Source organism: Cygnus atratus, chromosome 17, assembly GCF_013377495.2.
Source record: "Cygnus atratus isolate AKBS03 ecotype Queensland, Australia chromosome 17, CAtr_DNAZoo_HiC_assembly, whole genome shotgun sequence".
NCBI classification, from domain to species: Eukaryota; Metazoa; Chordata; class Aves; order Anseriformes; family Anatidae; genus Cygnus; species Cygnus atratus.
The window spans coordinates 14,083,577-14,207,516 of NC_066378.1; the positions used below are offsets into that span (position 1 = coordinate 14,083,577).

The following is a 123,940-nucleotide window of genomic DNA, read 5'->3' on the forward strand; positions in this document are numbered from 1 at the left end:
ATTTGTGAGCTCTTCCACTTGGGTCTCTGGCTGCAATCAGACCCCGCGTGCGCGTGACAATCAGGTTTAGGATGTCTTCATTAAGTGGCTGCCAGCCCTCAGCCCCCGGTTTACATTTCCTATAGGGCAGCGCGCGGTGCCCAGCCCGGCTGTGAGCCCCACGCCCGGCAGCAGGATGGGACCACGGCCAGGGCACGGGCTGCCCCCCCCCGCTCAGCAGCGGGGCTGAGATCCTCACACGTGGCTTCCGAGAAGTTCCCTTCACTGCCTTTAAAACGGATTTTTATTTTACTATAATTTGTCGGTCTTAGCTTCCTTGTGCATGCTAATATATGCAAAAAAACACCGGGGCTCCTATTAAAATGCCATGCAAATCTAATGAAATTAATGTTGGCAACAAATATTACCTAATGGAAGAACCTCCAGGAAAAAAAAAAAAAAAGAGTGCAAATATATATTTGCACATATTTAAAGGACTCTGTCAAGTAGTTTAGCTTCACAGTTTAGATTTTATTAAAAAGGAGGGGGAGGAAGCTCGGAGCATTTGCTGAGCCCAACACGAGCAGAAGGGCTTTCATGAATTATATTTTTAATTTCAATGAAAACTGTTGCTAATATGATTGAGAACCTCTCGGCTGTGCTCACGGAGAGGAGCCCGGGGCAGAGGTAGGAGCGAGCCCTGGAGCACGCAGCGTATCCACCCCGCATTGAGGCTGGTGAGCACCGAGTGTGGGGAGCAAACTGCCCGGTGAGCGTCCCGTCCAGCTGATATCCTGCCCAGCCGAGCTTTGCGACCTGGCCCGAGGGTTCACGGCACGCGGCGAGGTGGCACCCCCCCAAATCCCAGCCAAAGCGAGCCGCTGCTGCCCACTCAGAGCTGGCCAGCACGCGCGCCTTTCAAACACCATCAATAATTCACTCGAGTTTTTAACCTCCGTGGCAGCACGGCAGAAGGAGGGAGCCGGGTTTGTGCTCAGCTGGGTGGCAGAGCTGGGACATCTGGCCTGCCTGCCTTTTGCTGCCCTTTTACCAAGTTGCAGGCTGCAGCACCTCCCCGTGCGGGCTGAGCATTAGCCGACAGGCTCAGCACAGAGCGGGCTGAGCATTGGCATGGCACGGCACGGCACGGCACGGCACGGCATGGCACGGCATGGCACCGCATGGCACGGCATAGCACAGCATGGCACGGCATGGCACGGCATGGCACGGCATGGCACGGCATAGCACAAAAAGGGGCCAGTGCAGGCAGCTCATCATCAGCCACCCCGAAGCATCGGCCCTGGTGTCCCTTCCTGCTGACCGCAGGGAGCCGCAGAAAAGAGGCGTCCCTGGATGGGGACGAGCAATTACCTGTTTATTAAGGAACGTGTTAATGCTCTAAAGCCACCCGGCAGTGACAGCTTATTATGAGCTTATCTCTCACAGAAGGCTACTCCTTCTTGTGTGCAATTACAACAGCTACCACTAATTCCTCTTTAAAGGAGCCCTGGCAGGTAATAGCTGTCCCTAAATTTAAGATTTGAAAAAAAAAAAAAAAAAAAAAAAAACCTAAGTGCAAATATTTCCATTAATTATTCTGTGTTTGGAGAGTTTTCCTTCTCCATTTGCACCAGACACGGCGCGTTTCCAACCCTTGCTCCCTCACAGTCCCAGACCACATCCAACATCTCTGTAAAAACTCCTTTTCACCAAATGCTCTGGGGCGAGCCCCTTCCCACACCCTGGGGGGGTCCTCTGGTGTTGTCCCCCCCCCCCCCCCAAGTGTCCCCACATCCACAGATCCCCCCCTGGAGGACCCCTGAGCCCCGGCTGTGCCAGCAGCACGCTGCAGGAGGGGCCCGGCCCCGCAGCACCCATGCCCCACCACGCCGCGCACGGCTGGGCTGGTGACTGCAGTGAGTGGCAATAATAGATTTTATGATCCATAAAAGCCATCTTTAATGCTTAAGAGCTTGTATCTGTGGTGTAATGGCATTAAAACGCTGCTGGCGGGCGGCCATTCTGCCTGCCAAGGAGAGGGCCTGCTGGCGTGCCATGTTTTCCCCGCCGGCGCGGTTTTACCCACAAAAAGAGACCCGAGGTGCTGGAGGGGAACCTGCTGGAGTGCTGCATGGCTGCTGGGTTGGTGGGAGCACAGCCCCATCCCATCCCATCCCATCCCATCCCATCCCATCCCATCCCATCCCATCCCATCCCATCCATCCTATCCCATCCATCCCCCTGAGCTGAGGCTGGGGAGGAACAAGCTGGGGGCAGCTGCTCCAGGCCAGGACAAACCACGGCCACTCTGAGATGGAAAAATATCCCAAAAAACAACTGTTTCAGGTCAAACCAAATTATTATGTTTATCCTGAATCTGAAATGCTTGGGATTCATTTTTTTTTCCAAGTTAAGCCTTTGCAAAAACCTTCCCATGTATGTATTACATCTCTATATAAAAATATGGCATTCATACCTATTTTTTTAACACAAATATAAGTAAGAAGTTCATTTTCAACCATTCCCAAAACGAGAGGCAGAATTCCATCTGGACGAGCAGCTCCGAGCCCCCGGCGCTCACTCCCCACGTTTTGCAGCTCGCCCTGAGCCCCGGCGCCCCATGGCTGAATTCTCTGTTCATTTTAAAACCCGGTACCATCCCCTCGCCCATTTCTCTTCCCAGGTCCAAAATAGCCCAGGCGGTGTCCGCTCGGCTTTTCCAGAAAGGATTGTTCAATATTTCTCTGCGAGCTGCGGGATGGCTGATGTTAGTGAGCACATTAAACAGAGGTATAAATTTGTAATGAGAGCCCCGAAATGAATGGTGCTTATCATTTATGGATGGAATAATTAAAGATACTGTACTTGAAGGTTTTACACGGTACTGTAAATTGTGATCTGTGCGAGGGAGGGAGCAAGCAGAGCTGAGGCAGCTTCACTTTGCCTAGCTGACAGCAGGTCTCCGTGCGCTCGGAGACGGGACCCCGCGGGCTGCTGGTGGCCCTGGGGATGAGCGAGAAAGATTGCTGGGAACTGGGGGGGTTGTGCTTTTTAGGGGGCTTCCCCACTCTCAGAAACTGGGGGATTTGGCTTTTCTGCAGAGGCCCATCAAAGCACGGGAGGCTTTTCTCGAGGGGCCGGGAAGATGCCGGAGGAGCTGCATCGGGCGGTGCCGACCAGGAGCGCAGGGCGGGTGGCATGGCACGGGGTGCCACATGCATCTGGGGGGTTCCCTGCTGGTGCCCCCATGGGACCCCCCAGGGCCAAGCCACCGGCCTTTCCCCAGCACGTGGGGCACCCCGTATCATAGAGCACCCCGTGCCGTGGTGGGTGCTGGGGACACCCATCTCTGCACCCCCCCCCCCCCCCCAGCAGCCCAGGGGGCAGAGCCGAGCCCCCCAGCACCAAGTCTCCCGTCCTATTTTAACTCCGATCATCTAAAATACTGTCACCATGGCAACCGCTGCAGGTGAGACTCATTACAGTTAATCCTCTAATTACTAACTACCTCTTCAATCAGTTGTAATTACTTTGGGGACACAGTTAACCTCTCATTAGAAACGCATGGCCACGTTTTACCAAAAGCACAAACAGTGACATGCCTAGTAATTTAGCACCAAGGCACTCAAGGCCACTCGCTGCCTTTTATGCCGGCACAATCTCATCCCTGTCATTAACCAGGAATGGTTGTCATGACAATTAATCATTCAATCCCTCATCAGCAACTTTTGCCAAATGTCACCCTGCTCTTGATCAAATGAGAAGGGAAAATTAAATGAATCAATTCAGCACCCTGGCGTTTTTTCCTTTTTTTTTTTTTTTTCCTGTTTTTGCTGGGTTTGGTTGGTAACTTGGGGGTTGCCCAGCAGCTGCCCCGCTTTGCCCATGCTTTGAGAGCTTGGGTCACCTGTCCCAGGTCCGTGGGGACACCTGGTGCCACCGAGCAGCCCCCCGTGGCCTGGGGGTCGCCCTGTGCCCCCTGGGGCTTTCTGGCTTGGTCCGGCCCCTGGTCACAGCAGAGCCATTGCCAGCCCCAAGACATCACCAGCTCCTGCCATGGCCAGCCGTATGTGGTGCCCCCAGAGGTGGTGTCCCCAGATGTGGTGCCCCCAGATGTGCCACGGTGGCCCAGCCAGTGCTGGGTTAAGGCTGGCAGCCTCCCGCCCGCAGCACTGCTCCGCCGCTGTGCCCGTTTTGCAAACAATCCTATCTCCAATCATTTTCCTTTTAAACCTGTAATTAGCTGGAGGCATTTGCTGCATGCAAATCCCAGCCCTTAATTGCCAGCGCTAACCTTGAGCAGTGGCGTGGCTTCTGGCAGCACGAGCCCATCCCCATCCCCATCCCCATGGCTTTCCTGGACCCCTCAGTGGCCCCCAGCCCAGGTCCCCTTGTCCAGCCCTGGGGAGGGGACATGGAGCCCTTGGAGGGCCACGAGCAGGCCCATCAGGGCAGCTGTGCATTGGCACGGCTCTGTTTTGGGGCAGATGTGGGTCAGTCCTGGGGATGAGTGCTGGCCAAGGGTGGCCCCTGGGGCCCAGGGTCATGCTGGCCCAAAGCCACGGCACATCCTGGGTGGATTTTCATGGCTGGGGACAGTGTGATGTGGTCCTGGGGGGGGCACGATCAGCACGGTCCTGCCATCAGATCAGAGGTTGGGCAGGCTGGGGAGCGCTGAATTCGTTCCACCTAATTACCAGGGAAGGGGGGAAGTTTCGCTGCGACTCAATTATAGGAAATTGTAAAATCGCATTAGGAAAGTTGGCATTTAAAGCCTGATGCGTTTGGACAGTGCGTCTCTCCCTGACTCAGGGAAATTGATTATCCGTCAGAGCCGCGCGGCTCGCACCGCGCGCACCGCACGCACCGCTTGCACAACGCGTGCCATGCACGCCACGTGCACCGCTCGCACCGCTCCCACCGTGTGCAGCCAGAGCCAGCAGCCCCGGGACCCCCGGCTGGGGCAGGAGCTGGGGGGTCCCTTGGGGTACCCAGCCCCAGTGTCCCCCGGGTCGCAGAGGGGCCGGGTGCCGGTGCCAAAGCTCGCGGTGGGGCTGTGCCCCGCGTTGTGGTCATGGTGCCCCCGCAGGGCTGCTCCCACCCTGCCGCAGCGAGCCAGCACGGCTCAGCGCTTCCTTATTTAATAGCCTCGATTGTGAATTCCTGTCCTGTTTGCTCACATGTGCGTGGCTCAGCTCCCTGCCCAGGCGATCCCATCTGCTGCCGAAAGCCCCCGGCGCTGGCACCGGCACCCGCCTCCCTCGGTGCTGCTGGCTCTGCACCAGGCTGGGGTCACCCTCGCCCCCCGGTTTGGGTGCAAGGTGGGCAGTGGGTGCTGGTTGGCATCACCCAGGGCAGCCCCAAGTCCCTGGGTGCCTCCGGCATGCCTCCGGACATCATTGGCACCCGTCTCTCCTTCCTGTCGAGCCCCTGATTAATTCCCAGGAATCTGCAGTGCGCAAATGAATAATAATACCAGCAAATGCTAATTGGTGAGCTGCGTCCTGACAAATTGATTTGCCGGCGCGATGGCACGGCAGGGCCCTGTTAACATTGCACGCCCCGCCGGCCCCGAGACCGCAGACAAGGGGGTTCCCACGCACGGTTCGCACGGTTCCCTCGTGTGCGATGTTAACCCCGTGGCACTGCTGGCGGGGGGACAGGGACAGAACAGGGCCCGAAGGGACACTTGGTAGGGCGGGCACGGTGCTGCTGTCCTGCCACGTGCAGCTCCCAGAAGCACCGGGCTGGTTGGCTCCTCCCTTGCCCTTGGCCAGGGCCCATGGGTGAAGTTGGAAATGCTCAAAACACCACGATTTCACCCAGTGTGGGCTCAGGGGGTGCTTTCCTCCGGGAGCACAAGGCTCCAGGCATGGGAGCACCAGGCAGGGTGGGAAGGATTTTGTCTTCAAGGGGTGCCCCGGGGATGCTCCGGGGATACCCCTGTGGGTGCCAGTAGCCAGCACTGCCACGGTGCTCCTGTGCCACCGGCTCTCACCAGAAGGGACTGCAGGGATGGTGCAAGGAGGCTCAAATTAAGCCTCTGACATAGGGACAAGTGGGGATAGGATCCCCTGCGGGGATGGGGATGCTCAGAGAGGGCTCTGGGCCAGGCTGTGGCTGGGGTCCCGCACGCCATCCCCGCACAGCTCCCATCCCCAGGGCTGGCAGCTCCCAAACCTGGGCAAACGCTGCCCAAAACCTGGGCAAAAAGAGCCCCAAGCACCCTGCACCCTGACACTGTCCTCGTGGGACCCCCGCCACCGACTTGTTGATGCCGAGCTTTGCCTGCAGGAGCGGGGCTGGAGCCCGGGGCTCCGCCGCTCCCTCTCCCTCTCTTCAATTCTTTATGGTGTTGCATCTTTAATAGCTTTACAGAGCCCATTTAATGTGCTCCGAGACATGAAGTGCTGTCTAATCAGCACATTTAGGAGAATTGCCCACATCCTGGTCTCTCTGCCATAAAACAGTGCCCACAGAAGCATCTGTAATTAATGCTTTTTTCGCTCGCTCGCTCTCTCTCCTACTGAATCAATTTATAAAGCACGGACTTCCTCTGAGCTGGAGCTTTTAGGCTGTTTTACTCCAGCATCCGAGGTGACTAGGCAGCACTCGTCAATTAAGCAGCTGCGTATAATGGATGCTTCAGAGTAAAAAACACAGTCTGATTCCCAGAAATGATCAATGCGTATTTTTCTCACAAAAACACACGCTCACACGGACACACTGGGCTCCTCTTCCCTTCAGAGGTCTGAAAGAGGCCACCGAAAAGGAAAAGGGGGGTGGGTGGGTGTGAAAAAGCTTCTCTTTTCTCCTGCCTTTGAAAGGTAAAAGATAAAATGGGGTGAGAATTAGGGACGGAGCTAATTGCTATAATCCACCTAATCACCCGGCGGAGAGGGGGCCTGCTGGCTGTCACCTGGAGCTGTGTGAGGTCCCCAGGGGAAGGCACCGGCCAGGTGGCGGGGGCTCAGTGTGGCCACAGATGGCAGGAGGAGGCTGTGAAGGGACCCTGTGTCATTCCCCATCGCCAACCTACCTCCCTTGCTGTCACCATCCCTGTCCCTGTCCCTGTCCCCATCCCATCCCATCCCATCCCATCCCCATCCCTGTCCCCGTCCCCATCCCCATCCCTGTCCCCATCCCATCCCATCCCCATCCCGCCTGCTGGAGCCGGGGCCATCCCGGGGGAAGTTTGTATGTGTTATTGTGCGAGCCGGGGGCAGCTCCTAATTGGGAACAAGCACATAAAAAGGGAGAGAAAAGCGCCCTCCTTCCCGCCTGAATGGCAGGGGAATAAACAGGCGCTGCCTTTGTGCCTCCCGTTTGATTTTGGGAGACTTCAAAGCCTCCCCGCTCCTGCCGTACAAAGGGCGGCTGCATTTGCTCTTTTGCCACCCGGATCAAAGCCCCGCGGCGGGAGGACACCCATAAATGCTTGTAAAGCTCAGCGGTGTGCGACGCCAGCAGCCCCCGACCCCCTCTGTACCCCAGCTCCCGGGCGATGCTGAGCCCAAGCTGTCATTGCCGGCCTGCCCATGCACCCAATGCCATGGGGTGCAATGGGTGCTGAGCCCCCTCAGCCCCAGGTGGGCATCCCTGTGGGCCCCCAGCACCTTCCACCGCAGCCCCACATGGGGCAGGACAAGCAAACGCAGCCCAGGTGGGGCTGGGGGACCCGGGGAGGGACACTTCCACCCCCTGCCACTGTCCTGAGCTGTAAGAGAAAGTGAGCTGCTGCTGAAAAATCGACCTTTGGAAAAATGAGAGGGAAAATCCGTGTTTAAATCAGTTCTCTGCCCCACTGGTGACATAGGTGGGAGCCCTGCGAGGATGCGAACAGGAGCATCTCCAGCCGCAGGTGTGCGTGAGCCCCGCCGGTGGGGTGGACACACAGGTGGGGGAGGCCTCCCACTCCTTTCCCTCCGTTTCCAAATTCACCCCCATAAATCCTCCCTGAGACCCAGAGCCCCCAGAAAACATCCCTGCAGAACGGGGTGGCCGTGAATCAAAGCCGGCCCAGAATTGTGCCTCACCCCGGCCTCTGCTGTGCCAGGGAGGCCGGTGCCTCCGCTTGTCCTCCGCTCGGCGCTGAGCCCCCGTAACCAGATTTACGGCCAAGGGCTGGGATATATCACGCGGGGACAGAGCCGTTCATATCCTGTACACGTCTTCATCAATCTTCCCACTGCTCTCTTTGCGCCCGAGTCCTCGGGAAGGGGAACCCCATGTCCTGGCTGGGGTGAGATGGGGCTGGGGGGGCTCCGACCCCTTCATCCTGGTGGTGGCCAGGCTGGGCCTGGTGGCACGGGCACAGGCACAGGATGGGGGCAACAGATCCCGTGTGCTCGCCGGCAGCAGTGGTGGTGGCGGCAGCTCCCAACGCCGCCTTCCCAGAGGTCGTGGATCAGCTGTAATGACTCTTGAAGCCTGAATTTGTTTGCCCGAGGCAGTCTGCTGAAAATTAATATGCACAGTGGCGGGATCCTTCTTATCCAGCATGGATGTCATCTCAGGAGCACTTTGAGTGAGGGGAACATAAACCAAAGCTGAGCATATCTGACACAGGAGCGGCACAGGAGACAATGCTCTTATCAGAGGAGAGACACCAACAACCGGGCTTTATACATTTTTAATAAATCATTTTAAATTCTTGACTGTCAAGAGAATTGAATCAGGTGCTTCCCAGGCTGGAAGGGAAGCGGGGCTGCATGGGCACCACCGGCACCACTGGCACCACTGGCACTGTGACCCCATGGAGACAGACATGCGGTTGGAGCCAGCCTGGGATCCTGCCCGCGTCCCTGAATGGTGCTGGGAGCCCCCACGGCCCCTCTGGGATTCCCTCTGCCCCCAGCCCCATGCCTGCTGCCCCCCAGGAGCAGGGAATTACCTCAGGGGCTGTGCGGGGCCTGCGAAGAGGCACAGGGGAAGGGGGAGCCTGCTGAACCAAGCAAATTGCAACTCTTCCCCTTTTCCAAATGTCAGCAGATTCGGAGGGGAAAGCAGCAAATAAGTTAAAGGTGGAAACCCCCAGGGAACCTCTAACTCACTCAGCTTCTGCTTCTGGATCCCTGGCTCCCAGCCCCGCTCCTCATAACCCCGTGCCCCCGTGGGCTGCCTCCCCGTGCAGAGACCACCCTGCCATCCAGGCTGCCAGTGCTCGCTGGCACTGCTTGGTGAACTATTAATTAAGCGGGATAATCAAGTCGTTTGGGGGAGAGACAAAATGGTTTCAGATCAACAAAAGGGAAATAAAAGATCTGCGCAGGAGCGAGGTGCAAAGCACTGCATGAGAGGGATGGGGGCAAGAGCGAAGCGTGGCACCAAGCTCCCCTCACCCCGTATTTGTAGGAAATTCCTTGCAAAGCCAAAAGCTTTGGCAGAGTGAATTTTAGGGGTGAACCCCCTGTGAGAGCAGGAGCTCTGGCAAGGATGGGCTGGAGTTCTGGGGGTCTTTGGTGGAATTTAAGGTGCCCTGGGGCCTGTCAGGTGGGTGGCAGCCACCTCCAGGGGTGGGGGCACGACGCACTCAGAGGTGGCTGCGATCGCTGACCCCTCTCGGGGCTGAAGCAGGGTTTTGGCTGCAGTGGGTGCAAAGCATGGTCCTGAGCGGGTCCCCACGCTGACAGGGTGCCCTCCCTGCAGACACTGGGGTTGTTTGTGCCAGGGCTGCTGATGCCCCCATGGAAAATGTGCTGGCTGTTGCGCAGCTGCCTGAGAGATAACGCAGGCTGCCGGCTGCCCCAGGACCCGGCTGAAACAGATTTGTTTCAGCTGAATAACTCGTGGAATCTATAAATAAACCAGGGAAAGGAAGAAAAAAAATCACAAAAAGCACATGAGCTTCTGCCTTTTTGACCCCTGGATTGCTTGAGGTCCTGCCCCAGCGCCCCATCTCCATCCCACCGCAGCAGGATTGTGGGGGAGATGCCTCGGGACACCCCCAGAGCCTGCGGGAACACAGGGACATGGGAGGTGTCTGCATGTGGCAGAGCTCATGGTCTCCTTTCCCAGATGGGTCTTTGGCACCCTGAGCAGCCCTGTCCCCTCCAGGCCCTTGGGGTCCTTCTCATGGGGCTGGGCCTGGTGCTGGGCGTGGTTTGGGGCTCCGGGAAGCCCAGCAAAGGGCAGGACAGGAGCACTGTCTCCCCATGGGCTCCCCAGTGGATGAGACTCTGCTCTGGGCCGTGCTGGGGACACTGGAGGTGCAGGAGGTGGTCAGCAGCGAGCCCACAGCTGCACATGGAGCAAGGGGTGGCAGAGCCTCTGTGCTGCAGCCTGGAGAGCCCCCAGCTCCTGCCCGGCTCCTTCCCCCCCTTCCTCCTCCTCCTCCTCCTCCTCCTTCACGCCTGGCTGCCCGTGGCCATCTCGCTCCGGCTCGCAGCTCCCCGTTTGCTCTCCCAGCAGATGTTGGTGTCTCTCCTCTAACGAGCGCTTTAACGCTGGGATCTCTCTCACCCCCCGGACTGGGGAGCCAAAAGCTTGACGTCTCCCATCAGCATCAAAGTCACTCGCCAAGCACCCCGCAACCCCCCCCCCCCGCACCTCGCGGCCTTCTGGCGCTGCTGGGGCCACCACCGCAGTGACAGGGACGACGAGAAGACACACAGCCACTGCTGCCTCTCTGGTGCTTTCCTGCTGGCCCTGGTGGGCTCATGCACCCCAGTGGGCACAGAGACCCCGAGCCGTCCCCGTTAGCCCCCCTACTCCTACAAAACAGGGACCAGGGGTCCCCCAAGGCATGCAGAGTGGAGGTGGCTTCGTTAACAGCACAATAAACCATTGCCCCAGCGGGCTAGGGTCCTCCCCGCTGTGGCCGGGCAATCCAGTGGGGCATTAATTAACGAGGGGCGTTAATTAACGGGAGGGAGGCGCAGAGGCCCAGCCTGTCCCTGGTGTCCTTCAGCCTCTCCTTTGTGTCCGGGAGCACTCGGAGCAGGGCAGGAACCAGCGATCCCAAATATCGACGGCGGGCCCAATCAATGCTATCTCCTTTTTCCATGCCTATGAGCTCATTGATTTTTTTTTGTTGTTACCTCTCTGTTTATGTAATGTCTGAACTTTGCACAACTGAACCGTTTAATGTGCAGAAAAGAGCCCTGTTGCCATGAAAACGGACCTGCAAATGACAGCATGAATGCTGAGATATCCCTGTTTTATTGGACCATACTGAATGTATTTTAACCTTGATAAGTCAATAACTTTTCGTACAAAAGGAACCAAAGCAGATAGGCTTTCAGAGCCTTGAATGCATTTAAACCGGAGAGTAATGGCCCAGTTTTAATCCCCTGGAAATCTTTCTCATTCTGAGGGCCAGTCATTTTCCGAGCAGACTGACATTTTGGTCAAAGAATTACAGCGTGTATTTGTCACAATGAGAGATGAAAATGCTCAGCACTTTGGATTGCTAGCACCAGTCAAAAATAATGATATTAAATTAAAGGGACACTGTCATCTCAAAGATCACAGGGCCGGGGCTGGCTCTCTGTTAGAGCCCTGCACATCCCTGCTTTACGAGTGCGACGGAGATCAGAGGCGAGCAGCCGGAATTTAGGGCTCTGGGCTGCGCTCCCAGGTGCTGGGGGGAATTACTGCCCTGCTCCAGCCAGGAGCCGGCCACTGCATTATTTGTTTGTGCTAAAGCAGGAGGACTTTTACAAAATCCCTCTCCTTCGGCAGCGATGGCTGCCTGCTTCCTTTTTGCAATTCAATCACTTCGGATGTCGGAGCGGGGCCGGGCTCGCTTTGCAGCCCTCATTCATGAGCAGATTAAGGCTCGCCTTGTGTTCCCAACACTGCTGGGGGAAATTTATGTTCCGGTATTCACGGGTTGCCTGAGTCACAAAAGTGTTCCTCCCCTGGTAAAATCCTAAAAAAAAAAAAAAAAAAAAAGCCAAGAAGAAGAAAAGAGAAGGATGTAAACGGGGAGGCCAGAGCTGCCTAATGGTGTCTTCTTGAAGGCAGTGGCGAAACTCCCACCTTTTGAAGTCAGCTGTTCCCAGATGGATCTCCTCCCCAGCAAAAACGCTGCCACCCTTTCAAGTTCCCATGAGTGACTTCAGGTGGTTACAACATTTCCTGAGAAGAACGAGGGCTCCTTTTTATGCTGAATAAAAAGCAATCTTTCTTTCTGACTTGCTAATAGCTTTGATTAAATTATCTTTGAAAAATCCAAGTGCTGTTCACAAATCTATAATGGCTTTATTCTTATCGCTAGCCTGTATTGCATCACAGAAAGCAGATAAATAAGCTGCGGAGAACTTCCAAAGCTGCACAAGAACCTGCCAGATCTATGAGCTAAAAATGTTTGAACTGAAACAAATGAATAGTATGAATAGCCCTGCTCAAAGAGGGAATTTATTCAATATAATGTATTTTCATAGGGAGGATAATACGTATTATAATTACACAGAGGAATCACTCTCCTGAAAGCATATCTAGCTATTATTTTAATTTCTCAACCTCCAGCGTTGGCTGGATGGGGAGCGGTGCCTGGAGCCTCTCCGTGCGTGGCAGAAGTGGAGATTCATGACGTCGGCTTTGCTCCCGCACGTCCGAATCCCTGGAGGCTGTGGGAGCTGCCCGGGGCTCCATGGGCTGGGAGGACCCTGAGAGGAAGCCAAAACTCCCCAAAATGTGCACGGCAGGGCCGGGAGGGACGAGTGGGAAGGCAGTGAGCCCTGGGGCTGGCCGGGCTACTTCAGGCGGTCGTTTGCGGGGTATGGGCATGGTGCAGAGTGGTGCATGTGGGGACTGGGGGAATTGTCCCCATCTCGTGCCCTTGGACCTGTAGGCATGAAATGGGTGACGGTGTCTAGGAAGGAGATGTGGGATGGCCCTGGGAGATGGGGGATGATGCGGGGGGCTTTGCCATGCTGAAACAACGACGACCAGGCAATCAAACATAACGAAGCAGGGAGAGGGGCAGCGGTGCTCGTGCCCCTGCACAAGGGGTGGCTGTGGGAGGCAGCGGGGCTGGAGGACCGGGTGGGCACGGCAGGCGTCGTGGGGCATGGCGGAGGCTTGCTAGGAGGAAACAGGGCGTGCAGGCTGAAATGGGCCTTTTCAGGGCATTTTTCTGTTGCACCTCCTGGAGAAGAGGGGGGCCGTGGCACCCCACGGGCATCCACCCCCGCGCCCCCCGGGACCCCACGAAGCCCTCGGCCCCACCGCAGCATCCAGCGGGACTACAACCCCCACCGCACCCCGCGGCGCCGAGAGGCTGCGCCGGCCCGCGGCGCCGCGCGCGGGGCACGCCGGGATCTGTAGTCCCGCCCCTTGCCCGCGGCGAGAGGAGCGAGCCGGCGGCGGCTTCGAATTTTCCCGCGAAAGGCGCGCGTGGGGGGAGGCCCCGCCCCTCGCCGGGACGCGCGGCGGCGCCGCCATGGCAACGCGCCGGGGGCGGGGCCGAGCCGCGTGCGGCCGCCGGGCCCCGCGCGGGGCGCTCAGAGCCGCCTCAGCCGCGAGCCGGGCGGGAGGCAGCGCCCGGGGCCTCCCTGCACGGCCCGGCCCGGCCCGGCCCCGCGCGGCGTTAACGGCACGGCACGGCCCGGCCCGGCCCCGCACGGCACGGCCCCGCCGCCATGGAGCGCTGAGCCGCGGCCGCCCCTGCGCCACGGGCCGGCGGGCACCGAGCGCCGCCGCACAAAGAGGAGGAGCACGATCCGGAGCAGGATCCGGAGCGGACCCGGAGTAAACCCGGAGTAAACCCGGAGCAGACCCAGGCCCGGAGCACGACCGGGACCGGACCGCGATGTGACGTCGCCGCCGCCCGCCGCTCCCCGCGAAGCGATTTTGCGGATTTTCCCTCTCGTCGATTTTCTCCTTTCCGCCCCTCGCCGTTTCGCCCTTTTTTCCGCCTGTATTTTTTCACCCGTTTTTTGTTTGTTTTTTTTTTTTTTTGTTAATTACCTTTTTTTTTTTTTTTTTTTTTTTTTTTTTCCGCGCCGGAGCCTTCTTCGCACGCTGGCCGCGCACGGGGCGGGGCGGGCCCCGGGGCCGGGCGGGCGCCGCCGCCGCTGCTGCTGCACGGCCCGGGGGGGGCGGCCCCGCACCGCAGCGGCCGGAGCCGGCCCGGATCCTGCTCTGACGGTAACGGGCGGGGGCGGCGGGCACCGGGGCGGCGGCTTGAGGGGCGGGGGGGGGGGGGTCATGGGGTGGGGGGCAGCGGGGGGGGGGTGCGCAGCGCATCCCATCGCACCGCAGCCCGGAGGACGGGAGCAACTTTGGCTTTGGGGTGGTTTTATTTTTTATTTTTTTTTTGGGGGGGGGGGGGGGGGGGCGGTGCTTTTTCATCGAATCGCAAAGTGGAGATGAAATAATGGACCCGCCGCCGGTGCCTCTCCACGAGGAAAGCCGGCGCTCGGCAACCCGGGGTGCTCCGGTACCGGTACCGGGTGCTGCTACGGGCAGCGGGGACCGGCCCCAGCCCCCGGAGCCCCCCCCCCCCAGCCACCGGCGGCGGCGGAGCGAGGCCTCCCGAGCCCCCTCGGCCCTGGATACAGCCGGCCACAAAGGAGCGCGGACAACCGGGAGCGCCCCTGCCATGGCTTCTGGAAGAGCTTCCTCCCGGTGTCAGGTAGCGCCGGCGGAGCGGGGCCGGCCGCGGACGAGATGAATTCCCTGCGAGGCACCCGGCAGAGCCCCCGGGGCTGGAGGAGAGGCTCCGCGGCATCCCCGGGACCGTCAGCGCTGGGATCGGAGCCGAGGCACCGGGCGACCGCTGCGGGAACGCGGAGCGAGGCGTCGGCAGCGCCGTCCCCGAGCAGCCGGATCAGAGCCGAGAGCTCACGGGCGTGCAGCAGTCACCCAGGAGGCGGGGGAAAAGCTGGAAAGCTGTGCTCGGGGAGCTGCCGCTCCGCTCCCGCTGCGTCCCCAAGGAGAGGCAGCGGTGGAGCCACGCTCGGTGCTGGCCGGGGCTGCGTTCGCCTGGCGCTGGGCAGCAGCGGCTCGCCTGGGTCCTGGCGTCGGGGTGGCCGTGCAGGGAGCTCTGCGGGGCGCACACACCGGTACGGGTGCGTGGACGGGTGCCCTGGGATGCGTGCTCTCGCTCGGTGGCCGTGGGCAGCCCGCCTGGCTGGGCGCACGCTGCTTGGAGGGCAGTGTGTGGAGTATGGGAGCCGCCTGCCTTGGGGCTCTGCGGGCAGCACGGCAGGGCCACGCGGGGCCCGTGCCTCGGTGAGGAGTCTTATTCATACGCATTTTGTGGGGTGTAGCAGCCTTGCCACCTTTCCGTGTCTCTGCTGCGGGGTTTTACCGCTTGGCATGCCCGGCGTGGGGCACGTGCCGCTGGCAAAGGCAGTCGTGCCAGGGACAGGATGGATGTGGGAAGCATCCCTGCCCGGCCGGTCCTCTCTGAGCGGCTTTCTCCCCGTGTCTACAGGAGCCGCATCCCTTTGGAAATGCGTACAGCTTCCAGGAGTGGGTTTTCCCGCACCGGTGCCGGGGCGAGCCGCCCGCTGCTGGGTCAGGCTGCCTCGAGGCCGCTGGCGCGAGAGCGAAGCTCTCCGGGGCCTTGCTGTGACCTTGTGTTTAGAGCGGGGAAAGGGAAGGCAATTCTTCATCCGCAGGAGCGTGGTGTGTGTGTGTGTGTGTGTGCTCCCGTCCTCGCGGAAGGCTCGCTTGGCAGTTTAGTAGGTCAGCAATGGAGGGGCGCCTTGTCTGCGCCGGAGCAGCGCCGGCTGCGAGATGGGCCTGTTTCAGCCGACCGTGGCATTAAAAATTGAAACCTCTCACTGTGAATATTTATCCCGAGGCTGGAGCCGGGAACGCCACGGAGAGACGGGGCTGCTGCTCCGACAGCCGCCGGCGGCTGCCGCGGGGCCGTGCTCGGGGCTGGCTGCCGCGGAGCCCCTGCGGGGGAGCTGCGACACCTCCTCGCTTTTGAGACCCTCTGGTTCTCCGTCCTATTTGCACCTGAGCCGCGCTTCCAGCCCCGAGCAAGCTGGGGACGAGCCTGGTCTCGCCCGGTTTTTAATTGCAATCTGTTGCCCTGCCTGGGGAAGGGCCGCAGCTCCCAGGGACGAGGGTCCCCTGGCTCCCACGACCCCGTGGCGGCGGCCGTGTGCCCGCGGCCGTCCCCGAGCTGTCCCCGTGCTCCCCTCCTGTGCAGGATTAGTGCCGCCCGCCTGCGCCATGCCAGCTCCTTTTTGCCCGGGGCAGGTTCCCCGTGCTGCCGCGTGCCCGTGGCTGGTTTGTGGGAAGCGAGCGGCGAAGCTGCGGGGCCGGCCGCGTCCCGGTGCGTTTGCTCGGAGCCGCTGTGTGCTGGGGAGACGAGGCCATGGCGGGAGCCTCGTGGTCCTGATGGCTCCTTTTGGGGTGAGCGTGGCCTCGATTTGCCCCCTTTCCCCGTTACCCTGGGGTCTGCTCAGCCTTTGCCCTCTCCCTGCATGGCGCGGGGGGCACCAGCAGCATCTCTGGGCAGGATCAGACCCTGTGTCGATGCTGCCTGAGCTTTGGCACGGGGGGTGCTGTGCGCGGCTGAGCACCCCCGAAGCTTGCGGGTGCCGGTGCCGGCGGGGACGCTGCAGCTGCGGGGTGGGCTCGGGGGGGGGCTGCAGCTGCCGGGGCACCGCTCCCGGCCCCCAGTCCCTGTGCAGCCGCATGTCCGTCTGCAGCGGGCGCATGCATGCAAAAATAAGACATTTCTTCTTTCTCTTCTGCCTGCGCATTCCTCAAAAAGCTAATATTCATGAAAGGTAATTCAATCAAACCGCGATGCCTATCAGCTAATGCAGCAAAGCTGGCGCAGGGGTGAGAATGGGAGCCAGGAACACAAAAGCCCTGTTTTATTACCTCCTGCTTGCCTGAGAATTGCTTTTCTCCCTCGAGTGAGCCGGCTAAAGCTGGCTTTATTATGTTAACCTATTTGCGTGTCAAGAGCTATTGTGCCTCTCTTTATCTGTGTTTGTATTTGCTCGATGCAGGGAATAAAAGGACGAGGCGAAAATGGATGGCTGGTCAGTGCTTTGCACTCTGGGGGCACTGATTGGTTGCTAAGTGATTTGCATCCCCGGTAATCGCTTTTATCTCGGAAGGATGTCGTGTATAATTATAAGCCTACTGACATCTTTTGAAATCTGCCTAATGGGTGTTTTTAATTTACATGGGAAGCAGGGGCTATTTGTGTTGCTCTGATTACAGGTTGTGCGAGCGTGTGGTTTAAAATATAGATATTTCCCTAGACGTGGGGGACCGTGAGCGATGAAGCTGGGGTTTTTGGCCGGGCCCCGCTCTCCCGGGGACGGGCGGAAGCGCAGAAGTCACCGCGCCGTGCCTGACTTCGGGTTTTCGGCTCTTCCAGCCCGGCTGTGCAGCCGCCACCTCTCCCCACGTGCTCCGCCGGCCCAGCCCCATCCCAGGGCGCACAAAGCGTCAGCTGGTTTCTTCCGATGCCCCGCAAAATAAAATAAAGGGGAGCTCCCAGCCCGGTGCAGGCCGTGCCCGGCTGTGCTCATTGTGCCCGTTCGCCCCCCAACCCAGCTGGGCCGATGAGGTGGGAGCCCCAGGCTCCCCTCTGTGTTTTCCATTCCAGTGAGCTGGGATGGGGAGCAGATACCTGCCTGGGGGAGCAAATACCTGCGGCTCAGCCCGGCCAGACCCCGGTGCTGATGGGCTGCCCGGTGCCGTATCTCTGCTGGCTCAGCAGCTGGTGGATTCGCACGCCGTGCTCAGCTCAGATAACGCTCCTGGTCCCAGCAGTCCCCAGGGAGCCCTGGGTGAGGGCACCCTGCAGGGTGTGAGCCAGAAGGTGCGCGAGAGCCTGTTGCTGCTAAAGGGCTCCTCAGCCCGGTGCGGGATGCGCTCCGGGTGCGGGATGTGCTCCCAGTGCTGGCACACGTGGGCATTGGGCTTGTCCCTACTCACTGGGCTGGGTGCGGGGGTGCTGGGCAAGCGTGGAGGTGGAGGAACCAAAGCAGCCTGGGCTCGGTTCCCTGGGCTGCTGCCTCTCCTCCGTCCGGGCTGGTGAAACACCACGGTGCCGAATGGAGAGGGCGGAGGACGGAGAGGCGGGCTGGGGGCACGGTGTGCTGGGGACACGATGGCTCCCTGCTCTCAGACACGCTGGGAGGCGTCTGGTGACTGCCCCCACAGCCTGCTGTGGTGTGGTGACGAGCTGGTAATTAATTTTTCCCCTTGGATGAGGTCAGGGCAGAGCCCGGGGAGGGGAGGGGAGTTTCAGCGCACCCTGCCTTGTGCGTGGGGACAGGGGTGGCCCTGTCCGGCAGGGACACGGGACAGTTCCCCAGGCACGGGGGAAATGTGTTCGCAGGAGGGCAGCTGAGGACAGCGGGGCTGTCGGTGCCCTTGGCGGGTCAGTAATTGGGGCAGGGTGCTGGGGAGCACCCGGCACCCCGGGGTGCTGCGCCCTGCTCCCGCTGGCAGCCCCGGCCCGCAGCACGGCGCGGGCGCCGCTATTTATGGCTGCCTGTAAACAAACTCCCAATGAAAGAAAGTTAATGACCTGAGACTGACAAGAGCCTGCTGGGAATTTTTATAGCCCCTGGGACTCCTTTTGCTAAAGAGAGAACAGAGCAGCGTTTTAACCCAAAGCGGCGAGCCACGTCCCATCCTGCGCGGCGCAGCGGGGCGAACCCCAGAAAGGTGGCCCCCACCACGGGGCTGGGGGCACAGAGGGGCCAGGCGAGAAGGGACGCCCGGGCAGCATGCCACGGTGGCGCTGGGTGCCCTGTGCACGGGGCTGGGGTCTGTGGCCCCCCCCGTCCCAGCGGGGGCAGGCACGTGTTGGGGTCGGGGATGCTCCAGCCTCGCACCATCTGCCTCTCGCGGGTCGTTTTGCCGTGCTCCGGGCTAGAGCGAGGGCTGGCTCACCATCGGTGGTAACCAAACACTAATAAAGCCTTAATACCCTGCAGTGGAGAGATTTAGCTGTCAGAGATAAATATTCATGCTGCTTTCTCGGTCAGCTGCGCTCGCACGACAAGGGAGCGGTGGGGGAAGTCGCGGTGGCGGGGGGCACTCGGCAGCGCTGCGAGCCCTGTGCCGTGCCCTCCCCGCACCGCTTGTAGCCGTGGGTCCTGGCTAATTGCATGGTGTAAATACTGCCATTAGTGGTGCTGAGCAGGGGGGGTCGTTGGCATGGCCTGGGCTGGCCCAGGGCGCCCCGCTCGCCTTCGTCCCCTGCTCAGCATAAGCAGCCTACGTCTGCGCATCGCTGGATTTGCTGCGAAGAGCTGGCCCTCAAAGCTGATGAGCGGAAGGCTGTCTTAAGTGGTTCAGGTTAATTAATAGTCAGGGACGTGTCCGTTTGTTAAGGGATGCTTGTGGCAGGGGGAGAACCGAAGCCTAACCATCCTCTTTTGGAGAAAGAGGGAGAAAGTGGAGGCGTTCCCAGGAAGGGTTGGCACTTCCCGCACCTCGGGCACCGACCCTGCACCGGTGAGCCCCGTCGGGTCCTGCCGGGGGGCCCAGAGCAGTGCCCGGTGTCCCCACTGCACGCAGTCCTGGTGCTGCCATCCGCCTCCCTTCCTGCCGAGCTGCTGGCCGTGAGTACCCCAAATCCTCACGAAAGCAGCTCGGGCTTCCTTTGAGAAGGAAAAGCCAGGAAGCAGCAGCGAGCGGTGTCTGGGGGCGCACGGCCCCGGGCTGCCCGTGCTGGAGGCTCGGTGGCGAGGGGACACGAGTGCCGTGCGGCCACGGTGGGCACAGCAGAGCCGAGAGCTGGGGTCCCACAGGAGACGTGGGACGTGTCTGGCGTGCGGTGCCGGGGGCTCCTCTCCCTCCCCGAGGAGCAGCCCCCTCCGGCCACGTGCTCCGGCTTTCCCGGCACAGACCGGGTGGAAGCGGCAGTTTTTCAGCAGCTGTAATGCTTGGGGATATGAGAGATTAAGGTTAGTGACCATTTTTTAACTCAATAAAGGGAAAGACAAGCTGGAGTCTGCAGTCCAGAGATATAATTAGTTCGCAGCAGTGGTGCTTTCTTGATTTAGCTTCAGAGAGCAGAACAAGACAAGGATGTTATACCCAATTAGCAATAACATACAGTCTGAGCCTCGCTAGGTGAGATAACAAGCCGCTTTTATAGCTCTTCTTTACGGACGTTTTGGGGGGAAGGAGAGGAGGAGGAGGGGGCTCGTGCCTTGATTTCTTCTCATCTGGGAACAAGTGATGGGTCCGGGAATTCATTGGCCATAAATAGCCCGGAGCTGTGGCCGGCCCCGCAGGCTGTGCGGTGACCCCAGGACCGCAGGGCTGTGCAGGATCCGACCCGGGGAGCAGGAGGACCCTGTCGGTGTCCCGGCCTTCGTGGGCAGCCCCGAGCATCGCCCGGGCTGACGGACAGCACGTGGCAGAGGGTGACTTGTCGAGGCAGCGCCTCGTGCACCCGCGTCAGTCGCGGCGCTACGAGCGGCACGTTCGAGGCAGCCCTGGTTTGTCGTGGGAGCCCTGAGCTTTACGAGGGGACGGCCGATCAAGCAGGGGCCGTGCGCGCGCCGTGTGAATGTTTCCTGGCTGCTCGCGGTCGGGTTTATGGTCTGCGAACCCGCGGAGCTTCGCCTGCTGCCGGGAGGGGCGCGAGGCCCCGACCACAGCCAGGCGGGTGGCATTGCTGTCCCCTGCGGCCACGGGGCCGGATAACCGGCTGCCTGCACCCCGTGGTGCTGCGCTCCCGTTGGCACAGCGTATCGTTGGCCATGGGTTTGTTTTTTTTTCCTCCTGTGCAAACCCACGCAATTTGGGGCTGGGGGTCCTGTGCGTCTGGCACCGGTGCCCCGTCCCGTGGCCACGCTCAGGGCCTCCCGGTCTGGGCTCTGCCTCCCGCTGCCGTGCTTCCAGCACAGGGCACGAAAAGGACGTCGGACAAACCACCCCGCCCAGCAAAAAGTCTGTGATGAAAACTCGGATTAGGTTTAATTAATCAGCTTTTAATAACGGGCTCTGCCGCTGCATGCGGGTTATTTGCACGCTGCTTTCCTGTCTTTGCGTCCCCCGCCCCAGCCCATCCCGCGCCGGGCTCCCCTCGTCCGCCCTAGGCCAGGACGCGGCCACATGGGGCATCCCTGGGGTCCTGGGGCAGCGCTGGAGCCCAGGTCCACCCACCCCTGGTGCCTGCAGCCCCTCCTGGGCAGTGTCCCCACGGGGACAGGGCTGGGGACAGGGCCAGGGCCAGCCCGGCACAGCCGGGAGGAGCCGCACAGCCGCTCCCCGGGCCGTTAACGCACCGCAATGATCATCAGCTCTCGTCGTAATCATTAAGACTATTAGAAAGAAATGTTCGCTTGAAGCTAATGTCAGACTTTCTGTTCTGCTTTGCAAACGCGCACAATTAATGCCAATCAGCTGCGGGAGGAAGCCAACTCGCAATCATGTCTGCTTCATCTCGGCTGTCAGCTGTTGCCATTCCGTGTTGTACATTTTCATACAATTGCTATAAACATAAAAGGGAAACTCCGCGTTCTTCAGAGGGCTCGTGTATTGTTCTGTGTTCATTTTAATTACTCCGCATTCAGCAGCTCATCTGGCCTCGCAGAATAGGCAGGAGAAAGTAGGTCTTTGTAAAACAAATATATAAATCTTGATAGATGCCTTATTTTCCCATTCAGTGGCTGCGTTGCATTATCTACGGCTAAATAAGAAAAGCCTGTTTAATTTTTCTTTAGTGGGAGCTTTTTCTGCCCCCCCCCCCGCTCCGCCTCGCTCCCCCTGCGGGGGCTTGGGCTCGCTCCTCTCCCCGGGGAAGGCGCGCGGTGAAGCCGGAGCACAGGCCGAGCTCTGGAGGGGGGAAGAGCCGGGATTGCTTGGCCGGATGGTGGCATAATCCTTGTTACAAAAGTACACATCAATTATAAGAATTCCTACAGTAATCTCAGAAATCTATCTTTTCTGCTGAACTGGCTCATTAAAGAGCGCCATTCATTTCCACCTCTCCGGGTGAGAAGGGTTTAAATCCCCAGAGCTTTGTGTTACAAAATAGACTCAGGGTGACGGACTCTCTTTAAATATTAAAAGAAAGAAGTTGATTTTTTTTTTTTTCCCTTTTCCTTCCCCCAGACTCGCAGCACAGACGAAGCATAACTTAATTAGGCGAGGGCGGCGGGCACAGGGGGCCGGGAGGGCTCTGGGAGCCGGCACGGTGAATAGCCTCCCATCTGTCGGCGGGGAGGCACGGGGCTGGCCTCAATGCGTGTCTTTGAGGGCCCGGCATGCTGAAAAGAGCCGTGGCGGTGAAAGGAGCCGTGGCGGGGTCTGTCCCGCAACCCCGGGCTGTGCCACCACCGCCGTGCCGGCACAGAGCCCCTTTGTGTGCCGGGGGACGCGGGGACAGCGGCGGCCGGGCCGGGGTCGCGGAGGGTGCGGGGCGGTGCGCGCGCCGCCGCCGGGCTCTGTGCAAACACGTTAATTTGTTTTCTTTCTTGCCTTGCCTTTCAGGGTAATTGGTTGCATTTGAAGCCTTTGTGAAAGCCTTTGATTATAGTAATTTCGGCAGCGCGATCTACCCTGGATTCCTTCGTTAGATTCTTTCACAGCTCCGCCGCTCGGGGCTGTAATTACCGCGCGGCGTGCGCCTGCCCTCGCCGTGCGCGGTGCCACCGGACGGGCAGCGTGGGGCGGCCCTGGGGGGGCCGGGGGTGCTGGGCACCTTGGCCAGACAAGCACCAGGGCTGCCGGGTCTCGTGGCACATGTGGAGCCCCAGGTCCCCGCACTGTTGCCGGCTGTGATCACATCCCCTCGGGCCCGGGTTGCTTCGCTGCTCCAGGCGCACCCCGGGGAGCCGTGGGCGTTTGGGCTGTTCGGTGCCATGCGCGTTGCCAGAGAGGCGTGCAGGGTCGAGGCACGGTGTCGGACAGCGGGATTTGGTTTCTGGTGGAGAACAAGAGGTGAAGGGCTGGTGTGCTGGTTTTGTTCCCGTCCCACATAGCGGCCACCTTGGCAGAGACGCGCAAGCGTGTGCCCGTTCCTGTGGCCGACACGTGCTCGGCCGCTCCTCCCCACCTCTGGCTGCAGCGAGGCGGCTCCTTCCCCGTGCTGCCGGTGTGGGCGATGCTCCTGAGCCTGCCAGAGATAAGCCCTGATAATCCAGCACATGCTGCCTGCAGGTGTCCTACAGCAGCTCCCCGTGGGACAGAGACCTCCCCGGGACCCGAACTGTCCTGACCCAATGCTGGCAGAGTGGCTGGATCCAGCCACAGCAGGGCTGGGGGCGTCGTGCAGGGCATCCATGGGGTGCCATCGGTGGGCGCTCTGCGGGAGCATCCCCAGGGCAGGGTCAGGCTGTAAGGAGGATGTCAACACCTCACGCAGAGGGCTGCGGAGACCCAACCGGCTCAGCACCAGCAGGGGAACGGGGCTCGTGCAGCACCGAGCCACAAAGAGTTTTTTGGGGACGTGGGTCAAACCCAGCAGCCCCACGTGCCGAGCCGGGAAACCTCTGAGCCACAAACCCCCGAGTCCGATCCGTGCTTGGGCATCAGCATGGGGGCCCTCGCACCGCGTCGCAGCCCCCCCGGCACGGGGATGCTCCTGGCACCACTGGGGCCACGGACGGCGCAGGGGGCACGGGGCTGCTCCAGTTTCCAGAATCATCATTAACCTGTTAGGGAGAGCTGTTCCCGCTCACAGCTAAAATAGATCTTTAATCTCTGCCCAAAATAGCTCATTTGATGAGAGGCCTCCTTAAAGCTGACACATAAATTTAACCAGGCCGCCCTAGTCCTTCGCGAGGATGTCTGCAAATGCTCAATAGCACTTGAATTGTTTTTTTTTTAATTCCATTGTTACGTACACATCTGATACCTTATTTCTTCCACCAGGTCATTTGTTACAGTCAGGAGGCAATTTACTTCTGTCTTCTGATTCAATTTGCGCTCTGTGCTGCCGCAGCCGTTCCCCTGCACGGGGCTGGGCTCGCGGGGTCACCCCCGCCTTTGTGGCCCCGTTCCCAAGCAGAAGGTTATTTTGGGGGGTTTGATGCTCATTTGTCAAATGGGCTCGCTGCCCGTGCCGGTCCCACTCCATCTCCTGCCCTGGCAGGATGTGCTGAGAGCTCCCTCTCGTTTCTTTGCTCCTCAAACACTCGGGCGCTTGTTGGGGCTGGCACGATGTGATGCTGGGGCCAGGCAGCGCCAGGCTGTGCTGCAGCCCCCGTCCCGCGTGCACGGGGCCGAGGAGGCACCGGCAGCGCCGGGCTCGGTGGGGACGGAGCTGTGCGGGTAACGTCCCCGTGCCCATCGGTCCTGCCTGGTTGCAGTTCTGCAGCCTTGGGCTGTTCGTTGCCACCACGCGAGCTGGGGGCTCCTGCAGCACCGAGGGGAGAGGGGTGGGGAAGCAGCAGGAAAATATTTCCTCCGTAAATAAACGCGGGTGCCGGGAACGCCCTAAGCTGGGACGCTGCTCGCGTTGGAGCCTTGCTCTGACGAGCTCCACCAGGCTGCCGGCTGTGAACCCAAAGCCCAGGGGCTGCGGCTCCGCTCGTGGCACACCGGGGGTCCTGGCTGCGGGGTCCTGCCACTTCTGGCATCGCCCCCCGGTACAAACCCAGCTTCCAACTGCAATCAGAGGAGCTGGCGTCGCTGTAAGATCTGCGGGTTTTAGAGATCACAAGAGGGGTTAGAGAAAATTACCCTTGACTCTTACATGCTAATGTAATCTCTAACCAGATCTGCAGCGCTGCAGCTAAAATTGCTTTTTAGATTAACATTTAATTATTAACAGGGCCCCCTGAAAGGCCCGGGGCTGGAGCGCGGAGGGGAGCGGGGCGCGCGCGGCTCGGCCGGCCCCGATGGAGACGTTTGCCAGGCGAGGGGAAGGTCGCGGGCGGCCGGCAGCGGCACGCCGTGCTTTATTGCTGCCCTCGGCAAGGTGTCGTCAAACTTTCCTCTTTATTTTATCTCGTGCTCCCCGTGATTTACCGCGGGGTGACCTTTCCCGTGTTAGCTCGTTCCCGCACCGGGCTGTGGGTGCTGAGCGGCGCGTCATTCTGCCCCCGCTGCGGCCGCCCCTCCCTGCTCAGGGTTGAGCAGAAACCTCCCGCCTGTGCCCAGGGGTCCCCATCCGGGTCCCCGTCCCTGTCCCCGTCCCCACTGTCATTGCCCGAGCCCGCGGGGCTCCGAGGTTGCCCCGTGCCTGCTGCCGTGCCGAGCTCCAGTGTGGCTCATTTACGAGGCTTCGTAGCATCCCTGTTCCAGCCCCTCTTCATCTCCCAGTCCCCCAAATTCCCTTTTTATGTTTTTATTTAATTTTTTTTTAATCCCAGCTGGCCCCCATTTCCCAGCCAGGCCGCGTGCTAGGGACGGGCTGCGTGCTCAGCTTCATTAGCGCCCGGGCAGGGATGCGCACGCTGCGGCGGCAGACACGGCCCTTTCTTCTCCTAACAAGAGGCCAGCTTCTGCAATCCCCTTTATTCATTGTTCTGCCGAGGCGAGCGGCACAGACCCAATTCAGGCTGAGACTTTGAAAGTTCCCTTTCTTCCCCCCCCCCATGTCACATTTTCTTTTATCTAAATCCTCGCCTATGAAAGCCTCTATCGACAGCTGCGCTGGCCTTATCTCGCTGGAGGGACCTTCGCGGGGCTCTCGGAGGAGATAAGACCGTCTTATCGGCCTCTGATGTCAGAGAAGGTGCCAAACCCTTCTGTCATTGGAGCTTTAGACACAGAGGGTTTTTTTTTTTTTTTTTTTTTTTTTTTTTATTAAAGTCACAAAGACCTTGGGTTTATAAATAGTCCGATGGAACGATAGGGCCTCGAAATTAGCAGGCTGGGGGCAGGGACGGAGGCAGTGGGAAAGGGGCTGGGGAAGGAGGAGGAGGATGGTGGGAGCTGGAGGGACGCAGGGACGCTGTCCCCCTGCCCACAGCCACTCGAGCAGGGCAGGGCTGGTGGCAGCCCCGGGTCCCGTGGTGCTGCCAGCTCCTGTTCCCAGCCGCGGGAGCTGGGGACGGCGCCGGGTGACGAGCGGTGCCGTGCCCCGTGCCGGCGCCGTCTCACCGCGGTGACAGCACCTGCTGGGGCCTCGCTGGCTCGGGGCCAGCCTCGTCCTTGTCCCCATCCCAACGGCACCCGGCAGCACGGATGGAGCGGTCCCTGGGCCCTCGGCATGAGCATCACAGGGCTGTTGGGGCTGGGCGGCTCTTCCGTCCTCACCCCATTGCCCCCCTGACTCGGGCTGGCGGTGGTGGCGGTGGCAGCTCCGGGCTCACCGTGGCCACGGTGCCACCAGCCCCGGGGCCGTGGTCGCGGGCTGGGCAGAGGCCGTGCAAACTCGGGGCAGGGCAGCAAAACTGCTGAGTGTTGCCTTTCTTGCCATGAAAGAGCCAGAGCAGCTTGAACTAAATCGGATCCTGCTGATTGGAATTAGTTCAAACGCAGATGGAGCTAACTAAGCTGGCGGTAAGCGTTCGAACAGCGCAGTGCCCAATTCCCATCAGCTGATTCAAGGGCTTTTCTGGACGGCATTAACGAAATGCCACGGAGCGGACAGATGCCTATTGTGCGGGGGGCCCGGCCCCCTGCTGCCTGCAGGGCTGGGGGCGCGGGGCCGGGGTGCTGAGCCTGCACCCGCGGGTGCTGCTGGGCCGGGGAGCGCCGGGGGGGGGCTGAGCGGGGCCGCGGGGCCGGGGCTGCGCGTGCCGAGCCGGGGACCTCGGCAGTTATTAAGCGTGCGCATTAATATGGGGTGAAGCTCAGCTTAGCTGTCTAAAAAATTGTCTCTGCTAAGAGCTGCGTGACACTGGGCGACGGGGGCAGAGCTGTGATGGGAATTAATCGCTGCCTTTATTTAGTTTGGCGTGCGGCTCCCGCGCCGGCGCGGCTGCAGCGCCGCTGCCCAGGGTGCGCGGCGGGGGCAGAGCCCTGCAGTGTCCCGGGGGGGTCGTGGTGCCCTGCGGGGGGTGGCAGCCCCCAAAGGGACCCCGGCTCTGCCTGCAGCAGGGTGGGGACGGCGGCTTCATCCTGCCCCATTTTGGGGCTGCTTGGCCTCCCCGCTCGCTGCTCCGTGGGTGCGTGCCGCATCCTGCTCTTGGCCTCTGTCCCCGGGGGAGCAGCGGATAGGGGACACCCCAGGGCACACGCTGTGACCCACGCCTGCCACGGCTGTCCGCAGCGTCACCGTTTGCGGCCGCTTTTTATGGTCTCAGCCTCGTGCCAGGCCCTGACACGGCACGCATCCGGCCATGGCACAAGCCACCCGAGACGGGGCGCAGGGACAGGGACGGGGACAACGCGGCTTCCCGGGGAGGCGCAGGGACAGAGGTGACGTCCGCCGCTAATCGGCCAGATGGCGACAACCTGCGGGAGGTCAGCGCGTGGGCGAGGCTCAGGCACGGCTCGGGACATGGCCGGGGGGTCCCAGCCCAGGGCCACCCCGCGGTGAGGACGCGGCCACCACCGAAACCGGCCGGTGGCTGCACGCGCCGGGAGCGGGGCTGCGCGATGAGCCCCCGGTCCCGGCGGGGAGACGCGAGCTCCCGAGCAGTCAAGTGCGCTCAGCCTGTGAATAAGAAGCACTTCATTCTCTTTTCAAACTGTATAATTTCTGCCTGATTGTAATGGCATATTTTAAAATTACCAGAAATCGAAGCCAGAAAATGGATACGGCTGCTTTTACTGTGAGCTGCATTAACAAAGGATATGTAATGCGCGAAATAAAAACACCTCCCTGCCCCCCTCCTCCTTTTTTAAGACAGTAATAGGAGAAAATTGGTTTTGAAACTGAATAAAAGTCCTTTTCAGAGGAAATCATTTCTTTCAGGGTACCTTTGCTGAAAGTAAAATAGTGAATAATGAAAGGTGGTTACATGATTGTCTTTCATTTAGAGAGCGCTAGGACAGATGGAATCTGGGAGAAATGCAAGATTGGAATAATTGCATGGTAACAAGGCGCTTGTTGTGAAATTAGTATCTTAAGAAAGTAGTGAAAAAGGCTTTTACTCATGAATACTTCATTATTAGGAGAAAACAGCACAATTTGGGTTCTCCAGACACCTGCTCGGTATTAAATGACTTCCTCCTCCCCTCCTGCTCCTCACACCTTCCTCTGACGAGTCTCTCGATCTCCCAAACTTCGCAGCGGGGCCGGCCGGGCGCCGCCGTGTCCCCGCAGCCCAGGGGCAGGACGGGAGCTCGGGACCCCAAGCCCCGTGGTGGCGGCGGCCGGGAGCGAGCGTGCGTCCGTGGCCATTTGTCAGCTCAGAGGAGAAGGCAAGCAGTTCCCAGGAAGGCCTGTCCATTGTGTGCAGGGAAAAAAAAAGATATTTCTGTAATCGCTCAGACGCGGCCGTTACCCAGGTCGTGCCGTCGGGCGGGCTGTGGCCGGGGCACGCTGGCTCTGCGGGTCCCCATCGAGCCCCTCTTGCTGGGTGCCCCTGGGCGATGCCGGCGGGGAGGTGCTGGGGGCCCCCCGCCCTCGGCCCCAAACTCGGGGGGCGCGACCCCATCCCAGGGCGTGCTGCACGCGTGCCCTGGTGAAGCGGGCTGGATGTGAAGGAGCGATTCAGAGGGTGAGGATGAAACTGGGAGAGCAACGAGAGCCGTGGGCACAGCTCCTGGGCGCACTGTGCTGCCCGGCCGGTGATGGCGACCTGCTCTGCCAGCGCGTGCCCAAGGCCACTGCGCCGCTCCCACGCACCCCGGCACCTCGTGCAAGCGGCAGCCACGCCGTGGGAGCCCCGAGCACCCCGAGCAGGCGGGATCCCATCCGCTGGACACAGCAGGAGGGTGCTTCGCTGTGATGGAGCAGCTAAAGAGAGGCATCCGCCGTGCCGTCCAGCCCTGACGTCCAGCCAGCGGAACGTTTCGGCCGGGAGAGCGATGGATCCAAGGACGGGCACCGCAGCCGTGTTTGGTGCCGCCCCTGCCCGCTCCGTGCCTGTGCTGCGGCTCCCTCAGGATGTGCAATTGGCAGATCGTTGGCGGAGATGACTTTGGCCTGACCCCTCCAGCTTTTCCTGAGCAGATTTTGATGCAGGACCACGATCCCGAGTGGGATTTTGACACCCATGAACACATCCCTGCAGTGCAGTGGGGAGGACATCCCCGTGGCAGCTGCTGCTGTCCCCAGCCCGGGCTCAGGGCTTGGGAAGCGCGGCGCTGGAGCTCTGCCCCGAAGGAGGATGGGGAGCTGCCTGGTTTCCTGCAGGAAGAGCAGAGAGCGTCGCAGGGAGCACAGATCACCCACCGAGCCCTTCATATTTATTTTATACATCTTCATATTTATTTAAGGCTTCCATAGTTATTTATTTATCTCCAAAAGAGCAAAGGCCCCTGCGCAGCGTGCGCGCCGGCGGTCGGCGCAGGAGCTCCCAGCCTCCGCCGTGCTCAGACTTTGCCCGGCGGCGCAGGCGGGGGGCACGGGCGGTGTTTCTGGGCAGGGGGCACAGGTGGGGGACACGGGCAGAGGGTGCTGGTGGCCGGTGCCCTCCTCTGACCGCTGTCTCCCTTCTCTCGGCAGCACGCGGGGCGGCGGCGCGGCCGGCCGGGACGCCCGGACCATGCTGGCGTGCCTGCAGCGGACCCAGAACCCCCCAGGCCAGCACCTCGCCTGCCCCAACAAGGCGCTGGAGCCGCGCAAGTGTAAGTGGTGGGGAGGCGGGGTGGTGGGGAGGGCACGCGCGTGGCATCGCCCGCTGCCCCCCGGCACCGGGATGCGCCGGGGTCCGAGCCTCTCCGGAGCCGAGCTCGCGCCCGGTTCCTGCCCTCCCTGGGGCGCCTGCTCCCTGCTTTGATGCTTCTTGTCTTATTGGAAAAGACATTCATTTAACTGATAATTAAAAAGAGCAGGAGAAGCGGGGTTATGGGGGGGGGGAGGGGGAAGGAGACGAGATAAGCAAATTAAATTGGGTTGCTCGGGCTGATAAGTGGAAGTTCAGAAAATTTTGCGCGGCTGCCTGCAAAGCGCGGCGGCAGACAAAGCTCCGGTACCTGCTCCGCAGCCTCCCAAACCTCCGAAGCCTCGGTGTCCTCCCCTCCCTCCCGTCCCTTCCCCCCTGTAATTACTTTCCCAGTTTTGCTGCAGCTCGCCTTCCCGACGAGCTGGCCTTTCAGATAAGCTGTAAACTAGTTACATTAAAATGGGTTCCAAAAGGTCACTCCAGTAAAGCACCTGTCTCTCCCAGCCTTTGTCTCTCAATCCAAACCATGATTAAATGTATATTTAATGAGCCTGCTTTAGGCAGGCGTGTTTGACCTCCCCGGCTGGGAAAGACGCATTAAGATTCTCAAGTGATGAATGTGTGTTTTAAAGAGGGGAGTGGATATTTTTCTGCTGGTCTCAGTTGGATTTTTAAACATTGCAGGCTGAAGACAAATCAGCTGCTAAAGCTCGGCTTGTTAGTGTGTGACAGCCCCCAGGCATTTGTTTAATGATCTGTATTTTCCCACAGACATTTTTCCCCTTTACCTGGGCACCCCGGCACGGCTGGCACGGGGTGGCACCGGGTTGTGCCCGGTGTTTGGGTGGCCCCGGGGACTCACGGGGGGCCAGGGTTTCTTTTCTGGGCGAAGCTCCCCAGGCTCGAGCGTGGTGTCGTGGCCGGCTGGGAGATCACCCCGGGCAGAGGCACGCAGTGGGATCGCAGGCTGGGATGCACTGGTGCCTGCAGGGCCTTGGTGGTCCAGGGTGGATGGGATCTGTGCCCCCCGAGTGGTTCGCACCCATTGCCCGTTGGGATTTTGGCTCCCCGTGGGCTCGGCGAAGCGGGTGGGCGAGCGCGTGGCCCCGCACGTCCGTGTGCTCGCCTTGAATCCAAGCTCTTGGTGCTGCTCGAGTCTCCTTCCTATTAGCGTCTGGAAGGAAAATGAATGTTGCTCTTGTAAAATTATTCCTAATCCGTCATGCCTGAGCAGCGGCGCAGGGCTGGCGCGGGGGCTCCGGCTCCCAGCGCTCCTCGTTGCCACGTGCTAATGAGCTCGGCTGTGCCCGCAAGGATGGGACCCACGGCGGGGAGCCTGGCGGGGTGTCCTGGGGACCCCACGGGTTTGGCACCAGGCTCTTTGTGCTGAGCCCTGCGAGGTGCCGAGGTCAGGATACGCCCCCCCTGTTCCCGCAGCCTGCCCAACGTGTGCTGGTGGTGGCTCGGAGCTGGGGGGTGCCTCAGGCCGTGGGACACGACGCTGTGGAGCATCCCCCGGGGGGACCCCAGGCCAGCAGGGACCGCACAGGGACCAGGGGGGTGGCCGGTTGTGCCCCCACCCCTGGGGCAGGACCGTACTCACCCCAACTCTCTGGGGTTCGTCCCCCCCCGCCCCGGTGCGGGCCGTGCCTGGCCGCGCTCCCCCAGCGCGCTCGCTGCCGGCCAGGTCACCTTAATCAAAGTTTAGCTGACCGTACGTTTCCGCTCATTATGGGAAAATGCAGCATGTCTCTCTCCTCTCTGCCTCCTGCTATTTCAAATTAAATTGCAGGTGACATTCAGGGCCACGCATCTGGTTTTGAATACAATTTTCCCTTCCTTATTTATGGCACCTGCGGTACGCGGGGTGGGGAGGAGCCGCCGGGCTCGTCCGGGCCGCGGGGCCGAGCTTCCCACTGCCCCCCGAATGCCCACCGAGGTATTGGGGAAAGATAGCGCTCTCTTAAAACGAGGCACAATTTAGAAGTGCCTCTGATTACTTAATTTGCTCCTGAGTATCTCAGTAATTATCTTTATGGGTCTTATTTCTGTCCTCTGGCATTGTTTCTGTCGATATTAAATGAGTCTGGCTCTCGGCACGTTGGCCGTCTGGCCCAGCACCACTGTGAAATCCTATTACCCTGCCGGTGCCGCCGATTAATTTTTGTATTAATTTCACGTAAAAGGTGAGCTGACTAATTTTCCTGCCCGTGCTGGGAGCTGACGGCCCCGGCACCTTCACCCCCTGGCCCTGCCCTGCGTTTCCCCCTTTGCTCTCCTGCCGATTCCTTTTCCAGTTCCCGGTGCGTTGGTGCCCCGTGCTACGGGAGCACGGCCGGCCCCGAGCGGGGGCATCCCGGTAAATGCTGCAGGTGACTGCACCGTGGTGCTCGTGGCAGAGGCCGGCTTCCCTCGCCGGGAATCCCAGTCCATGCCACGAGCAGGGTGGCGGCGTGCCCTGTGTCCTGGAGGCTGCAGCAGGATGGTGCCCCGTGCCCCGCCAGCCCCTGCCCACCACCTCCCACGAGGAGCAGGAGCCTCGGGAGAAGCAGCGTTCTCAGGAAAATATAACCTCCAATTAGCTCCGGCAGGCCGGTCCCTTTTGATTTTATTCCGTGTGCATTACAGGAATCCTGAGCTTTATTTAAATTATAAATCAAATAATACCGCTTCTCACTTTGGCCAAACTCTTTGCTTCTCTTGCTCTCCGCAGTAACGTAGCGATGGGTTATATTTAATTAAACGTTACTTTATCTGCACCGCGCTGCCGTCAGCGGGCCGGGCGCAGGGGGGGCCCTGCCGTGGCTGGGATCAATACTTAGCTGGGAGGGATGGGGAGCTTCCTGAGCAAAACACTTTTCTGCATTAAGAAAGGAAATAATTCCCATTGCATGGCCCCGAGCGGAGCTTGCTGACACCCCCCTGCAGTGGCACCTGGGGACGCGGCCTCTGGGGGCCACGGGAAGCAAAATGTCCCAAGGGGCATAAAGGACAGGGACACTCCGAGCTGGAAACCGTGGAAAGCAAGATGGGGCTTTGTGGGGTAGCCAGACCTGAGGCGGGTGGGGGCGAGCAGCTTGGGGACCCCTCGGTCTGCGTGGGGCCGGGCCGGGTGCCGTGGCACAGGGAGGATGGGGAGGGCTGAGCCCGTCCCTCCGAGCACCGGAGCCGTGGAGAGGGCTGCAGCGCGATGCCGTGTCCTTGCTTTGATGCATCAAAGGGCCGTGGAACAAGCCCACCTGTTTCTCGCACATCAAGAGATTTGCTGAGCTGTGTTTTCTTCCTCCACGCCTGCTCCCTTTTTATTTTTTGCAGGTGCTTTTTAGAAAGATGAGATAACAAGTGCCGTTTGTTTACCGAAGCCTGCTGGGGAACAAAAGGGGGTTGACGCGCTCACATCAAACGCCACTTTTTCCGTAAACATCGTTTTTGCGTGGTTGTTGGATTCGGAGCCCAGCCCCGTTGGGCACGGTTTTTGGGAGGCTGGGTCAGGCCAGGTTTTGGGAGGCTGGGTAAGGCCAGTTTTTGGGAGGCTGGGTCAGGCTGGGCACGGCCCCGGACGTCTCGGCGGGCCCGCAGCGTGACTGCGCACGCCCCGGGACGCACCCACGGAAACTCACCCCTGAGCGATAAAACTGTTTAATTGCATCCGGGATAAAACCACATTTAATGGCTTCTCATTACACAATTCTACTTATTCCAAGGGCATTTTCATTAAAGTAGCTGCAGCAAAGCTCTGCTTTTGTACACACCCATAAAATATCATTTTAATTTCATGAGGGGTTACGCATGAGTGAAATAAGATTAATTCTTTCATTTTCAGTTTCTGGAAGGGATCGGTTAATGATGGTTCCGTGTATTTATATACGTGCCATAAAAAGGAGTTCAATTAACTGCCATGCCCAAAATGTGCTGTTGACTTGCACTTTCCCTGCCAGGAAACGCTGCAAAAACACTTTTCGATCGGTCGCGTGTGCTGGGGGAGATGGATGGGTACGGGCGGTGTGCTCGGGGGATGCTCCCCAGGTGAGACCCCGTGGCCAGCAGGGACCGAGCCAGGCCCCAGCCTCTGGGTGCATTTAGCTCATGGCACCCTGACACAGGAGGGATTTTGGTTCCGCATCCAAACTTTTCAGCACCGCTCTTTATTTCTTAGCAGTTGTGGGGTTTTCAGCTACCGGTGCCTTCGCTGGAGCCACTGGGGGGGGGCTGGCGGCATGAAAAGTGTGGTTTTTAAAGAGATCAAAAATTAAATTAATTAATTTAATTTAAAAAAAAAAATAGCGGCAAGTGCATCACCCAAATATAACAGAGCAGAGGGGCTGGGGCGAGCTGCAGGGCCCTGGTGGGGTCCCTCCTGCTCCGAGGGCCCCATTGCTGGCAGTGTGGTGGGGTGGCATCAAGGTGGCATCAGGGTGGCACTGGAGAGGATTTGGGGCAGCATCGTGGTGGCATTTGGGGTATCCTAAAGGTGGCATCAGGGTGGCACTGGGGTGGCCCCGAGATGCCACTGGGGCAGCGTCGGGGTGCTATTGGGGTGGAATCGGGGTGCTGTCGCGGCGGCATTGGGGTGGCACCGGGGCGTCCCCCTGCCCGCCCTCCCTGCGCCCTTTGCCCGGCCGCTGGACGCGGCGCTGTGCGCGGTGCCGCGGCGGCGCGCTGTGCTAATACCTCGGCGAGGAGACAAATAGAAAGTGACACATGTGTGTGTAGACTGGTATTTGTGGTGACGCTTTGACTGCAGATAATAAAGTGCTCGCCCTGAGGTGATCCAATTCAGCAAACGCCTCGGCAAAGCCGCGCGCTCCTTCAAGGGAGAGAATAAAGGGGAGGAAAAAAGGCCCGTCTGAAATGACATGTCAGCCTAAAAAGGGAACGTGTTAATGGATGAATATCTCGGGATGGCAAAGCCCTGCTCTTCCCTTTGTGCTTTGTCATGAATTTTGTTGTCTTTGCACATTACGGCTCCTGCGCGGCTGCCGCTCGAGGTTTGCCACCTACGTTTGTTCAGATGGATTTCTCCGGCTATTATTCCTGTAGTTGTTTTTAATTTAAGCCCTCGAAGCCGCTGTGCATTTTTCTCTCGGCTCCTGGTGCGGGGGCTGCTCTGCCGGGGGAGGCTTTTGTCCTGGCACCGCACAGAGCTGTGTGGCAGGGCCAGGGTCCTGCAGGTGGGGCACAGCCCTTTTTTGCTGCCCCCCCCCGGCCACCCCTTGGGGGCCAACGCTGCAGGGGACACCGTGGGGACGCTGCGTGCCCTGGGCAGCGCTGGCGGGGGGGCCGGGGACAGCGCAGGTGCAGGGACCCCCCCCCCCCTCCCCGCTGCATCCTCGCGCCGCGGTGGCCTCTGCGCCACCCATCCTGGGGACACGGTCACCATAGAAACCGCCGCACTTCAAAGGGTGGAAAATGGTGAAATCCGACAGGGAAGGGACGTGCGTGGCGGGGGGCAGCACCGCTGCCCGGCTGCGCACCCCCCTGCCCGTCCCCGTGTCCCCACGTGTCCCCCCCCCCAGTGCCCCAGCACCAGCCCGGGGGTGCCGGTACCCACGCAGCTTTGCCAAGGGGGACCCAGACCCCAGCATCGGGGGCTTCATTTATTTGTCAAACGCACCATGTTTTGTTTGTTTCCTTCCAAGTGTTGTGCAAATATTTGGGTTTCTAAAATCTGCTCGCAGTTTCGCAGCGAGATAAGGGGGTTGTCGATGGCTTTTAGAAGCGTCGAGGGCCCTGGGACTCCCCCGCTGGATGGGGAGCGGGGCAGCCTGTCCCAAAGCCAGGGCGAGCTCTCGGCTCTTGCGGCATGCCCCTCACTTGGGGGGGGGGCAGAGGGGAGGCTCCCGTGGCCCCGAAGGACGGATGAGGTCCCCCACTACCAGGCAGCAGCATCACACACGAGTCCTGGCCTCTGTGACGCCTGCATCCACCTAATGAGAGCACCCCAGGCTTCGCCTTGCAGTGCAGGGCAGAAAACCGTGGTGATTTCCCCCTCGGGAAACCCGCCTGTGCCCCACTTGCGGTGCTGGGCAGCTCCCCGGGTGCTGGGCACCGTGCCGCAGGGACAGACCTGCCCGGGAGGGACCGGGGTGCAGAGCGGTGGCGCCGGGGCTCGGGGGGTGCCGGGCTTCAGGCTCGGCTCCGGCCTCGCCAGCTCGCGGCTCTGCCTTCTGCAGCGCTGCGAAGATTTACTGCCGGGATTAGTTGTCCCATTTGTAGCAAAATACGGTCGTGCTTCCGACGTGTGAAAATAAGGTTTTGTCCCGCCTTGTCTTGCGGAGGAGCGAAGGAATGGAGGCGAGGGGGGGAGACCAGACCTTAATCCTGAGTGGCTGCGGTGCTGCCGGGTGCTGCCACCCTGTCTCCACTGAGCCCTTCCCTAGGACTGCAGTGCAGCCGGTGCCAGCCCCGGGACATCCCCCCCGTGCACCCCAATATCCTCCTCATCCTCCCCATCCAGGGCAGGGGCACCCCAGAGCCCCTCCTGCAGCAGCACAGCCCCAGGGCTGGAGCCAAGAGCTGTCGGCGTGCTGGGAGGCGTGCAGCTAAGAGCAGGGCTAACCGTGGGGGACGCAGCCAGGCTCCTCCGGCACCCGGCGTGTCCCGGCGTGGCCAGGGCAGCTGGGCATGGAGGAGGCTTGGTGCTTGGAAAACAGATCTTGGAAAAGATGCTGCTTTGGTCAGGGACACCCCATCTCGGCAGCACGGCTCCCCGATTTCTCTGGCCACCGGTGGCAGAACACCCGTGTCTCCAGTCGGACATTTTGCACCGACTTCTCCGCTCGGAGCGCGGCAGGGCTGATGCTGCCCGAGTCCATAAACAAAGATTTATTTCGGATTGCAGCGTTGTTGGGGTCTAGGATTTAAATCTGTGTCTTGAACCGAGTTTGGTGGCCAATTTGCTAAAGTAAAAAGTTGTTTAGCTGGAGGCGTAATCTTATAAGCCTATGCTGCCATTATAATGGCTTCTCATTTCTGCCTAGCTTTCCAATAATGCTTTGAGCAGAAGCTCGGAGTAATATAAAAAGCCATAGGATTATTACTGCGGGCGATGCATTTTCCATTTACAGTAATAAAATACTGAAGAAACAAAACAATTTAAAATTCCAATAAAATTCAAAACAAATCTTTGGCTGCTGAGCAGATTCAATTATTTAGCTGTTATTGAGTGCAGGCTGGAAAAATAGAGCAGGTCAGGGAGGGAGGGGGGAACCCAAAGCTGGCTGCGTGTCGCCTTCATCCAGGAAAAGGCGAGCGGAGGTGGGAGACGGCCCGTGGCCGGCAGGGGCGTCTGCTGGGAGAGGTGATGAGTGGCGGGTGTCGCAGGAGGCCGGGGGCTGTGTGCCGCCATCTCGCTGTTGCCCTTTGAGCTCCGGCGAGGCCGGAGAGGCTCAGGGGCTCCACGAGGCGGGATGCTCATGGCAGCGAGCCCTCGCTGAGCCCGCCGTGCTTCGGGAGCAAGCGAGGCTCCAGAGCAGGAGGTGAGAAAAGGGCAGGGGAGCAGCCACCACCGCCCGCCCTCCTCCCATGGCTGCAGCCCTGCTGGTGCATGGGGAGCTGCTGGTGGTTAGCAAGGGCACCGCTCGCCGGGGGAGCGCGCGAGGTCTGCGCCGGCGCAGGGAGGGGTTACAACGCATGCCCCCACCCTCGCCGTGACGTCCTCGACGTTTCGGGTTCAAGAGGAAGGGGGGGGGGGAAACTGCCGGGGACCGGCTGAGCATCAGGCGGGCTGTCTGCGCCTGACGGGTGACGGCGGTGATTCGGGAGAGTTTGCATCTCGCAGTAATTACAGCCCGTTAGAAAGCAGTAATTACTCCGGAGAGGGGGAGCCGCTTACCAGCAGCGCGCACGAGTGCGCCAGGAGCCTCTTGGAAATTGGTAGCTCTGTAATTTTCCCAGTGGGGGTTTGGTGCGTCACCCTGATATGTGACAACACACTGAATTTGTGACTTGTCACATCCAACCCAGCTGGTGTGAAGAAGGCGACAAAGGAGGCTCCTCGCTTCCCCCCTCGGCTAGCTCGCAGCCAGCACGCCCCCGGCGCTCCTCGAGCGGGGCGATGCCACCGACGTCGCCCACGGCCGCGGTGCTCGGGGACGGGGCTTGGTGACTCCGGCAGCGAGCAGGGGTGCATGCGGGGCCGTGCCGCTCCCTCCCCCGTCGATCGCCTCTTTTTTATTTCTATTTTTTGCTCAAAAAGGAGTATTTTCCTCCCTCCGTGGAACGGGTTCATTAGGGATTCTGCAAGTGTCACCAGCTAATTAGTGTCATGTTAATTGAGTATTCACGATGCTGCCACCTCCAAGGACAGCGGTGCCGGCATGAAGGGGAATGCAGACGTGCGTCGCTCGTGGTGCCGGCGGCCGTGCCGCTGGTCAGAGCCCCCCGGCTCACTCGCAGACCCATGGATCACGGGGATCCATTGTCCCGGGGGGGTTTAACCCAGCACAAGCGATGCCCCAAGGACGGGGAGGTGGTGGATGCACTGCGTGCCCCGTGGCAGCCTGCCTGGGATGCTGCGTCCTGCCGTACGGAGCTGCGGGCGCAGTCTCTCCCAGCAGCTACATTAAATCCTGCTCAAAGGCCCTGGTTTTAATTGGCTTAATATACTCGTTAATAACAATGTCTATTTAAGACACCTGTAAAAAGCCCATAACATTAACTTAATGGGAGAAATGGCTGGTGAATGCTCTTCCATTCTGCCTTTTAAATTACTGGTACATCGCTTTAATGGAGAGCACCGAGAGCAGCGGCGGCCGGCCGTGGGCTCGCTCCCCGCACCCCTGTGGATGCTCCCGCTCCTCCACGGGGGTGTTGTACACCAGGTCCTTGTGGTGCGAGTGCCCCAGCAGCGACCTTGACACCCAGCCTCCGAAATTGCCTGGCAGTGAGGGGCAGGGTCCCTGGGAGCACCGGGGCTCCTCGGTGGCACTTGGCCCAGGGTGGGCTGAGGGTCGCTGGTGGTCACCCAGTTGTGCCAGCAACTTTCTGGAGCAATGGCAGTGCTCGAGCTCCCTTCACGCTGGGAGAAGTGGGGTTGGTCTAGGGAATGGGCATTGGACAGAGCCTAGGGACAAACTCCTCTGTGCCTAGGGCTGGTGGTGTCCCCAGCCTGCCTGCCCCAGAGAGGGGACCTCACTCCTGCAGCACAGCCAGCCCTGGGCAGCTTCACCCCTTGGGGAGCAGAACCAGGATGCTCAGCAGCCGTGCGGAAAGATGGGCCCATCTTCATAAAGCATGTGTGAAATGCTTATATGATGTCTTTTTCCGTGCCATTACTTTTACTGGGATTGAGGATTGCACGGCGAGGCGTGTGCCGGCTGCTGCTGCGTCCCTGGCCCCGTGCTTGGAGGGTCCCCGCTGCTGCCCTGTGCCACCGCCGTGGCCACGGGAGAGGTGGCAGCGATGCACAGGCACCGCCGTGCCGTGCTCACTGGTGTACTCGTGCAGAGCAGGACTCCTTGCAGCCTGGGGAAAAACATGTTCGGCACATCAGGAGAAGAAATTTTGTGAAACGGAGCTGGCAGTAATGTCCCCATTACAGACAACGGCGACTCTGCTCACAGAACGGGGACATCTGTCTCCTTCGCCTGCTTTTTATTGGTGTCACCGGTGGCTCTGTGGCCGTGCAGTTCCTGGCAGTGGTGGAAGGACGAGCACACCTTTCTGGCTGCCACCAGGAACCCGAGCCACTGGAACCACCTGGGTCAAGCACGTGGGCACTGGGACTGGGACCGTGGGCACCCATGTCCCCCAGGGTGCTTTACAAACGATGGGGAGCCAGCGTCACCCCCCCGCCGCGCGCATGTGCCGGCCTGGATGTGCATGCGCACGTGTGTGTGGAGATTTTAAACACCTAATTTATTCCATCTATTAGATAGATTTTGTAGATTTAATCATTTTCACAGTTGGTGGCTCATTGGATACTCAAGATAAACTCCAAATGAAAGTATAATGGGTACGACAAATGAGTTTTCACACCAGAATGGCAGAAACTTGCTTGGGAAAGAGTTTGAAAGGAACAAAAATATATACATATATAATTTTTTTTTCTGTGGTGGCTTTTGCTGACTACAGTAGGTTACCACAGTTAATTTCACCAGTTTTGTTCATCTGTAAAATTGCATAAAAGTGACATTTTTGTGCTCATTATAGGAACTGCTGATTTATGGCTGGTAAATGCAATGCTTTTCCATTTTTGGTGAGGTTCTCGTAGCAGCGCAAAGCACCCATGAAATTGCTTGTATAATGTAGTTTAAATCCAATCTCGGAGAAAGATTCCCCCGTTGGGTAAAGTGACATTTCCATTCTCCACACCGAGTTTATTTTAGGCCACTTAGAAGTGACTTTATAAGTGAGAGGGGGCAGGTTTGTGCCGTGACCTCGTTTCTGCCAAAGGCTGGTGCCGGGAGCCGGGCGGGTGGTGCCAGAGGAGGAGGAGGAGGAGGAGGAGGAGGAGGGGATGAGACTGAAGGGCAGCCGTGGGTCCTGGGGCTGGACTGACGCTGCGCTTTGCTCCCGCAGGCGAGACGGCGGCACCCATGCATTCCCCGCGTTACCCCAGCCCCGCCGAGCTGGACGCCTATGCACAGAAGGTGGCCAACAGCCCGCTGACCATCAAGATCTTCCCCACCAACATCAGGGTCCCACAGCACAAGCACCTTAACCGAACGGTCAACGGCTACGACACCACGGGGCAGCGCTACAGTCCCTACCCCGTGCATGCCAGCGGCTACCAGGGCCTCCTGGCCATCGTCAAGGCCTCCGGCAAAAGCGTGGTGAAGAACGCGGAGGGGAAGCGGACTAAGCTGTCGCCCGCCCAGGCCGGCGTCGCTCCCTACCCAGCCTCAAGCACTTTAGCTCCAGGCCCTTCCTGCGCCGGGCAGCTGAGCTACCACGGCAGCCAGAAGCAGCTGGAGGGCCCCGTGCCCCCCAACGTGACGGTGGCGGCCTCGGCGCTGCCGCTGGCGGGCAGGAGCCTGGCGCTGCCGCCCTCCAACCTGCCCTCCATCCAGAGCATCATCTACCAGCTCAACCAGCAGTGCCAGGCCCAGGGCTCCCAGCCGGCCTGCCCGGCCCTGGCGGGCGCCCACCCCAGCCCGGCCAAGCACGGCGCCTTCCCCGCCGTGGCCTCGGCCGGGGCCTACGCCGGCGCCGTGCTGCCGGACTGCCGCAAGGGAGCCGAGCTGGCGCTGGGCTCCAACCCGGCCCTGGCGCCCAAGGCGGGCCTTTACCCCGACGGCGTGGACTACCTGCTCTGGCAGCAGAAGCAGCAGCAGCACCTGCGAATGTACAGCGGGGGCGGCAGCGGCGGCGGGGGGGCCCTCAGCAAGTCCCCCGAGGCTTGCGCGGGCGCCTCGCGCCCCTACGGGCCGGGGGCGGCGGCGGGCGAGAAGGTGAGCTCGTCGCCCTTGAACTGCATGCACGGCAACTTCTCGGTGGGGCAGTACTTCGCGCCGCCCTGGAACAGCGTCCTGGTGACCCCCAACAGCGACTGTTACAACCCGCCCGAGCTGGGCCCCGCGCCCCGCGAGCTCGGCGTGCTGCCGGCCGAGGGGCTGCCCAGCAAGACGCTCTGCAACACCTCCATCCTCAGCAGCAGCCTCCAGTCGCTGGAGTATCTCATCAACGACATCCACCCGCCCTGCATCAAGGAGCAGATGCTGGGCAAGGGCTACGAGACCGTGTCTGTGCCAAGGCTCTTGGACCACCAGCACGCTCACATCCGCCTGCCCGTCTACAGATAAGGAGCGGCTGCTGCTCTTCCCAAAGCCAGGGCGACGGCCGGGACGGCGGCCGGGGGCCTCCGGCACCGCGAGGCTGCGAGACCGTGGAGGCCAGGGCGGGGTGATTGGGGGGGGACGGGGTTGGCTACCGAAAGGGGTCCCGGCGCCCCGCAGATACTGGCATTTAACCGGGGTCGTCAAACTGGATGCACCCGAAACCCGCTGGAAGCCAAGGATGAAGGAATGCTTGTCTATATAGCTCAGAAATCATTTTATTTCCACGAATGTGAACAGGGAATCGCTACGAGTTGCTGCTATCCAGGGAGAGGAGGCTCCGCTCTGTGCACGGGCGTACGCGCGTGCCCGGCCGGATCCGCGCGGCGGCCGGCCCCGGGGCTGCGCCGCAGGCAGGGTCCCCGCCCGCGAGCGCCCGCGCTCACCTTTAGTTGAAGTCCATAACTTGCACTGCTTTGATTAAAGCTAATAACTGGGGACAGTCTGGAGGCTATTTAAGAAAAACACTTGAAAACTTGAACAGATTTTTGGGGTTTGTTTGTTTTTTTTTTTTCCTTTCTTTTTTTTTTTTTTAGTTGCCTAGAGTGTGCATCTCGTGGTGGCTGCAGCACCGCCCGCCCCGCTCCCCTCGCCCAGCCCTGCCACGGGGCGAGGGCAGGAGAGGGGTGAGCAGGGGCCGGGGTCACCCAGAAAAAGTCCCACAGGGCGGCCGAGCCCACAGGACCACGCCTAAGTCTCAGATTTCCAAGGTTTTGGGTTTTTTTTTTTTGCCTTTTTTTTTTTTAACTGTCAATTATACCCTTGTTCCATTTTAGAGGCAGACAAGGAGATGTAGGATCACATTCAGTAATGCATCTAGCCACCGCGCTGGGGTGGGATTGCATACTTCCTTTTCTTTTTTTTTTTTAAAGCAGTTCAAAAACACTCATTATGGTCCGTTATTCAGTATGTGTAATTATGTGTTTAATAGATTTATTCATTTAAAAAGGCTCCGCATCACAAAATACAAAGTGTTTTGATGTTTAAAGGAAAAGGAAACAATACCCTGATGAAACCCAAGGTGATTGTGCTCAGAAAAGAGGTACTGTATCCCTGAAAGGCCTGTTCAAGCACTAAGTGCATTTACAAATCTCTGAGAATGTTTTTTTTTATACTAAAATTGACCATTATATTCTACTGTGAGAAGTGCTGTCTGCACTATATTGTTTTAAAAATGAGAGAAAACAAACGAAAAAAAAAAAAAAAAACAACCACAAAACCTGCAAGCTGTGTGTCCGGATGTTGTTTTTCCCAAAGTAAAACCAGGATGTCACTGGACGTGTGCTCTGGATTTTGTTTGCTTGCTGTGGCCTCCCCGGTGTCACCCCAGCCCAGCCGGGGACACCAGGACAACTTTGCCCACCCCGGCTCCGCTCTTGGCCTGGCTTCGCCCTGGAGATTTTTAGGGCACGGAGGAACACCTATAAATATCCTCCTAACCACGCTGATCCATTAATCCTTCCCCGGTGCCAGGCGAGGAACTCGCACGTGTGCGGGGCCGCCCCGGTGCTGCCAAAGCCGTGGGATTAGGGGCTGCGGCCCCGAGTGCACCGCGGGTGGGCGCTGGGACCTGGGTACTGGTCATTTGTCCCCCAAGCCATCGGGTGACGCAGGACCCGTGCAGCAGTGGCACTGGTGGCATCTCTCCCCATCTGCTGAGGAAAGTTTTTTGCAGCTTCCCGTCCCAAACAAAGAGCCGGTTGCACGAGGATTATAGTATTACGTCCCGAACAGCGCGCCGTGCGGGCGCAGCCCCCGCGGTGACATATGGCATGCCGTTATCCTGGTCCGGGGACGGCCAGGGCTTTAGAGCTGGAACAAGAGGGCAGCCACGGCCAGGGGAGCCTGATGTCGCTTTGTCACCCTCGGACCGTGGCTCCCCGCGGCACAGAGGGGACCGTGCCGTGCCCTGTGCTGTTCTGTGCCGTGCCAGTCGCCAGGATGCTCACCACCACCTTGCAGGAACAAGGATGGAGCCGTCGCTGTCCCTGCAGCCACCCAACGGCCACCACGGCTGCGTCCCTCTTGTTCGCTCTTGCCATAACGGCAGGGAGCATGTTCCTGCTGGTATTTTATGGCGTGCCAGGAGGGGACCGCTCCGTCACCGGCAGCGCTGGCGTGACAGCCAGTCAAGGGAACAAAGAGGAATTGGGACAAAAGGAATTTTTCACAGAGGTTAATGTCACATGGGGGGGGGGTGGTTTGGGGAGGCAGAGGGAGTTCCATTGCCTGCTTTGAGCATTAAAATCAGAGCATCTGGCAGAAAACGTTTGCTTAGATCTTTGTCGTTAAAAAGCTGCCACGTTCAAAGGAACGTGAGGCTGGAGCACGTGGGTGCTTGAAGCAGCAAAGGTGGGGTCCCGCTGTGCCCAGCACGGTGCGGGCTGGCGCTGCCAAAGGGACAGCCGGCCAAAGGGACGCTTTTCTTCCTGCCAGGCTGGGAGCAAGCAGCAGCATCCCCACGCAGCCCGGGGACGTCACCCCGCAGGGACACCTGCCAGAGACGGACGGGGAACCACGACTGCCCGGTGGGGACACACAGACCTCGTGGCCGTGCTTCGGTTTCCGTTCCCAAGGCTCTGAGACCAGGCTGGGGCTGTGGTAGCTGGGACTGGCACCTTCACCTGCCCCTGCAAAGGGGCTTACATAGGAGCAGGGCAGCCCTCGGGCGGGCAGAGAGGGTGCAGGGCTCCCCTGTGCACCCACACAACACCTACACGCACGCACACACGTGTACGTGCCTACAAGTGGCCTCCCTGGGGGCTCGGAGCCCCAGCAGAAACTTCTCTGTTTGCAGTTTCCCCTCCGAGGGGGAACTCGTTAGCGATGCCTCTATCATATTTACCACCTCACTATAAATCAGGGCGAGCAGCTGGGAGCGATGGCTCAATTCATCTTGCAGGTCTCGAAGTCATTACATTTCATTAGGAGGTGCTCTGGGTTTTTATTATTTAGCAGTTTCATTCGCCCCTCAGACAGATCCGTCATTGGAGGAGGATTTCACTCCACATGGGAAGATTTCAAATGTGTAATGCAAAATAAATGTGTCCCTCGTTAGCAGCCGCCCACCTCCATCAAGCACTCACCCTGCAGGGCTGCCGGAGCTGGACGAGGAGGCGCAGGTTGGTACCTGAAACACGGGTGGATGCGAATGGGGATGGGGCAGGGGCTCACCAAGATGCATCCCAGCACCTCAGGGCAAAGCCACCTCCACCGCAGCACCCTCACACCCTGGCGGGGGGAATGATGGCCTTTCTGATCTGCAAAAATATTTCTATTAAAATAATAATAATGATTTTTAAGGCAGGCACACACGAGGCTGATATTAAACTTTGCAGCCGCCTTTGCTGGTTGAGAGTGAGGAGAAGAGACAGGCGATATAAATTGCACGGCTGCAAAAGGACTTAAAAAAACCCATCTCTCATTTTGATTGATATTAGCTTCACAAATTAAGCTTTAGATTTATCTAAAAATAAATTTGCTTCCGCGCTCCGCATTCTGGATGACAAGTGCCTTTCTCTTCCCTTTGTTGGGTTTGTCATCGCCGGCACGGCGCTGCGGAGCGGCAAGCGGGGGGCCGGGGTGGGCCGTGCCCGAGCAGACCTGGGGAGGTCAAAGGGGTGAAATAACCGAGAGGGGCCGCAGGGCAGGGCAGGGTGGGAAAGGGGCAAACGCACGCCCCGGGGCCACCCCGCAGCCCCCTGCGTGGCAGAGGCACCCCGTGGTGTCGCGGGGGGCACCCTGGGGTGTCACCGCCGTGGCCGCGGGGTCCCCATCGGCACCCAGCTGCCGCAGGGCATGTCTCGAAGGCACAGGGGGCCTGGGGGAAGCGGCGCTCCCACCTCGCACATCCCCAGCCATTTAAAAGCCATCGCAAGCACATCCCTGCACCTTCAGGACCTGAGAATTTGCACGGTGGGGAAAAATTTGTTTTATTTCCAGTGACGCTGGAAAATCCCGTGCCTGTCACCAAGGTGGGGTGAGGGCACGCCGGGTGCTCATGCTGTCCGGCCAGGCCTGGTGTTCCCGATGGGAACGTGCTGCCAGGCATGGGGAAAGCAAAGTTTATCATTTTCAAATAACGTCTCACATGAAAGATGGAGCCGGCTCAGCGCCTCATTTGATTATGCAGCGTGAGCCGAGAGCTGAAACCTCAGCCTCTCCTAAGTAGTGATAATGAAACTTATTCATTCCCTCACCCTGGGGAAATACTTAAACCACAATATGAGAGATATATGTAAATCACATTTAAACGGAGACAGTGCAGTTAAAGCTAACGGCGAGTAATCAAGTCGGAAGATGAAGTGCCCCCTTTTCTGCTATATCATTTGCTCAGCGAGCCGGGCTGCTCCCACGGCCCCGCGAGGTGCCACCGCGCAGCATGGCGCCCAGCCACCGCTGCCACCCGAGGGGGTCCCTCCACGCTCCCCCCTTCCAGCTGCAGGACACGGGGCGACGCAGGGCGTCGTGGAGGGGGACAGGAGCGCGGGAGGAGCCCCCCAGGGAATAACGCCCGGCAGGACAGGGGGATGCAGGCTGGCAGGCGCAGCGGTGCTGCCCGCTGGCCTCAGCAGCAGGCGGGCAGGGGGTGCGCGGCGCCCCCCGGTTTTTATTTGATCTGCCCGCTGGCTCTGACCCAGGTAAGAGGGGTCCCGGGTCCTGCAGCCCAGCTCCCACCGCCTCCCACGGCCTCCAGCAGCTTGGGCTGCACCCAAGGGGGCTTGAGACCCGCCCCCAACCCCCCAAAGGCTTTGTTTTTGGGAGCCTTGGCCCCGCACCTCCCGCTCCCCAGCCCCGCACCTCGGCCGGGGCTCTGCACCCAGGGGTGGGCCTGGGGGGGGTGGGGGGGGGGCCGGAGGCGGCATTGCGCGGTGTGTGCTGCCCCCCCGCGGGACCGGGCTGCAGCCGCCAGCAGCCTGCACAGGGGCTGGGCACGAGGGCTGTGCACAAGGATCCCGCACAAGGACCGTGCACGAGGTCTTTGCACAAGGGCCGTGCACCAAGGCACTGCACAGGGGCTGTGCACAAGGGCCGTGCACCATAGCCGTGCATCGTTCCCATGCGCCGCAGCTGTGCACCACACAACGAGCAAGAGGCCACCGGGGCCACGCTCTGCAGTCTCCTGGGCAGAGCAGCCGAGGCCAGGAGGGTAACGCCAGGCACCGCAGCCCTCTGCGACCCCAGCCCTGCACGTCCTGGCTGGCACACGCTGCCCTGTCCCGTGCCCCGTGGGCATTTCCCAGCTCCACACCATGGCTGTGCCTTGCCACGCTGGCTCCACCCGGCACAGGGCTCCGCAGGAGCGCTCCTGCCCCGGGCAGGTCTGTCTGTCTGTCTGTCTGCCAAGGGGTGTGAGCCCGGGGGCTGTGCCAACACCCACCCACGGCACGTGGAAATCTCGCTTAGACACTTCTAGCCCCCGAGGTCTGCGGTTTGGCAGCGGTGACCCAAGCCAACGGTGCATTAGTGCCATGCAGAGAGAGGGGCCAGGGCAGGGGCAGGCTCCTGGGTGCTCCTGGGCCAGCCCTGCAGCAGCTGCCCTGGCAGAGATACAGCATGACATGCTACAGCACGGCACGGCGTCACACAGCACGGCATGCTGCAGCATGGCGCGGCCTCACGTGGCACGGCACGCATGGTGCAGGAGGCAAACAGCTCCCACCTCCCTCCCAGAGAGCCTCCTGCAGCGACGTTCTCCCAGCCGACACCAGTCAATGACACGAGGACACGGCCCCTGCAGGTCACTCTTTACTACTAAATAAATAGTCGTATAAATCTTGTGCAAAAATGTGTGGCAAAAGCCCTTGGCCGTGGTGTGAGGGGGGGGCTGTGCTCCCAGCACCCTGCCTGCGGCAGAGGCTCCCAGCACAGCACAACCGATGGCCCCAGCACAGGAAAGCAAAGCGGTGGCACCGGAGCTCGTCGGGGTGAGCCGGAGACCCCCAGCACCCCCGGGGCCAGCCGGGACCCCCATTGGGATGGACACCCACCGGGACAGCGGCTGCTGGAAGAATGGAAGCTGCACGAATCCCTGAGGAACAGACGCACCGGGGAGCGCACGTGGGAGCCGCGATTCTGCGGGCCGTGCCGGGGCTGTGCCGGGGCAGAGTCCATCGGCTCCGGCACCGCCGTGCTAGAGCGGTGAGCTGGGGGCCTGCCCGTGTCGCCGCTCCCGTGCCTCTCCTGTCCCCAGCGTCCCCAGTGGCACCACCACCTCCTCTGGCGGGCAGCTCTTGTTGAGCTCCACCACGCGCGGCACCACCGTCGACCAGCGATCTGCGGGATCGGGGTTTGTCAGAGCTGTGTGCCCCGCGGCTCCCCCCGCACCCGTCTGCTCCTGGGGCTCATCGGAGGGATGAGCGGAGCCCTGAGGGATGTCCCCAGCCCACGCTCACCTCTCCGCAGCCGGCCCACGGTGTGGGAGAAACCGTAGTACTGGTACGTGTCACTCTTGCCCGGGTCCTCGCTGATGATGCCCAGGTTCTGGTTCCAGTGGGACCAGTTCACCTCATCCACCCTGCGGGGAAGGGCAGAGCCCAGAAGCTGCGTGGAGCTGCTGGAGCCAGGCAGCAGCTCCTGCACCCGTGTCCCTGTGCCATCCCAACACCCGCTGCACCACCCGGCCCCAGATGAGCACAAACCACCCTGCTCTAATGAGGCCTAATGAGGAGCCAATAACGAATATTGCACAGAACACGCCCTTACCTGAAGCACCAGCGGCGGTCAGGTGTCCCATCGGTGCCCTTCCCCACGGTCACCATCTCCCCGGAGCGGAAAGCTCGCCGCAGGAAGACAGGGAAGGAGCGCTCGATGTCCAGGATGGTGGTGGCCCACTGCCGGGGACACCAGGGACCCCTCAGCCACCTGGGGATGGAGGCACTGGGGTCCCCTGCTCAGACGGTGCTGCTTTGGTGGTCCCCAGCACGGGGACCCCATGGAACCCCCCTGCTCGGCAGCTCCCAAAGACACACCTGCAGCTTCCAGATGTGCTTGCTCTCCTTGGACACCTGGCCCACAGTCTCCCCCATGAGGGCAATGAGCATGTTGAGGAGCAGCACGAAGGTGAGGATGATGTAGGTGACGAGCAGGATGATGAAGACGCCGGGGTACTTGGCGCTCTCGAGCATCTCCAGGTCGCCCATGCCGATGGTGAGCTTGAAGAGGTCGAGCAGGAAGGTGCTGAAGGTCTGGCTGTCCCGGCACGAGGGGTAGGTGGGCACTGTGCAGTTGGACTGCTCCTCGTCGCAGGACTCGCTGCTGGGACACGGGTTCAGGAGGGACACCAGAGCTGGGAAGGAGGGACAGGGACAGAGAGTCCGTGGGGGCAGCAACAAGCACAGGGCCTCAGCAGGCTCCATGCTGCTCCGGGCCGGCCAAGCCCTCTCCTCTGTGCCGCAGGAGGTGCTGGAGGCTGCTCCTGCAGGCAGTTAGGATGGAGCAGGGATCCTTCCCCTGTGCCCCGGCCCGCTGGCCCCACACCTACCTGATGCGTAGCCGATCATGAAGAGCAAATAGACCAGGAGGAAGCGGAAAAGGTCTTTGAAGAGGATCTGCAAGTGATGGAGATGGGGATGAGCTGTGCTGGCCTGCAACCCCCAGCCCCACGCTAGGGGCTGCAGCAGTCCTGCAGGACGTGTGGCAGGAACTGGAGGAGGACCCTGAAGTGAAGCCCCCCCAGCAGAAAGCACAGAGGGAGGGCCCTCCATTTGGACTGCACATCCACAGCAGGACCAGCCCTGCCCAGGGAGGAGAAGACCCCAACCCTGCCGGACCTTCTGTATCATGATGCTGTAGGTCCCTGTCAGCTTGAGCCCTCGGGTGAAGTAGAGTGCGTTCATCCAGCCCAGGACCAGCGCGAAGACCATGACGGCCAGGTACGCCTCGACGCCTCCCAGGTACAGCCCCGCCGTCACGATCACCAGCACCGAGTAGATGAAGCTGGAGAAGAGGACAGCCACTACCCACCACTGTCCCCAGCAAGCCTCGGGATGCGCTGGCTCTGAGAGGCCCCGTGGGTGTCCCCACTTACTAGAGCAGCTGGAAGGAGCCGTCGATGAAGAACGAGTTCACGCCTGGGCACTTCTTCATGAACAGATCTTTGATCTGGGGAGAGAGGAAAGCTTGGAGAGGGGCTGGGGGCAGCCCCTGCCAGCAGGATCCAGGCATCCAGAGGGCATCGCAGCAGGGGCTGGTGCCAGGGGACACGGGGCTGTCACCCTCCTCGTACAGCACCCACAAGGGCTGGGCCACCCCGTTCCCCCTGCCTCACGCCACTGACGTTTGTGAAGAAGAAGAGGATGCCGGTGAGAAGGGTGATGATCTCCCCGGCCAGGCGCAGGTAGTCGATGGTGGTGGTGTAAGGGTAGGGGGGCTGCAGGGAAAGGACACATCAGTGGCATAGCCCAGAGCCCCCCACTCTGCCCCATATCCCCCGGGGACTCACGGGGCCTTCCATGGGGCGGTAGTAGGCGATGAGGGTGAAGATGACCATGGCGCAGAGGTAGGAGACCACGCTGATGTAGAAGGAGACGGCCCCGAACTTGCGCCACTTGTCACGCAGCAGCTCGTTGATGGGCTCCACGGCCAGCATCTCGTGGCGGTTCTGGTGGGATGCCGACAGATCAGAATGGAACCAACCCCAGCCCCCCAGCCCCCCGGCCCCCACGCACCTCGATCTTGCTGTTGTAGACGAGGATCTCCAGCACGGACACTTCCTCCCCGCAGGTGTCCAGCGAGGAGAGGTCGTAGAGCGAGGAGTAGACGGGGCCGTACGCCCAGTCCTTGAACTTCCGCGAGAGGTGCCGGGCGTCCTCGTCTGTGATCTCCCGACGGATGATGTGCTGGAAGATCTGTGGGGGGCGCCTGGCCCATGGGTCTGCCCCCTCCCGCCCTGTCCACGGCGGCTCCCAAAGCAGGGCCGCAGCCCCCCAGGGCGATGCAGGTTGTGCATCCTTAACCGGCCCCTGGGTGAGCCAGGGTGAGCGAGGGGCAAGGGCAGGGTGTGAGGCAGGCCAGGGGTTAATTAGGGAACGGACAGGATGCAAGGAGGGGTTAATTAGCCAGGTTAATCGCCTGCACATGCAGGTTTCTCAAGGCACGTGCAGACAGCGGCAGTGCGGCCTGCTGCCAGCGGCGCCGCGCACCGAGCGCGACAGGGCCGGGGTCACCGTACCCCGATCTTGCCGGTCTTGGCGGCCATCATGAGCGGCGAGAGGCCGTCGTTGTTGAGCAGCGCCTCGAGGTTGGTGTCGGGGAAGAGCTTGGCGCACTTGACGAGGAGCAGGTCGTACATCTTGGTGACGAACTTGGTGTTCTCACGGGTGTTGTCGGCGATGGCGACCAGGGCGTGCAGCACGGTGTTGCCACGGGAGTCCTGGCGCCGCAGGTCCGCCTGCTTGTGCCCGTTCTCCGTCAGGTAGTGCACGATGTGGGGCTGGTTGGTGCAGGCGGCCAGCGAGAGGGGCAGCTCTCCTGTGGGGACAGCACACGGTGGGCGCTCCACCGCGGGGGCATCCCCAAGGACCCGGCCCCAGTGCCGCCAGCCCCCCCCAGCTCACCGAAGTAGAAGTAGCCGCCCTCGTCCTTGGGCTGGAAGAAGCGGCCGCGGGCCTGGGCGTGCACATCTGCTCCCTTCTCCACCAGCAGCTCCACGTAGTGCTTGCAGCGGCGCTCGATGGCAATGTGCAGGGCTGTCTGACCTGTGCCGTGGGCGCCCGTCACTGCGGCCTCACCCCGAGTCTCCCCGTGGTCCCCCAGCCTCCTTGGGGTCCCCCCGCTCCAGTTGCTAAGCTTCCCCAGGGTCCTCCATCCTCCACAACATCCCCACTGCATCAGTCCCCAAGCCCTGCTGGAATCCTCCATCCTCTCCAGGGTCTCCACTGCTCCGATCCCCAAACTTCCCCCAGGGTCCCTCAGCCTCCCCAGTGTCCCTCAGCATCCCCCTTGGCCCAGCCACGTCCCCCGTGCCCCCCTACCCCGGTAGTAGACATCACGGAAGGGCGAGTTGATGAACTCCCGCATGTTGCCCGTCTTTTCAGCAATGTCGAGGAGGACGGGGATGGTGTCGTTCTTGCCCCCGCTCAGGTTGAGCAGCGCCTTGGGCAGGCAGGTCTTCCCCGTCGAGGGCTCTGGGAGCGGAGGATGCTGAGGGGGCTGACCCAGACCCCGACCAAATCCCCGGCTCCTCTTGGTGCCACAGCCCCCACGCCGGGGCCACGCAGCGCTGTCCCCGCAGGGACACAGGAACTGCCGGTGGCCCTGTGCACCCCCAGCACCGTGAGGTCCCAGGCGCTCACCTCGGAACTCCTCGTCCGTCAGGCGCTTTTTGTGGGTGAGCAGGAAGGAGAGGAGCCCGTCCAGGCCAGCCGGGGACCCTCGGGAGACGATGTCGAAGAGGATGGGTCTGTTGAAGACCTTGAGGACAGGGGGCGGGTCAGGAGCCGGCCCCTTGGTGCCTGGCACTGTCTTCCTGCAACAGAAGCAGCAGGACTGAGCACCGCAGCTGCCTCCCCGCTCCGTGCCTCGGTTTCCCACCCACACACCGAGCTCAGAGCTGTGGGGATGGGCATGGGAGCAGTGGGAGCAGTGGGGTGCTCTGGCCGGGGGGGCTGGCGGGGGCTCTGTCTATCCTAAATCATAGACCCCTCGGCTGGGGTGGCCCCAGGGGGAGCAGCAGCCACAGGGGAGGCACCCAGTGCTTGCAGTCACCTCCCGCCTCCCTGTGGCACCCAGGGGGACCGGGTGCTGCTCCCGTTGTGGGTCTCAGCGGGCAGGGCAGAGCCCCACACTGTGCCCCCCAGCAGGGACAGGCCACGGCTCTGGGACAGTCTCCAGCGACACGGGCTGAGCCACAGTGGGCAGCGGCAGCAGGGGACAATCATCCAGCTCCAGAAACCTGGGGGAGGAGGGACGGCGGCTGCCCCAGCCGGGGTCTCCAGGCCTGGGGAGCCCCCCTCAGCCCCGCTTGCAGCCCAGGGACACGAGGTGCCGCCGGGGCAGGCAGGGTGCGGCACCCAGAGGGCCCGGCCAGGCCGGCCCAGGTGCCCAGCACAGACGGGCATTGTGTGCCCGGCTGCAGGCGGCCGCCCCGGCTCCGGTTTCCTGACGCAGGCCGAGGGCGGAGGCCCCTCCTGAAAAGCCCTTTCATGCCAGGGGAGCCAGACGTCCCGCACCGGCAGGGAGCGGCTGCAGCACAGAGCCCTCTTTCACGGCGCAGGCAGGAGGGGAAGGGGGACCACGGTCCCGGCCCCACAGCAGCCTGGGGCTGCAGCCCACGGCACGGCGTGGCACGGCGCAGCACGGCACAGCCCGGCCTGGCACGGCACCAGGCATCCTCACCGGGACTGGCTGGGAGTGCCACGTGCGTGGCACCCCGAGTTCCCTGCCCTGAGCACCCCTAAATGCCACTCAGAGAGTGGGGACCCCCCCCCGGGGGCCCGTCCCCAGCTGCTTTGCACCCCCATACCCATGCCAGGGTGCCCCACGCTCCCCACCAGCAGTGGTGTCCCTGGGGTGCACGGGGGTCCCCGTACTCACTCCACAACCCTCCTGCGCCAGCGCTTGTTCTCGCTGGGGTGGTGGCGGTAGGTGCCGTAGTCGAAGAGGGAGTCCATGGGGGCCTTCTTGGGCGCGGGGACCACGGACGACTCATAGATGGTGGCCTCCAGCAGCTCCATGGGTTTCGGGGCACCTTTCCGGAAAGCCCCGTGGAATTTCATGCGCAGGTTTTGCTTTCCGTCCCCAGCACCGGAGGGGGCCCGAGATGCCTCGGCGGGGGACGGGGTGTCCTCCACCTCGAACAGGTTGGCCAACGAGGAGAGAGGGAAGGAGTCGTCCCCCGGGGCCTCCCCGGCATCGCGGGGGTCCTCGCCGTCTGCCATGCTCCCCTTTCAGCACGACCTCTGCTCGCTGCCTGGGTGGCCGCACTCCTCGGTCCTTCCGTGAAAGCAGGAGACCTGGCAGAGGAAAGCCCGGAGTCATTCCCAAAAAACTTCCCCTCCCGCCCCATCCTCTCCCACGGGCACTGTGCCCTGTGCGAGCAGCTGCCGGGTCCCACGGCAGGAGCAGCATCCCACCCCGACCCCAACACCATTTGGGGCCAGCGGGACCCCCGGCACTCCCCAGCCCACCTACCCGCCCACGGGGACCCCTCGCGTCCACGCAGCCCCACCGGCTCCGGTGCTGCCGGCTTCAAAGCGCAGCTGCCTGGAGCCCAGCCCCGCTGTGGTCAGCTTGGGTGCAGCCCAGGCTGGGGCACAGAGCGGGCCCTGTGCGTGCTGCCCGGCCCCTGGGGAGCCACCAGGTTGGGGGTGAGGGGAGCCACAGGGGGTCAGGAGCGGGCCCCCCACACCCCACCACCTGGCTGCGGTGCCACACAAGCCGGGGCTGTGACCTGGACCCCAGCACAGCGGGGGGACGCAGCCTGCGGGTCCCGGTGGAGGGAGCGAGCAGTGTTTGGGGAAAGGAACGATGGGTTTTGGTCGTGCAGAGGGAAAGGAGACCAGCAGAAATCCATGCTACCAGCATGGACAGCACAGCGTTGTGGGGGACACGCGGTACTGGCCGGGGTCTCCACGGACAGACACCTGTCTGCTTGCTGGCCCGGCAGGTAAATACCCCCGGGCTCCCCAGCAGCCCCGCTTTCCATGAAAACACACCACAAAGTACAGAAGTGCTCAGCCCCGGCTCAGTTTCTGCCTCCCAGGAGCGCGCTCAGCCCTCGCTCCCAGACCCAGGGTTCAGAGACAGAAAAAGCACCCGGGGAACGTATAATTTGCTGCTGGGCTGCAGCTCTGTACGACAAGCCATAATGTCAGGCTTGGCCCTCCCGGAGATGGCTGCTGGATAACGTGCTTCTAATTAGGCTGCGTGTCGCCACGGACACCCGCGGCGGCCGGGCCACGGCTCCCCACGCAGGCAGGGGACGGGGGCTGCAAATGGCCCCAGCAACTGCAGCAGCGTGGGGGGGCTGTGGGCAACATCCCCTTTGCCCCCGCAGCCCCCGGATCCCGCAGGAGGCAGCAGTGGGGACGCACAGCCCCAGGAGATGCGGGGCGTGTGATGGGGTGTAAAGGGATTTCTCCTTCTTGCTTCCTGCCCTGCTCTCACTGCAAGAAATTCCACGTGCACCTGCCAAAGCCGCGGTGACCCCGGCTCTCGCACACCCGACACCGAGCAAACACGGGCTCTCCCGCAGCCTGGCTGTCCGAGACACCAGACCGGGGAATTCACGGCACGCCAACCCCTCCAGCACGGGGACGGAGCACCCAACCCCTCTCCACTGTGCTGGAATCCCAGCCCAAACCACAGGAAAAGCACAGCTTTAGAGAAAAGCAGCGAGGGCAAAGCCCAAATATAGATCAGGCTGCCAAACCCAGCCAGAGGCCAGGGCAGAGCCAGGGGGACGCCAGCGCTGCAAGGAGGGACGCGAATGCACAATTACCCATGAGGATTTTACTATCCGGATGTAATTTTACTCCCTGGTGGAGCACGGTGGGTGCAGCTCTGCGCCGCTCGTGCTGTAAACGCGGGCGGTTTTCCTCCGAGGTCTGTGGGGGGCACGGGGAGGGCTCTGGGCAGGGCAGCGCCTTGCAGCCCCCCCCAGCCACAGCGCCCCTGCCTCCTGCCGGGACCGGGTGCGTGGAGCTTCTGCCCAGCACCAGATAGGGGCTTCCCTGTGGCAGCACCCCGTGGTGGCCAGGGAAGCAGAAGTAGAGCCGGGGCAAGGAGGGGCGTGAAAGCTCGCTGCTTGCTGTTTGGAGTCACGGTGCTGCGGAAGGCAGCGGTCACATCCTGGCTGAAGTGGTGGCACCTGCCAGCACCCAGAGCCTGGGTGCCCTTACAGAGGGTTCCCCGAGGACATCAGGCCCAGGGTCACCCGGGCAGCACGCGAATGGAAATCAGCTTCCTGCAGGGAGCACGCCTCTCCCCGGAGATTTGAATCAGATTTCATTTGGCTTAACCCATGGCAGCAAAAAAGAGCGAGAAGCGAGGCCGGCGCATCCCATCCCGTGGCCATCGGCCGGGGATGACCCCGCTGCGGTCATGGGATGGGGACAAGTGGCACCGGGGCCATCGCAGGGCAGAAGGCAGGGGGACGCGAAGCAGAAGCGGGTGACGGAGTGGCTGCCATCATGTGCTGGGGAGGAAGCTTGCTTGGGAAGTGACGGTCTCGCGACCGGCCCTGCGAACACACAGGCGCTCCCATGGGCCCCGCCGCTGCCAGGAAAGGTGTTGTCAATCGGCTTTTATTTGGCTTGTTGACTTATTTGGATTTTTTTTTTTCGTTTTTCAGCCTTCCTCACCCCACGGAGCAAATGACTCAACGCCTGGCGTCGCGCAGCGAGCCTGCCGGGCACGGCCCCGCCGCTCGCATCCAACACAAACCCTCGCACCCGCACCCAGGTGCGCGCCCAGCACCCGCACCTCGGCCCCCCCGGACCCCCCCCCCGGGGCCAAGCAGCAGCCCCGGGCCGCTCACCCAGCCACCAGCCGGGGTGCGGAGCCGCTGCGCGGGTGGGTTTTGGAGCCCACAGCACCCCAAGCCCCCCACCCCACGGCACCCCGAGCCCCCCACCCCGCTACCCCCAGCCCCTGCCCGCTGCCCCCAGCCCCGCTCCCCCGCCCCCAGCCCCGGTCCCATCCCGGTACCGCCCGTCCCGTCCCGTCCCGCGCCGCTCCCGCAGCCTCCGGCGCCTCCCGCAGCCGCCGCGGGCCCCGTCCCGGTCCCTCCCGTCCCGGCCCGTCCCGGTCCTTCCCGGCCCGGCCCCGCTGCCGTGGGCGGGCGCCCCGGGACCCGCCCGCAGCCAGACCCGCCCCCGGGACGGCCCCGAAGCAGCCGCCCAAGCCCAGGTTAACGGAGATTTATTGAGTTCGTGCCGTCGGGCATCGCCACGCCAAGGCACCGGGCGCTCCGAAACACCGCCGGGAGGGGTCCTGCAGCCCCCGCCGGGGGTCTCGCTCCCACCGAGGGGTCTCGCTCCCGCCGGGAGGTCTTGCTCCCATGCCGCTGCTCACGGGGCTGGGGGCACCCAGGGAGGTCGCCGGCTCCTCCGCAACGGGTGCTGCTGGCATCATATGGGGTGCTGTGCTCCTGCTGGGTGCTGTGCTCCGGGGTGCTGCAAGGTCCAAGAGCGGCACAGGCGAGGAGGCAGAGGCACAGGCCAGGAGGCGGAGGTGCATCGAGAGCGAGGGCAGAGCCGAAACTGCATCAGCGGGACGCTGCCGCCAGCCACGCTTCATTCCTCTCATTTGCTCTGCACGAGGACCAGAAGCGCTTGTTTGTCTTCCTTAGTACAAAAGCTTGGGAAATCCTGAGATGAGCCAGGGCGCCCCTGGTTTATTGCCAGATTCTCGATAGAAAATTAACTGATTTGTTTAGAAAATAGGCTAGCTGCTGGAGATCCGGAGCGGAATCACAGCCGGCCGGCAGCCGGGAGCAGCCCCGCGGCCGCAGCGATGGGGCTGCCTGCGGGGGGCACCCAGCGCGCCCCCGGCCCGTGCCAGCGTCAGGCTTTGTAGCTGAGCTCGGCGTTCATCTTGGCGTACATCTCGTAAATGGCATCCAGGATGGGGGTGACCCTGGAGACAAACTGATGGATCTTCTCGATGCTCTCCTCCTCCTTGACTTCTTTGCCCTTCTCTAAAGCCTTCAGCAGATCCGACTTGTATGGGAGCGCGTAGACAGAGCCCTGCAGGACGGAGGGAAGTGGTGAGGCAGCGGGCACAGAGCTCTGCCCCGGCTGTGGGGACACCGCTCCCACCAACCTAACGAGCCCCCCAAGCCCACCGGCTTCCCCCCCACAGGAGGCAGAGCCTCTCCCCCCAAGCACAGCACCCCCAAAGCCCCCCAACCCACGGCAGACCCTCGCTGGGTTGTGTCCAGGACGATTCCCGCAGCAGCAGCCTCCCACCAGCACCAGTCAGAGCGTGGGGACACGGGGGCCCCGAGGAGGCAGGGCTGTGCAGAGAGGGTCCCCTGGAAATAATCCCTAAAATAAATCAAGGGGCTGCGCATCTTCAGACGCCGCCTTATTTCTCCTGAAGCACATCGCTGCTCAGGGCAACCGGCAGGGATTTGGGCTCAAGGCAAGGCAGCTCTGGTCCGCAGCGGCCCCGCCGAGCCAGTGCTCACCATGAAGAGCTTCTGCAGCATCCAGCCGTGGTACTTCTTCAGCGCGACCTCGTAAGCCTTCAGGGCGTTCACCCGGATGAGGTTCGGGTGCTCCTCGTCCCGCTCGCCGTCGGAGATGCTCTGCAGCAGCACCAGCATGAACTTCAGGCCCCTGCGAGGAGAGCGGGGCTGGCAGGGGCGGGGGGGAACTGCCACACAGGGTGACGCAGCCCCCGGCGTCGCCATGGGGGCACCCGGACCCCCAAAACCCCATGGGCTGGGCAGCGCAGCCCACCAAGGAGCGGGGCACCGAGGCCAGCGGGGATTTATAGGAACGCAAACACCGCCTTGTCCCAGCAGGGGATGGGAGGGCATCGGCCGAGGGCAAACCTCCCGATGGGGCCGCAGCCAGCGGCGCTCCCTAAAACCCAGCCCAGGGAGCAGCCGGAGCCACGGGGCTGGGGTTGGCGGAGAAGCACCGCGCACGCCGCGACGCAGCCGGCGCCTCCGGCGCCGTGAGTCACCTCTTCAACCACATCAGCGCCAGCGTGGCGCCCGTCTTCGGCCAGGCCGAGCCGTGCATCTCCTTCTCCACCTGCAGGATGTCCTGCAGCGTCTTGAACTTGGCGGGGTCGGAGTCGTAAACCGCCCGGATCTTCTGCGGGGGGGAGGAGAGAAACGGGGTGGCTGCTGGGGGCTGCCGGGGCGGTGCAAATGGGGCACCCGCAACAAGTGCTGGGGCTGCTGCAGCAGCAGAGGAGCCCGAGAGCTTCCATGGGGTGAAAAGTCCTGGGGGATGAAGAGCCCCCGGGGGGATGAAGGGCCCCGGGGGGATGAAGGGCCCCGGGGGGATGAAGGGCCCCAAGGGATGAAGGGCCCCAAGGGGGATGAAGGGCCCCAAGGGATGAAGGGCCCCAAGGGATGAAGGGCCCCAAGGGGGATGAAGGGCCCCTGCCCGTAGCCCCCCTGCGCCCCTACCTTGATGTTTCCAGCCAGGTCAGCCTTGACGGGCGAGTAGACGATGGGCGTCCCGAGGCAGTCTGCGGAGGCACGGGGTGGGGACGGCGGTCACCGGGGCCGTACCGGGGGCACCGCGAGGTCCCTGCCGGTGCCCGGGGGGCTCTGCCCGCCCCGAGGGCCCTCGGCGGTGCCCGGCCGTCCCGGGCCACGGGCGGGCACAAAGCGGGGCATTGTGCTGCTGCTGCTGCTGCTGCTGCTGCTGCTGCCGCCGCCGCCGCCGCTCCGCCTCGCCACGGCCCCGCCGCCGTCGGTCGGTGCCACCCCCGGGACGCCCCCACCCGGAGGCGGTTCCCCGCGGGGCCGGGACGTTTCCCAACGGGGCTGCTCGGCGGGTCGGGCGGGTCGGGGCGGGACGGGACGGGGGACGGGACGGGACGGGAAGGCGCCGTCCCACGCCCGGCCCTGATGCAACGCCGCCGCGGGCTGCCGCCGGGGGACGGGGAACCGCGGGGGGGCAGAACCGGGAGGGAAGAACCGGGAGGGGCAGAACCGGGGGGGGGCAGAACCGGGGGGGCGGTACCGGAGGGGCAGTACCGGAGGGAAAGCATCAGGGGGGGGGGAGTACCGGCAGGGCAGTACCGGGGGGGGCAGCACCGGGGGGCGCAAAACCGGGAGGGCAGCACCGAGAGGGAAGTACCGGGGGGTCGGTACCGGGGGGTCGGTACCGGGGGGTCGGTACCGGGGGATCGGTACGGGGGGGGGGGGCAGTACCGGGGGGCAGTACCGCGGGCCCAGCAGCAGGACCGTGGGAGCCGGGGCGGACCCAGGCGCCCTCTGTCCGCCGGCGGCAGCGTCCCGGTGCCGGCCCCGGTTCCCGCCCCGGTGCCGGTGCCGGTGCCCGGCGCTTACCGAAGAAGGGCGGCAGGTGCGCCACGGCCTCCAGGAAGGGCAGCGTCTCCACCTGCCCGTCGGGCGGCAGCGGCCGGAACTCGTGCTCCAGCAGCAGCGCCATGGCCCGGCCCGGCCGGCCCGGCACGCCCCGCCCAGCGGCCACAAAGCCCCGCCCACCGGCACACACGCCCCCGCCCACCGGCACACACGCCCCGCCCACCGCCCAGCACGCCCCGCCCACTGCCCGGCACAGGCTCGCCCACCGCCCACAAAGCCCCGCCCACCGCCAGACACGCCCCCGCCCACCGGCCCCACCTCCCCGCCCACCGGCACACACGCCCCGCCCACCGCCCGCTACGCCCCCGCCCACCTCCCCGCCCACCAATCAGCGCGGTGGAAGGGCGGTGCCGGCCCCTCCCCGCCCCTCCCTCTCCGCGAAGCCTTTTCCCAGCGCCGTTTGGCCCTCGGCGGCCCCCGTAGCGGCTCTCCGCGCCGCCATGGCAACCGGCGCGGCCTGGCGGCGGGCGATGTGGCTGCGGGCGGCGCCGGGCCGGGCGGCGGAGCGGCGGCGGGAGCGGGAGGCGCGGGGCCGGCAGCGGTGGGAGCGGGCCGGCCGCTGCTTCGCCCGCGCCGCGCTCTGCGGCTCCAGGCAGGCGCGGTGGAGCGAGCCGCCGGCCCTCCCGGCCAGGTGCGGGCGGGGCAGGGCCGGGTAGGGCCGGGCAGGGCCCGGTAGGCCCGGGGCCGCTCGGTGCCCCCCCCCCCTGACGCCCGCCCGGCCCCGGCAGCCCGCAGGAGGCCCGGCGGGAGGAGCTGGAGCGGCGGCGGGAGCGGCTGAGGCGGCTGCTGGCCGAGGAGAGCGAGGAGCTGGCGGCCGAGCTGCGGGAGCTGCGGCGGGGCCGCGGGCGGGAGGCGAGCGAGGCGCTGCGGGAGCGGAGCGGGGCGCTGCGGGCTGCCCGCGAGCGGCGGGGCCGGCAGGTGAGGGCCGGGGGGGTGAGGGCAGGGCCGGGCCGGGCAGGGCCACCCAGCCGCCGTCCCCCCGCGTCGCCCCCGCAGGTCGCCGAGCGGCTGCTGCACGAGCACTGGAGGCAGAACAGCGCCGAGCTGCGGGAGGTGAGGCCGCTCCCCTCCTCGTCCCCGCTGTGCCGTGTTGGTTAAAGCCGGTTTTAACGGGAAGCTCCTCGCCTGTCTGCTGGGGTACGGCTGCCGTCGCTCAGCCCCAACCACGGCGTAGCCACGGCCCCGAGAGCCGGCAAGCAGGAGGCAAGGAAAGCAAATGGCCCGACTGCCTGAGGGTCAGCAAACTGTTCCGACATCGGGAGCAGACTTTCGGGGCCTGTACAAACCCTCGGTGCTTTTCAGAGCTGTACGTGCCCTGTCCGTAGTGCCTCCCCGTTCGTTGTTCTGCTGACACGCTGCTCCGGCAGCCACAGCCCCGGTTCCAGTCCCGCTGTAGCGTTTCCCAGAACTGGCTTGTGGCTGAGCTCGGGACCTGGGCGCACCGAGGACACCCAGGGCTCTGCAGAGGCTGGGCCAGGTGCTCCAGGGTCCCTCCAGGTCCCGATGGCACTGCTGGCGATGTCACCTCTCTGTCTGCAGGTGGAGTCGGAGCTGCACAGGAGGCACGTTGTGGAGGCTTGGGGAGATCAGCTAAAGCAAAAAAAGCAGGTATGCTGGGGCGGCCCTGCTCTTACTGGTCACTGGCGCTCAGGGCAGGCTCCCTGGCAGGCAGCTTGCCTTCCTGGGCAGGCACGACTGGGTTGTAGAAGGAATAGGAACTGGCCGTTTGTTGGTTGTTCTCGTTGCGTTCATAGCGAAACTTCATGAATTTGGTATTGCAATATGCAAAGACTGGATACGGCAATATAGTAATCTTGATCTGAAAGCATAATAAAGGCCTTCAGATATGGATTTCAGCAGTAATAATAATAAAATAGGTCTTCATAAGGCAATCTGCTTGTATCTGTAAGGCCACCTGTGCTTAGCTTCGGACCCGTGCTGGATGCCGCAAAGACTTTGTATGGTCTGATAGGCAGCTTCAGACTGTGATCAGCAAATGTTCTTGCTTTGTCCTCGTGTTCCTCCCTAGTGTATTTTGTCCCCTATTCTTCAAATATGTGTCAGCGTGTGGGATTTGATTTGCGGGTGCTTGAGCCACAAGCTGTTTCCTCCTGTTTCACCTAACCTTAAATGCCGTGCTTTGTTTTGGCGCAATAAGCAAGAAGCAACTGAACGAGAAGAGAAAAAGCGTTACGAAAACGAGTATGAAATTGCACGAAGGGAAGCCCTGGAGAGAATGAGACAAGAGGAAGAGAAGCGTCGGCTGGAAGAGAAGAAGCAAGCGGAGATATTGCTTCAGCAAATAGAAGAACTGAAACTACAGGAGACGGAGGTAATCTTTAGTCTCTCCTCATCTGAGGAGGAAGTTCATGGTTTTACTTGGAAATAGAGCAGCACTGACCCGACCTCTTACCCCCAGGTTTCCACTAGATTAAATCTGGAACAAATTAGCTGTGGCTGTTATTCTGTCAGTAAAGCAGACCTCACCTGTGAACACTGGCATATCAGCTGAGCTCTCATAGACTTCATTTGCTCCTCTTGAAATATGAGCACCTTTTTGCTCTGCACCAGATGAGAAAAAGACTTGTAGAAACTTCTGAGTATGCTAAGTTCAGGTCGGAGGCCTTGGCAGCTGAAGCTCCTCACCCTGTCTCTTGTGCTGTGAGCCAGTAAGACACACAGAAAATTAATTGGGAGTATTTACCACAGTGATGATTTTGCTTGCAAAGTAATAGACTGTGGGACAAACTCAAAGGTTTTCTCTGGGATGTCCTAGCTCTCTCTCAGTTGGTTCTTTTTTCCTTTTCAAACGTATTAGGCAACAAAGCTGAAAAAAGAGCAAGAGAATTTATTAAAGCAGCGGTGGGAGCTGGAAAACTTAGAAGAAGAAAGGAAACAAATGGAAGAGCACCGGAAGAAGATCGAGCTCGGGTACGGGATCAAATGTAGCTTTTGGCAGGGACAGATAGAATCTTTCTATCTCCATGGCAGTAGCTGCGGCACAAGGAGGTATTTCCAATAGCAGGGGTGGGTTGTAAACGTTTGGGTTTTGTTAGAAGTGCCCAGAAGAGGCAATGAGCAAACGCATTGGTGCTATTACTTCTTGCTCATGTTAGAGGTAGCGGGTACCTCTGTTGCCTACAAATATTATCATCATAAATGTACCCTCTTGAGTGCTGGTATATAATAAAATAGGGCTTTAGAGTTAGTTTAAATATTTTTTTTCTCCTTCAGCCGCTTTTTGAGGCATCAGTGTAATGCCCAGTTAAAGAGACGTGCCCAGCAGATACAGGAGGAGCTGGTAAGAGAAAATACCCCTTGATTTATATGTTATAGGTACTGTGTGTTGAAGGAGCTTACTCTTTGTGTTTTATTTACGTGTTTGCCTCTAATGCCTACAGATAAGTAGTTAGGAAACCCAATTTAGCTTGTGAATGGGGCTGGAACAAAAAGACCGTAGAGAATCTGAGCATGCCCTGAACACCGTGTCACCAGTAATTTGGTACAGAATTGTCTTGCACGTGGGATAGAAGGCTGTTGGATAGTTGTTAATCTTTAGGCTTTTCTCAAGGAAACAGACAGACAAATCTTATTAGCCCTCCTCGAGAAAGAAGATGAGGATCAGCGCCGCCAGTCAGCGAGACGAGAACGAGCTGTCGCAGACGTTGCCTGGATGAAACGCGTCATTGAGGAACAGCTCCAGCTAGAAAAGGAGAGGGAGGCGGAGCTCCAGACTATTTTTAGGTGAGCTTATGCACCTCCGCACTTCATCTAAAGACACTGTGCTGAATATTTTTGCCTGATTGGCAAGCTCCGTTAAAGTTTGTTAAATGTGGACATTAGAAAGAGGTGTCTGGTTGGCCTTGCTGTTGAGGAGGTGCAGCAGTAGAAGTGAGGTCTTCCCCTTCATTCCATGTGCCGAGAGCCATGGCTGGGCAGTCAGCATGAAGCACCTGCAGCTTTTCTGCAAAGACGGAACCAAAGCCTGTGGTTGTTTTTCAGTTGCCACAGGGCAAGACCTAGTCCATAAATTCTGTTACCTTAGCTCTAAGAACCAAAAAAGGTAGTAACGCAGAGAAAGCAATGATTACCTTTTAGCAGGCAGAACTTGGAAGTATTTTATAACCAGCTTTTAAATATTCTGCATTTTCGATGTGGTGGGGTTTAGTCTAAGTGAATCCAAAAATGCATGTATTCTTATTTTTTTGTATCTCAGAGCTTGTAAATAAAACCTCCCTCAGGTCCCTTATCCGTATTCACCTTTGGCTCTCCTCAGCTTAGAGAGCATCTTCACTGGTGACAGGACTGCACGTGCTACCATCAAGTTCTAGTTGAAGGTTTTGTTACAGAGGAAAGATTTGCACAATTGTCAGCTGTTCCAGCAGCGGTCCTAACTACTGTCCCCTGTGTGAAGTAATTCTTGTGTTACAAGGCAAGCTTCCTTGCTGAGCCCATTCTGTTCTTGGGGCAGACCAGAGCATCCAAGAAACCCTGCTACAAGCCAGGATTTCCTTCACTGTGCTACCGCTATTTGGTAACAGGGAGATCAGAGTGGTTCTCCGAAATAGGCACAGGTGGGGTGGACATGCTGTGTGGGAACAAATGCGAAAAGCGAAATGAGCCCTCCTCAAGCACAGGGTAGCTCATCTATGCCCGGGGAGTGTGTGTGTATGCAATATTTAACTATAAGTAGTAAACTTAGAGACAATTCTTCCTCTTGCCTTTAGAGAAGAAGCTAAAAAAGTTTGGGAGAAGAGGGAAGAAGAATGGGAAAGAGAGAAGGTGGCCAGAGATCGCCTGATGAATGAGGTGATGCCTTTCTTTGATTCGGTGTCTCTCTTGGTTTGACAAAGCTGTTGTTCCCTCTAGTGGGTTACGGCCTTCAGTACTTGAGGGAGAGATTTTCAGTTGGCCTGATACATTTTCTGATAACTGTTTAACTGTCTACACCAAGGCTTCCCCACTTCTGCTTGTAAGTCTGGCCTTTTTCTTGACTTAGCTTCTCCCTTAATCCTCTCACTTCACAAAGGTCCTTGCAGGCAGGCAGCGCCAGATCCAAGAGAAGATGGAGTTAAACAGACGGGCCCAAGAAGAGTCAGTAAAGTATCGAGAGCAACTGATCAAAGAACTTGAGGAGGCAAAAGAACTGACAAGGCGAGAGAGAGAGCAAGAGAAGGAACTGCAGACGGCTCGCAGACAGGAATTGGAAGCTCAGGTATAGTTTGCTTTTTCAGATACGTTGTACCCAAACGTTGAAGGTGTTGATGCAGTATACCTACACAAACGCTACTTCTGGAAAGTGCATGGGGAGGTACTGTTGCAGAGGATTACTCGGCTTCTGAGAGGTTGGTTAGGGACGTTTCTAGTCCCAAGGGGACAGACAGCTGCTCCAGGCAGTTCTGCCCAAGTGTCCGCACAGCCCGTGGCTTTGTCCTCTAACCTGTTAGCTGAGCCAGCGCTATCGGTGTGTCTGCTAAGCCCTGTCGTGTTAAAACCTCGCTACAGCGCTGCCTCAAAACACAGGTGCGCGTTCCTGGCCTAGTCTGCATGTCTGAGAGCGAGCTGTAACCGCCCTCGTCTTTCCTCTGCTCAGGTGACGGAACGCCGCTTACAAGAGCAAGAGGAGCGGGAGCGCCAGAGGGAGGAGGAGGAAGAGGAGCGCTCCATCAGGCAGCGCTGCGAGGAGCTGGTGCGGCAAGAAGCCAAGCGCATGGCTGAGCGAGGATACCGCAGCAGGGTAGGTGGCAGTGCCCATATACACACGTCACCCTAGCACTCGGGCACATCAGGAGGAGTGCCAGCCATCACCCAGGGAGAATTTTCGTTGTTTCTAATCCGCACCTTAGTTGCCACGCAGTGCCAGAGCAGACCAGACTAGTTCTGCCCCTTGGTGCTATTTCTAGCAGAGGGCTACAGCTCTCTTACGAGCTGCTTTTCTCGTTTGCTGATGCATTAGGTCTGGATTTTTTAAATAATTTTTGAGGCAGATTTGTTGCTACTGCCTTAAGTGTTATTCTAAATGTTATCTACCGCATCAAAGCTGTTGATGCAGTGCATCTCAGCTGTTCCGTGTCTTTCCATCTTCTGTCATGTTTTGTCTGGTTCTAAAATCTACTTAAACCACATACTCAGCAGATCACACTTTTCATACTGAACTATGAGCTGCTGTGCAAAGTAACTTGCCTCTGTCACTTATTTGACAGTAGCTACAAGAGCCAGAGAAAGCTGAAAGGGAATATACAGCTCCGCAGTATCAAATTTTAAACATTACTAATGGCTGTTCTGGAAAGATAGTCTATATTCTCCAAAGCATGTTGTTTGCATGCTAAATAGCATGTGTGGACAATTAATTCTAGAGCCCGTGGAGTAGTTACGATTGTCTTTGTTTTGACCTTTAGCCCTACGGTTACCCAAAAGCAGCGTGGACCTGAGGATTATCGTCCTTTATATCTGAGGAATGAGCACTAAATGAAGTTGTAGACTACAAAAAGAACATTTTGAAGAATCAGGGAACTCCTGAAATAACTCCAGTTTTGGAATAGCCTACAATGACACCAACATTCAACGCAGTAGAAGTTAGATTTCTGAACATATTTAGCTGTGGCCCAGCTGAACCCAAGATCAAACTTCTGCTGATTTCCATAAATTTGGAGGTGTGAGCATACTCGGAGGACTGTTCACTTACTCAGTAAGGACTGCTTCACTTACTCTGTGTTCAGGAGATGTATTTTAGTACACGCTATGTTGGAGCAAAACAGCAAAGGAATTAAACTCGCCCTTTCACATTTTAGATCTAAAGAATTTGTGCCTCCTGGGGAACAGGAACCATAAACCTCTAGGTGCTGTTCTCTATTTAAAAGAGGGAAGCAGGACCTGCCTAGAAGTCCCAGCTGGCCTTTAAGGGTTGCTTCATAACCCATTGCAAATCAGAAAGACAACGTGTGCTGTGGCAGTAATTGTTAACATGTCCAGTTCCTCTCTGGAAGCTGTAGATGGCTTCAATAAACTTTTTTTACTTGTTTCACAATGAATAATTGTAAGCTGAACATCCGTGAGTTTCTTTACATGAGCAAATTGCTACAAGCACAGAAGGGGAGGGGTGTTAGTTGCTGATGGCACTTGGTTCCCTGCTACAGGCAACTGTACCTTAAAATCAGGCCAAGCACTTCAAGCCGGTGTGGCATGTCGGGATCTGTCCTGTTCTACCTGTCACAGCATGAGTCCCTGCTACAGGAAGGTTACAAAGATGCGTTCTGTTTGAGCACTGCAGACTTTACCCAACTACAGCAACTCTTTCAAGATCTCTTCTTTACAAAAACAGCGGTCAAATAATCCCAAGTAATCTTACACGTGGACAAGGTTTTAGCATTTTATAGTAATGCAGTAAACAAAAGAGTAAGGCAGAGTATAGTACAGACAGAATGACACTGATAAATACAAGTTTCAGAAACGGCAAAAAATTTTACTTTCCTATGCAGCATTTTGTAAAGAGAGAGGAATTTTGGTTTGGGGGGATGGGGGAAGGAGATGTCATAAAAGGAAAAAGACTTTTGTTATTTTGGGTATTATAAATCTTCTGACCTGCAATGCTGTATGCTTTGGGGGTTACCCTACTACTCTTCAGTTCCGCAGCTGGCTTTGTAACACTCCCTTGGTGAAGAGATCTGATGTAGCACATCAGCGTTTGCTCAGACTGCTTCTGTTTCATTGATGGCATCAGAAAATTGCACATCCCACATCATGTGCACGGGGGCTCTGGAGCAGTAACAGGGTACGGCGCTGACCAGTCTAGAACAAATGTTTGCTCAGAGATGGCAGAATTTACCAGAATGGAAAATCAATTACAGGTGGCTTTTTCTTTTTAAAGCTAGACCTCCCACCAAGATAAATGATTGTTTTTTAGAAAACCTGGAGCTAGCCTAGCTAGATAGCTTGCAGCTATCGAAGTGTCCTTTTGTTTTGGTACAGGCACAAATTTAAACCTACAACATAACTCAGTGCTACCCTGCTTCAAAAATCAGGTAAGATATGTTAAAGAAAAGCAAACAATGGTGTCCTGAGAGATTTAAAAATACCATGTGCTACCTTTCAAAGATATTAATTTGATAATCTTCTGGGAACCTGTTCTTAATGTATTTAATTGCCAGCAGAATAATTTTGAAGTAGGTTTTATAAATCTTTGACTGTTTCTTTTACGGTTTCAATCCCAGCCTGTCTGCATTCCTGTGAGTTTAGAGACAGTTCTAGGACTCAGGTGTAGGAAGGGAGAAAAAAAAGTTACTAAGAAGAAGATTAATGTACTAGATTGTCATCTACCCTCTCCATTCCTTCCCTCCTTCAAATTTACACTACTTTAAAAATGGAGCTACATCCAATACAGGAATCCAAGCGTGTTACGGCACTTAGTGTTTATACGTGCACACAAACACTGTACGATTGCAAGAGGAAGGAACTGCTGAAAGTGGTTTCATCTGTTAACCTAAATACAGCAGTTTTTCCACCAGAAAGCCTTGAAGAGTGTGTGTCTTTTGGCAGACTCCATACTGTAAGCTGTTTGTTGAACGGCAGATAGCCGCTTCTGACTCAAATATTTCTGTGAAAACTGTCTGAATACTCTAATCAACTGCCGACACATGACAGCTTATGTATTTCTGTAACTTTGCTCTTAAATGAAACACTGCCTGAACCGGCTGCCAGCTAAACTGACCCAGCAGGCTCCTTGGAAGTCACAACAAGCTTCCAAATGGGATGTGAGGCGGCAAGAACTACTGGGAGTCAAAACTCCATGGAAAAAATCAAAGAGCTCTCATTTTTGTTAATCACGGATTTACGTATTTTTCAAAGTTTTGTAAACTGTTACGAATGGAAAAACCTGAAACACACAGGGACAGCTGTAACCAATCTACCTTTCTGACAGGCAACCTAGCTTGGGTTACTCAGTAAACAGCTGTAAACTTTTGAATGCTTTTCAAAATACTTACTGGATATAAGAAATCTTTTCACATTGATACGTTGAGGTACAGAGGTTATATGCTATGGCAGACGCAGCTTCTCCTTTAACTGGCACTTTTTTTTTCAATTATCACAAATCTTCAGTGAAATTGCATCAGTGCTGCTGCAAACAAGATGTCGCCTTGACGATGACAGTAAAATTCTGTAGGAAACTTAAGAATGAGATACCAAACCAGAAACAAGGGATAATATTTTAACCACTAATGCCCTAAAGTAACATCAAACATAATATATTAATGGCATAGTGACAGCTAAAAGAAATAACTATTAAAATTGAAATTCCTTCCAAAAATAGATAAAGTGACAAAGACCTTGTATAGCTACATGTAATAAGCTCGGATGCCCACAGCTACTGTTGTTTCAGCAGACTAAAAACATCATTATTGCACAACAGTTGATTTGGGAACAGGTACTATTGGCTGGTATTCCATGATCAGGAGTACGAGCTTCCTTCTGCTGGTTAGCAGGCATGGTCCTGGAGCCTTCGGAGCCCGTTTCACTGCAGGTTTCTCAGTCAGCGGCACCACTGCGCGTGAGGCTCCAGGATGGACAGAGCAGAGGCGAGATTCTGCCCTCTGGTATCCGCAGTTGACTTTGGTGGGAATTTTGCAAGCAATATCTGAAAGCAGAACGTGGCCTCAAGGAAACATCTAGCAAGAGCTTGAAACAACGCTGGTACATATTGGCTCAATAGCTATTTGCGACATGCTATTATTGGTAACTAAACTGGCAACACAGGCACAAAATAAGGCAGTGGGTTAAATTAATCATTAAAATTGTTAGAAAACATGCAAAAATAATACTGAGTTTAAAAAAAGTTTCTTGCCCCTTTAGTTTTCCTCATAAAAATTTGAGTAGTTCCACACCTATATTTGAAATTCAACCTTTAAAAAACAAGATTAAAAAGCCACGTGTGACTCAGTTGTTGTTCTCTTTGGTTGTGATGGTAACCAGCTGTTTAGCAGCCTTGGCAATGTCGTAGGCGCACTGGATGACTTGCTGGGTAACCAGCTGGATGTCCGTCGTAGGGCACGTCTCCACAGGAAGGGTTTTTTTGCACTCAGATTGGAGTCTGTAGGCACTAGATGTCAGCAGACGCAAAGAAGTCCTTACCAGTTCAGATTTGGGTTTCTGGGAAAGTAAAATTTGAACCAGACAGAACAACAAAACCATTTTAGGATCACTTTTAATTAGCCAGTAGCGGTTGATGAGTGTTCTTTAGCATGGGACATCTGCTGCTAGGGCTCTGCTTTCTACACGGACTTCTCTGTGCTCTCTGTTATAAGCCATCGCTGCAGGGACAGGGCAAGAGTGGATGAAACGAGTTCCCAGAATCTCTCCTCTTTAATCTCAGGTGTGAACAGGGAATACTGCTTCCTGCTCTCGTTTAAAAAGTTACTTGTACAAGTTCTCTATTTTTTCTCATTTATTGCTACCCAGCACATGTCCTGGCTGCCATCACAGTAGAGCGTGTACATGACAGTCAGTTCAGACAGGCACATGGCATGAGATTTCCCTGGCACTTTTGTAGAGGTAAAAAAGACTAAAAAAACCTCAGTGATGGAAATTTTGCTCCCTAAATTTTGCTGTGAAGAAACAGATCTAAGCATACGAACATATATGAAATCCAAGCAATGGCATTCAAAGTAAAACCTGAGGGCCCAGCAGAAGTCCACTATAACCACATGGCTCCTCAAACTAGAGGCGAGTAGCTTCCACTTTCTGAGGAAGTGCACGCATTTCAAGTTGAAAGTCCAAGAGTAAAATTAGGGGCCTGGATACACAAATTAACCTTTCCTGATTAGCACGTGAATAAATACAAAGATGGAAGATTCAAAGAGAAACAACCAACCCAAAACACAAAAACAAAGCAACCCACAAAAAGCCTAGTCATGTCTCCCTTCCTGCAGCTCTTTTCATTTACTGCGGGTAAATATGCTAACAAAGAATGAGGCCAAAACCATGTTAATGCTGAAAGATACTTACTTTTGGGAACAAGGCTGCCATTTCTGTTACTGCCACATGTATTCTCTCGGAGCACGGTATATAGCTGCAAAAAGAGGCAATGTATTATTCATTGTGTGGAGACCCCCTTCCGTCTTCAATTTCACTTGTCAGGGACTATTATTCTAAAAACAGAGTAACAAAACCCCATACATATTCTAAAAATATCCTTGCAGGCTGTGCTTCAGGCAACCGAAGTAGATGCTGCAACACACAATGCTGTGATCCTCAGTGTCTCCTTGCTGAGCATTGCCTGGCACACCGCAGCACAGGTCTGTATAGAACTGACTTCAGAAAAAACAAGAACTTAAATAATACAAAATTAATTCTTCAGTTTATTCTTTGATCAAAGTTTGTTTGAGGAATGACTGTCCACATCTGTTATGCCAAGCATTGTCAGAAGAAGCCTCTGTTTGTAAGCACTTATGGAGACACGTCTATGAATATTAACTACACATTAATTCATACACTCACATTTCCTCCCCCTCGCTTCCTCCAGTCCAATGCGACAGTTTTTGTCTCTAAATTCTACAGAAAGTTGCTCGGCTGGTTCTGTTTGGAGTGTGCACAATGGACATCATTGTTGTGTGTGCGAGAGCATGCCCGTGCAAACTGGTTCGTGTACGTCGGCCACAAACTTAAAGCAAGATTCCACAGTTGGGAAACTATTTTAGGAAAATCCTTTGTTATGAAAGAGCTTTTTCTGCATAAACAAAGAGACTATAAAATCAGACTATGAAAAGAAAAGTATTTAAACTGCTTAGGATCTAAGCAGCTAAACAGCATCAGTAATCTGAGTTTAAAAAATAAGTGTTTAAATTGATTTCACGTTTCAGAGTTGAACTTTGGCCATCCAAACTCTTAATTTAACATTCAAGCTTTGATATTAATAGCACTGTCTTGTCTATACCTTTCAAGGAATACTTACAATTTTTCTGCATTTTTTCCCTCATTTGTAAGCTACAAAGAAGCAGCTTTTCCAAAAAACACTTTGTACCTAAGTTACCTCAACACAGTGAACCCAACAATTTGACTTCGAAACACTTGGCAGCGAGACCTGAGGTCTAACCCTCACAGCTTTTGATGTTCATTTCTCAGCTAAACTCTGAAGAACCTCTGTAACAAACGTGCCACTCCAGGGCCAGCAGCGTGGCTGCCAGAACGCTTCAGTCTGCTGCAGATGCATGCTGAAGTCACACCGTGATCCCAAGATTTCCATCCCTGGATCAGTCACCTTGAGTTGAAGCCAGGAATGCGGCACTGGGCACCTATTTCCCTTTCCATCTCACAGATTGGAAGGTTACGTACCTAAGAATGGGGTATGCCAAACTTCCAGCACGGAATTCCTACCTTGCTTTTTTGGTAAAGTTTACGTAAACCATCGCATGCAGGTAGCTTAACGGTGCCAAGACGCCTTCTCGGGTGAATTTAAATACTGTAGACACACAACACACCATTCCCATACAGCACCTTACAAACACATGCATCTCTCGGCTACCAACTGCTTTCACAACACACAAGTTTCAGGCTAAATACTCAGTAACGCTATTGAGTTAATAAGTGACAGCTAATAAAGCAATGCAGTTTCCATTAGTCCTGATAGATTTCACTTCTGACTTGCATACCGAATGAAAATTAGTAACACCCGTTCAAGATACATCTTGCAACTATTTTCCACAAGCTGCTGTGAAGTGGTCTGTTAGCACCGCCTGTCAAAATTCTTATTTCGAAAGACTCGTTTTTATGCTTCAAAGACTCAATTTCAGCATTAGTTAATTAATATGGTTCAGTCTTGAGCAAAAGAAGCTCAAAAATCACAAAGCAACCACATTCAAGAAAAATAATCAGCACCTGTAGATTATGGTAGATCCCTGCCCTTTCAAGCAAGAAAAAAAAATAAAACTAATAAAAACCCCAAACCCCACAGTCATTTTATGCAGTCATCTTGCAAATGGGTCAGTCACAAACGCACTGAGAAGGAAGCAACACACTGGGGTCATTTTGGCAATGCAGGAAAATTGCTAAAAAAAAAAAAAAAAAAGTGTATTTCTGTATGTCTCAAATCACCTGAGTCCTTCCAAATAACCTGAAAGTGGAGGGAAATCTTTCAAGCTTGTTGTAATTTCCTTTCTGCCAGCGAGTTAAAAATTAATTTGTTCTTAATTTGTTCCCTGCAAGCCACACTGAACAGCACTTTACGTCATAAAAAAGACAGGTTGATGATTAAACTCTGCATAAAAAAGACAGTTTGATGATTAAACTCTGCAATAACAAGGCAACAAGGCAGATAAACCCCTAAGAATTACCTGACCGGAGATTAATGATGCATATTTCACAACGTATCTCCAGTTCTCTAGGTTAGCTGCAAAGTTTATTGTATGTCTTGGAGGAATGGCTTTATTGTATAGTCTGAACACTCATCAAGTAAGCTCGTGAAATAACCTGACACATTCAATGCATTTACACGCATTCCAGTAAGACCTCGGGAGGATATTACAGTAGTGACAACTTAGAAAGGAGAATCCATCGTTACCAATAACTGGTGGCAATCCTCTTCCTCCATTTCTGATATTTATCACTGCTAATAACACCTGGAGTTAAAGTTTGGGAAGTTCTGTTTTAGAAAAATGTTTAACTTAAATTTTATTTTTATTTTAGGCATTAATAATAATATTTTGGTCAGTTTAGAAGACACTGGTTAAATAATTTTTTCTTTTTTACCTGACTCGAGGCACAAATTATGTTCTCGTTCAGCATGTCAGCTGTATAAAAAGTTGAAGACCTAAGCGTAAGGTGGGAATGCTGCATGCTGAGAAGTTACTGTCGTAATTTGTCTTGGTGGACAACTGGTAGAACAGAGACGGGAGAATCTCTTAAACTAGAGACAGCTACAATGCCAGGCTGTGATTCCGCTCCCTGTTAAATCAGTAACGGGAGCTTCAACTGAACTGGCAGCATCAGGGCGCGTAACTACCTGTACTTGATATCCTCTGCAGTTTCCTTATCATCGGAAGCATTTCATGCATAGCCTTTAACGACCCCTGTGCAGACGGTGTGTGAGGGAAAAAGGCAGCAGAGAGTAAGAGAAAGGACACTGTGCCTGGGAGGCAGGGACAGAGGCCAGAGTACCAGGAGGCAGGGCCGGGCTGCTGGATGGTCAGAGGCTGCAGGGGAGCTCTCTCGGCCCAGGGAACCAGCGTGCTGAAGCAGCCGAGGCTATGTCTGAGCTTGAGCATGCTCGCACGCTCTAATGGTCTACTCGGCCAGGTGAGCACAGGAAAAGGAACAGAAGAAAGTGAGAAAAAAATAGAAAAGGGAAGAAGGCGTTTCATTAATAGATTATATTCTTGCATCACTTCATTACTGCCTGATTATCTATGCAGCGTGTGATTTTTTTTTTCATCTACAACATTCTCAGCACCAATTGGGAAGCTATATTGTTACTTCCCTGAGTATCTAAGTTTGCTAAGGAAGTGTTCCCCTGTTGCAGGAAGGGAACAGTGGAACAAGCCTACTCCATCTCCTGCCTGCTCCATGCTGAGCAATTCTCAGCCCTCTGAGACAAAGCCAGGGAACAGGAAAACAAAGAACAACAGCTTCACAGTTCAGTGAGGATTACAGTCATTTACGTACTGGCAAACACCATACTCTACACATGGCACAGAACACACAAAAAAGAGGATGGGTTTGATAAATATCTATTATTTAACAGCTAAAAGTTAGGTACACTGCACTGTTTCTTTCAATGACTTTTTATTATTATTCAAATACTGTAAACTGTGACATAAAAACCAAACTCATTTAAAAATTCTCTCACTGTTGCTTCTCATTATGATCTGTGAGAATCAACAACAGCGAACTGCTGTGGAAGAGGTTAGGGACAAGGGCAGTGAGCTCAGCACAAACACGTTAAGTCTCGCCATTCAGCGTGAGAAGGAAAGGCCACACACTGCCCCTTCTGAAAATAGAAAAGTACCAGAAGGAAAAAACACAGCACAAGAGTGGCCCCATTGTTGTGCACTTCTCTCAGCAAGGCAGGAAGCAAGGGCTTAACAAAAATCATCAGCTGCTTCTCACAGGCAAGGATGGGCGCAGAACTCGGGACTGGAGGCAGAACGTGTTGGCAAGTTTGGTTTTTCTGGAGACCAAAACTGTTCCAGGCCTAAAACGTGCTCAAACGTAACTATTACTTACAGTCCTTTATAAAAGCTGTGCAGGAGCACTACCTGATGACCAGGCTGTGACTACCACTTCTACTTGCTCGTGTTTGTTCTGGAAATTAATTGTTTGACCGGACCAAAAGTTCCCTGAGGGAGCTGAAGCTGCATGTTACCTGATGTGCTGATCAAGTCTCCTGCTTACCAAGCTACACCTGTGACTAAATGCAGTAATTTAAACTAACTTTTGCTTGTACATTCACTGTACTTCCATTTTAATAGGAAAGTCAAATTCTCCCCTTACAGATTTTTTCCTGAAACGAGCCTTAATATTACTATCACCCTTCCATAGGGTGTCCTGACCTAAGGACACTACAGTCTGACATCAGTGGAATTTCTCTTGGACCTTCAATTTCTCTGAAATACTCGTTTGATTTTCATCTTAAACAACATTGGCATTTTGCAGCAGGAATTCACAAGCGCTTTGTTCCCCACCGCTCCCGGTCCCTGAACCAGTTTTGGCAAGGCAGGCAGGGGACAGGCAGCGCTGCAACCCAAACCCACTTGCAGGGGGCTGCGCTGGCTTTTTGGACAGGAGCATGGGCTTCCACCACCTGCACTGGTCACGCACCCCTGCTCACCCCACGTCCTCCAGTACACTAGAGGATACCACACACCTACACGCTTCATGCCTGTGAAATCAGGATCTGCAGCATTAACACGGCTGGTGGAAGAATTTCCTTAATTTTCTCAAACCCCAGAGCTGTTTGCACTCATGCCTTACCTGTCATGCTTGTTCTCCTGTGCCGCTCGCAGCAGCTCCTGAATATTCTTAGTGATCTGCTCAGTTTTCCGAATCACATCTTCTGTACTGGGCAAACTGGAGCTGGGGGCTGTGTCGGTGTCCTCGGGGATGGATCCCTCCCCCTGCCAAATGATGCTCCTCTGCCGTCCCTTCCTGCCCGACCTGCAAATGGACAAAGCCGAGGTTGGCCCTGCAGCACAGGACTCCACCACCACGTAACTCCCTGTCCTCCGACAGCAGAGCACCGTGGTGTTAGCTCCGCACCACCGCACCTACCCCGTCTCCTCCAGCTCCAGAGGGGCAGTGGGGTTATCGTAGTCGCTCTCCGACACGCTGCTCTGCTTCTCCAGCTTCGAGGCCTGCAACAAATACAGATTTATTTCAGCACTGTGCATGAGAGAAGAGCCCCGAGCTGTGCCAGCACCCCGCTGTCCCATGTTTGGGGGGTTGCTCTGCTCCAGCTGCTGGTCGGGAGGCCAATGCACCTCGCTGTCCCCCTGCCCTGTGCCAGGCTCCTGCGGCCAGCTCGTCCCTGCTGTACCCGAGGCCCCGACACCTTGCACACTACTGCGCAGCACAGTCCCCCTGGACCCCGAGCGAGGGCCTGGCTCGGCGGGGCAGGACAGGCGGTCACAGCACGGGCTCCTTCCCCTGCTGCTGAAACGCCATGTGTGCACCAGGGGCAGGGCCCAGCGGGGAGGAGAGGCCAGAACAAGGCGGGGGGGCCAAGCGGAGAGGGCAAAACCACCACAAAGTGGGAGGCTGAAAGGTGAGCGGGAGGCCCACCGGAAAGCGGGGAGCCAAACCAAAGTGGGAGGCCTAGCACAGCAGGGGAGCCAGAACAAGAGCAGAAGGCCCACAGCAGGCACAGCGGAAGCCGAACCGAGCATGGGAGGCTGAAACGAGAGTTGAAGGCCAGCACAGAGGGGGAGGCCGGACCAAACGCGGGCCGCTGGACTGAGAGTGGTGGCCCAACCAGGCGCGGCAGGATGCCCACCGCAGAGGGGAGGCCAGGGCAACCAGAGCTGGGGCCCACTGCAGAACGGGGGGTGGAGGCCCTCAGAGTCTCAGCCCCGTATTTCCCTGCTCTCCTTTCACACGACATTCCCTGGCTAAGCACACCGTGACTGGCTCCATGCCGCGGACCAGTGCCGCCTGTTCCCTGCTTCCGAGCACCTGTGCCTCCTCCCAGGCGTGACGGCAGCACACACACCGCCTCCTGTTCCCACTGGGACCAGTTCTGCACTTCCCAGCAAAGCACCTAACCCAAGTGAGACAGTGATGCTGGTTTTTTCCTCCCGGACTCCCTGGTTTTGTTGCCATTACTGTTTTTGCCTCCCCAACGGCGGGCTGCCAACAAAAGTGAGCATACTGGCACCACGACGGCTCGAGAGCACTCTCCCTGCACATCCTAACATACGGCTCCTCTGCCAGGGAGGGGTCCAAAGCAGACTTGGAAATTCATAGCTAGCTAGGATCCCTTCTCTGACCTGGTTTAGCATTCTTGGCTCGTTTATACCCGGGCAGTACATCCCAGGTTTATGCTCCGAACACCTGCTGTCAGGCCCATCTCACGCAGCTTCGCAGCCTGAAGCCCAAAAGCCCGTTCCCACCCTCGGCCAGGCCCTGGGATCCCCACACAGCTGCCTGCTACGGTCTCAAAAGCTGCAGAGCTTGTCAGAAGTGCCGCTACTGCTCATCCGTCTACAGGAGCACCACGTCAGCGTCACCGCACACAGCTCAGCCTCGGCATCGGCTCCAGCCCCACTCACAGGCGCCTCACACCGCAAAGGGCCCTTTGCTGTCCCCGCTGAGGAGCCAGACCTGGAGCTTTACAGGAACTCTCCGGTTAAGACGAAGGGAATCTTAATTAAGCATTACCATTCAACATCTAAACCCAGACTGGTTCTGAAACATTCAGTATCACGTTGTAAAATTTGCCGAAGAAATGGAACGAGACGGCACTGATTGCACTGTGTTAACCACACAGAAAAAGCAGGACAAAGAGAGAGAGCTTTTCTTGAAAGACCTTTTCAAAAGCAGTTAAGTCTTACCAAGAAGTAAAAAAAGAGTAAAAAAGAAGCTGGCACAGACTAGTCTACCAAACTGTTCACCTTGCTAGCTGTGCTAAACATCTCCTTACGCAAGGTGGCATTTATGCTTCCTTGTAGCAACTGGAGTAAGAGTAGATTTGAACATCCCATTACAAAAAAGAGAAAAATGTTTTTAAAAGCTTAATAAATTGGATGAGGCTTCTTCAAATAGCTAACAGTTCATGTATGACGCTGCAGCAAAGAGTGTCTTCAGAATAACAAGAGCTCACAGAATGCATTTAATGTTTCTTGGTAACTTTTTTTTTCCTAAAGTCAAGGGGTTTTGTTAGCTATAGCACTAACAACAAGGTTTTGTAGATCCTGATGGAACACCAATATAAATCCCTTTATACACGCTCAGTGTTTTTCATCTTGACCTGAAAGTAGTCTTGCTAAAACCAACACCCGTGCCCACTCAGCCTTTCCATCTGGAAAGGTCAGCAGAACGCAGGGTAGCTGACACAGAACGAATGAACTGTCAGGCAGTCTGAATGGTTATCTGCTTGGATGAGCTCACCTCTAACAAACTAACAAATACCTGTAAAATAAACGGGTCCCATCAGTATCGATGTGGATTGACGCAGACTGACAGCCCCCAAAGAAAGCAGGCTTTAAAGTTAGGACATACATGTGCCTCATGCAGTGCATTTTAGTCAGGAGGAAGGGTTACACATCGGCTTATGAAATATCAGTGAGTGCTTGCCAAATTACTTCCCAAGCAGCAACCAACTTGTCTTCTGGCTGTTCTCATTGTTACACAGTTGGACGAGTGATTTGGAGTCACTGTGCGTGGTGTTAAATGCTGAAGATTTTAGCCGTTGTGAAGTTTAGAGAAAGGCAAGTCTCCGCAGCACGTTGCAGAAGAAACGGAAAGTGATGAAATACTGCTTCATGCAAGCATGAAGATTATCAGCATAAAAGGGAGAGGACAGGGGCAGAAGCCTTGCAGAGAGACTGCCACCTGCTCCTGGGAAAGACCAATTGGGAAGGTACTTAACCCTTCGTGTGCTTTCATCCCTTGACCAGGAAAGCGTGGAGGGGAAGGAAGGTAGAGATGAAGAGGAGGTCACAAACGCACTCCTCCCGATCTAAAAATGGGAAAGAGAAAAACACTCGGGAAAACCAAAACCAAAACAAAACACAAATAATTCTTAACGGAAATAAAGGAACATTTTTAAAACCATGGAGGTGACATAAAGCAAGAATGAGAACTTAGCTGAGCCTGTGAGGACTTAATTCTTTCAGAATACATTTGGCTTCATGGTAATCACAGAATCATAGAACAGCTTGGGTTGGAAGGGACCTTAAAGATCACCAGTTCCAATCCCCCTCCCACCAGACCAGGTTGCTCATAATCTGCCTGAGCAATTCTAGTATTGATATTCCAGAGGTACGAAATTCCACAGAGAACAAAATACATTCACCATAATTCCAAATTAACCAAACACCACAAAACAGATCAGGGCTTCAGAACCACTGCCTCTACCCAAATTTCAAAACAATTAAGAAAGGCAAAGGACCTACACAAAACAGTCATGTTTTGCATGCATAGCCACATACAAAAGAATTCTGCCACTTCTCCCTGCCAGAACTGCAGGGAAATTTCCCTGCCTTTGTATCGACATGTCAACATTTAAAACAATACCGATTTCATAGTTTCAAGTTCTTATCAATCTAATTGAGGGGGGTGCGTGTGTGTGTGGGGGGCTGCACACAAATTCCTGCACTGATTCCATAGCGGGCTTCTGTCTTTGCCATTTGCACAGAACATTTGCCCTCCCTCCACATCAGTGCAGAATCCTTGTGGCCAATGCAGAACTCTGTCTTCACTCGTAGTGCATCATACAGAAAAATACTAATCCAGAGGAATTTGTTTGACTAACAGATCTAAACCATCTTCGGTATCCAGTTCCAAGCTCAGATTAAGAAACTGGTTGACTAGTTGAAAGGTTGGCTTCGGTTTTATTTTATGTTTTAAAAGGTCATTCTAGAGCTCCACAAATTGTCATATGCCTGTATATATCAAGAAATAAATCTATGAACTATACCCACCTTTTTGGAATACTAGTTTTCCCCCCTCACGGCTTTCAAACAGCCACACATTGATATTTGGCATATATATTGTCATTAAAAGAAAGAGCTGAGCAGAAGCCAAAAGCTCCAGTTCACATATTCCAGTATCATTATAGGTTTTACTTTTCTACACATCAAGCTCCTGCAGACATGTTAATACAGCAAACAGTAACAATTCTTACAGTTCAAATTCACTCCAAAGCAGACAGTTGAGCAGCTTTGGTAAGTGAGCACAGGTGGAAGAGACAGAAAAGCTGAACATCAGGAGAAATGCAGAAGCATCAGCAGTTTTACTTACATGTGGAGGAAAAGGCTGCAGTCTTGTTATGCTTTCTTCTGGGTATGGGACCTCTCCCATGGGGAGGTAGGGTTTCTGACCTGATCCAGTCTCATACATGGACATGGGCCTGCTACCCCGTGCAGATGGTCGTCGCTTTAAAGAAGAATTGTTGGTAGGGTCTGTGTACTCAGAACCAGTTTGGACCTGATATATATTGGTTGTGGCCTGTCTTCTGAGGTTGGTATTCTCACTCTGTAGCGTTTGAAGCTGAAAGAAACGTTTAGCAGTGGGACTTTGTTTTTCTAATAGCAAGCGTCAAAAGCAAACTGACTACACAATACACGCTTGTCTGCTTTACAAGCAAACCCAGCTACCAGTAGATGGGGTTTGATTTATTTTTCAAAATCTACTTGGTTTGTTTAGTACAAGCACAGAATCTATGTTGCAGATCTGGAAAATATTTATACGCTGATTTCCAGCAAATTTTTGCTGGGACACGAGCCAAACTGGATCTTAGAATTGGCTGTTGTAGTTAAAAACACACAATCTGTTTCTTCCAGCCTGGCTGTACTGGCACGTAAATCACGTAACACAATGAGGATGCGTGGGGAAGGACTGCCAACAAAACTATTCTTTCAAGCAAGGTGATCCGTTATAGCAGTCAACACAAGAATTTGAAAGAGGACTTTAACATAAGGCCCACAAAACCTGAAAATGCCAAAACTATAGCATAGACACCAGAGACAGCGCAAAGAAAATCAGAGCTTGCTCTGCAAAGCAAGAGGAGAGTTTAGCTTATGAAAATAAAGTATCAGCTACTGCTTTCTAATAAGCCAATGAGAAATAATTTAAACTTTTTTATTTTATGTATTTGACGGATAGTAAAAATGCAACAAGTCTGTTTTTTTGTGGAGTTACTCAGAGTAAGTTTGCTATATTAACACATCATAAAGAAAAGATGTAAAAAATAAGTATCAGCAATTCTCCAACAATATGTTGAATACGGTATTTCAAACCAAGGATGGCCTTTAAACAGGAAATTGTATATTTCTACTTTCATTTACCTTGCATCATACGCAACCTCAAGAACATTCTCTCTATCAGAACAATCCTATTTTGCCTAGAGCACTTCCCAGTACCCCAACTTAAACATACAGACTTTTATCAAAATAATTTATGCTCCCCCCAACCCACATTTTGTGTGCTCTGTAGTCAGATGCCCCATATCTTAAGATCTGAGGATCAGCCAGGAGCCAAGCTACTTCTTTAAAGTTTGACATTAAAGGCAATTACATAGATCAAATTTGTAGTTTCCTTTTTCCTAACTTCTGCCACATTTTACAACCTGCTTTTGGTGCAACTTAAACCAACAGCTCATGTAAACCCAGACCAAGCCCTCAACCTAAATAAAAAAAGGGACTCTAGAATGCCATCTATTCCATGAAAATTGCTGAAGAAGAACAACATTGATGTCTTGCCGCAAATAACCCAGCAGAGAATTCCCGTATCGCACGGAAGCTCCCAGCAGCTCAGAACTAATACAGCTGTTAGCGCTCCTCCCTACTCTGCATTCCACAAAGGCGCACTGCTGCAATGCTTCTGCACTAATCCAGAGCCACCAAGCACTGACTTAAGTCCCCTAGCTACGTACATCATCAGGACATAAAACTAGTGCAGCATCTTCAAAACGAGCGAGCCCTGGCTGCGCTGTCTTTCAACCAAGTTCTCCTGCAGCAGACCAATGATTTCTTTCGCCACACCACATAAATACACTGAGGAGTCATTACTTCATAGGCCATATTTTTTTCCCCATGCGTAGATTAAATCTGCTTCAAGAAGCTCAGTTAATCTGAGTGATAAAAAAACTCCTTGATCAGCACAAGCTGCTAAAAGACAACGGAAATACACGGAGATCTCTTGGGTTCCTCCCCGTATTCACCATTTCAATAGACCTCAAAGGCTGAACACATTTGTAACAAAAGGATGGCACCAAACAGACAAGGATATCTGCATCTGCTGAATTAGAGGGGCCTCAGATGCCTTACTCCACTGAGGGGAAAAAAAAGTGGTTTTATCTACGTTTGTATTGTTTTATCGTTATTATTTGTAACTGAAAATAATCAATAATATTTACCAGAAAACTGGCAGAGCATTCAACAAATTGTTGACCTACATAAATGCGGATTAGAAGGTCTAGCTTCCAAATTGTGTTTTTGGAGCTTTAAATTTAGAATTTTAGCAAAAATGTTCAGTTTGCTGTTTGCATAAGACTACCTGTACATAGTAACTCATATAATAAATGAGATACCTCTACCTTACCCTCGTCTAGCCAAAACCCACACTGAAGGTTTAAAACAGTAATCAGGTTTATCAGAATATTCTTTATGCACCATTTCCCCCAAATTCAAATGCAAGCAAGCCTCCTTTTGTACAAAAATGTCATAATTTATTGCCATATTTCAGAGTCTTACCTACTGTCAGCCTGGACTAGAAATTTAATTTCCCCTCATTCCAGCCAGGCTTACTAATGGAATAAAACTGCGTACTGGAAAAGTTTAAAGTCCGCTATATTCATATATACACCTGCGCACACACAATGTGTGCGCTATCGCTTACTTCCTGGTTATCAGAAACTGCTCATCTTGAAGCAAGACAGCCCAAGTACACCAGACTTGCAATAACTGTCTCGTCACTTGGAAAACTTATGTCAAAGTGAACTAAGTAGACTATCATCATCTCCACAAAAAAAAAACAAACACATTCAAAGCATGTGCTACACACACACATTCGTAGTCTCATATCCAATTCTAAAACAGCGTCATTTTAAAAGTTTCCTCACTATACTAATATTGGGTTATTGTATCTTCAGTTTCAGCAATTTCATTCTAGTTAACTGAAAACACATCGTTAGATGAAGAGGTTACATTATTGTGCTTCTTACCTTTTTCTGCATGACTCTCAGCTCATCACTCAAGTTGATGTTCACTTTCATTAACTGCTGAATCTTTACCTCAGAGGCCACCAGTGCATTTTTAACTTGCATATATTCTTGGGCAGTCACTGGTCCATCTGACAAGTCTGAATCCAGGCTCTATAAACAGCAAGAGAAAACTCTGAGACTACTAAAAGAAAACAAGACAATGAGATTTCAACAACTTTTCACATACCTTTTAGTAAGATCCACATATTCAAATAATTTTATGCCAATATAAAATAAATTTGATATCAATACGCTCTTAGCTCCCCTGTGCACAAAAACATTTGTCTCAGCTAATTCAAACAGTGAAACAATACTGGTTCATAAGGTTTTTTTAGAATACACAATAAGGAACTAGAAAGCCATAAAAGACAGATTACTAAGTGTACAGTGGGTATGTCACCAGATAAGATAAAACTAGAAATACTAGAATTTGCTGCCTTTTTTTTGCCATGCTGAATTATTTTCAGGAATGGTTTAAAACACCCAGTCATTATTGAACTGCTCTAAATACATCTTCAGTGGGAAGATGTTTGTGAAATACCTGGAAGCAGTGATTAAGAGTGTTTCAGGACATCTAAGTATTTCATCTGTGCAACTAGGTCTCTGTATCGCCAGACATGCACAGTGGCATAGTTTACTTTTCTAAAGAAGCATTTTCTTTACAGTACAAATCCTTTAAGTCACAACATCTAATTTTGTTAGAAACTACACAGACCGAGGCATGATTCCAAAATGAAGATGAATATTAAAATATTAACTCTCTGATCATTTATGCATGTTAAATTCCCTTGCAATAGGAAAGACTGACTTCAGATTACCTTTATGAATAAAATTTGGTATGTGTATAAATACCTCAGACCCACCTTCTGTCTGTTAGATTTAGCTGCATTTGTTTCCAGATCTGTATCTTCATCTGAAGCAACACTATCATAATCAGGCTGGTCATTATCCTGACTTTCACTGCTATGTTGATTGCTTATGGATTTGAGTATTAGTTCCACATTTTCTGTTAATCAAAATTCATTTTAAAATGTACTGGTAAGTTTGGAGGACAAACGGAAGTGCATAAACTTAATTTAAAAAAAAATTGACCAAAGAAACAATAGAAGACATGCCATAATAAGGTGTCATTTGACATGTTCAAAAGAACTTAATTTAGATCCACCCAATAGGTATAGATTATTACTGTCCAAAACTGAAAAAAGTACAAAACAGACTAAACTGGACAAATGAATGACAAAGTTCAATTGAAAAATACAGGAAAAAAAGGATTATATATATATATATATTTTTAAATATTTTCTCTCCACACAGAGGACTAGTGTTCAAATATTGCTCCAATACATTTATGGCTAGAATTATAGCTCAGTTGTTGGAACAGGTATTGGTATTCTTTGATAACTTTCGTGCTCAAGAAAGAAAGAACAAAAACACTTTTAGAAAAATTAACAATAAGCTCTAAATCATCCCAATTACAGAAAAGTCCTATATGTATATAGCAGCTAGGAAAGAGCATCTAGAACGTTGACACTATTCTAGCTGCCAAACAAAATTATCGCTCAAATTACTCAAGAGTCTTCCAGATTATTATTATTATTGTTATTATTATTTTTTTAACCAAATTATCATAAAAATCACACCCATCATAAAAAGATTTTCCTGAATTGCACTTGATTTAAGTGTATTATAAATATCAGCCTCAACGCACAAATCTTACGTATTTGGCCATTATTTTGGAGGCCTAACGTATGTTGTCATTAGCTTGCTATCCAAGTGCCTGGTTAGTTCTTGTTATCGTATAAAAACAGTATAAATCTCTTCATTGATACGGTACTTCTAGATAATGCTATCACAGCAATCAATTACTGCAACATTGCATACAGAACCCAAACTTACCTTTTGAACCACTGACAGGATTCCCCTGTTGTCTTCGTTTGGCATCACTTAAAATATCTATAACTAGTGTAGCAAATTCATGAGCATTAAATCGAGCCAGTTTCTGTCTTCCCTAAGTTACAGAATAACAATTAAAAAAATAAAAATATTAAGTATATCGTGTATTAGATGAACAGCACAGTACCCAGGTAAAACAAAGACTATAGCAGTTACAGTGAATTGACTGTTCAATTTAAACTAAACAGCCGCAGAACTCTATGACAGGGTAATGTGAAACTACCTTAACCTCTTTAGAAGTAGTCACAACTCTTCTGCAATAATGAAGTACAGTAAAGCAATATTACTTAGAATAACTGGCCTAGTAAATAAGGATATTTGTATAGTATTCAGATTACATACCTGATTCCTGGTTGAGGAATATTCAGGATTTACAGGAAGAAAAGGAACCACCGTGGTCTCTGTCACAAGTGTACTATGATTCTGAGTAGCAAGCCAAACTGTTCAGGGAAGAGGGGAGGAAAAAATAATATTTTTTTTTTTTTACATTAACATGCACCTGCAGATAATGCAATAGACAAATTACTATTATCAGTAATTTCTGAACATAAAAGTACTTTAAACAGAACACATGCTTGCAATAGCATCTTTTATGTAACGTAACAATTCCAATTTTATACACATTCCAGAAATCCTCATTCACCTGCATCTGTTTCCCTCCTGTCGACTTCATCATACACATCCATGGCAAGTTCTTCAAATAAGTGGTTGCTTAGCTAAGGGTAGAAGAGAATAATTACAGCTCAAAATTAAACTAAATATATTAAGACCTCTATAACATTTAGAATACAGGTGTACAACTCGGTTCTGTTTTTCAGCCTATATAATTGCTTGCTTCTCAGCCTGCACAGTAAATTTATCCATCAAGCAGATAAAAGGCAATAAGCAGTCCTGCTGGCAAGGTGGATGTGCTGGTGCTCAACTGCTGACACACAAAAACACAGTGCAGGAATACATCTACTTTTAGCTAGCTATGCATTTAAAATGACTACTAACAGCACGACACTTATTTACGTAGAAATTAATAGTATCTGAAGCCAGCTTGAAGGATGAAGTGCAGAGTTTACCACATTAAGGCAAAGACGTGTTACATAGCACACTGAAGTTTCACTTACAGATTGAAGCTTCTTCTTAGCTGCTTTTGCAAGTTCTGATAAATCTAGACTGCTATGAAAACAAAAAAGTGATCATTAAATCTACAGCATTTAAACGCTTGTTTAAATGAATTCTACACATTTCAACAATTCAATGATTAAAATCTTTTATTTGATACTCCTTAATCTTTTAGTATTTTAATATATTATAATTTATATTACACAGTTTTTAATACATTAACTTTTCCAGTATTATTAATATGCTAATTAGCATATTCTTAAACTTTTCTAAATAAAAGACTTAAATCTAAACTAAAAGGATCCCAACAATACTTCAGACTATAAGTACCTATTTGCATAGCTCAAGGAGCCACCAAACTGCAAAGCAATAAAATGCTTTCTGTAGGGAACCTGAAAAACATGATGATTCTGACCAAAACTTGAGTCCCCAGGAACCACACGGGATTTGTTCCACTGGACCACACAGCAGGTAGGGGACCATCAGGCTGGTAAACGGCTACAGCAAAACAGCCATGCTCACCATCATTCTGTACCAACTAGTCAATGATCTGTTCTGCTAGTTTCCAGCCTTCAGCATGAGGCACACTATGAAAACGCTGCAGTTTAACAGAATTAATCATAAAAGCCACAGATGAGGAAGCTGATAAATTATGAGTCCACATTTATATCACCCAGGGGATGACTTCCCTGACCTACAAGGATGGAAAGGCTCAAATAAAATCTCTGCATGATTAAGTGACACCACAGGGAATCATGTAGGCAATCACCTACACAAGAGGAAGAAAAAGAAGAAGAAAAGACCAGCAGAGGACATCAAGCAGAGATAAGACAATCACGTTGTACTCCATCCTCTGCAATCTCAGGAGCATCTTTGAACAATTCATTTTCTCCGCATGTCAATTTCCCTCTCTGTGTAATGAGGCAAATGATGCTTACTGTGCTCCACAAAATACCTAAGCACTGAAAACATACGGTACTTTATCCAGTAGGTGAACACTTAAAAAAAAAAGATGTCATCACTAAGTATTTTTATCAACAATGACATTGTTTCTCTATGTAATTTTTATTTCTATTACTGTTTTTCTTAGAAATTTTACAAGCAATAAATTGAACAGCAGTTTACTTACAGCCGTCTAATTTCCAATTGCAGAGCAATAAAGGAAAAATATGAATGTATGGTTAATACTTGATATCTTTTATTAAAAGGGGACTTAAATTGATCATGGTCAAAACTTAAGAGCACAGATGACCAAAAGTACAAACACTGTCAAAGAGAAATTCAGCTTTTTTGCAAATACTAGTTTCAGAATGCTGTATCGGGAAATTAACTCAACGGGTCCTTACTCTGTTCCCCAGAAATACCCGTATGTTCCTTTAATTTAATCGTCTCATCTTCCTCCTGAATTTTAAAAAAACACTGTAAACTTCTTTAATTTTCTGATTTTGTTTAAATTCCAATATTCTTTATAAAGGAAAAAACCAAACCCTCAAGATTGACAAAGCACACATTAAAAAGTTAAAAATGACAACACAAGCTTAGAAGTTATTCCAGAGGAAAGGAAAGTTCTAAATTTAACTATTAGGCTTTTGTTTTTTATTTATTTGTTTTAAAATGTTTTCAGACATGCCACAGAATCAGCAACTTACCTATCTGCCATCTGAGGTATAACAAAGTGCTGTCCATTTTTATGCTCTAGAGTTGAAAACAAACTATACTTTAATAGGCTGTTAGTGGACTATAGTTTTCAATTTTGTCAGGATAGGTAGCTGGTACTCAGTTTTACTAAAAGACATATGAATGAGAAACCCAGGAATATGAGCAAACAGTTTATCTTGCAGGTGATCGCTCAATTTCCAATTATAGGAAGCTAACAAGCCCTAAAAGAAAGTCCCTACCACAGTTTGCTGGTGTTATATAACATTACAATTAAGCCATACAAACTGTATTAAAATTCCTTTTTTTTTCTTTTTTTTTTTAAATAAACTTAAATTCTAATGTAGGTGCCTTAATAGTACTTACTGGTTAAAAGTTTCAAAGTGTGCTTGTTTTCAAGAGGTACCCATTCAATTGGGTACTCCCTGGCTTTTACATTTCAATAAGAAGCTACTTAGAAGAGTGTCTACAATATCTCCCGCAGACTATACAACATTACCAAAATCGTATTTTCCCTCCAGTTCATTCCTTTTAATTAAACAGTGCTCATCTGATCTTCTATGTTAAAAACAAAACAAAACCAGAAAGGAACTTAATTTTTAATGTTAGAATATTTAAAATTGATATAAAAAGTGTAACTAACACTGAAACAAACATATACCACAGTTTGAACTAACAGTTAAAGACCTCGAAGTGCAGTTTTTTCTACTTACCTGGTTTCCTGCCACAGAGATAGAAAGCTAACCTGTCAGTGAGTTCATACTGAATTTCCACCAGGCGCTCTGCCAGTTCATGATGCCCACCTTGTCTGGTTTACACAGACATACAAAAAAATAAAAGAGGTTATGTTATTCATTTTGAGACACATAAAAATTCCAAAATGCTCAGAGAAACAGATTTAGTACAAGTCACTATTCAACACAGCACTTTGAGTGTATCGACACAGCACAGACTTGCAGCAGGATTTTCAACAGTATGTTTCAGTGGGGTAAAAATCTCTATATACATACAGCTTTTGCTTGTTTTCAGGACAGAAACATATCTAACCAGGATCATCATGCGAATTATGGTCATCAGCTGACACAAAAACATCACATATCTCGAGCCTTCTACCTTGCATAGTCAACAGGAGTTTTTCCATTGGAATCTTGTGTGCCAGGATCAGCACCATAAACCGCTAATAACTCTGCTTGTAGAGTCTGTCCTGCCTTAGCAGCAACATGGAGCGGAGTATTTCCTTTCTCCTGCAAGTTATTAAGAAAAAGCACATCACTCTCCTTTATCATCAGTTCTGAATATAAGATTGAAATATGTATATCAACTGAAATCTGCATAAATACTACAAACCTGTAAGAACCGATCATTTATTGAAATAATAAAAACCACGTTCGTACAGGATGAAAGAAGTTGGCTTGAGCTCCTAAGGAGAGTAATCGCAAACATGTCTCCAGGTTTCCTGTCCTTACGCTGGAATGAAGTTGCTGAAAAGAAGCAGGATTGTACTTAACACAAGGGCAATAACTGTGATTCAGTTATCCTTAAGAAAGTTATACAAGAATTCTTGCTATAGCTGTTTTGTGCAACAGTTTTTCTCCAAGTTAACCTAAATCAACGCCTCTTGACCATCTACATGTCCAGAATCTCTCTCTATATATACTACAGAAAAAAAGTTGCTTCAGAATGAAGCCAAGCTGTGTTTGTTTACACAATTATTGCTGCTATTCAGCACTATTAAGTGAAAACCAACTAAGTTCAGTCAGATTTCAGTGTTCTGTTCCACACAAACTAGCTTCTGTACGTTACCAGAAAAAAATACTAACCTTACTCAGATCTTTGGCAGTAACACTGTCATCTTCACGGCATGGCAGGCGATGAACAAATGCTAACATTTGATATTTAGCTCTAATGAATTCAGCTTTATTGGGACTGCAAGGAGAAACCCAAACAACAAAATGGAAAGAAAAAAAAATATTAGTGCTTTCAAAACAACAGATACCAATTTTCCTTCCTCTAGAGCACTAGACCTTTGTGCATTACTAGTTGCAAAGTTAGAGAAATGTTTTCATTAAAAAAAACAAGCAGGTGAAGATTTTGAAACTATACAAAGCATACTTTTGTTACAAACATAAAAGTATTTGCAGACTCCAGGAGGCAGTGTTTTTCTTCCTTAGGGGTAAACACTGAATTTAAAAGTATGACAATTTAACATCTATACATACTAGATACAGTTATTTACATTTTAAAATGAAATACCACATTCACTGTGACAGAAATCTTCTCTTTTTTCTTTAAAATTCATCAACCATATCTAATCACATAAGTAGCATTTGGTTAACTGAAGTACGTGACATGAGAATTTAAAGCCTTTTGATTCAAATACAAGCAATGGTCCTCACTATTCCCAGCAAGAAGTCAGGAATCAGTAGCCAGAGAACTCAAGCAATATATTTCCATTTTTGCAATACATTAAAAAAAGGGGGGGGGGGAATAAAAAATAAATAAATAAATATAATCAGTGAACAAATGTCTAGTTCGTTCCTCCTGTTGTCTTCCAGAAACAAAGCAGATTTAGGTTCCCACGTATACCTTGCTGCCTGTCACTGCTAACTGAAATAATCACGCTTCTCCAAACACAAGAATTCTGTAACGTTCCACTTACTGTACTTTATCCTGCGGGTTAGCTTTGCGCCTTCCACTCATAACAGAGGCAGGGTCCAGCAATGAATGTTCCCATATGGAGTTAGCACCATTATTGTACAGTGTTTCAACCATCTGAAATCCAAAATGTACATAAACAGTCAGGGAAGGATTTTTGTTGCTAGCCGCACAGACTGACTAATCAAATAGCTGTAATTATTCTCAAGCGGGCAGCATGCTGACTTGGATTCATATTCTGTGTGCCAGCAGCCATAACCTACTGGGATATCGGAAGCAGGCACATGTTTAGGAGGTTATTACATGGAGCGCAATAAGAACCCCCTTTAAATTCTCTACTGTTGTGACAGCAGCTCTAGCAAAAAGAGAGGCTTGCTACCTATTGAAAAATTAGATTGAAGCAAATGCACGATGGAAGTCTGAAAGAAAAATTGAAGGTCACTTTCCAAAACAAAGGTACCAAATTTAAAAGACAGAGAATTCTGATTTTAGTGATCTTCCATGGCAAAAACAAGAGAAATAAAAGAGTACCCTAAAAGAAAAAAAAAAAAAAAGGACCAGCCCCTCTCAAATGCTTAGCAATTTAAATTCTACAAAAACACTAAATATATTTATTTATTTATATAAAATCTACTTTTGATGAAGGAAGACATGTTTTCACTCTCTACCTGCAGCAATGTTGGAGGCCATGGTGTATGCTTGAGATGTCTCACTTGAGAGATATGACGCCCCAGACTTCGATGAACACTGCAGCACTCGTCACAAATCAGAATTCCCCTGTTTATAGATGCCCAACAAGGATCTGAAAAAGAATACTTTTATTACAACACTGAAGGCAATACAACTCTGTATTTCAAACACGGAGACCAAAATAGGAAGCCCTGCAATCTAACCTGAGCTTTACTGCTCGGTTGTTACAAGAGCCTGTAAATGTTACAACCAAGTAGCAAGACAAACCTTCAGATCTAGCACATCCCAGGAAGAAGAAGGAATTCAAGATCTCATCCATTTTGAAATACTCTACTTACTTCCAAATCCAGAGACAGGTCTGAGGCTGAATGAATACAACACAAGCCTGGTATCTGATGAGAGATCTCCTGCATCATGTCAGAGTACATCTAAGCAATTGTGCATCATAAAAATCCTGCTCTAACCCATGCAATAAATTTACCGGATCCCCGAAACATGAGATCTGATCACTGTTGTGGTGTTTAAGCAGAGCTGATGCTGTGTGTGTGCTGAAGGCAACGTAGGCAAACCTGTTCAAACCTTGGCTTAGGAGGGAAAGCAGCATCTGTTCACAGATGATAACTATCACATAGCCCAGAGCCAAATTAAAGTGTATGTTTTAGAAAAAAAAAATCTAATTTAAAAAACAAAGTAACAACAAGCACGCAACCTTCTTATTAAATCACTCCATTATTTTAACAACTTTAACTTCTAAGAGGGGAAAAAAGTAACAATGAAATGAGCTGCGTTAACTCTAACCTAACAACCTAAGACTGGAGGCAGCCTTCCAGCCTAATGAGTCTAGTCCCTTTTTATTACGGACAACCTCACCATACACTCATTCATAAACTAATAAGATTCTTCTGAAAGCCACCATATTGCTTGTTTCAATCACTAGTTACAAGCTGCTCCTGAATCTCACTGCTCTGCTCTGACTAACAGTCAACAGCAGGTTTCTCTCAATATAACTTAACTGGCTCCAAAGCTCGGCCATTTAGCCACAGTAAAGCAAGCTACTGTTTATCTGGTCATTTCATAGCAGAAATGAGGCTTTAAAATTCTTTTGAAGAAAAAGCAGAGGCTTTGCTTGTAATCTGAGCTCATACATTCTACTTACAAGAAATAACATTCATGAAAGAGTCCATGCATATGCCTAGAATCTGCCCCAAACCAGCACCACTGGAAGCGTGGATGGTACGATGGGGAAAAAAAGAAGACAAAAATAAAAAGGAGGGAGAGCCAGCAGGCAGACTTGGCAAGGGGACTGAGAAGTTCTGGGGGGCAGAGAAGACGGAGAGTGGCTCAGGCCAGTTTAAAAGCCTGGGTGATGTGGAAGCAGCAGAGTTGACACGATGCGCAGTGAAGATCAGAAAGCATTGGGAAGCCTAGGGATGCAACCTATTCCCAAAGTCACGCCGGCTTATTCTAAGTGGTTTTTTAATCAAACTGTACAAAGATTTGTGGAGTCTCAACTCAGTTCATACGCGGTTTAGTACCATGGAAAGGGAGCAGCATTACAGAGTGTGACAGAGCTGTCAGGTACAGGAGAGCTGACAGTTCAGGTTTAAATTGAAGTGTCTGTGCCGGGGTTTGTTCTGGTCCTTTTTTGAAAGGGATACAGTTATGGACACAACCAAGATATGCTTAAGCTGATACCAAAGCACAAGAGGGGAGAAGCTCAAAGGGTCGGCCAAGGTTGCTTTCAGGAACATGGCAGCGTGACTGAAAACAGGAAGTGTGTGCAGGCGAGCCTGAGCCGTCAGTCTGAGCCGCGAGCTCCTGCCTGAGAATAGGAAACGACCAGAAAAGCACACGTAAAATCACCTCCCCTACGAGAAAACTGCTCGTGCTTCACAAGAGAAACAAAGCACCAGCAAGCGGCCAGCAGTTACCGCAGCAGCCAGCCGCTGCTCCTGCGACGGCTGCTGTGGGTTAACAAGTCGTGGTCCCTGCAGGTCCCCGAACTGCTGCACCCGCAGCTCCCAGAGGGCCCATCGCTTCTCTGCTTCAAGCGAAAAAGGGTTACTTTTATTTCGTTAAAGAAAGGATCAAGGTTTCTTTACGTAGACGGATAAGCCAGCAGAGTTCTGCGCTAAGATCAGATGACAAGGCAATGCTGTTATGTCATGACACAACAGAGCAAGGGGCCGGCTCCTGACACACCGCACCGTCCCGAGGGGCCTCGCAAACACAAAATAAAAATAAACCAGCCGTGGCTCGGAGCCATACCACCGCCTCACAACACCACCGGGCCTTGAAAGCACACAAACGCAGCCCCCTGTAAGGCGCACACGGCCGCCCGCCTGGGTTTCGCAAGCCCTGCCGTTGTGGAAACCGAGCCCTGCGGAGACGGGCGCAACCCTCCGAGGGCAGGAACCGGAGGGCGGCCTCGCTCCAGGGCCGTTACCCCCCGGCCGCATCCCAGCCGCTGAGTGCCACCAACGCGCCCTGCAGCGCCTTAATATCCGTCGCGGGGTGCCCGTGAGCGGTTAGACGGGGAGAACCGGCACAGAAGGTAAATAACAAACAAGCGCAGAGATCTGGGAGGGAGGGACAACCGGTTTTATGAAAGATGAAAAAAGTAAAGGAGGCAGTTTGAGGAACAGCAATGCTTCGGGTGCCCGGAGCGGGAGCCGCAGGGCACCGGCAGGGCTCTGGAAGCCCGGCTGTCCCAGGCGCGGACCCCCCCGCCCCAGCCCTCAGCCCGCCCGCCGCCACCGACAGCCCCCGCGCAGCCCCGCGGCACCGCCGCCACCCCCCGGCCCCGCTCCCGGCCCGCTCCGTGCCCCTGCGGCGGGCTCGGGGCCGCCCCCGCTCCCCGGCCCGGCCCCTCCCCGGTGCCCCCCCGGCCCCTCAGGGCCGCCCCCCGGCGCACCCTGGGCGCTGCAGTCGGCGCACAGCTCGCTGCTCCGCAGCCGCTTCGCCATGGCGCCCCGCGGGGCCGCCGCTTCCTGCCGCGCTCACGGGGCCCCCGCGCCGGGCCGGGCCGGGGCCGAGGCGCAACGCGCATGCGCCGGGCCGCGTCCTCCGCGCGGGGAGGGGGCGGAGCCGCCATGTTGGTTCCTGGCAGCCCGCACCCGCCTCACGCTGCCTGCCTTCCGCCGTCCCGCCGCGTTTCTACGGGGACGGCGATAAGGGGATCGCGGCAAGGGCAGGCGGGGCGCTGGAAGGAAAGGCGAGGAGGCTTCAGGAGCGGCGGACGCAGAGCAGGCCGGCGGGACGGCTGGCGGAACTGGGAGCTCGCAGAGAACCCTGCCCTCACCCAACATGGCGGCTGCCGGCATTGCCCGGGCTCAAGATGGCGGCCGGAGGCGTCAGTGCCCGCGGTTGCCCTCACCCACAATGGCGCCGCAGGGCAGGCGCTCCCCCGCCACCCCACACCGCGGCGGGCGGGCGAAACCAACTCCTCCTTAAAGCGGGGGGGGGGGAAATCCGGTGCGCGCCGACATCCTCCCGCCGCCTGCCGCCGGCCCGCCCCCTCCACCCGCAGCTCGATAGGGGCGGAGGTTCCAGGTTTTCAGCGACTTCCTCCTTCCGTGAGCGCTGAGGGGAGCCGAGGGGAGAACCCCCCCCCCCCTCGTGCTCTGTGGTTCATCCCGGCCGCTTTCCCGGGAGGGAGGGGGGGCGGGGTTGGCGTGAGAGGACCGGGGCTGAGGTGACGGGGGAGGGACGGAGCGGGGGGGGGGGGGGGGCGGCACCGCCATGAGCTCCCCCGGCGGGGCCTTCCCCCTGCACGCCCTCGTGTGGGACAACGACCACCGGCGGCTGGACCAGGAGCTGCACGGCCAGGTACGGGGGGGCCGGTACCGGGAACCGTGAGGGGGCCGGGAGCTGTGGGGAGAGGCTACACGGAGGCCCCGGGCCCACGGGCAGGGCGGGCGGGGGGGGGTCGGGGCACGGCCGGAGGCACGGCCGTGCCCCGACCCCCCCCCCGCCCGCCCTGCCCGTGGGCCCGGGGCCCCCGGTGTCCCCGGTGCCGGCCCCGTGAGGGAAACGGGCCGCAAACCCGCAGCACAGCTTCGAGCAGAAGCAGGGGGATCACGGCTGCCTTCCTCCTCCTCACCGTATGCCGCAGCCCTGACGGCACCCCGCGGTTTACTAACGCTTGCCCACAACACGCTCCCCTGCCGGGTTTTGGGGAGAATCTTTGGAATGCGGGTGGTTTTTGTCTAATTTCTGTAGTCTGAGTCCTTAACAAGGTCTGTAACCTTCTAATCCTTACTCCTTAAAGTCCTTAACCTTATTGGCACGTTACTTCTGTTTATTTCAATAACATTTTGAGCTGGGGCCGTCTATAATCAAATAAGCACCGTTCTGCATCTCGTTCTCCTGAGGCGCCCGCCCCAGTGCAGTGCCACCACCTGAAACGCTGTGAGGAAACGAGCGACATGTTAAGATGGGATGTGTCTGTCTCTGACTTCCCTCATCTGCTTTTAAATGACTTTATTTCAAGTATTCCAAAGTACGTTTCCTCCCGTTTCCTTGGGATAAGCTTCTCGCTGGCGGAGGGGTGCGTGAGGGGATCAGAAGGCACTTGCCAGCTGCACTTGGTATGGCAAACGATGGGTAAAATACCTGGTTACCAGTTAACAACAGCAAAAAAAAAAAAAAAAACACCAAGAGGGCCTTTTTAGAGTCCTCTGCCTGTCAGTGCAGTAGGCATTTATCTGTAGGAAGGGGGGAAGCAAACTGATTGGTATTCGAGCACTGAAGTGAAAACAGAGCCCTTTAAAATGAAGCTTACCCAGCTGCGTGTGGTCTTTCGAACTGAATGCTGTCAGATAACCGCGTTAACTTACATAACAACTTTCCTTTCTTGTTCTGCTATTGACTTTCCCCTTTTCCTTTAGTTGTAGATGCTCTTCTGTTTCAAATCTCTAAGCTAATAGTGAAAAATGTGTAAGGTATGAGTATGTTGTGCTTGCATGTTTTGGATATTTATGCCTGTGTATCTTTTTACTTTTGTTTTTTTAGTAACTCGTGCAACGTGCACTCGGGCTTCATTGTGCTGTGTGTGTCAGTCAAATGGACGCTTCGTAGCTTAACATTTGCTTCTCTGCTTTCAAAAAGCGCTACACAAAATCGGTGTTGTGTGGCCTGTTTTCTTGTTTGTTTTGTTTTGTTTTTCTTCCTGTTCTGCTGTGTAACGTTAAATCCTCCACTCAAGCTGTTGACTGTCAATGGTGCAGTGCACGCAGGGTGGAACACCCGTCTGTTCCTGAAAGAGACTGCTTCTGAAGGGAGACAGAAGGGGAAATAATTACAGGAAAAGAAATGAGAAGCATCAGTGAGAGCTCGGTCCTGTTCTGCAGGTCCCGTTTCCTGCCATGTCAGTGTATAGGCCCTGTTCTGCTTCTCTTTTTCTTTTGGGGGGAAGTTAGATTGCAGCGTACTGAGGGCAGAAGGGCAGTACGGCAGCGTTTGAAAACTGAGTTGACTGCGCATCACAAACTGATATGTGGGAATATTCAGGGATCATTGACTCTTCGAGTCATGTATTACTAGATTACTAGGCCTAGAGTCAATTATTACTGGCAAGTTTTATTTATGTGACCTCCTCAGTGTGCTGTGATTAACTGCGTTTGATAGAACAGCGTCAGCATTACTTATCTCTTGGACACTCAACAGGATGTTGATCAACGTGATCCACGAGGCCGGACCTTGTTGCACCTCGCTGTTTCCCTGGGTTACATAGAATCTGCCAAAGTTCTTCTTCAACACAAGGCAGATGTAACTAAAGAGAACGCACAGGGATGGACAGGTAAAGATACCTTTAAAACAGAAATTGTGTGTTTATGCTTTTCAGTTGCAGATGTTGTATTTTGGCTGCTTCTACGCTGTGTGTTTTGCTCAGAAAGCAAACTAAAACTAGCTTGTGCCTGGGTTTCTTTCAGTCTTACATGAAGCTGTCAGCACAGGAGATCCGGAGATGGTACATATGATTCTGCAGCATCGAGACTATCAGCAGACCTCTAGGACGCTTGGAGGAGTTCCTGAATTACTCCAAAAGATTAATGAGGTAGTTATTTAGTTTAAACCTCTTACTCCAGACCGTAACTCTGGTTCAAGTTGTTCGTTTAAGTACACTGAAATCAGGAACAGAGATTAGAGCCCCGCTGATCTGAAGGTGGGCAATTGTGTTCTTTGTTGTGTTCAACGTGCATATTGCATAGACCCGTGGGAGGTGGAGACTTTTTCTTGACTCTCATTTTGAAGTCCATAGTCACGAAGTCCAGCATTGGAGGATGACTCTCAAAGGTGTTGCTGCTTCTACAGTAAAATAAAGCAAAATAGCTTGTTATAAACCAGCAGTAAGCTAATGTATTTTATGCCTGTTATCTTCAATAATTGTTCTAATGTTCATTTATGTCTGAAGTTCTGTTCTTTTTTAGTTTTCCTTTATCTAAAACATTCATGGGAAATGCTATTCTGAGCGTTAGATTAAAACTATCTTGTCGAAATATTCATAGGATATTTTCTTCTTCCAGACGCCTGACTTTTATGTGGAAATGAAATGGGAGTTTACTAGCTGGGGTAAGAGTCCTGGTCATTGTTCTCTCTTCTAAGCAGTAGACAAAAGGACCTGCTCATGTACAAACGGCAAAAGATATGCAGAGATATATATATTTACTGGAATCTTCATTCCCTGCTCCCCAGAATACTTATCTTCAGTTCTCAAAGTAACCTCTTGTATTTCTGTTGCTCAATTGTTCTTTGTTTCTCTCTTTTTTTTTTTAATGGAGGCTTTAACCATTGTCAGAATCGCTGAAGGCTTTTTCCAGGATTTTGTTTGTGTATCTTTGGCTATCAATGACTAAGACAGTGATACATGTCTGATATGTAGATGCACAGACTACTTGGAAGTACTCGCTTTGCTTTTAAAGAAATGAATGCTAGGACTTGGAGCTGACTTGGTTTTCCAAACGGCTATTTATCAGGCTGCTAGGAGACTGGCTTTAACCCATTTCACATCTGTTAGTCTGAACCGACGCTTCATTCCTTTTCATGTTAATCTTTAAATTGGAATTAATGGGTTTTGTCCCCAAGCTGGTAGTGACCCTGTCGAGCTTTGAGAACAATCTTGCTTGCTTCCTGTGGAATAATGCTCGCAGTACTGAGCAATTCATGCGTCGGGGTATGGTTTCTGCTTCAGTTCAAGCTTCTTGTGTGCTCCGTGTCTTGAATATTTAATATTTACGTGTTCCTTGTTTTCTTTTGTAGTTCCGCTGGTTTCTAGGGTTTGTCCAAGTGATGTCTGTCGCATCTGGAAAAGTGGTGCCAAGTTGCGAGTTGACATCACATTGCTGGGATTTGAAAATATGAGCTGGGAGAGGGGAAGGCGTAGCTTAATTTTCAAGGGTGAAGGTAAATGTTTTAGCGTGTCTGCACTGTTGATCACCAAATACTGTGTGAACCACAATGAGAAACCCCAGTTTTCCTTAGAAAGACCCGTTGAGGCTGAGTACTGAATTTTAGGAAAGATTTGTATGTATGTTCCATTAGTGTCTTGAAGGTAGTGTTTTTGTGATTTAACATAATGGCTTGGTTTTATTTTTTATTTTTTTGAGTAAATTTGAGGTGAAAATTTGGTAATAGGGCTAAAATTTTACTTCAATTTCTTACTTGCTTTTCATCTGCCCCCAAATAAAATCAGTGAATTAGCAACTGCTGTGATACAGTGTATGCTCAGGTTTTTCATTGTGGATTTTTGTTGGTAAGGTGTTTTTTCTTTTAAAATGAGGTGTAATATTCCAACAGATACCGGAGGTTGGGCAGAACTAATTGAGATAAATCATGATGATAAGTTCGTTACAACAGAGCGCTTTGAGATTTCCCAACACATGAAGCGTTTGACACTGGGATCTATGACTCCGAAAAGAAAAGATGTGGAAAGACGCCTTACCTCTCCAATTATTAATACGTGCCTTGATACAAAAAATATTGCTTTTGAAAGGTAAGATACAAAGTTGCTCTCAACAAATAAACACTGCAAGACTATTGATGGTCATACCCGCAATAATGTTTTAAAGACAAAAATCTCAAACTCGTAAAGTATTTTATGGCTAGATCTGAAATTACTTTAAACTTCATGTACCGTTAAGTAAAAAACCTGTGCTTTGTCAGCTGCTGTTGCTTGGCAAAATGTGCCAGTACTGAAACTAATGGGCAAGAGCTTAAGGCTTGTAGCTAAATGAGTCAAATCTCACATTAATACTGTGAATTAAAATCTGCCTAGTGTGTCTTTCCATAGTACTTTGCACCACATTTATCTTCGTTGTTCACTACGCATGCTTATCCAGGTATCTGTCAGCTTTCTTCAAGCCGTCCTTTTTATGCAGCTCCTCTTGGAGTGTTCTGAGATGCAGTAAAACAACCCCGTGATCACACTGTCAACAAGTGTTGTCAAAGGGAGATGTATAATCGCAGCCTCTTTCTCCTGAATACTTAGTACTCTCTCAGAGCTTCCCAGAATTAGTCCTCGTGATGTTCAGTGAGCCTTAGTAACTGCAGCATCTCCACATCCAGAAACAAAGATTTCCTAGACAGAAATATTCTTAGCCCTCTGTTCCCCAAATTGTCGTGTCAGATTACTTTTGAAATTAAGCTGTGGCTGTATGCATTAAAAGCTGCTGGGCCCAGGCTGCCAGGCAAAATGCTTCAGTTTTTAGGTTGTCTTCCTCCTCTGTGGCTCAGGCATCCACATCTGAATTTAAAGTCTGTGACTAAGCCTCAGAGCTTTGGCCATGTACTAAGAACAGAAGCAGTGCGACGTGCTCAGCTCTGTCGTGGTGTGTGCGCGCTTGAGGACGGATTGTCCTGTGTTTATGTCTGGGGCTAATAATCAAATGACTTATCAAATGTTGTTTGTTCGAAGCACTTTTAGTAAAATGGGCTGGGGATTGTGTAGAAATGCAACTGTGTAGACATCTGTAGCATTCACTTTTTGGCAGAACCACCACTGGATTCTGGGTATGGAGGACGGAAAAAGCAGAAGGCGTAAATGGTTACGAAGCAAAGGTAAAGCCTGTTATACACAACTAAGAAGTCTTACAGCTAACTGCAGTATGATTGTTTTGCCTTTCTTTCCTGAGTATTTCAGGTCCTCAGTTTCCCATCGAGAGCTTTATTGTGTTGCCAGCAGAACTGGGCAGGAGCAAGGAACTTTAAGGATCCCCCAGTTTGTGGGAAGGGTGGTGCCTGTGTGCAGGCACATCAGCAGGGGCTTTGGGGGAGAGGGAGGAGCAAAGCATTTTGGCAGCAGAGGGGCAAAAGATTCACCGTAACTGTTAGAACTCCCTTTCAAAAACTAGAATTGAACTAGTTCTCATGTGTTGTCATTCTTTGTCTGTTCAATAGACAAGGAACCCACTGGCAAAGCGTCGTGAGCACTTTCTAGTAACAGTATTGAAGGAAGTAACAGCTTCTTGGTGCCGTGAGTTGCATCACGAATTCAAGTAGTAAGAGACTGATGGTAAACTAAAGACCCTGACCGTGTTTATGGGCAATACGGTCACTTTGGTCTTTGTGACAGGTTCCCTCTCCAGACACACTTTTGTGAGATGTTTTTGAAGATGGCTTCACAGCCTTGCAGTTCTAAGAACTTAGGTATCACAAAATTTAACTTCCTCAAGTCTGCGTTTACTCCAGATTTTGGAATTTGTGCAATTAAAAATAACTTTTTAAATTTCATTTAACAGAAAAATAAATGCAGAATAGTTTTGTACACTTGTGCAAGGGGTTTTCTCACAAGGCTGTGGGACTATTTGGTGCGATGCTGGGGTTCACCAGTGCTCCTGCAGAATTAAACCATGGCTGAATTTCATTTGGAAGGTCTTGCGAGTGACCTCTGTTTAGAAACAGCATTATCTGGCTTTCCTCCCTTGTTCTCTCTTAAGATCTATATCCAGGTGGGGATCCTCTTCAGCAAGCTTGGAAGTGCCCATCAAGTTTTGAATTTGGGTGGGTTAGTTATCTACAAAAGCATATTTAAAACGTGTCAAGCTGCTTTCCAAGAATATGGCTGGAAGGCTGAATTCTGCTCCCATCGAAGCCAATGACCAAGCTCCTTTGCTCTTTTCTCTTGGCATAGGATGCTTGCGAGATTAATGCTGTCTGGAGATGCTAAGCTGTATTATTTGTGGGGTTTCATGTGTTATCAGCTTGCCCAGCAGGTGGCTGCGTAGTTTCAGCCTTAGCACTGGTCTGTCAAGCAAATAGTATGTGGGATTTCCATTATGCCAAAGGGGTCAGAAAAATCGAAGTGCAGCACTCCCTGTTGATCACCAGTATGTTAGAGATCTTTGTAAGGAGCAGCTCCACGTCACTTTATTCTGCCTTCCTTTAGGTTCGTGTTCATGGTGTTTCTAGAAAAACTTTGCTTTTTAACCTGTGGTGATTTTTGTCCTCATGCTTTTATTTTTAAAGGTGTACATTGCAAACAACATGAATGTGGTCACAAAAATCAGGACAGAACATTTAACGGAAGAGGAAAAGAAAAGATATAAAGGTAGTTTTTCTACAGGATGACTGGAATTAAGTGCAACATCTTGGCTCTCTGATATCTTCTCTGCGTGACCGCAGAAGAAGTGGGCAGATAAAAAGTGAAATACTTTTCTTTCTGACCTTGCCTGCTTTAGTTTCACGTGCTCTTTGTCTGAGGTAGCTTGTTATTTGACTCCCAGCCTACAAATGACCAAATATTTATCCTAGTTGTATTTAGAGGGAAGAGCCCTTCAAAACTATTGAAAGTTTATTGAAAGCATAAAAAAGCTGCACTTTCCCATGCAATTTTGTGCTCTGGAATGTGTTCATGCCTTTACTTCGTTTTGGCCATGATTACAAGGTTCACATGAGCTTTGATTTCTTGGTCTTTCTTCGTTTCTGGTCCTGTGATTCTTTCTGGTACTTAAACTGGAGTAAGAATGAGTAGCTGGTAACCTTGTATGGAAACACTGCCCTTCATTGGCCTGTGTTGGCCAGGAGGGGAGGCACTGTGAGCAATGAAGCTGTTTGTTCAAGACAGAAACCACTGAAAATTCTTGCCTCTGTTCTGTGTCTTGTATCCATCTTACTTTGTCACCTTTAGGTCCTGGGTTTGCCTGATAAAGCTTGCAGGGAACTTGGGCTCTCTCCTGACTGTCTTTGGCTTACTTCACTTTGGGTTAGAAGCCTTGCTTGTTAGCCTGGTGTGTACTTGAAGGCTACTGCTATTTAATAATAATAGAAAACTCCTCCTTCTGTTTTCTGAAGCTGACAGGAACCCTCTGGAATCGTTTCTGGGTACAGTGGAGCATGAGTATGGTGCTCAGGTGAGTGTCTTTGACCTTGTAACAGGGCACTATAGCGCTGCGATGTGTACCAATAAGAGTTGTGTGTGCAGGGAATCCCTCTTCCTGTTTCCTTAGTTCAGCAGCAGTTTTGATAATGAGGTTTGAATGTTCCCTGAAGAGTCTTTTGTTTGTTTGCCAAATGTTCCTGTACAAGTAGCTGGTACTTCCTTCTGAACACTCCCTTGAAAACGATGTAGGATCTGTTAGCGAAGTAAGAGCTGGGGTTTGATGGGGTATTTAAAACACCCCATCGAAGTTTAGTCTTTAGCGAAGGATTTGGAGTCAAGAAATGCTGAAGTTTGTATGTGCTTTGATTTCTAGCTTTAAAGTATTTGTGTAGGTTTTTCCTGTCTAAAATGACTTGAGATTTTTAACCTCAGTAGAAAACAGTTTAAACGTGTGCTTGTATTTCTGGCTAATGTCCCCGGTGACTAAAACAGAGAATGAGCTACTTCACAAGAGGTAACTTACAAGTTTCCTGTACTAGCCGTTGCCTGTTAATTCTGTACTACTTTGGTCTTTTTTCTGTCTTTCCTTCCAGAGTACAGTCAAGACAACAGAGTATGCCGCAAGTAACAACCCTACTGCTATTACTCTGGAGGAATACTTGGACCCAAACTTTGATTTGAAAGGTAGAGATATAGGAAGACCGAAAGAAGTCACCATTCGAACACAGAAGTGAGAAGTGAAATTTTAACTTTTTCCGATTTCCTTTTTCCCAGTCATTTGATCTCTGGAAACTGTATTTTACAAGTATCCAGTACAGTTTTATCCCCGTTGCAAAATTAATCATAAGAGAGATCTTGAAGTATTCAGCCATGGTCTAATTCTTCTTCCATTAAGCAGAAGAAAGCATTCAGGCTAGCGCTGCAACTTTTAAAAAAAAAAATCCATCCCTTACGTATCGCGAGGTGTCAGTAAGCTCCTGTGCCTTGCCTTTAGCCTGACCAGGAGTGTGGTTTGGTTTCTCCAAGCAGTAACTGTTCTTACTCTTTATATGAAGGAGGTGAAAATGCTGTGTATTTTGCTTTTGCAGTTTCCAAAACTGTCAACTCAGGATGCTTTCACACAACTTACTCTTTCAGATTTAAAGCAACCTTATGGATGAGTGAAGAGTTTCCCTTGTCCCTTATGGAACAAGTCACTCCGATCATTGACCTGATGGCCAGAACTAGTGCTCATTTTGCCAGGCTTAAGGATTTCATCACTCTGGAATTTCCACCAGGATTCCCTGTCAAAATTGGTAATGTGTAGCAATTTTTCTTCTAGCATCTTCATTTCCATTCTTTCTGTGGGTTTTGCAATATATATTTACAAAAACAATTTTATTTTTTTCTAGTCGTCTTGAATGTATCTAGAACCAAAAACATATATCCATGTTATCTTCTGTGTCTGGGATCATTGAATCCAAATTATACCCAGTACAGACGTATAATTTTAAAGATGGTATCATTCCAGTACAAATGAGCTGTTGCTAACCCTTTCCTCTTGGCTTGAATGTCTTTGATTTGGTATTTTTACAATAATCTGAGATACAGAGGCAGAGTGAGAATGACTAAGGGCAACTTCTTGGTGAGGTGAGTTGCACTTTGCTTTGTCATCGTGTCATGCGGTTTGTGGAATATATTCCATAAACCTGTAAGGGTTTGATGTGGCTGCAGGTGTGAAAGTGAATGTCAGAATTCTCTTTTTGATAGAAATCTTGTACTTTTTTTTTAAATAGAAATTCCCTTATTTCATGTGCTGAATGCCCGAATTACTTTTGAAAACGTCAATGGCTGCAGGACAGCTGAGAAAACATCACAGATGGCTGGAGGTGCACAGTGTGATTCAGGTAAGGAGTGGAAATGTGCACTGATCACATCTTCTTACACTTCTGTCAGTGGAGTGCACAGAAGAGAGATGGTTTAACTGCAGAGAACCAAACACAGGTGAGAGGAAGCTGCGGTGTACAGCAGCTGATCCCAACTGCGTGATACTGATCGTATCATTCCACTCTGCCCCCTTCAAAACCTGCCTGACTAAACTGAGCTGTTGCAAGCTTTCCCAAGTTTTTTGAGGTCTAAATTCTGGTGCATTAGAGTGGTGCTGCCAGCATGAAAGCTATTGTTATGCGAAGTAGAATACAAACTTGTTGTGACAGCTCAGTCTTTGAGAAGAACGTGGATTACACTTGAGTAGGGTGCTTGTGACTGCATGCATCAAGTGATGCTCTGTCCTAGGAGCTTTTACAGACCCATTCATTGGGAATAACCTCAGAGAAGTCAGAGCCACTGCAGTGTTTATCTCTTGCAGTATTTATCTTCTGCACCCTTTTTCTTCCCGTATGGTTTTGTCAGAGTTCAGCCACCTTCGGTAAGAAAGGTCGTATCGTGTCTTAGTGTTGTGCTCGTTTGCCACTTAAGTCTTCCAAAGCGTCTGCGTATATGTAGCCAAGGGGTTTATCTGATTTTTTTGGAGCTTAGCATGTATAAGCAACCATCAGATTTTTTTGACTAACAACTTTCAGAAACATACGTGCTGTGTTTCTAAACTATATTTGGCTTCTGTAGGTGCTAATTTCGAGGTTGACCAGTCAGTGTTTGAGATCCCCAAATCTTACCATGTCCAAGATGATGGTAGGAACATTCACGTGCAGGATGAAGATAACGAGATCATGCAGTTTGCTATTCAGCAGAGTTTGTTGGAATCCAGTGGAAATAAAGTAAGTATGCTGTAAGCTGCTCAGTGCGGATTTGACAGGTTTCACAATGCAGCAATAGCTGCATCTCTGAACTAAACCAATGTGTGGAAAACGTTGTGTAGGACGGATTTTTCCAAGAACCTCAGAGGAGTCAAAAATACAGAAATGCATTTCAATGAAGAAATAAGAGTGATGTAAAGCTTTCCTTTCAGTGATTTCCACTACTAATCTGTTAACTCCTGTGGAATTGTCCCTCTTTTTCCATTTCTAGGAAGTGGGGATGCATTCCAATGGAGCAGTTGCATATCCACAGGACTTCAATATACAGTATCAGAGGTAACTAATTGTTTTTTTCACATCAAAAATGCTGTGGTGGAGCAAAAATACTTCTAACAGTAGTATGAGGCAATTCTGCACTTCTAATTTTTTTCCCCTGGAGACAGGTAACAGATGTTCAGAATTCAAGGTCTCTTTTCCTGTGCTGCTTCTAATTTTTACTTTTTCAAGACGCGAGAACTCTGAACTGGGCTTCCCTAGTTTATATTCCGTGTCCCTTTAGCTCAGCTCCAGGACTGGCCTGCACACACAACTGATTCTTCACCCACCAAATAAACACATCCCTTCTGCTCTGCTCTTAAAACTGAAACTGGTCTCTCTGGCTCAAATTTTTGTATATTAAATACTGCCTCTTCAAGGTGGCTCTTCTTATTTTCAAAATCATTATGTAATCTTTTAAAACTTGGTAACCTATATTTAGTGGACCCTTGGGAATTTGCTACAGTATCCGTGGGGTCTTCCCCCAGCTAAGTGTGAAGAAATCTTTGTGTGGTGAAGAACTGCAACCTCCTGGCTCTTTTGTGTATGGAAATTGTTACCTTTAAACTGTGAGGGAATACTTTTAGAAGCCTGTTGAAAATTGTTAGTATGTATGAAAGATTCTGAGGAACCTTCAAAGAGCAGGTTTTACATTGGGAACTCAGTGTCTGTTAGAACAACTGCTCTCTTATCCTGAGAGCTGCTTTCTGCCCTTTAAGAGAGCAATTGGGGTTTGCAGTTTGAATACAGTTGCTCGGAGGATCATTGCAGGAGGAAACATGAAATAAGCTCTCTCTCTCTCTTGCTACTTGAAGTTCTTTTTCTTTCCTCAGGGCACTGCAGGAGAGCTATCTAACAAGCACAGGTAATCCATGCTGCAGCACCCCTAGTGAACCAAACAGTTTTGAAAAAGACTTGCAGCTTGCCATGGAGCTGTCTGTCCGAGAGCAGGAAGAACGGGAGAAGCAACGCCGTGAAGAGGAAGATGCAGAGCTTCAGCAAGTTTTACGGCTTTCTCTCGTGGAAAAGTAACTCCTTAGTGATCTCCTGAAATAAGGATGACCAAATTTGTGTAAAACTGAAAGCTTTCAGAGCTCTCAGTCTGAAGACCACTCCTCGATTGCTTAAGTAAAGATTTCACCTGCCGCCTTAGTTATCATCATCATCAGCTACAACAGCTGTTCTTTATTATTATTCTTATTTTTGAGGGAGTTTCAGAACATGGGCATCCGCGTTTGGCTGCCCAACTGTGCAGCCTTAGCTATGAAGTAAGTTTTTACCTACGCATATTTATTGAAGAGCAGGTGGAAACTTTGCTTAGCATCAGGATTTAAGATTGCAGTAAAGTTTGAAAACCTGATTTATGGGGAGTTCAAGAGGGAAACTTCATTACTTACCAAAGAAATACTCATCTGCTTAGTCACTTCTGAATAATTCAAAGCCATTGTCTCTTCCTTCCACTTGTTATGTGGAGGAGTATCTATATGCATTTTCACACACGTACACCTACAGTAGCTTCTCATGCTGACGGTATACCATGCTGACAGATATTTTTCTGTTAGTTTTGTTTATATGTGATTTTTTTTCTTCTCTAGTTACCGAGATTTTTATCATGTGCTCCTGCTTAAGAGGAATAATTTTATACTTGAACAGCTAATCCAAGCTCAAGGTTAAACCAGTGCTTTCTGGAAATAGGACAAAACAAGTAGCCAGTAAAATTTTAGATCCTAAAATGGGACCATCTGCCTAGTAAAGTAGCAGTTTCTGCAGTGATTCAAAACCAGCTAGCTCCCATAGTCAGAGGGCAGCAAGAAAATAAGTGATAGATCCAGGTGCTTCTTGAGATCACTCCGTGTGTGTGCATGCGCATGTGTGCGTGCCTGTATATGGGTGCTAACTTCAAATAGGAGAAACTTCAGGTGAAATTTTAATGTATACTTATTGGAAGATGAGTTTTAATTTTGTCATCTGAAAGGGAAATGTGTGTTGCTTTTTAAAATCCAAATGCTTATCCTTCATGTGAATACATATATTTTTTTATGAGTCTTTTTATTGATTTTAGAACAAGCCAGCATGACTCCGCTCATTGAAATGGTATTTTAACAATTCCAAAATACATTTTAACCAGCTTTCCTCAGGTCTTTACACGTAGGGTATATTCATAGCTATTTTATCTGCACTTCTGTCAGTGTTTACAGTACTTACACTGTGACTCTCGAGTGCACTCCACAAGTACACAATGTATGTACGTCCACAGGAAAGCCTTATAGTAGTTACATGTGAGCAATACTCCTCAGTTCTGGCTGGCAGAAGGGTGAAAAACCTATGGTACATAGGGTCTGATCTTGCTACCTAATCCTGCACTTACTCCTTGAGCAAAACAGGGCAGTTCTGTGTGACCAACGATTAACTAGTTTAAAATCACTCTAAAATAGACTTGATCTTAACTAGGGAGATGGTTGGTAACTTAGAACTCCATTTTAAACCAATAATCCATTGTTTTATGTAGCGGGCAATTAAAATTCAGTGTACACTAGAACTGGTATATCTGCACCATATTTGTTTAATGATACAGCTTGCAACCATAAATAGCTTATTTGGTGTCTGCAGGAATGCTGAATGCGACTGTCTTGCACAGGGGCAGTGGTCTGTGTTGGAACCGCGTCTTTACAAAGAGGATTACTGTGACTTTCTCAATTGCAGAAGAGGGAAAAAGCCTTGCCTTGAGCTCTTGACAAAGTCACGAGGTAGAAGGTGAAATTATGTTTGTTTTTTTTCCTTCAGCGGAAATAAAGAGTGCTGTTGCCTTTGTAAGAGCATCTGTCTGATGTTGCTTTTTTTTCTATGAAGTATTTCAAAGGTTACAAGGAAAAATAATATTTCAAGCTGATTTCCTTTGTTCTGTATGTCGTAAACTGAAGACCGAGCTGTTTCAGTTCAGGTTTTGTTACATTCCTTCTTCTCTGGCTGGCATTTAAAAAAAAAATAATTCTGTGACATTTCCATCTTGCCTTCTAAAACAGAAGGTTCCTCTTTCTTAGTATAGGTGCTGTTTTTCTTAACCCCTGCCTCACATCTTACAGCATGGGTAAAAATCACCCCTGAGCCTCTGTGCAGTATCTTTACGTTACTTTCTTCCAGGGCATACAATGCTACACTACACACGCTAGTATTTTTTTCTACCATGGTAGCTAGACCCTGTTTTAACAATTATCCTTATCTGCCTTTTTATTATGTTTATGTACTTTAGAGATGACACTATCAAAAATAGTTTTGATTTAGCTTAAAACAGACACACAGTCCCTGGAATGTTTCTGATGTTTTCAGCCAGCCTTTGAGTCTCCCTATTCTCAAAACAGGGATCAATAAAATACTTTAAGTAAATGAAAGGCAGTGTGGTTCACAATTACTACTCACAAAAAAGTACATACAGGAACTAGAGACAGGAAAAGATCAGCAGAGGATTACATAGCATATTTAATAATAATGTTGAGACTGCCACACAACAACCCCCTCTGCCAACTTCCTTTTTCCAAGGACACTCAGACTTTTTAGGAAAGCAGAAACTTGGTTACAAATAGCTGTAGTTTTGTTCTGAACCTATAACGAGCTTTTACATACCATCATTTAAAGGTCTTTAAACTGATACTTTCCACGGTGTCTGTGCTGTTTGTCTGGAAGTAAAACATTTTTGTGCTTTTGGACTGTCGTTTCAAGTAGCGAGGTTATTTTACACTAATTCATGATGCGCTTAATTTGGCGATCCTTCTAACAGCTTTGGCTGGGTTTTGATTCTAGATAATATCTTTGTAGCTGCAGTAGATGCTGCTAACAGGTAAGGTTCAGTTAGCTGCACTACGGCTGCAGGACTAGCTTTCACTTTCAATTCACTTTATCAGTTCCTCACCACCGAGCATCCACAAGACAGGGGCTTCACACAGCTCCTAGAATCACACTGCTGTTCCCTTACAGTTCTTACCCCTCTATTAACTGCAAGTTCAGCAGATGGTAGGAAGGGGGATTGCCTCAGCCTTTCATCCAGCTACAGCAGAGTTAATAACAAGCAGGACATCTGTGAATAAATAAAGGAGTCCTGGATTGTTTACTTAGCTTTTTATTTGTACAGAGAGACATAGCAGGGAGCGAAGAATGAATGCAAACAGGAACACTGCTCTAGGGAACGCGGAGCTGTAGCTACGAGCTACACCATTCTCCTCCACCCGTGAACAGCACATGACTATAGACAAAGCTCTACAACAACTGAAGGACTGAGGGGAAAAACAACAGTGATATAGGATTCTGCAACCATGAAAGCAAAAGATCAGAAAGAAATATTACAGTTAGCTTGCTCCCTCACTCGTGTTTCACTTGGATTAGAAACGAGATCTGTCCTAGGCTGGCCTCATTTAGTAACGTAACAGCAGCAGTAAAGAAAATCCCCGCTTCCAAGAGGAGCCAGTGTCCTTTGAGACTAACAGCAGAAAACATCAGATGCAGCACAAGGTTTTAGAGAGTTGGTCAACACATTTGCTCTGGAAGTAAAGTTTTAAAATACTGAAATAAATTACTAGCCCAAACCCCCTATGTTAAATATCAAAGTAATACTTCATAAGCAAAATCCAGTTACTACTCACAGCAGTGCAAAACAAAATAGCAGCATCCATATGCAAGTGTGATTTCAGTGTAAACACTTGAATTTGTTGCCAGAAATGCATAGAACGGATCTGTGCAGCCTAAGCACGAAGCGCTTCCAGAGAGCTGGAGCCCAGCAGCCTCGTGCTCCGGCTCCGCTTGCTGCGGACACCGGGGGTTCCCCGACCGCCAGCCAACACCCACCCAGGAGTGCATCTCCCACGGGGGGCGAGGGCTGGGGAGCCACGGGTTCACCCAGGCTGCTGCAGAGCTGCCGGTGGCTAGGACAGGCCTGGTGCGATCATCCAGGCCAGCCTCTGCTCGTGTCTCAGTGCTGCTGCCCAGAGGTGAGCTCGCTCCTGACCCACGCAGCCACCGGCGCTCGCTGGGCTTTGGTCCTCGAGCCTTCTGGAAGGCAGCACCGAGGCGCTTCCAGTGCGGCCTTCGAGCAAGGAGCCGAGTTCACACCAGACAAAAAAAACCTGATGCAGTGTGAGCTGATGGCCGGGCGGCGATGCCAAGCGGTGCCCTCCTGGGCAGCGATCGCAGCGGGCACGGGGCTCCCATCCCTCGCCGGACACCATCTGGAGACGCGGGCGCTCCACCACCGGTTCCACTGGTTGTGCCGAAGCCAAGGGCGTGAATCCCGGAGCCAGGTGGGGCCGCGCACACGACGCCGGGGCCGCTACCGCCTGCGGACGGGCTTGTAGACGCAGACGGCCACGAGGACGATGGTGAGCAGCAGCGCGCTGAGGATGCTGCCCAGCAGCACTGCGAGGGAGGCGACAGGTTACGCTCCGAGCCCCCCGCCCCGCTCGCTCCGATTTTCCCCTTTATCGCCTTATTTCCTCTCCGCCCTTTAATTCGGTTCTGTCTTCGCCACCCTCCCGCCCGCTCCTTACCCAGGTTCTGCTTCTGCAGCACGGCGTACGGCCGGCTGCGCTCCGCCGGGGCCAGGGCCGCCAGCACGGCCAGCGCCCAGCCCCGCAGCGCCGACAGCGGCATCCTGAGACCCCCGCCCGGCCCGGCACGGCCCGGCCCGGCACGGCCCGGCCCGGCTCGGCACGGACCCGAACGGAACGGAACGGAACGGAACGGCCCGGAACGGCCCCGCCTTTGTGCGCCCGCCGGGCCCGGCCCGGCTCCGCCTCTTCCTGCCGGGGGGGGACCGGAGCGGGGCGGGGTAGGGCCGTGCCCCAGCCCCGTGACCCCCCCCCCCCGGTCCTGTGCCCCCCTCCCAGTTCTGTGCCCCCCAGGTCCCGTTCCCCCGTTTGTCCCCAGCCCCATGCGGCCCAGCCCCGTGTGCTCTGGTCCTGTGCCCCCCGGTCCCGTGCTCCCCCAGCCCCGTTTGTCCCCAGCCCCCTGTGCCCCCCCCCCCCCACCCTTGTGCCCCCATCTCTTGGCTGCACGCCGCCGGGGGTCGCAGTCCCTGGGGGCGCCTTCTCCCTGCCCGGGCCGGACACGGGCCCCAGAAGCCTCCAAAGGGAGCCCAGAGCAGTGGGGGCCAAGACCCAGGGGCTGGTGGCCAGGGCAGAGCCAGGCGGCACCACCGGTACCGCTCCTGTTAAACCACGACGTGTGGTGGGGTCCTTGGGGTGCTGCAGGGAGCCAGGGGTCCCAGCGAGGGGTCTGACCAAGGGGTCCAAGCAAGGGGTCTGACCGAGGGGTCTGACCAGGAGCGGGTGCGTGGTCAGCCATGACCAGCGATGTGCTACAGGGAGCCGTGGTTCACCTCCAAAATGGAGGTTGGGGAAGGAATGGACCCCACAGACCCCAAAACCACTCAGCCTCGCTCACAGCCGGGGCTTTCTTTTCTCTTTGGAAGGGGACAGACACATCGGGCAGCAGCGGAGCGCCCGCCACGCCGCGCTGGCTCCGGAGGCTCCCTGGCACCACGATGCTCGCAGGTGACACAGCAAGGACAGGCACGGGGCCGGTTTGCTGTGAGGACGGCGATGGCAGCTTCTCTTCTGTCTGCCCGATCGCTTTGTTGCATGGAACTGAAGCCGAAGAGCAGCCTCTGCGCCCCCTGGTTGTGCCGCCGGGCTACGGGACCGGTGACATGCGCACCGCCTTGGCCTGGGCGTCTCGTGCTGTCTTCTCCGGCCGAACGCAGATGGCGAGGCGCTGCAGGGTGGAAGAGGGCAGAGAGAAAAGGGAACAGGTTTCCTTCCCGCAGCAGGACCTCCTGCCCTGCTCAGCGGGAGCTGGTGCTCTCCATTTGTGCCCCCCACCTGCCCCCATGGCCCCAGGCTGGGGTGTCCCACAAATGGGTGGAGGGATGACACCTGGGGACAGTGTCTTGGCTCCAGGGCCACGCTGATGTAGCTCTGACCTGCTTGAGAGACCCCGGCGTCCAGACCAGCTTGTACACCATGTAGACGGGGATGCAGACGAAGGAGGATGCCCCTACGAGGTGCCCCACCGAGGTGCTCCACACCGGGTACTGGTAGCCGAAGAGCACCAGGGGAGGCTGCTCCAGCAGGGAGCTGACGACGATGAACTGCAACAGCCGAAGAGAGCCCGTTTGGGAGCGATGCCTGGGGCTGGAGCAGGGCTGGAGCAGGGCTGGACGTCCCACAGCACCCAAGCAGCCCTGGCAGCTCCCCAACCCCAGCACAAGCACTGGGGCTGAGCGCCCTCCGTCCAACAAACCCTGCTGGGACAGCACCCATCAGGGGCTGCGCGTCCCCATGCTGAAATGGAGCCATTTGCTGTCTGCTCCGACTGCAATAGTTTTCTCTTAATAACCTAGGCAAAGCACTTAGAGCCATAATTAATCCCTGCAAAGCCTCTCCTCCTGCAGATCTGGCGAGATCAGACCCCTCTGTGCCTCGCTGGCGGCAGCCTTTGAAGCGCGGGGGCTGGCATTTCAAAGGGGACCGATCCAGCCGGGTGCTGCGGTGCTGTCAGCGTGGCCGTGCCCAGGTGGGACGCTGCGGACCGGGCTGGTAGTGGTTGCCTTTTTCAAACGGGGCTGCATTTAGTGCCCGTGTGAGCACCCCAGCTGCTGGCTCCGAGCTTTGCCCAGGAGCACAGCAGCAGAAGGGGCTGGAAAATGTACCTTTAGCTCATTTTTTTTTAGCTGAACCCACTGCGGGCAGCCTGATGTCTCACCCGTGGTGCCATGGCTGGAGCAGCAGCTCGGGGAGAGCATCTCCCTCGCTGGGCACCCGAGGGGAGGTGGCAGCTCAGCATCGCGCTCAGGCCGCGGGTACTCACCGCCAGCAAGGCCGGGCTGATGGCGGCCCAGCACACCTTCCAGAACAGCCCCGGGGCGAAGCCCAGCATGGCTTTCACGTCGTGGGAGAACCTCTGGATGCCTGCCGGAGGACGGAGCCATCTCTGCGTGAGGCGGCTGCAGCGAGGGGGCCCAGAGCCCGGCACGGTGCTCAGCCCCATCACAGCCTCGCCAGGAGCCGCACGCCTGCCCCCAAGCCCCCTGGCATCCACTCGCGTGTGTAAGGTGAAGCACCCGTGCGGTGCCTGCGGGTTTCCAGGTGCTTTGTAGCAGAGGCAGGCTCTCACCATAAAACCAGGACACGGCTATCGTTTCCAGCAGCACCACCGCCAGGATCGAGCAGCCCGCGCCGAACTCCTCCAGCAGCTTCACCACGTAGGCGCCGCCCTGCAGCAACACCGGGGGTGGCGGCTCGCCTGAAATGGGCAGCGGTGGGCACGTCCCCGCGCTCGGTTACAGGGACAAATCTGGCTGAGCAAAAAACAAACGGCCCCCAGCCTGCCCCGAGCCGTACTCACGTAGGTGAGGGTGCTCAGGGAGCCCAGGAAGCAGACTGTGATGAGGCCGAGGACAAAGAGCTCCCTGCGCTTGGCCAGGACCTGGGGGTACTCGTCCATCACGGCCGTGATCACTGCCTCCAGGCCCCCAAACTGCCCAGGAAACGCTGGGGTGAGGCGGGGGAACGAGACACAGCAAATCTGCTCCCCCTGTCCCCCCTGGTGCTGCCGCGCATCGTGGAGGCGCCTACCGTGCTGTCCAGCCCCAGCGTTATCATCATCAGGAAGAAGATGATGGCGAAGAAGGTGGAGCCCACCATGTTGGCGATGGCTTCGGGGTAGGTGATGAAAAGCAGGCTGGGACCTAGGAGGGGAGGCGGGTTTGCTTTGCCTTTCCCCCGGCTGCTCTGGCACAGCCGTGGGTGCCGGTAGCGGTGGGAACGGACGTGGGGGGGATGCTCCAAAGCACCTCGCTGCCCTCCACGCCCAGCCCCAGTACCCCAGCACCCCCCAGGTGCTCAGGGACCCCCAGCCCCGGCGGGCACATGGAGCCCTGGGCACTGTAGGGCAGAGCAGGACAGGGCACTGGAGCTGGAGGAGGCAAACCTTTGTCTCTGGCTACGTCCTCCACCTCCACGTCCCTCATCTCGGCCATGTAGCCCAGCACGGTGAAGATGACGAAGCCTGAGAGGAAGCTGGTGAGGCAGTTCACCATGCTGGTGACGAGCGCGTCCCTGGAAGGCAGAAAGCAGGGAGACGTCCTGTGGCAGGACCCTCCTGCAGCGCCGCCGGGCCCGTGTCCCGGCCACGCACACCCAAACTGTTGGTGAAACGGGCAGAAATGCTCCGGCGGGGCCCGGGGCTCTGCTGCGCCGTGCTGGCGAGCCCCACGCCCGTGCCTCATCCCGCAGCGGGTGCTCACCGGTAGCAGTTGTTGTGGAAGTGGTTGTAACTGGCCAGAGCCAGAAGGACACCGAATCCTGGGCCCAAGGAGAAGAAAATCTGCGCAGCAGCATCGACCCAGACCTGGCAGGAGAACCAACAGGAGGGCTGGAGGCCAGGCAGGGGCCCCACAGCCCCACGGCACACCCACCCCACAGCGCAGGGACGTGTCCATGCTGCCAAGCCTCTCTCGTGCCCGTGGCTCCTTCCCCTGCCCCGTCCCTTGGGGTGCCCAGGTCGGAGGCAGCAAGGTTTCCCCTGGGACCCATGCAGCAGCAGGATGAGGCAATGGCACCGGTGGTTCCCCAGCCCCCAAGGGGGGATGAAGCCAGGGGAGCCCCCAAGCTCCTGTGCCCAGTCCAGGCAGCTTCAGCGCCGACAGCACAGCCCTGATTATCTTTAATGAGACTTTTCAAGCGCTGCCTGGTAATTACCCACAGGAAGCCTATTGTCGAGCCGGGGCGAGAACACGGGCACGAACAAACGGCGGGGGCAATGAGATGGGTGATTCAATCAGAGATTTACATTTCCAAGAGCCTGTCCAGGGCACCTCACCCCTGTGAGAGCAGCGGGCAGGAGGTGGGGGGGTGTCTGTGTGCATCGCGTCCCCCCGCACTCACCGCCGTGCTCAGGAGCTTGCCCCAGTCCGGGCGCAGGTAGAAGAGCACCCCTCTCCAGGCGCCGGGCAGGGTGGCCCCGCGGACCAGCAGGACGAGGAGGACGAGGTAGGGCAGCGTGGCCGTCACCCACACCACCTGCAGCGGAGGCGGCCGTCAGCCCACCAGCGCCCGCACCGCTTGCACCGGGCACTGCCCCGAAGGCCATGCCCCGAATTTAGGCAGCCGGCTGAGCTGCCGGGCACGCGCTGTGCTCCATCCCTGCTGCGTGGCCCCACCACGGAGGGGATGCTGCTGGCCCCAGGGAGCCCAGGGCTGGGCAGCGCCGGCGCGGAGCCCTCTCACCTTGCCGGAGGTTTTCACCCCTTTCCACAGGCTGAAGTAGACGATGGTGAAGATGAGGAAGAGGCAGAGGAGCAGCTGCCAGCGGATCCCCCCCACATCGTACAGACCGCCGGACTTCTGGATCTCCAGGACCTTCCTCCTGTGGCCAGGCAGGGTCTCAGGCGCCGCTGGCTCTGCATGTGGGCGCGCTGGCAGCGGGCTGGCAGCCCCACAGCCCCCTCTGCCCCGGAGCAGGGGTCGTGAGCACCCCAAGAGCATCCCCGCGCGATGGCCACTGGTGGTTGCACACCTGGTCCTGGGCACCCTGCTCCAGGACCCCACGCAGCAGAGCCGAGTGCCTCCACGGGGATGTGCCCCAGCTCAAACCCATTATCTGCACATGGGCACTTACGTATAAAACTCCTCGGCGGGGGACCTGGAGAAGTTGGTCCAAGTCACGTTGCTCCTTCCGAAGTAGTTGGTGCAGTTGGGGGTGTTCCAGGGGTTGTCGCAGCTCGCCCAGGGCAGGGTGCCCGAGAAGGACGAGTAGAAGTAATAGAGAGCCCAGGCGATGATGGTGTTGTAGTAGAAGGAGACGTAGAGGCCAATGATGCAGATGGCAAAGCCGATGCCTGGGGAGAGAAGGGGACAGGCTCCCGCTGCCTGGGCTGGCCGAGCAGCTCCCTGTGCCCAGGGCAGACCCGGGCTGGCCCCACACTTTCTGCGTGACCACCTCTCACCTTTGAAGATGGGGCAGATGCGCTTCCAGATGGGGATGGCGCCTGTCCTGTGGAACTGCCCCAGGGCCAGCTCCATGTAGAAGAGCGGCACCCCTCCGAAAACAGCCATCAGCGTGTAGGGGATGAGGAAGGCGCCTGTGGGGCGAGGAGCAGAGCGGGGTGACCACCACGGCCCCGTGCCAGCCGGCGAGTGTGCGCGGGGACACGTCACGGGGGATCCTGGATGTGTGGTTCGGACACGTGCCTCTCGGAGGCTCTGCAAACCCCTCGGGACGCCCCACAGAGAGCGGCTCGTGGGTGGGAGCGGGGACGCTCAGGTCGCCCCGTGGTGCTGCGGGCAGCACGAGCCAGCAGGGTGCAAGGGATGGGGCACCACGCACCTCTCGGGTCTCAAAGAGTTTTGGAGAAATCCTGCTGAATATGCATTGTCACCCTGAGATACGAGTAATTAATGCTGTGATCTGCATTATTCATACCAACGCCATCTATACCGGGGCTGCGCCTGCACCCAGTGGACTTTTAGGGGCTGGAGCTGAGCTCGTCAGGAGAGCCCAGCCGGGATTAGTTAATTGAACCCCCACGGCTGCTCTCTCCGTATGCTGGGGGGACACGGGGCTGTGGTACCTCCGCAGCTGGAGCCCCGACCTCCAGGAGCGCCGGCCTCCTCTGGGCGTGCTGCTTGATCCTCACCTTGCTGCGTGCTTAGGGAAGGCATCTCGCCAGCCACATCATCGACAAGTGGCTGAAGTTTGCCTCCAGCCCCAGAGGAGCAAATCCCAAATAACTGTGCTTCCACGGGGGCGCCTGCCATCCACGCTGTAGCCTTGAGTGTGGTACTAATTATCTCCTCCTAGTTTTCCCAGGCACCAGAGGATGCTACCCGAGTGCAGACTTTGGCAACGAAATCCACTGTGCTTTGGCAAATAGCACAAAATTTTCATTCCTCATTTATAATTTCTATGCAAGGGGAAATTATTGTCATTCCAGTCTGCTTAAAGCAGACTTATCGTATTTCCAGTCTGTTTAAACCAATTTGTTTAGTTGTCACTTACTCAATGTTTTTCCTGCATGGAGCTTTTGCACCTAAACTTTCCGGGCTGTGTGCTTGCAAACGCAGGGCTCACCCCAGGGTCCAGCACAGCTCGGGCCGGGGATGTCAGCAGGATTATTTTAAAACGCCAGCCACCGGAAGGGTTGCTTGCACCAGATCACACGATCGGATCAGCAAGTGCATGAACCTCCCACCCCAAATTTACAGCTTCACCAGTTTGGACCAGGTCGCTTTGCTCTCGCTGCCCCTGGTGCTGCGAAGTGCCCGGTGCCTGCGGCCGTCCCGCAGCAGGGAGCCGACACCGCTGATCCCACCGGGAAGGGCACGAATGACACCGGGAGAGGGGTGAATGGAAGAGGGCTTTTAAGGGAAAAAGACGCAGAGCAGAAAGGAGACAGATGCGAGGAGAAGTTGGGTCGGTCTCTGCGCTGCCCTCTCCAAAGAGGAGCAGCTAGAGACCAACAAAGACAAGAAACAGCGAGTTTTCAGCATCCGAAAGAGGACAGACAGATTTCTTTTCCCCCAAAAGCAGATGTAAGCAGCCCTAGCAGCATCCTTACCCCCTCCGTTCTGGTAGCAGATGTAAGGGAACCGCCACACGTTGCCCAGATCGACGGCAAATCCAACGACCGAGAGGAGGAAATCCATTTTTTTGCTCCACTTGTCCCGGGGGTGCACGGGGGGCGCGGGGCTGGCCCCAGGACCCCCGTCCTGCCCGGGGGGGCTGGCAGGTGCCGGACAGGGCTGCTCCCCCATGCTGCCGCCCCGGCGAGCCCTGCAGGACTCGGGCTGAGCAACTTGGGGAAGGGAAGGATTTTTCCGTGGCTGATGACAGATCCGAGGAGGGGAGGGTCAGGCTGCCTGTGCGTCCCCACCTCCAGCTGGAAACCCACGGCACCGAGAGCGCCGGGAGAGAAACCTGTCCTTTGATCAGAGGCAGGCGGGCTGGAGGGAGCGCATCCCCCTGTGGGGCTGCGGTGTGGGGACCGACCCCACCGCACCCATCCCCATCCCCTCTGCTCCCAAGCTCTGCACCCAGGGGAGTGCACTTGGCCGTGTGGCAGATTCAGCGACACGGTGTCGGTGTTTGCACACAGACGTGGTGTTAAGCCGGACGTGGTGGCTTGGTTCCGCGCCCTTTCCTCCCGATGACTAGTTATTTCTTTGTCCTCGGTGTATTCTGTGATTATTGCGGCTCTGCGAACGGTGACACCGGCCCGCACAGGGATGCAGTTCGTGCTCACAGGGGCAGGTGCGGGGCACGAGTTCCCGCAGGCCAGAGGTGTCTCTGTGCTGCTGGGGTCAGCGCGGGGCGCTCAGAGCCGCCGCTTCCAGCCGTCCCCATCGCTCCGGGGATGTGCCACGTCTTCGTGTGGCACCGGGGTGCGGGCGGCCGCAATCAAACCACCTGAAAGTGAAATAACTTCTGCAGCTCAGGTACTATCAGGGAGGGGACGGCGGGGTACCAAAAGCTGTCGCTTTCTTCTGGTTTACAGCTAAATAGCAAATTTTATCACAAATGGAACTCGTCCGTGTGCGCTTACAGCCCGGCACCCTGCCCTGGCCGCAGCGCGGGGCCGGTGCACAGGGACCCTTACACGGGGCTCTGGGTGCTGCCAGGGCCCCCGCGCTCCAGCACCGGCTTTTCCAGGCACCCCTCATCTGTAATTAAAAGAAACTACAAAAGAGATCAAAACGGGAAACGTGGCTCCTAGGGGCACGGTAGCGGGTTGCTGTGACGACGTGACGCCAGCCGCCCGCCGCAGGAGACCTCTGGACACTGTTAATGCTGCGGGCGCATGCACGGGGACCCGCTAGAAATGTCCAGTGTAAAAAAAAAACTTTTTTCTTTCTGTTTTCTTCTGTTTTGACAAGTCTGGCCCTGGCTGCTCTGGCTGTCGGACCGGAGCAGCTCGGGGTGCTCATCCCGGTGCTCCCGGAGGCTTTTCCTTGGCAGGTTCGATGGCCAGGCTGCGGTGGCACAGCTCTGCCAGGGCACACCACCCCTCAGCTCACCTGAGCATGAGGGAAGGGGAGGTTTTCTCTCCTAGCCAGCCACCCCCTTGCCCCCCGGAGGACAGCTGAGCCGTGGTGCCCCCTGTAGTGGGTTATTGATCCGCCGCTGCTGCCAGGGGTTTGGCTGGAGATGGCAGGCTGGTCCCCCACGCTGGTGGGATGGAGCGGAGGTTTTGGGGAGGTTTCGGGGTGCTGAGCCTCCCCTCCAGGAGCCCACGAGCACGTGGCGCTGCGAGGCTCTGTCGGAGGCTCCCGTGTCTGAGGCTCAGCACGCAGGTGGGGGTCAGTTAATCCCCTGGGGGTTTATACAGGATTTGTGTCACTCCTCGCCTTTGGCAAAGCTGCGAATTTCAACAGCAGTCCTTATAATGCGGGTGTGGAAATTAAATCCATCAGAAATTAAAGCCAGGACTGTGCATTACTGGCAGGGTACTGCAGGTGGCTGGCAGAGCAGCTTTTGTGCCTTCCCTAGGGATGAAGGTGAGAAATCCCCTTTGCTGTCTGAGCAGTGCGCTGGGGAAGCACGGTTTAATCCCACTGGGTTGAGGGCAATCTTCAGGGCATAAGTGACAGCAGAGAGACAGCTGCTGCCATAGCAACTGAATAATTAAAAAATTAATAATTAAAAAAAAAAAAAAGCTTTTTTTTCTGCAGCTGACCCTTCTGTTCTCCAGGCAGTTTCAACACAAGGCCTCAGCTTCGCGCAGCACAAACCAGCATCAGTTTCCTAACATTCCTGTGCCTCTGGCAGCCCCCATCCCTGCCAGATCCCCCCTGCTCCCGGCCCAACGAACCATGAATGCGCCCAGCACCCCCCTCCCAGCTCCCCTGCTCCCCGCCTGCCCCCGGGGGCACCCCATCGCCCACCCGTGCGGCCGCGACCCACCGATGCGGCTGCCTCCCCTCCGGCGGCGTCGGGGCCAGGCTGCTGCTGTCAAGTCAATGAGGAGCGAGCTTTGAGAGCTCAATTGCCTTCGGAGGCTGCAAGCTGGAAAAGCCACGGCACGTGTTCGGGGCTGCTGGAGACGGGAGCAGGGCAGAGGGAGAGGTGTCTTTAGAGGGGGGGTCCATGGAACTGCTGGGTGTCCCCACTGCGCAACCCACGGTGCCGCTGCGCAGACGGGTTCTCCCCAGAGCTTTCTTCACCCTGGTCACAATTTTCGGGTCCCAGCATCAGTGGGTGTCCCACACCAGATGGGGGCTTCCGCCTAAAACGCTGTTATTTCGCCCATTGTAGCCAAACCTCTTTGGCCATCATCCGACACCTAATTAGAGGCATTTCAACAGAGGAGGCTACGGGGAGCACGTGGCGGCTGAAACAACGCACAGCCGGCTCCTTTCCTGCCCTGCTGGAGCCGAGCTTGCGCTTCGGTCCATGGAGAGCGGGGGGCAGCTGGGGGGACCCCAAGTTTCGCTTCGCGCTGCTCGGGTCTCCTGGGCCAGCCCCACGGTGCCTGAACTCTGCAGCATCACGCTCAGAGGCACCCTGCGCACTCCCCAGTGCGCTCACTGCCATGTTTTCTTGTTTTCTTTACACAAAGCACAAATCGCTTTACATTTAAAATGTACGGATTAAATTTAGTTCAAATCAGATTTAACTTTGGATTTCCATCGAGTCGGATGATGTTTCTAAACAGTGTGATTATCTGATTAGCAGGTTGCTTTTATCCTACCTGCTCATCCGTGCAATGAAATGCAGAGAAGTGAATTGTGGTCTTAAAACAACTCTCCTGTTTGAGCCGCAGAGGCAGCAGTGGGAAGTTTAATTTAATTAGCATGATACTCAGAGATGTAACTTAATCACATTAAGCATACATCAATGTGCTCTCATTTAAGCTCTCCAGACTTCAGAAAACAGGGGCCACTCGCATCCCACCCATCTTTAATCCAGTGAGAAGCAGAATTTTCCAGGGAAAAGAAACCAATGAAACTTACAGAGATCTGGTCTGTGTGCTTGTTTTGGTGGATTTCTCCCCAAAGGAGGTAATAAAGCAATAATAACTGCCACCCCCCTGCATAGCACTGTTGTTTTGGGGGAGGAAGAACCCAGGCAAAAAGAACAGAGTTTCTGATGAGCCGAGGTGCAGAGGAGAGCAGCCAGCTGCATAAAGTGCGTGTGGCTGTGCATGGCACGTGCACAGACATGACTTTTGTCTTTCACCACCTCCAGGACCCAAAGTAACAAAAGTTATTCCCCCCCTTTATCATGGGATAAGAACTTTCTGGGAGCAGGACGTCCCATGGCAGTGCCACCAGATGACAGCCTAAGCGTTGCTTTGCTTGGTACGTAGCCCCACAGAAGCGCCAGCATCCATCCATGTGAGCTGCTCTGCGCCTTTCCCCAAAGATGGCATTTCTCCGGTGACACAAATTTGTCCGCAGCGCACAGTGGGAAGAGACGGGTCCTCTCTGGGCTGCTTCGGCATGTGAGGGACGCAGCACACCCAGGGTTAGTTCTCCTGGAGCGCTGCAGAGAGATTGACAGGACTGAAGATTACAAGAACCAGCACGGTTCATTAGCAGGCACCGAGATGATCTTCTTGCTCCTCTGGGCTTCTGTCTGCCAGTGCGCCCTCGCACTGGGCAGGCTGCGTGGTCAAGTCAAGCTCATGGGCTTGAGAAGCCCTGCAGAGATCAGAGCCGTGCGAGGTGCTCAGCGTAACACAGCCGTGCTGTGCCCTGGCTCCTTGGGACCTGGCACATTTTCCGTTTGGGCACTGGGCGTTTGGGCACTGGGCGATTGTGCAGATCCGTGGCTCTACTCTGCCCCAGCTACAGCTCAGGGTCACAGGCGCAGATAGGCTGTCTCTGCCCTGGGTGATTTCATTCACTGTTGATATCTGATGGCACTCCTACATAGTGTTTTATGAGGCTGTGATGCCTTCGTAATGATTGTTTATTAGCCTGTCTTAATTGCCTGTTCAGCACTGCAGGACCTGTGGTCATAAATAAATGACGGCCAGGGTGGCAGAGCAGCAAAGCTAGGCATAAGGTGCACGGGCTTGTGCTGAACATGACCCGTGCTCCTTCCTGGACACAGCAGGGTAGCCCACCTGCTCCCACCCCACTCGCACAGCCCCCGTGTTGGAGGTCGCTTGGTAAAACAGATGCAATGGTGCCATCTGGTGACACCGGGCAGCCGGGGCTGGCTGCCCTGGGGGTCTGCGGCGAGCGGCTGTGGGGAGCAGAGCTGGGGCTGGACGGACAAACCTGGGCTGACAGCCCTGGTGTGGTGGGTCAGGTCCTGCGCCGCTGCAACCAGGCTGAGAGCAGCATCCCAAGGGTGCTGGTAAAAACCAGGGACCGCTAACAGGAGTCCTCATCCCAGCCCCTTCTTCCTGGGATCCCCCTGGATCCCCAGCCACCCCTCATCAGGCCAGCCCTGCTGCTGCAGCTCAGTCACATCTGCACCGTCACCACCTTTACTAACAGGACATTTAGCAAGCAAATAAACAGTGAAAAGCAAATAACAGACAAGGAAATAGGTTTCCTCCGCAGTCAGTATCGCACAGGCATTCTCCTGGTGCCCACGCAAAAGGCAAACTGCAGGAGGGGATGAATCCAGAGTTACCCTGCGCCCAGGGCTGCCTTGTTCTCCCCGCAGGACCGTGCCCTGATGCAGAAGGGGCTGGAGCCCCTTGGATGGGGGGGTCCTGCTGCCGGCAGAGCCAGCGGACATCTGCGGGTACAGCACCCGAATCCAGCCCCTTGCCAAGCGTGGGGACCGAGGCCCGGCTGGGGACGTGTCGCTGGTGGCGGCTGCGTGCCTGTGTGCAGCGGGGCTGGGCGCAGCTGCCCTGGCGCTAATGCGGTTTGTAGTTATTGGAAACTGGACTGCTAAGGAACCAGGATCCTGTTTCTATGGAAATGTCCTGGAACATCAAATGAGGGAACAGAAAAACAGAAAAATATGTTAATGAGAGCTGCGAGGCAGGGCTCTCTCTGAAGTGTTTGTGATTTTGATACCAGGCATCTCTGGGTCTCCTGTGAATAGGTCTTTTCAGCTCATTATCACCTTCCTGGTGCAGAAAAGCCAACAGGAGCGTGACGGGTTGGCGCAGCTCTGCATGGCTGCGCTGGGAAAAGACTTTGTCACTTGGTACCGTGGGCACCGTCCGGCGGACCTGCGCGCCTGGGAAGCACGGGACACGACCCGTTGGGCTGCCTGTCCCCATGTCACCCAGCCCCGTGGGCTGCCAGCCCCTGGGATGTTCAGGGCACATCGGCCCTGGGTCCTGGGGGTGCTGCCGGTGCCTGGCTTGGGGGGTTCCGTGCTGGGGAGTGCCCGGTGATGGTGAACCCCTGGTAGCTGTAGGAACATGGCCTGGCTGGGGTCAGCCTCCTGAGGGGTTGAGCCTGGTTGTGGCCCCACTGAGGGGCTGGGGACGGTTTGGGGTCACCCCACTGAGGGGATGAGCCTGGTTGTGGCCCCATCTGAGGGGCTGGGGACAGTTTGGGGTCACCCCACTGAGGGGATGAGCCTGGTTGTGGCCCCATCTGAGGGCATCAGCCCGGTTGTGGTTCCCGCTGAGGGGCTGGGGATGGTTTGGGGTCACCCTACTGAGGGGATGAGCCTGGTTGTGGCCCCATCTGAGGGCATCAGCCCGGTTGTGGTTCCCGCTGAAGGGCTGGGGATGGTTTGGGGTCACCCCACTGAGGGTTTGAGGCTGGCTGTGCCCCCGCTGAGGGGACAGAGC

General features: G+C 54.3%; 8 protein-coding genes across 19 annotated transcripts; 3 read left to right on the forward strand and 5 right to left on the reverse strand.

Annotated features, from left to right (window-relative positions):
* The first annotated feature begins 29,397 nt into the window (after positions 1 to 29,397).
* FAM222A (family with sequence similarity 222 member A) lies at positions 29,398 to 41,338 on the forward strand. Its single transcript, XM_035565779.1, has 2 exons — positions 29,398 to 29,511; positions 40,071 to 41,338. The coding sequence occupies exons 1-2, from the start codon at positions 29,430 to 29,432 to the stop codon at positions 41,291 to 41,293; spliced, it is 1,305 nt and encodes a 434-aa protein (XP_035421672.1). The 5' UTR covers positions 29,398 to 29,429; the 3' UTR covers positions 41,294 to 41,338.
* A 5,840-nt stretch (positions 41,339 to 47,178) lies between these two features.
* Positions 47,179 to 53,205, reverse strand: TRPV4 (transient receptor potential cation channel subfamily V member 4). Its single transcript, XM_035565780.2, has 15 exons — positions 52,862 to 53,205; positions 51,622 to 51,794; positions 51,301 to 51,453; positions 50,884 to 51,024; positions 50,499 to 50,797; positions 49,996 to 50,175; positions 49,770 to 49,928; positions 49,605 to 49,697; positions 49,356 to 49,429; positions 49,099 to 49,264; positions 48,810 to 48,876; positions 48,298 to 48,614; positions 48,032 to 48,159; positions 47,722 to 47,843; positions 47,179 to 47,602 (listed from the first exon to the last, which is right to left on the reverse strand). Exons 1-15 carry the CDS (start codon positions 53,203 to 53,205, stop codon positions 47,460 to 47,462), a joined length of 2,559 nt encoding a protein of 852 aa, XP_035421673.1. The 3' UTR covers positions 47,179 to 47,459.
* Positions 53,206 to 56,172: 2,967 nt separating this feature from the next.
* On the reverse strand, positions 56,173 to 59,457 carry GLTP (glycolipid transfer protein). Its single transcript, XM_035565781.2, has 5 exons — positions 59,307 to 59,457; positions 58,416 to 58,477; positions 57,962 to 58,095; positions 57,459 to 57,609; positions 56,173 to 57,015 (listed from the first exon to the last, which is right to left on the reverse strand). Exons 1-5 carry the CDS (start codon positions 59,407 to 59,409, stop codon positions 56,833 to 56,835), a joined length of 633 nt encoding a protein of 210 aa, XP_035421674.1. The 5' UTR covers positions 59,410 to 59,457; the 3' UTR covers positions 56,173 to 56,832.
* A 400-nt stretch (positions 59,458 to 59,857) lies between these two features.
* Positions 59,858 to 67,245, forward strand: TCHP (trichoplein keratin filament binding; the record flags this gene model as incomplete). The annotated part of the gene is made up of 12 exons (XM_050714294.1): positions 59,858 to 59,976; positions 60,074 to 60,263; positions 60,342 to 60,398; positions 60,885 to 60,953; positions 61,504 to 61,677; positions 62,164 to 62,276; positions 62,580 to 62,646; positions 62,917 to 63,089; positions 64,073 to 64,154; positions 64,375 to 64,560; positions 64,939 to 65,082; positions 65,744 to 67,245. Coding segments are annotated over 12 exons (1,407 nt in total), but the record flags the coding sequence as incomplete, so codon positions are not given.
* On the reverse strand, positions 66,787 to 93,866 carry GIT2 (GIT ArfGAP 2). Of its 11 annotated transcripts, none has more exons than XR_004781650.2 (21): positions 93,731 to 93,853; positions 90,795 to 90,928; positions 90,131 to 90,243; positions 89,292 to 89,397; positions 88,866 to 88,952; positions 88,585 to 88,715; positions 88,185 to 88,279; positions 87,465 to 87,510; positions 85,818 to 85,866; positions 85,346 to 85,418; positions 85,045 to 85,142; positions 84,646 to 84,757; positions 83,613 to 83,755; positions 82,711 to 82,860; positions 79,788 to 80,036; positions 78,415 to 78,504; positions 75,600 to 75,682; positions 75,303 to 75,485; positions 70,344 to 70,407; positions 68,327 to 69,488; positions 66,787 to 67,133 (listed from the first exon to the last, which is right to left on the reverse strand). XR_004781650.2 is itself a non-coding variant. In XM_035565782.2 (20 exons), the coding sequence occupies exons 1-20, from the start codon at positions 93,780 to 93,782 to the stop codon at positions 69,276 to 69,278; spliced, it is 2,274 nt and encodes a 757-aa protein (XP_035421675.1). In that variant the 5' UTR covers positions 93,783 to 93,866; the 3' UTR covers positions 66,787 to 69,275. The 11 variants fall into 11 exon arrangements, 6 of the variants coding, with proteins under 6 accessions (XP_035421675.1, XP_035421676.1, XP_035421678.1 ...); XR_004781649.2 differs by having other exon boundaries at positions 85,818 to 85,869; XR_004781652.2 differs by lacking the exon at positions 79,788 to 80,036.
* Positions 93,352 to 108,000, forward strand: ANKRD13A (ankyrin repeat domain 13A). Of its 2 annotated transcripts, none has more exons than XM_035565791.2 (15): positions 93,352 to 93,370; positions 96,484 to 96,616; positions 96,750 to 96,874; positions 97,344 to 97,389; positions 98,077 to 98,220; positions 98,614 to 98,809; positions 99,807 to 99,873; positions 101,281 to 101,362; positions 102,106 to 102,164; positions 102,727 to 102,863; positions 103,271 to 103,428; positions 103,909 to 104,019; positions 104,738 to 104,889; positions 105,140 to 105,204; positions 106,017 to 108,000. In XM_035565791.2, exons 3-15 carry the CDS (start codon positions 96,785 to 96,787, stop codon positions 106,213 to 106,215), a joined length of 1,506 nt encoding a protein of 501 aa, XP_035421684.1. In that variant the 5' UTR covers positions 93,352 to 93,370; positions 96,484 to 96,616; positions 96,750 to 96,784; the 3' UTR covers positions 106,216 to 108,000. The 2 variants fall into 2 exon arrangements, with proteins under 2 accessions (XP_035421684.1, XP_035421683.1); XM_035565790.2 differs by lacking the exon at positions 93,352 to 93,370 and adding an exon at positions 94,488 to 94,644.
* A 1,281-nt stretch (positions 108,001 to 109,281) lies between these two features.
* On the reverse strand, positions 109,282 to 110,966 carry C17H12orf76 (chromosome 17 C12orf76 homolog). The gene is made up of 2 exons (XM_050714295.1): positions 110,718 to 110,966; positions 109,282 to 110,586 (listed from the first exon to the last, which is right to left on the reverse strand). The coding sequence occupies exons 1-2, from the start codon at positions 110,818 to 110,820 to the stop codon at positions 110,501 to 110,503; spliced, it is 189 nt and encodes a 62-aa protein (XP_050570252.1). The 5' UTR covers positions 110,821 to 110,966; the 3' UTR covers positions 109,282 to 110,500.
* Positions 110,967 to 111,861: 895 nt separating this feature from the next.
* LOC118257576 (sodium-dependent serotonin transporter-like) lies at positions 111,862 to 117,983 on the reverse strand. Its single transcript, XM_035565704.1, has 13 exons — positions 117,788 to 117,983; positions 116,177 to 116,311; positions 115,849 to 116,068; positions 115,458 to 115,596; positions 115,116 to 115,250; positions 114,476 to 114,579; positions 114,160 to 114,287; positions 113,805 to 113,917; positions 113,575 to 113,706; positions 113,344 to 113,443; positions 113,038 to 113,138; positions 112,151 to 112,318; positions 111,862 to 111,942 (listed from the first exon to the last, which is right to left on the reverse strand). Exons 1-13 carry the CDS (start codon positions 117,981 to 117,983, stop codon positions 111,862 to 111,864), a joined length of 1,752 nt encoding a protein of 583 aa, XP_035421597.1.
* Positions 117,984 to 123,940: the final 5,957 nt, after the last annotated feature.

Bases quoted from the DNA above. Each gene is read 5' to 3' on its own strand.
- FAM222A (XM_035565779.1), top strand. From the start codon at position 29,430: ATGCTGGCGTGCCTGCAGCGGACCCAGAACCCCCCAGGCCAGCACCTC. The intron at 29,512-40,070 runs GTAAGTGGTGGG...TTGCTCCCGCAG, and splicing joins GGCGCTGGAGCCGCGCAAGT to GCGAGACGGCGGCACCCATG.
- TRPV4 (XM_035565780.2), bottom strand. From the start codon at position 53,205: ATGGCAGACGGCGAGGACCCCCGCGATGCCGGGGAGGCCCCGGGGGAC. The intron at 49,929-49,995 runs GTGCGTGGGGGC...GCATCCCACCAG, and splicing joins TCTACAACAGCAAGATCGAG to AACCGCCACGAGATGCTGGC. The intron at 49,698-49,769 runs GTGAGTCCCCGG...CTTTCCCTGCAG, and splicing joins ACCGCCCCATGGAAGGCCCC to CCCCCCTACCCTTACACCAC.
- GLTP (XM_035565781.2), bottom strand. From the start codon at position 59,409: ATGGCGCTGCTGCTGGAGCACGAGTTCCGGCCGCTGCCGCCCGACGGG. The intron at 58,478-59,306 runs GTAAGCGCCGGG...GTGCCTCCGCAG, and splicing joins GCACCTGCCGCCCTTCTTCG to ACTGCCTCGGGACGCCCATC. The intron at 57,610-57,961 runs GTGACTCACGGC...CTCTCCTCGCAG, and splicing joins GCGCTGATGTGGTTGAAGAG to GGGCCTGAAGTTCATGCTGG.
- GIT2 (XM_035565782.2), bottom strand. From the start codon at position 93,782: ATGGCGAAGCGGCTGCGGAGCAGCGAGCTGTGCGCCGACTGCAGCGCC. The intron at 85,419-85,817 runs GTAAGTGAAACT...TTCTACCCTTAG, and splicing joins CTAAGAAGAAGCTTCAATCT to CTAAGCAACCACTTATTTGA. The intron at 75,486-75,599 runs GTAGGTGCGGTG...GTCCATTTGCAG, and splicing joins CTGGAGCTGGAGGAGACGGG to GTCGGGCAGGAAGGGACGGC.
- ANKRD13A (XM_035565790.2), top strand. From the start codon at position 94,558: ATGAGCTCCCCCGGCGGGGCCTTCCCCCTGCACGCCCTCGTGTGGGAC. The intron at 98,221-98,613 runs GTAAATGTTTTA...ATATTCCAACAG, and splicing joins CTTAATTTTCAAGGGTGAAG to ATACCGGAGGTTGGGCAGAA. The intron at 103,429-103,908 runs GTAATGTGTAGC...TTTTTTAAATAG, and splicing joins AGGATTCCCTGTCAAAATTG to AAATTCCCTTATTTCATGTG.
- C17H12orf76 (XM_050714295.1), bottom strand. From the start codon at position 110,820: ATGCCGCTGTCGGCGCTGCGGGGCTGGGCGCTGGCCGTGCTGGCGGCC. The intron at 110,587-110,717 runs GTAAGGAGCGGG...CCTCCCTCGCAG, and splicing joins GCTGCAGAAGCAGAACCTGG to TGCTGCTGGGCAGCATCCTC.
- LOC118257576 (XM_035565704.1), bottom strand. From the start codon at position 117,983: ATGGGGGAGCAGCCCTGTCCGGCACCTGCCAGCCCCCCCGGGCAGGAC. The intron at 115,597-115,848 runs GTAAGTGCCCAT...GCCTGGCCACAG, and splicing joins CCCGCCGAGGAGTTTTATAC to GAGGAAGGTCCTGGAGATCC. The intron at 114,580-115,115 runs GTGAGTGCGGGG...TTCTCCTGCCAG, and splicing joins GCAAGCTCCTGAGCACGGCG to GTCTGGGTCGATGCTGCTGC.